Genomic DNA, 144,179 nt, shown 5'->3' with positions numbered 1-144,179 from the left:
CAGTGGCAATGTCGACAGATATAGCGAAAAAGGGCTGCAAGTCATGGTTTTTGGAATGCTCATGAAGAATTTTGAAAATTTTTGTAGATGGATGAAGAAGAAGGCTTAGTGTGTGGAAAATTTGGTTTTCTTTGATGTGGCAAGTTTTTTGGAAACAATGATGTCATTCCTTATGATCTTTTTATAAAGTAGTATGTAATTTCCTCAAGTAGTGATGAGTGGCCTAAACAGTTAGTAATTAGGCCTTATACTTTGTAATTATGTCTTTTGGTTATCAATAAAATATATAAATATAAACTGACAAAAAAAAATCACACAATTATCTACTGCCTTTATCAAATTGTAAAGAGACCAAAACATTTTGCTTCCTTATTATATAAAGGTTTCTAGTTGTTAATATAGGTCACATATGGTGCCAATGGTGGCATGTTGTGATGTTTAAGTTGTTGAGTTGTTATTCTTGCCATCAAGGTTCAAATCTAATGGGGATGAGGTCCCCTGTTTGTGGCCTCACTGGTTCATAGCTCCAAGTCAAAGTGTTTACCCCTCTTTGAAAAAAAATAGGTCACATATGCAATTCTAAAGTTTATTTTGCATGGATGTCTAAGAACACGAATGAAAGATTTATTTACTCTATGTGCTTGTATGAAAATATTTGATGATTGTTGAAGTTTTCAAAAATATTGTGATCCCAGAAACATCTTGAAATCAAATTCAATGGTTTTGAATTTGTCTCCATATGTAAATTCAAAATTTCATGGAATTATAGTCAAAGAATCTATAGTTTCCTCTTTTGTACTATGTTGCAATTGTGTGATTGGATTTTTGTTTCTCTCAAGAAGGGAATTAATTTTTTTAAACGTTTACATAGTTTTTAATAATGTTGATATGAATAAAAGGTATAGTTTTTAAATCATTGTCATTGCTTGGCTGATACAAAGTGTTTATAAAGTGATAAATATATGTTCCTAATTATCATATTGCACTTCTTTTCATAATCATGTTTCATCAATAACTTTCAACTACCAAATATTAGTATTGGTCTTATTCTTGTATTCTACAGTTTCAACATATTGTTAAAAATACAAAAAATAAGATTTTCCTATATTAAATTCATTTTTTAATTATTAGATTTGGGGTTAGAATCATCTTGTTATTGATGTCTTTAAAAATTTTAAATAAGGGATATAGCCAACAATAAGAAGAAATCACACTTAAACTTGATTTCATGCATTGTGAACATATCTATTATAATACCCCACAAGGAAAGGGAATTGATATCATAAGTGTATTAGTTATAGGTATATCCACCTAGATTTCATAGAGCTTGAAGTAATTGTGATAAGCTCCTTTCCCATAATCACATTTTGTAAAGTTGGTCATTAATCTAAATCTAGCTTGAATATTAAGGATTGGTTATCTCTTAGAGCATTTTGGTCCATGAGTTGGAACACAACAACGATAGTAATACTATGTTTATAAGAGATAAATTTATTCTTTAAAAAAGTGGTAAAATCTATACAATCAACAAAGAACAATACAAAGAAACCATTATTACTAGGAAATAAAAGTTCATTAACCAAACCAAGCCAAGAGTTGAAGTTCTCCTATGAACTACAAATGTCTTCTCATACCCTCCAAAAAACTAGAATACTTTGAAGACAAGTGACTCTAATCCCTAACATTCCATATTTTCATCTACTTTGAAGCCCATTTTTCAAACATTTGCTACCTTATTGAATTCGTGAGGCACATGGAAGAAGGTAACATAGTCAAAGAAGTTACTAAGTTTGGAAATTTAATTAACCAAAAAAGATAATTATGCATTCTTTCCCTCTATATCTTTCTTGTTCAACATGTTAACTACAACATTTAAGGAAGAGCCATAAATCATCTTTTACTAGCTTAGGGAACAACAAATATTAAAGGCACAAAGCTTAGTCACAACCTTCATAAAATTGTTAGTGTGGTGCCCTTTATACAAAACAAAAGAAAAAATGAACAATTCCCAAAGAATCTCTACCAACTCCTTGGATCCCAACATGCCCTATATAACCTCTAGAGGAATTGTCAACATTTACCTTTAGAACCTCTGAAGTAGGTATTCTCAATCTTCCACCTCTTTGTGCCTTGCTCCTACCATGTTGAAACCCTTTAGATGAGGCTTTTTAAGTTATAATCCTCAAAACCCATCCACTCAATAATAACCAAATCCCCTTGATCCACATTTCCAGACAAATCACACTTGCCAATAAAGGTCTCATGTAATCTACCAATAACCCACATCCACAATTGATAACTTGTAAATTTCTTGTCTTGAAAAATGCTTTTGTTTATTCTCAACCAACTATGCAAAAGAATAAAAGAACCAATATTCCACACAAGTTAAAGAAAAAAAGTCTAGTTGGGGGTACCCAAGTTGACCCTAGAACTCCAACAAATAATAAACATGAAATCAAGGCTTACTCCAAATCCTCCACCATTAATCACATGAAAAAAAGAGAAGAGGAGCATTCATCACTACTCTTACACATTGCATGCGTAAAGGGCCCATGAATTCCTCACTTGCATAGGTTATCCCAAGTGAGACATCTATTTAGAGTATCCAATCGGTTGAAGAAATTGCACTTAGGTGTAGTGAAATCATTCCAAATCTACTTCCACCAAAATGCATCGACTCTCCTAAAACGTTGCTTATCCAACTTCTGATGTCCTAAGGTAATAGTAAATTTACTTTTAGATTGCACCGCCCCCCAAAGAGCATATCACCCTCTCTAAGGGAACTACAAACCCTACCTTTGAGGATCCTTGCAAAGCCTTAGAAATCCTCATTAGAACCTCAAGGATGTCATTCATGAGGCTCTTTCCACTCACAAAGCTCAACTTTTCTTAGATGTTGAGAGACTTTATAATTTTCCATCGTAATTCAGTGAACCTCTAAAAAACAATACACAAAGGACAAAGGTGCAAGTACACTAACAATAGAGGCACTAATCCATGCCAACAATGAAGCCAAAATGATGTATTTAAGACTTTATTACACATTCAAAATAACCCTTGCTTAATTAATTTTTCACTTCTTTTGAGGGTTTTATGAATCATGATTCCTTACTCTTCAGACTATATTGAGGTATATCAAAACTCTCAACACCACATTAATACTTTGTAGTGATAACTCTATCTCAATCTTAGTCCCAGTTATAGCAACATCTCTAATAAATTTTAGCCACCAAGGCATGACTAAGGAGCCTTGTCTACTTGAGACCATGACCCCCATCCTGTTTTGTACTAAAGATACAATCCTACCTAATTGGATTCCATTTCTTAGATTGTAAATTATTAGATTACAAGAACTCACATGACATGGAGTCAAACTCTCGAATGAAGCTAGAAGGAGCAACCTGCACAAAACACCTATAAAGAGGAAAAGCTTGAACTACACACTTTGCGATAATCACCCTCTCAATAGAAGAAATTGTTGGACTAAATACCAATGTTCCCCTTTGGGATTCACAATGTGGCTTAATTGCCTCTTGTGTTCTATATGTACGTGGTTGTGTTGGGCATTAATAAGTCAATCTTTTGGTTCAATGACAAAACAATGACTTTCAAGTAGTATGAGAGATTGGTCACAAGTTAAAATCCTCTCAGATAATGCAAAAGGTGGGGGGGCGTGGGAGGGGGATTGTTGGAATAACCACCAAAATTCCCCTTTGAGATTCATGACATAGATTAACCACCTCCTATGTTCTATATGTCATGTGGTTGTATTGGGCATTAACACATCGATCTTTTAGTACAACTAACATGACTACTAACAAAAATCCACTTACAAGTCTAATGAGAAAATTCTATGCGAAACCTATCTAAAATATCATGCCAAAACCTATAAGGTAAAGATCTAATAACAATGGGAATACCAAGATACACAAAGAGAAGAACACCAATCTGTAATCTCAAAATCCTAGCGATCTTATTCTGGATAATCAAAGGAGTATTACACAAGAAAACAAATGACTTATCCTCATTAGTACTTTGCCCAAAAGGTTCCATATAAATGTCCAAAGATATTCTGAACTTTTTTCCCTCTCTAACTCTAGCTAGATCCAACAAAGCAATATCATCCACAAATTGTGAGCAAGCACGGGAAGGAACACTACTATCTCCCTAAATCAACCCTTGCCTCACACGAGCCTTGATGAACTCCCCCAAACCTTCAAACATTAAAAAAAATATATATATGGTGAGCGAGGATTCCCCTAATGAAGCCATTGTGAATCTCTAAAAAGATTTGAAGGCTCATTGTTAACAAGGACACCAAAAGAAGAGACGATAACACAACTCATAATACATTCAATCCACTCACTCCCAAACCCAAAAGCTATCGAGATCTTCAACTGACACTACACCTTAGCCATGATTTTTTTTTTTTTGATAGGTAAATGACCAAAGCCTTGTTTAATTATTTTTTAGATTAAGGTAAAAATAGGTTTTGAAGGGACTTGAAACCTTTAACAGAAAAGCAAAAGATAAACTAGTAAGCACAACCAGGTTTTACAAGGACCTGAAACCTACAATATAATAAATACAAAATTAGGTTTTACAAAGACCTGAAACCAAAAAATAAGACCATAAAATGAAACCAAGTTTTACAAGGACCTAGAACCTAGTGTTTGAACAAAAAGGAACAAAAACAAAACTTAGACCAAAAACTAGTTACCGAAGCCACCACCAGAATAGAGACCAGTTACCATAAACACCACTAGCTGTTATTACAACTCTTTGATCATTTTCACCACCTCCTTGCCTACCTCCACAATGCTTTGGATGGTATTAGCAGTAGATCCCCCAGTTACCTCAGCCACCTTCTTTCTTGAGCTCTGTCTTGTTCTTTTGCTTAGTCTGCCAAGAGACATGATTTCCTCATTATTTATCTTCCCTAAGCTAGAAGCAGCTGCACAAATGCTTGAAGTGGCCTGCTCCATCTTATTTCCACTCTCTTTAATCAAAAGGCGGAGTTTATGTTCATATTCCTTTAGCTTATCTGGGATATTACCAACCTGAACTTCCACCTGAATGATCTTTGCTCGGTCAGCTTCCTAGTCCTGCTGCATCTTCCTCACTTTTCTTTTCAAATTCATTAACTCATTGTACATCCAAGAGTCGCCTTGGAGAGAGGAGTCAACTTTAAGCTTAGCAGTGTGAACGAAAGAGAGCATAGTGTCCTTACCAGTAGATTCATCCTTCTCCTTCCCTGTTTCTTCCTTACGAGTAGACTCATCCTTCTCTTTCCTCGTTTCTTCCTCTACATTCATAGCACCCTTACCAATGAGGTCCTCCTTTTCCTTCACCATTTCTTCATTTTCCTCCCTCACTCTCTAGGTTTTCTCACTCTAGTTTTTATCATCTTCTCCAAAATTATCCAACCATGTATTTTTATCATTACTTTCCTTAGCCTCATCCTTACCAATCTCACCCTTGCTGCTAGGGTAACCCTCCATATTTGAGCTGAAATCTCCCACATCTATATTCTCCTCATCCTCCATATTCTTATCATCATTATTATATGAATTCTCAAACACAATAATCTCCTCGACATTTATCTGAGGTGTTTCTTGCTTCAGACTCCTCCTTCTCAAACTAACCCCTTCCTCACCCTTACTCTTCCTAAAGTAGGTTTCACTAACAGAGCCCTTCTTTTTCTCAGAGGGAGGGGAAGAAACAATAGCCTTGTTCTTACAGTAATTCTTCATTAATAGGATTAGCCCTTCATGTAAAATTGCATGAGACTCTTTTTTCCTATGGGCTTGAAGACTTTGAAGCAAAGAAAATCTCAAATAAAAAGGAAATGAGATCATATCCTTATATCGAAAATGATTCAGGAACACAAAATAAAATTTATGAAGACGCTTTGCCCTACCATCTAAAATGAAATACTCATGGATGCAAGTGAGAACATCCTGCCAAATAACTTTAATTTGACCCAGCTCATAAAAGTCACCATTCTTCTCCAAATTCTTTTCCTCCTTGTTGGTGTAAATAATTATTCACTATTTACACTTACTTAAGTTTACATAGGTTAATGCATATTTTTTATTATTTATTTAGCCACCTAGGAGTATGTGCACTCTTGTGAGTTGTCATATTGACAACATAGGAGTTCGCACCTCTTTTATGCACATGGTGTCTGCAACACAGAAGTTAGCACACTAATTAAGCACATGGTGCCTACAACCTTGTCATTCTTATCCACTCATCTAGCATGATGGATAAGGCATGCGCTTAGTTGTCATTATGCTTATCTTATCTCCTGGTTTTTTCTAGAGACATTCTAGGTGCTTCCTGAGAGGCCTTTATATACAAGCACTCCTACTGTATGTATATATCATATACTAGACAGAGCAATGTATTAGGACATACCCTGATTAATTGATCATATCCATTTTTGGTTTGCAGTTGTGCTTGTGTTGGAGTTATTTGTTCCTGGGTGAATTTTTCCCTAAGGAAAATTCTTACATGGTATTAGAGCTTGGAGATTTTCTCATCACATAGCCATTCGAGACCATTGTTGCTTCAGCACCTCAACCTGAATCTGGAACACTGCAGAATTTGGGAGCATCTAGAGCCAGATTTGACCTCATCATTGTGTCCAGAACACTAATTTGGTAAAGATCGACTATAAACTTGGCTACCCTAGGCCAAAGTCGACCATGAGGCAATTTTTTTTGCAAATTGACACCCGAAGGCCCCAATTTGCAGTTTGGGTATGGTCATTTGCAGATCTATTTGTTAATTAATTCGGGTCTGCATTTTTTATTTCTCAGCAATTATTTTTGTTAGTATTTTCAAAAAAAAAATATTGCCCTTTAGGTAGCCAACAGAGAAATTTTTTTCGCAAGTACCGAGCTGTCAAATCCTGACCCTGCGCAGAGGTCTATTTTTGTGGGCATTTAAATCCGCGACCTTCACACAACTATCGACCAAGTTGCAGTGACGACCTTTGCAAATTCCAGCATACGGCTCACCACATAATTTGGCAACTAAAAGTTTCGGCTAGCCACAACATCCGGGCCCAACCACTGAGCGGGCACATTCAACGATGGGCTACTCTTTTACATGTTTTTTGCGAGATTTTATATTTAAACTACTGCGAGGTTCATCCCACAAGCAATGTGGGATTAAACCCAACAACTCTCACCGTTCTTTCAACTCTGTGGCAACGTTTTTAACAAATTTGACACCATTTATAATTTTTGGCATGCATTTTAAATTCTTTGGCAACCCACGACAATAGTAATCCCAGCGACAGTAAAAGCACACACCTCCGGCACCTATGTTGGCATATTCTGGCTTCAGCTAAGTTAAATCGACTCTCGCATAGAGTTCTTTGACAGACAATACAACACCTCCCCGCGTTGGTTAAACATCATCATGTGGCACCATAGTGTATGCTACCATGTACCTAGTCTGCAAAAAGGCCACGTGGAGGACCTGTCCACCTCTTGACACACATTCAATCAGCTGGACAAGCTGCCACATCAAGGACACGTCTGTACTCACGTGGACAAACATTGCCATGTAGACCCTATTTTTTGCCATGTCTCCTTTTGACAACGCATGCCCGGTCACCTACCACGCAAGACTTTTTTGTATGTTCGTACAATAGTGACATCATCTGTTTGTATGCTTAGTTAGCCTAACACGTTAGTAGGGGGCCCTTTTTTTGCTGACGTCAGTGAGTCACTAGGTTAAAATTGATAGTCATTTGACCATCAAAACCTAGCCATTTATAACTGTTGTGACAACTATTTGACCATCAAATTTAATCACGCAGTTTTCGTACCAAACCCCTTTCCAGATTGCTTTTCAATTTGGTAGCCTGACTTTGCGAGACCATAACTTGGTCATTCAGACTCCGATTCAGGTGCAATTTTTTTTGAAGTTGGGTAGAATTTCCTAAAATTTCTACTAGTGTGTTATTTTCTAGTTTTGGTGCAAGGATTTTTTAGAAATTACATCTTTTGGTGATTGTACCTACATAATCTTGTATTTTGCAACTTCAAATGCTCTGTACGGGCACATCTGGTCACTTTTTCATGTTCTATTTTTTTTTAAAGTGTGTTATTTTCCATCTACTTTCTAGATCTATAGTTAGATTCTAGGGTTGTGTGGAAAAAATTCTCACTTTCAGAATTAGGGCTTTTTCTGCATTATAGAGCTTTGATTACTTTTTAGAATTGTTGTACATCTGAGCTACAGTGCTTAGTGACAAATTTGGGCCTCAAAATGTAATTGTAAAAGAAAAATAAAAATTTCTACTTTGTTCATTTTGACAAGTGGCTCATTGTACACACACTGCTTATAAAGTGCCAAAGCATCTTTTTTTTGGGGGGGTTCTTTGATTCTTTGGGGGTTTATTGATTGATCTCATGGAGGAGTTTTGTTTCACATGTCGACATGGAGTTAGATCCAGGTTGACAAAAAGAAATTATCACAAGTGGAGTGATACACTCCTTGATCATCTAAGAAGAGAGCATAAGGAAGTATTTCCTTATTTATGTTCCAACGAATTGATCTCTAACACTGAAAAAAAACCACCTATTACCAGACTGTTGGTTATCATTTGTACCAATCTCTCTTCTTCTGATTAGTATAAGGTGGTTTCCAAGTTATGGTATCCATATGGTCTTTGGATTTATCTTTGGGAGACATATGGAGATCCAAACATTCCTCCATTCACAAAAGATCTCATACCTCTAGTTGCAGCTGACTCCTCTTGAGATGAAATCACACCTCCAGCTCCTGTTGCTCCTACTGATCTTGTTCTAGCCACAGATGCTTTGGATTTAGTGCAGCAAGACTCTTTCTGTCTTCCTACTCTACCTTCATGCGACGGCCTCCTTTCTGCCCTTGTAGGCCTATCCTTGGAGTCTCACATTGAAGATGTGGGAGACACTATTGATGATATTCATCTTCTCTTTGAGGCAAATACTTCATTCTTTACCACAATGACAGATTCATGTACTTCAACACAACAGGTTATACTTTGTCTTCCAGGTAATGACTTCTTGTCCGACATTTTAGCTCTATTCTTGGAGTCACACAGCTAATTTGGAGGACTTCTTTGATGATCTATCACTTCTCTTTACTGAGGATGATCCTTCTACAGTTATTGTGAGGGCCCACTCTAACCCTCATGTCCATTCTCTACATGATCAGTCTTTACGGGCTGATGTGATTGTGGATACTTATGTACAGCATCTGCAGGAGGTCTCTTTGTCATTTGAGAAGACTGTTGGTTTTTTTGAAATAGGTTCTACATCACTCCTTGTTCAATCTACACTTCTTCTTAGCAGTTTTGGAGGAAGCCACCATCAGTATCAACATAGGGACACTTGAATAGGTTTCAAAGACACTGTTCATCTTAGAGATTCCTTCTCCATATAGGGGACACATCTCCTTTGTACCCTTGCGTTTGTTTCTTCCAAAGGGGAGGAACATCATTCAGAGGTCATGGATCAACTTCTACGTCAGAGCATTTCTCACTGACTGACACACTATGTTTTTTTTTTGGGGGGGGGACCACCTCATCTCCTTCTTCTCCTTTTTGAGGGGGACTCTTTCCTCTTAGGGGGTTTTGTCCTTCTCCATTTTTCTTTTGTATATACTCAATGTATGTCATAATGCGAGGGTCTTAATTACTCCATCCATGCATCCCTTTTCATCTCTCTTTTTGGGGGAGGGTTTTTCCCATGAATTCTTCCCTCTTTCCTCACTTTATGAGAGATTTGCATCTTCATTATGTACATGGGTACCTAACATGGCCTAGTAGCCAGGACCCATTTTGCATTTCATCCTAGTTTTCGTAAGCTTAAGGGCATTCCCCTAAGTTGCACTTAAGGGGGGGTGTTGGTGTAAATAATTATCCACTATTTACACTTACTTAAGTTTACTTAGGTTAATGCATATTTTTTATTATTTATTTAGCCACCTAGGAGTATGTGCACTCTTGTGCATTGTCATGTTGACTACATAGGAGTCCACACCTCTTTTATGCACATGGTGTCTACAACATAGGAGTTAGCACACTAATTAAGCACATGGTGTCTACAACCTTGTCATTCTTATCCACTCATCTAGAATGATGGATAAGGCATATGCTTAGTTGTCATGATGCTTATCTTATCTCTTGGTTCTTTCTAGAGACATTCTAGGTGCTTCCTGAGAGGTCTTTATATACAAGCACTCCTAGTGTGTGCATATATCATATACTGAACAGAGCAATGTATTAGGACATACTTTGATTAATTGATCATATCCATTTTTGGTCTACAGTTGTGCTTGTGTTTGAGTTCTTAGTTCCTGGGTGAATTTTTCCCTAAGGCAATTCTTACACTCCTCATCAATCTTCAAAAAAAAGTTTAACGCAACATTAGAAATATTGGTTTCCTTACTAAATTTTATGCCCTCCTTAAGTAGTCCCGTAACCTCAGCTATGAAATTTTTAGACAAATGAATCGTTACCCCATGCATGGAAAACCTAACCTTGATCCAATTTTTGAAGAATGCCTCTGTGACATGTGGTTTGTAGCCATGAAGGCACTCTAGGTAAGTGGTGACATTACCCTTCTGTAGAATTTGCCAAATAGAGGCTTTGGCCTTCCATGCTTTACAGTTCTTTGGTTCCTATTTTCTCGGTTCCCTACCCATTTCTGTAACGCCCCGCCAAGGGATCCAAAAGAATTAAATTTGGAAATTAAAGTTCAAAGATAAATTTAGAACAAGAATATATCTATTTAATTTAATAATAATATATTTGGAGTTCATTTTTAAATAAATGCTAAATATTATTGTTATTTAAATTAATTAAATATGTTATCAATTAAGTTCTAAAATAAATTAAAAGTTGAAAGATATAAAATTATTAAGAATTCTAGATCGCATGATCTAAGCATGAGTTTAAATATGAGAATTAAATTAAAAGATTAAATAATAGAAATTAATAATGTTATTTTAATTTCATGAAGTACACATGAGATTAAAGTAATAAATTAATTTAAAATAGAAGTCAAGTAGAATATTAAATAAAGTTATTTAATAAATCAACTTATTGTGCATAAAAGATGAATGCAAATTAAAAGAAAAGATAAGAAAGGTTAATTTGGAGTTAACTCAGTTGTGCAAAGAGTCTTCTCGGGTGAACGCATAATTAGTGCCCCGATTTGAGGAGAAAATTGCTTATCACAACTTTTGGGGTTCATTCTAAAAATTTTTTAAAAAAAAATGTTTAGCAAACTTAGTGAAACTTTAGGTTAATTCTTTTGGATCCCTTGGCGGGGAAAAAAAAAAAAAAAACACACGTATTTGGACGGGAATTTTTGGGAGACTACTTTTGGAAGCAAATTTCAGAAGGCTGAGACCAAGAAAGTTTTCCAGAGGAAGGTTATTGAGGGAAGCGAATTCTCTTACAGTTCCTAGAGATTGCATAATAGCATCAAGATCAGGTAGGGTCTTGTGTTTTTTATTATCGATTTATTACGCAATTATCCTTTCCTGTCTTCTTCGTGTCTGGGGTTTGTAAATCTGAATTCTCTGTGATGAATGTTTAAACATTATGATATTGGAATTTATCAGATGCTCGTCAATAAACTTCTGTATACATGAGATTTAAATGGGAAAGGGCTGAATCTAATACCGAAATTCTAAATTAGAAGTTCGGATGGTTGACTATATTTCTATACCAATTTAATGAAGGAGGCAATGTCTTTTATTATATTTATATGTATAGGAATTAAATTAGCATATTTATAAATTTATATATATTTTTTTATATTCAAACAAAATTAAATTTCAATGAAAAAAAAAAAAGGAAATTGATTAAAAAATAAATTCGTTGTTTTTAAAAAATATATATATATATAAAAATTAAAAATGTAATTTTTGTGGGGGGGAGGGATTTACCCCGTGCCCACCCCCACTGTCGGCAAAGCCGACAGTACCTGCGTTGCAAGTACTGCGATAGCAGGTACAGTGTACCTGCTACCGCAGGCCCTGCGTGCGCAGGACTGTGGCAGGCCGTCAGCTTGGATTAGCCGACGGTTTAAACTATGCATTTTTTTTTTAATAAATATTTTTAATTTATTTATTTTTAATTGTATTATTTACAAAACAATTTTTATTATTAATTAAATTTTTTAATTAATAACATTGTAATATATTTTAATTAATAATAGTTTTATCTTTATTAATATTTAATAAATAAATATTAATGCATTTAACACAGTTTGTAAATATTAATTTATTAATAATTTTGGGTAAATATTAATAAATTAACAATTAATAAATAGATTAAAATAAGTAATTAGAACAAGTAATTATTGATTAATTTAATTAAAATTAGTTTAATTAAAGTTAATTAATAATGAATATTATTTGATTAAATGGTAGAATTGAATTATTGACTTAATGGAAGTTATTATAGAAATGGGTTAATCATAAGGGGTAGTTGTGAAAACTTAGTTACTTGAATTCGACGTTAAACTGAAATATAAACCTTACCTTAACTCAATAATATACTTTCAAATCCAATCTTTGAGACTTTGATGTTTTCTTTGTGCTTTGAGTGTTATGGGGTTGGTTTAGCGTTGACCAGTTTAGGTTGTTACCAGAGGCTCGGGGTTGTGAATGTGATGTCATGATGATTTGGTCTCGATCTTTCTTAACCCAACCATGGTAATGTGATGAAGTGCTCTATGGCATGATTGTATTTACTGTTTGTTATTGCTTTCCAGTTTCCTTGTGTGAAGCTAAGGTGTATGTATTTGAGATACCTAACTTAACCATTTTCGAGTCTCGATCAGTTATATTTGTTAACCATTTTTTAGTCTCGATCAGTTATACTTGGATTGCTTTTCGGTCGCTTGAGAGGACTGAAGTGTTTGTTATGTTCTTGATGATGTCATGTGTTGACTTGACCATTTTGGAGTCTTCGATCAGTATTGTAATTTACTATTAGGATACTTTCTGGTTGCTCATTGGAGAACCATTGGATTTTGTGACTTATCATTGATGCCTTCAATTGCTGATAGAGAATTGTCGTGATCATATGATTACTATTTGATATTATCTGTTGCTCATGAAGAACTGATGTAATTTTGTGGCTTATCTTTTATGATGTCTTTTCAGTTGCTTTATAGGACTGAGGTGGTTTTATTATGATTCTTTGATTTATGATTTCATGAGCCTAGGGTAGGTTATCTATGTGTAGAGTCGGGAAGTGGCTTGTAATGGGGGTCGGAGACCTAAGAGGTTGCCTTGAGAAACCCATTGTAAGTCATTTTTAATAAGTGAAAACATTTACACTAAATGAGAGAAAATGAACCTAACAAGATAATTGTATGTTCTCTCCCATGCCTTGAGTGCTAGTACAAGCTAGGATGGGGTAGAGAGGACGCTTGGTTATGACCTTGCATTCCGTAGTATGCCTCGTCAGTACGAGAGGATACTAGTGGCCATAGGATCAGTAGGGACCCGAGATTCCTAAGGGATTGCTCGGGTAACTTCTACATGACTTTTGCGATGACACTTTCCTGCTTGCATATTAGGTTTCCTACGTGTCTTGTGGTACCTCTGGGTTTAGATGTCGATCTTTTTAGGAACCCTTGAGTTAGCATACTTATAGTATTTCCTGGACTTAGAGAGTATTTATGATTATAGGTTTTGTTATCCGATTTGGGACTTGAGACTATCTCCTCAACGCGGTGGGAGTGGACCATTTAGGTTCCACGCGATCGAGTGGTAGTGCTTTTTACTCTTACCGTTGAGATCCGTTCTGTGGTCACCGTGGCTGGAGTTTTCGTGATTGGCATTTACCTTCACTATGTTCTTGGATTATTATGATAGATGGTTAGATTTTATGATAGATGTTTTATCATTATGGATGTATGGATGTATCATGTATGGTGAATAGTTTTATATATATCTTTACTGTACTTTGTATCATGGATTCGTGGAGGTTGATGCATTTCTATTTTTACATATGTATATTCTTTTAAGCCTTTCATACCCTGTGACTTGTACAGTGGATGATTGAGCATTCCGAATTAATTTGCCAAGAGGCATTCGAAACAAATGTATAATATGGACATGGGACTTCTGATTATTCTTTCATATGTATGTGATAGTTGTTAGACTTAGAATTTAATTAAATTTAAACGTGACTCAACGTCTTGGGATCTTTAAGAAATGTAATTTGCAATGTATGTTTGTCGATGATTACATGTTATTGCTTCCACTACTATGTGTTTGATGTGTATGTTATACTTTCTTTTCTTTTTTTCTTTTTCTTTTTTTAAATGTTTAGCAAACTTAGTGAAACTTTAGGTTAATTCTTTTGGATCCCTTGGCGGGGCGTTACATCTGCCCTAAGAGGCTGCCTTGAGAAACCCATTGTAAGTCATTTTTAATAAGTGAAAACATTTACACTAAATGAGAGAAAATGAACCTAACAAGATAATTGTATGTTCTCTCCCATGCCTTGAGTGCTAGTACAGGCTAGGATGGGGTAGAGAGGACGCTTGGTTACGACCTTGCATTCTGTAGTATGCCTCGTCAGTACGAGAGGATACTAGTGGCCGCAGGATCAGTAGGGACCCGAGATTCCTAAGGGATTGCTCGGGTAACTTCTACATGACTTTTGCGATGACACTTTTCCGCTTGCATATTAGGTTTCCTACGTGTCTTGTGGTACCTCTAGGTTTAGATGTCGATCTTTTTAGGAACCCTTGAGTTAGCATACTTATAGGATTTCTTGGACTTAGAGAGTATTTATGATTATAGGTTTTGTTATCCGATTTGGGACTTGAGACTATCTCCTCAGCGCGGTGGGAGTGGACCATTTAGGTTCCACACGGTCGGGTGGTAGTGCTTTTTACTGTTACCATTGAGATCCGTTCCATGGTCACCGTGGTTGGAGTTTTCGTGATTGGCATTTACCTTCACTATGTTCTTGGATTATTATGATGGATGGTTAGATTTTATGATAGATGTTTTATCATTATGGATGTATGGATGTATCATGTATGGTGAATAGTTTTATATATATCTTTACTGTACTTTGTATCATGGATTCGTGGAGGTTGATGCATTTCTATTTTTACATATGTATATTCTTTTAAGCCTTTCATACCCTGTGACTTGTACAGTAGATGATTGAGCATTCCGAATTAATTTGCCAAGAGGCATTCGGAACAAATGTATAATATGGACATGGGATTTCTGATTATTCTTTCATATGTATGTGATAGTTGTTAGACTTAGAATTTAATTAAATTTAAACGTGACTCAATGTCTTGGGATCTTTAAGAAATGTAACTTGCAATGTATGTTTGTCGATGATTACATGTTATTGCTTTCACTACTATGTGTTTGATGTATATGTTATACTTTCTTATTTTTTTATATTTAAAAAAAAAAATGTTTAGCAAACTTAGTGAAACTTTAGGTTAATTCTTTTGGATCCCTTGGTGGGGCGTTACAATTTCTAAAAACTTCGTTTCTCTGTGAAATGCCAAAGTCAAGCAAATAGGTAGACATAGAGAATTAAGAAAAGCCAAGGTATTCATTAAAACAACTAAGGTTCTCATTAAAACACATATGTGCCGAGCTAGGATAATAATCACATTTATGTACTTTCTCGAGAAAATAACACTGGCTTTCGTAACCCCACTTTCATTTATCATTAAATTGCTAATCTTAGCAAATATTTCCCTCCATCGTGTGAGTTCTGTCATAATTAATAAGAGCTTTCAAATCCATGCTCCTGCTTAGGTCATCATGCCATGTCATCTTACATTCCCGTTGGATAGCCTGGTTAGCAATCTAGTCAGCCACAACATTTCCTTCACGAAATGAATGAGATATAAATACTTTCTCAAATTTATCCATTAAAGATTTAATTTCCATTATACTAGCTTCGATAGACCAACTGATCGAGCTTTTACCATTAAGCATATTTACAATGTTCAAGGAATCTCCTTCCATCCAGAGGTACTGGAAACTAGTTTCCACTACCAAGCTCATCGTATATAGAGCTACAGTAGCATCAGCTTTATGGCTATTAGAAATACCAATAGGTATAGCAATAACATCTTTAATATTACCTGTGTGATCCCTCAAAACCCCTCCACAACCTGCTTTGCTAGGGTTTCCTTTAGCAGAACCATCAAAATTCCCTTTAATCCATCCCATAGGAGGAGCCTTCCATTCAATCTTCATTCTTGGATCTTCTTTCTTCATATTAGAACCTTTAGAAAAAATTGGATTTTCAATTTGGAAATCTTCATTACACTTACTCTAGGAATTGAAGTTTTCTTTTATTGACCTGACAATGTTTTGGCCAAGCACCCACTCTGGCATTTCTTTATTTCTAAAGATTCTATTATTTCTTTCTTTCCAGACACCCCACTAGAGATAGGGAAGAGTAATTTACCATAGGAAATCAACATCATTATTCTTAGACGGGAAAATCCAACTCTTAAAACAATGTTTTATATTATTTTGGTGGACCCAAGTGATATTCTAGAATTTGAGAATAGAACTCCATACTTGTTGACTATAAGTACAGTTTAAGAATAAGTGATCTCTATCTTCATAACCTTCTTTACATAGATTGCACCCCTTAACCACATTAATGCCTCTCTTTTGCAAATTGTCTCGTGTAAGAATTTTATTTTGAAGCAAGATCCAAAAAAAGATATTTATTTTTGGTATAAGACCTTTTATCCAAGCTCTAGTCCATAAAGAGCAGTTACCTTTCTCCTCGAATTTGAATACAAAGGAAACTTTGAAATGGTCACTTACATCAGCACTCCATATCATCTTATCCTCCTTAAGGGGATACAAAGAAAAGTCATTCAACATAATTTGGATATTATGAAAAGACTGGTTTACATCAACAAGGCTAACCCAACTATTATTATACCAGTACTGTCCCACAAGAGTCCCATACAATTGCTTACATTTTTCAATATGAGTCCTATCCTCTAATTCCTCAATCAAAGGATGATCCAATATCCAAACATCTTCCTAGTATTTGACCTTCTACCCATTTCCAACTTTCCATGAACATCCTTTACTTAAGATGTTCTTAGTTCCTTGCACAGCCCCCCAAATAGCGGAGGGAAAAGAACATCAGGAGATGATAGAAAATTAGATAAAGGAGGATTAAAAAGATACTTATGTTTCTATACAATACTCCATTCCTTATCACCATGATACACTCTCCATCCCTATTTGGCTAAAAGAGCTCTATTCATACTTTGCACTGACCTGATTCCAAACCACCTTCCCTCGTAAGCTTACAAATTTGATCCCAAGCTATAAGAGCCATTCTCTTCCTTTCCTTAGTGCTAAACTAGAGAAAATTCCTTTGGATTTTATCAATAGTATCTGTAAATTTTGTTGGAATTATAAAGAGACTCAAAGCATGAGTGGGGATGCTTTGGAGACAACCTTTAAGGAGGGTAATTTTGCCAGCTTGACTCAAAAGGTTATCCTTCCATCCGACAAGCTTCTTATTAACATTCTTAATGAGATCTTCCCAAAAAGAATCTAGAGCTTTAGGTCCCAAAGGGAGACCCAAGTAAATACAAGAAAAAGATCCTATTGAGCACCTTAAAATTTTAGCAATTTTGTTTTGTCTTAAAACTAGGGTATTAATAAAAAACAAAGAGCTCTTATTCTAGTTTATCAATTGACCTAAAGTAGAAGAGTACAGGCTAATGGATTTTTTGAGATTTTTGGCTTCGCTGACTTCAACTTTCCCCATGAAAATGGTGTCATCAACGAATTGACCATGAGAACAAGTAAGAGGCTAAGAAGAAGGCTGTAGTCCTTTAATATCCCCTTGCAAAACTAATTTCCCAATATACCTTCCCAAACAATTAGCCATAATAGTGAATAGAATAGGGGATAAAGGGTTTCCCTGTCTCAAACCCCTAGAAGGGCTAAAGAATTCAGAGGAATACCCATTCACCAGAACAACAATTGAAGTAGTAAAAATCAACTAAAAAATTGCCCTCACTATCCTTTGACTAAAGCCAAAGGCCAATAAAATCTTAACAAGAAAAGCCCATTCCACTCTATCATAGGCTTTCGCAATATCATTTTTTATTATAAAACCCTGATTATTGGAACAAGATAAAGAATGGATATTCTCATGAGTAGCAATAACAGAGTTAAGAATTTGCCCACCTGGGACAAAACCATTTTTTTGAATAGCAATAAGAGACGAAAACACCAAAAGCAACCTGGAAGTGAGGACTTTTGAGATAATCTTATAGAAAGAATTACACAGACTAATAGGCTTGAATTGGTCTAGAGAGTCAGCCCTAATCTTTTTAGGAATAAGGCATAGGAAGGTGGAATTGATCTCCTTTAGCATTCTTTTAGCCCCAAAGAATTCTTTAATAACATCACATACATCTTTTCCAACCAGTTTCCATGCCTTCTGGAAAAAGAAAATAGGAAAACCATGGGGTCCTGGAGACTTATCCCCTCGTAAGGAACAGACTGCCTTTAAAATTTCCTTTTCCTTGGAAATGACACCTAACAATTTATTTTGATCCTCAATAATTAGAGAAGGAATCACTTTTAGGACTTCAGCTTGATGAGTGGAATCAATGTTAGAGTCAGATGTCATCAGAGTAGAAAAAAAGGAGACCATCTCTTCTAAAATGTCCTTTTTCCTCAGTAATATTCAAATTACCCTTCTTAAGATATGAGATATGAGTTTTAGCTCTATGCTTCAAAGTATAAAGATGAAAAAACTTGGTATTCTTATCTCCTTCATTCAGCCAAACTGATCTGGATGTTTGCCTCCAATAAATTTCCTCTTTAGTAACAATGTCATCATACTCCACCAATTTTTCATTTTCTTCTTTAACAAGGTCAAGATTGTATCCTTCCTTTTGTATCTTGCCCTGAATATTTTGCAGCTCTTCCTTAATACTTGATTTACTCTAAAAAATATTACCAAAACATCTTTTATTCCAAATTTTAATCTCCTTTTGACATTTCTTAATTTTGAAGCCACTCTAAAAAGAGCAGTTCCATCAACATCTATATTCCACCATTCAACCAATTTACTCTTAAACTATAGGTGTTGCATCCACATTTTTTCAAACCTAAAAGGAAAGTTTTTTTTGATATTAACCTTTTTAATAGTAAAAATCAAAGGGAAATGATCTGACCTAATTTTCTGTAATGCCTCTAACTTGCATACAAAATCTTTAGTCCAATAAGGAGAAATAAGAGCTCTATCCAATTGAGCTTGGATACAATCATCACCTGACCTCTTATTACTCTAGGTAAACTCTATTCCATGAAGATCCAGATCCATTAAACTCACCTTATTAATTTAATCCATTAGATCCAGTCTCCCATCCAGCTGACTCACATTACCCCCCTTTTTTCATGGTCATAAAGAGGAACATTAAAATCCCCCATGAAGATCCATTTGCCAAAGTAGTCTTTACTCTTTATATAAGATAGAGTTTCCCATACCTTTTTCCTAGAGTTCTTAATATTTGGTGCATACATATTAACAATATACCATTCATTATTCTAGTCAATGCTAATAATTTTAACAATTTTAACCACCACGAAATGTTTACTAGCATTCAAAATAGTTCCTGAGTAATAGGATTTATTCCATAACATCAGAGTTCCCCTTGAAGCTCCTTCTGAACTACTTGTTTTTAAACATTAATTATTAAAAGACTTAATTTTTTTAGCTCTCTCCTTCTCCATCTTCATTTCTTGCAACAAGAGAAAATTTGACTTATGCTCCCTAACAAAATTCCTAACAACATCAAGTTTATGACTACTGTTCAATCCCCTAATATTCCAAGTAATAATTTTCATGTTTGTTTTTTGGGGGTAAAATCTAGAATAGTTGCCTGTCTTCCATCAACAATATTCTGCAAATTTTCTATTTCTCTAGTTTTCCTAAAAGATTTCCTTCTAGGTTTCTTTGGATTTCCAACATTTGGTTTCACCTTAGATTGTTGCTCCAATTTACTACTGTGAGTCTCTACTCCTTTAGGAGCTGTATTACTTTTCTTTTCCATCTTTTTCCTTTGACTCTATTTCTATTTCAAATCCTTCCCTTCCAAATTCTTCTCCTCAATTTCAAAATCATTTCGAAAGGGAACAATTTCATTACACAAAGGTGTCTCAAGAGGCTTAGGTGTAACATTCTAGATTTCAATAGACTAGATATTCTAGGATTCCTCCAACACCATCGATCTACTTCTATCCATCAGAATTTCACTCTCCTCTATTTCCTCCATCTCAACTAGATCTTCCTAGTTTGTATCATTCTTCTGATAAATGACTAATTGCTTCATCATGTCAACCATATTCTCTTTATTTTGCTTAGGTGAGGCAAAATCTAACATCAGCACAATCTCCTGATTTTCATTGCTCAAGTTTTCCTTCAAGGCAACATTTGGCATCATACTAGTTCCTAATTTTTCAGATTCAGATTATGCTTCAAACCCTTTGCAAGAGTAGCTTTAGGTTTCCAAACTTTCTTCTAGGTTTTTTCTTCTTTCTTTTTATCCTCCTTATCAGTCTTAAGATAGTTCTTGCTTTTGTTAGGACAATTTTTCACCCTATGACCCTATTTTTTACATGCAAAACATGTGTTTGGAAGATCTTCATATATAATTTCTTGTATTATTTTTCCAAGTTTTGAAATTAGTTCCACCTTTTCAGGGAGGTGATTCAAATTTGCCACTTTCACATATAATCTTGCACTCTGAAGTTTAGATTTCAAAGTCATAGCATGATCCATTGCAATTAGTTCCCCAAAGGAACCAGCTATTCCCTTAAAGATATCCTCATGCCAAAATTCCAAAGGGAGGCCACGAAGTCTAACCCAGATTGGAGTAGTTAAGAAGAAGGCATTAAATAAATCCATGTTTGGCTCCCATTTTTTAATAGTGAGAGTACTTTTGCCAAACGACCATGGTCCTCCAGAAAGGACCATATTCATATCTTCCTGACTGTTAAAAACAAATGAAAGGAATCCATTCAACATAGGAGCTATATCAACTTGACCACGAATAACCCATTTCCATTTTATCATATTTTTCAACATTTCTATATCTGGTCTAGCCCCTATAAATTTTCCAACAAGAGTAAATTCCATAGAAGAGACAGAGAAATCAATGATTGGGTCTAGAATAAATATTTGAAACTCACCTTTCTCCCAGCAAGATTTTGATGTAACCAAAGGGAAAGATGATTTTCCACTAGGTTTCCTACCAAACAGGGAAGACCATGCCCTTTGATCACCTAACCCTTTCTATGAACTTTTTGCTTTCCTCTCTTTAGTCTCCTCCACATTCTCCAAAGGAACCTTCTCATTCTCGAGTTCCTGACTAGGCATGTGATTTGCAAGTAAAGAATCCAAAGAGAGTTCCCAGACCCAACATCTAGTGGTACCAACATCCGTAAATCTTGCAAAGTTTGCTAGATTTTCCTCATTTGATCTTCTATCCCACCAAGATCAATACCTTCCACAAGATTCTCCCCTGCCAATTTCCTGCCTAACAGAGAACCAACCAATTCAAAAGCACTTAGAGTGCCAACCATCCTCCTGATATCCTTGTTTAATTATATTATTTATTGAAATTAATTATTATTGTGTGTTAAAATCAAGTAGATTCAAACCCAAGACCTCTCACATATGAGGTTCACAAGTTAACATTATGTTATAGGCTCTTGCCTTTCACAATTTGCTTTTTATTTATACATGTTTCATTACTTATTTATATTTTTCCATATTATCTTACTCTTATTGTACTTACCGTAGGTTAGTACTATTGCATTCACTTTGCATGATTAATGGATTAGTTTTATACATATCAACCAATTATATTCAAATATTTTTCCCTCATTTTCATATTTATAAAGTCTACATATTTTTTATCAATTAAATATATTTTTAAATATATTTTTTCTTAATGATAATTAGTTCAATTCATTTAGTCTTATAGGAACCCTTCATTTTTAACGACATGATTTTTGGAAATTATTTATAAACACAGATATGTACAATTATAATTAAATATTATTACTTGACTCCAAAAATAATTGTGTAATTTATTTGTTTATTTTCCCTTCAATCTATTCTTACTTATTAATATTTTCTTTTAATTTACTTCCTTTAAATTGATTTTTTAAAATCTATCTCACAAAACTACACAACATATATATTACTTTTTAATTTTTTTTAAAATATATGATATAAGTTTTCAACTAATATATAAATAAGTATACACTTTCTAACTCTTAACTAATTCTACTTTATCTCTTTTTAATAGTTAATCTCTATCCTACTTTATCTCTATATGAATATATTTTTTAAATTAAATAATCGATTGATCAAAAAAGATAATTACAATGTCAAAAGGGGAGGTGAACCTCAACCACCAAGTTCAGCAAGAAACCATAAGTAGGCAACTAGCACAATATGTAACAGTTATCAAGATTACAAAAAGGAAATCAGAGGAATTATTCCAAGATTTCATCATGGTCTTCAATCTAGGAGGTCCAACCAAACTCTCCTTCCATCCAAGTAACTTTCTTTCACTCAAGCATATGAGCAAAGAACTCCAATTTGTCAGAAAAGGGGCCTCTGTTATCCCTCATTTCTTTAAGTAGTCGTTTAAGAGTCTCTTCAAAAGCAGTGTAATTATCAACAATACTGGCCCAGTCCAACCCATTCTTCATCTCGTAGATGAACATTGTGGCATGCCCATCATGCTAAAGTCTTTTCAATTTGTTTTTCTCAAGTCTCATAATACAACAAACCTGCGAAACAATCTTAAAACATATGAGTTTCAAATGAAAAAAAGTAAGGGATCTACCAATATCTTAAATTGTGTAATTTATTTGTTTATTTTCCCTTCAATCTATTCTTACTTATTAATATTTTCTTTTAATTTACTTCCTTTAAATTGATTTTTTTAAATCTATCTCACAAAACTACACAACATATATATTACTTTTTAATTTTTTAAAAAATATATGATATAAGTTTTCAACTAATATATAAATAAGTATACACTTTCTAACTCTTAACTAATTCTACTTTATCTCTTTTTAATAGTTAATCTCTATCCTACTTTATCTCTATATGAATATATTTTTTAAATTAAATAATCGATTGATCAAAAAAGATAATTACAATGTCAAAAGGGGAGGTGAACCTCAACCACCAAGTTCAGCAAGAAACCATAAGTAGGCAACTAGCACAATATGTAACAGTTATCAAGATTACAAAAAGGAAATCAGAGAAATTATTCCAAGATTTCATCATGGTCTTCAATCTAGGAGGTCCAACCAAACTCTCCTTCCATCCAAGTAACTTTCTTTCACTCAAGCATATGAGCAAAGAACTCCAATTTGTCAGAAAAGGGGCCTCTGTTATCCCTCATTTCTTTAAGTAGTTGTTTAAGAGTCTCTTCAAAAGCAGCCTAATTATCAACAATACTGGCCCAGTCCAACCCATTCTTCATCTCGTAGATGAACATTGTGGCATGCCCATCATGCTAAAGTCTTTTCAATTTGTTTTTCTCAAGTCTCATAATACAACAAACCTGCGAAACAATCTTAAAACATATGAGTTTCAAATGAAAAAAAGTAAGGGATCTACCAATATCTTAGAATTTGTCCTCATTTCTACATTTCCAAATAAACCATAGGATGTGAAAAGAGAGAATATTCCAAAAGAAATTAGCATCCTTCTTAAGACCATATATGTTTCCAAGAGTAATATCCATAATAAAGACATGATTAGTAATAGAGATTCCAAAAAACTTCCAAATAATCCTAGCAAAATGACAAGTAAAGAAGATATGCTTTATGTTATCAGGAGTTCTGCAAATACTACAAGAGTCAGCAACACCAATTTGATTCATAACAGGGAGTCTATCAAGAAGAAGTTGCCATTTAAAATTCAAAATTTTGGGAGGAATAGGGGATTTCCAAAATTTTTCTAGGATTTTCTGCCATTCAAGAGGGTCTAAATTCATATACCAAAGGGAGTTCAGATGGGAAAGAACTGAGTGATCTTTATTAAGCACTTTATAAATATCTTTGGCTTTGATTTTATGCAAGAGGGATCCATCATCACAACGAAAGGATAAAAATCTATGGGAATCAACATCACACCTACGAGGGAGATAAGAGGACGACAAGCATTAGCGATCATACTATAGGTACTTTCGTGAGAGTTAGGGAGATTGAACTTATGATTAATATCCTGCCAATTGGAGAGATTGTCATTCTCCAGAATATCAATAAAGCTCTTGATACCTTGGCTATTCCAATATTTGGCAGAGCACCCTTGAGTCGAGGCAAGAGGTTTGCCATTATGTTGCAGATACCACCAGATGGAGCGTTCACCATGAATATAATTATTATTGTCAAAATTAGAGTTATAGATAAAGCCCCTCACAAGCTCCCAAGCCTTCCAAATGGACTTAAAGACCAAGGAGCCTTGGACAGAGACATGAAACATCCCCGCAACAAGATTAGCAAAAGGAAGATTTTTCCAATATTTGGCCTGCTTGGGAGACCCAGACTAAATATTATTCCTTAGAAGAATTTTCCAGGGCTCCTGACCATCAACAGCTCGAAAGATCCATTTAGCAGAAAGGTAGACCCCTTGAATCCTAAGGTCTTTAAGACCTAAACCACCAAACTTCTTGTAAGGAAACTTGGCAACAAAGAATATAACTGTTTCCACATAACCCAAAATCTGAAATAAACACGGAATTAAAATCCACATGCAAGAGAATAGACAACATACCCATAAAATGTGACACAAGATATACCCTGAGAAACCCTCATTGAGGGAAAAACCCAGCCTCCAAAAGCATCCATCATCATGTATTATTCAGCAAAAATACCATTGCCATACAACCATGGAAGCCTTCATGGCCATAGCCACAACCGAGCAAACTATGTGAACAAACATGAATCCACACATCCCATGCCATGCTTTCAACCTTCACAAATGCTCCTTTGGCTAACCTGTCAAGCCTTGTCCCGCTCGACTCTTGCCTTTTTTCTTCTTCTTGTCACTCTTACTCTCTCTACAACAATTACCCTTGTGGCTGCTTATATAATAGCCAGTCCCACAAAACCACTAAGTGGTATTACATAAACCATGTGCTAAAACCATGTGCTACCTAACCCACTGACCCCACATTTAATATTGGGCATTTAATTCTTTTTCCCCAATATTAAATTATTACATGAAATATTATCACAATGTTACAAAACAACTCATCAAGAATATTCCATGGGAATCTTTACATGTTGCACGTCCATCTAGGTACAACATTACATAATAAAAATAAAATAATAAAATAACAATATTATGCAATGTGTGCAACACCCATTATCTCAACAATCTCCCACTTGTTGTATACATTGCATAGGGTCAATCTGTAGCCACACAAATGAACAAGGGAACAATCCCTCCCAGCACATCCACCATCATGGATCAAAATACACCAAGTGCTCCATCCTGGTACCCGCAACAAAATCAAAGTATCCAGCATCTCGAACATGAATGATCTCACCTCCTATTATGCCACTCCCACTAGACATATATAGAAGCCATCCAAAGAGAAAGCCACCCAACCTGTCGCATTAGAAGATCATAAAATCCTGTACCAACTGAAAATTCCAAGCACAAAAACTTGATCCAAAGGTAATCACATGTATCCGTAGTTGTCAAAATATCCATAGCTGAAATAGCACCCACAACAAAGTGCCAAACCCATCCAACTATCCATACCTCAAAGGTATAACAAGTGAATTCTCATATCACTGACATATCCAATCTATAACCTGCAATCACAAGCCTCAAGAGCAATACCTGCCACATATATACCAAGAAGCTCCCACTGCAAAAGATAATGTCAAATCTATAACCAATCCACTCAACACATCTCAAAGAAGTGAATCCATGTAGTATCAAGGACATCCACAATACATAAACTAATATCCTGCAAGAACAACTCTCATAACAAGTCTCCAATGCTCTCCCAAGTTCACCACAACCAACAAAGGAAAGATATAAAGAAATAACCATGTCATCTCTCACATGACATACATGAGCACAAACCAGTGATCACAATCTCCAACCAATCTCAAATCCAATGTAAGCAAAACTAAACATCTAGGAAGATAACCAAGACCAGAGAAACCATGCAAATCATAACCTGTATCATGTCCTTCTACACACACCTCTAGATGTAAACTATGCAAGTATGATCTCCTCCGTAAAACCCCAACAAGAAGCCTCAACAACACCCAAACCATATCTTATAACTAATCATGGATGTAAGCCTCTCACAAGAAGATCAAACTCAATAAAACCATTCCTAAACCAAGGAAAATGCCCAATAAAACCATCTCCCAAACTCAACCAGCATAACAACATATGCACATGGAGATAACCAATGCTAAACCATCTCTCAAATGAACCCTCCAGAACTAACTCATGTGCCGTAGTTCAAGATCCATATCCATGAAAGATAAGCATAAATATAATGCAACTGAGAGAAACAATGGGCTATACCTCTCAAGTAGCAAACCGTCGAGTAGACCAAGAGTGGGGAATGAGAATGCTCATCAAGATACCCAAGTCTCCAACCAAGACTCATCTAAGAACAATCTCCTCTCAAGTCCATATCAGGTGACTGCCCCTCGGACTTCCTGCTGAAACTATCAACCGTCTCAATAAATACTTTTCTAATCCAAGAGAAATCAGCGTCACCACAGTCTCTAAGTATCCATGAGCACCTGTAACCAATCAATCAATGCCAACTCCAAATGCAACATAGCAATATCATGAAGTATCAAGCTTATGATCAGTGTACTCAATACCAAGAAACTAAACCAAGATCAATGTCAAAGTTCCAACCATGGCCTCGGGAACATAAACATGACAACATGATCTAACCATCTCAACCAAAGAGATAACATGCTCCATATGAACACACCATAACATGTCACAACTCTAAACGCGTATCAAGAGTATACCATGACATAATAATGAAACCATCCTCATACCAAGTATAACATGCCAAATAAAAGCATAAACCACACCTTTGCCAAGAACCCTGTGAGTCCTCAAGATGCAACCATCTCCACACACCATGAAGATAACCAAGAACTCCACGAGTCCTCAAGATCTAACCATCTTCAAACACCATGAAGATAACAAGTGCACCATGCAAATGTCAAAGACGCTTCTGCAGCAACAGGATCTAAGACAAACCTCCAACATTTGCAAACACTCAATAAATATATCAATGCCAACAACTCCCACACAACTGTGGTACCAAGTCACCTATGGCATCATAAAATCCATCTCCTATATGAAGATCCAAATCAAACCAGGAACTAATCCTGCACTATCACCCCATCACTGTCACAAGCTCCCACTAAACCGTGTATCCAAGCTATCCATGACATAATGATGAAAAACCATCTTCTAACCATGAGAATCAACCAAGGCATCAAACCATCAAAGAACTCAAAGTGCACATCATGAGCTCCTCAAAAGAAACCAAATAACCATGATCCTTAACCAAGAAGATATTCCACCATAACCAAATTAGAAATCCAAGCTAATGAACATCAAGGATGTACTTGTATAACCAATCATGTCATGCCAAAATCCATGACACCATGATCACATCCATGAACCGAGCATCTGTCTCTCAATATGTCCAACCTGTCAGCATAGTCAACCACAATCCTCCACCATGACTGTACCTGGTAACAACATCTCATCCCTTCTACATGAAGATAAATAGTAGATCATGTGACTTAGGGCATAGACAACCCAAATCAAAGCCACCAATCTGAATATGCATCAATAATGAAAGATCAATAGGCAAAGACAACCCATAACCAAGCTATAAATGCAACCTGTAAGTATAGACCACTTACAACACTGCACAACTTGTAGACCCAACAAGTCATCATGCATATCCAAATCCAAACATTGATAACCATATCATCATGAGACCAAACTGAAATATGAACTGAGTATATAATGACATCAAATCTTAAATCTCCAATGCCATAAACTCACAATGTTACCATAGTCAAAATATATCTATAAACTATTCAGATCAATATATCAACAAATAAATCATGCCGAAACTTGCACCAAATCTAAACCAATGTGTAGAGCTCTCCAAGAGCTTTCCGTTGACTACTCGAAGTCCAAAATCCGACTCTGTATGCCCAAGTTATGGCCCAATTTGTGCTCAAAATAAACAACATCTGACTTTAGGGCTCTTAAAACTTGACAAAATTTCAAAATAATAGAACCAAACCTACACCATGTTGTAGTGCTCTGAATTAGCTTTCCAACGCCTATAAGAACTCTGAAATTCGATATTCTGAGAGAAAGTTATGGTCGTTTTACTAAGACAATTTTTTTACCATTTTCAGTACAATTTTTCATTTTTTATTTTTTCAGTGACGAAAATTTCGACGGGATTAAATTTGACGGCCATCATGGGCTGAAACCAAAAAAATCTTTCATTTCCTCTGAACATGGCCAAACTAGGCATATTATATATCAAAATTTATGGAAATGTCGACCCGGATCCAATGGTGAGGTCTGTTTTTACCCAGGAGGTCATTTCTACATGCTACCCCCCAAAACCCTCATTTAAATGAAACATCCAAAAATCTTTTTGTCCAACAATTTCACATGCCCAAATATTTTAACATCCCATCATAACAGCAAATCCAAAGTCCTCAGATCTGCAATAAATCATTCATATATCTTGCCCTTTTCTTTTATCCTCTCATGCATTCCCATGGATTCAATCTAGGGTTACAATAATAAAACCATAACTCTGATACCACTTGTAAGGAAACTTGGAAACAAAGAATATAACCGTTTCCACATAACCCAAAATCTGAAATAAACACGAAATTAAAATCCACATGCAAGAGAATAGACAACATACCCATAAAATGTGACACAAGATATACCTTGAGAAACCCTCATTGAGGGAAAAACCTAGCCTCCAAAAGCATCCATCATCATGTATTATTCAGAAAAAATACCATTGCCATACAACCATGGAAGCCTTCATGGCCATAGCCACAACCGAGCAAACTATGTGAACAAACATGAATCCACACATCCCATGCCATGCTTTCAACCTTCACAAATGCTCCTTTGGCTAACCTGTCAAGCCTTGCCCCGCTCGACTCTTGCCTTTTTTTTTTTTTTTCTTCTTGTCACTCTTACTCTCTCTACAACAACTACCCTTGTGGCTGCTTATATAATAGCCAGTCCCACAAAACCACTAAGTGGTATTACATAAACCATGTGCTACCTAACCCACTGACCCCACATTTAATATTGGGCATTTAATTCTTTTTTCCCAATATTAAATAATTACATGAAATATTATCACAATGTTACAAAACAACTCATCAAGAATATTCCATGGGAATCTTTACATGTTGCACGTCCATCTAGGTACAACATTACATAATAAAAATAAAATAATAAAATAACAATATTATGCAATATGTGCAACACCCATTATCTCAACACTTCTTATCAATGTGACACCAACTCCACCTAATAGCATGTTTCTTTCTATTACCTTTGCCATCAGACCATAGGAATCTCTTGACAGCCTTTTGGATATCAAAAAGTTGATAATTACTGAACATCCAAACAGAGGAGTAGTAGATACTATATGAAGACAAGATTTTTTGGCAAACCTACACTCTACTAGCAAGGGATAGCACCCTATTATCCCACTTGTAAAGTTTCTTGATAATTATATCCTTAATCCAAATCCACATCTCTAAGGGAAGGGGAGATGGAAAAAGGAACCCCCAAATATCTAACAATCTTATTAGGCATGCCCCATGAGTAACCAAATTGGAGAAACTAGTCTGAAGGCTCCTCTTTCCAGCCAAGCATGATGGATTTGGATTTAGATATACGAGCACCTGAGATGGTTTCAAACAGCCCAAGTTTCTGATTAAGATGTTGAATATTAAGACAAGATAATTCAAGGAAGAGCAAGGTACCATCAGCAAACCAAATATTAAGAAGTTCAGGGTTGTCAAGGAGGGAAATCCCAATAAATTAGAGACAATGACAAAAAGAGCAGGAGCAAGAGGACATCCCTATCTAATAGAATGAGACAAGGGTATAGGATTGGACAAAGAACCATTAATTTCTATTCTAGCAGAGGAATCCTTAAGAAGGACTTGAATGTATCTAGCAAATTCATCAGGGAAGCCAAAGGCCTGAAGAGTGGAAAGGATGAAATCCCACTCAACCCAGTCATAAGCTTTCTCAATATCTAAAAGAAACATACCAGAGTTCTGATTCGAGGACTTAGCCCACTCCAGTAATTCCTAGCTAGTAACAAGGTTTTCTAAAATATATCGTCCCTTGATGAAACCAGTCTGGGTGGGACAAATGAAGCTGGGCAAAACGTTAACAAGCTGAGAAGCCAAAGCTTTGGCCAAAATCTTGTAGGAAATGTTAAGCAGGGTAATCAATCACTAGTTCTTAATAAGAGACTTATCTCCATCTTTAGGGATGAGCTTTATAATCCCCATATTGATAGAATAACCAAGAGTGCTACAATCATACACTTTGGAGTATAAATTGAATAAATCCTTGGCAATCCAGTCAATATTGGATTTATAGAATTCAGTGGGAAGGCCATCGGGCCCAGGTGCTTTATCTGCCTTAAGAGCAGATATAGCATTAGTGATTTCCTAAATAGAGATCCTAGCCTTAAGGAAAGAAGCATCTTCCTCATAATTTTTCTTAGGAATAAGCTTATTACATTTATTTCTAAGCTCTTTGGCTTTATCGCTGTCTTCAGACTTGAATAAAGATTTGTAAAAATTCTCAAAGGCAACAGCAATGTCATTGATATCAATGAGCTCCTGATTATTAATAACAATTCTATCAATTTTTTCTTTAATCTGCTTTTGCTTAAGGAAATTAAAAAAGAATTTGGAACCCTTATCTCCATACTTTAGCAATTGTTGATGACCCCTAACAGAGGCACCAATAGTTTTAATATGCTGATGTTTTCTTAGAGAATCTCTAGTAGTAGAAACACGTTCAATATGCGAAATAGAAGTGGGATTGGCTTGAACATCTATCTTAGCAAATTGAAGGCGGTCGTTCAGATCATTTTCCTCTCTTCTATAGTCTTTAGCCTTCCCTTGACCTAAGGTTTGGAAGATTTTCCTCCATGAGGAAACATTCATGTTCCATCTATCAACTCGAGAAGAGAATTGATTAAAAAGATTAAAGGACCTGACCATTTTAACAGCAATTGTGGAGTCCTGATCCTTAAGCAGCGAAGTCATTATGATGAATGCTAGGAGCAAGAGCATTTATATTGTTGATAAGAGCAACTATGGGAAGATGGTCAGAGAGAGTGGACGAAGAAGCAAAAACAAGGGATTGCTATTGGTTAGTAAAGAAGGAGAAAAAGTCTAAATTAACATAGAACCAATCAAGCCTAGAGTAAATTCTATTAAGGCCTTGCTAAAAGTTACACCATATGAACCAGAGGTTGGGAGTATCCCCCTGTGCCTTTCCATAGGATCAAACATGTTAAGTTTATGTTTAAAACGATCCCAATAAAGTTTCTCTTGGTATTTCCAAGCAAAGGGAAGACCACCGATTTTATCATCTTGACTTTCAACCATGTTAAAATCACCAACTAGAATCCAAGGGATATTGGAGAGATTATAAAGCCAATTCCACAGAGCGATCCTATCTTTCACCTCATTGGGAGCGTAAATGGAGCAAACTCCAAAGGTGGAACCATTAAAGTCTATTATGGCCCAAGCCACATGATTACAGGGGGAGCTGCCAGAGGATTGAATATATCTCCTCCAATAAGGATTGATAAGTAGAGTAGCACCACCCTTCCCTTTAGGATGGGTGGTGTGAATCTTAATGGCATCTCTCCAGATGAAATCCAGAGAAGAACTAAGAAGAAAATTGATAGCCTTGAGCTCTTGAAGCATGAGGAAATCTATGTTCTTATGTCCCATTAAAAATTTCTTAATAATGAATTTCCCATCAGGAGACTCAAGGCCTCTTATATTCCAAGATATGCACTTCATGCTGAAGGATGCATGAAAGAGCCAATAAGAGGAGTCGAAATCTCCCCATTCTTCTTTTTATTTTTAGAACCCAAGGGCCTGCCCTTTTTCTTATAGGCATTAGTTCCCATAAGGGGATCATCTTTATCCTCACCATTATAGGATTGAGAGTTATTAGTTTGAGATCCAATCATGTCAAAATCACCAATAACATGAGATCAAACAGGGGTTTGGGTCATCATGTTATCAGAATTTCCATAATCTCTAATAACATGAGGTCCAACCGTATTATGAGACATCATGTTATCAAAGTTGATGTTAGCAAGTATAACTTCAATGAAGAAATTATCATCTAGTTCATTAAGGGTAGAGATGGGGGGTTTGGTGGTGTTAACATCAGAAGGGGGAACTACATTCAGGTTAAGGCAATCTTTACGACTAACCATGCCTGTAGGGACCTCACTCATGGTGACATCACCAAACCTACCATTTCCTGAGCTCTGAACATCCAATTTATCCTTAAAAGGAATCAATCTATCCATAGAGGACCCACCTTCAATCAACAGAGTAGGAGATGCAAGCGCTATGAAAGGGTTAGAGTTAGGACTAGCATGAACTTGTTCTAAGGCCAATTGTTGAGCACTTTTCTTCCTAGGTTTCTTATTCTTCACTGTTTGGAAGCCCTCATTATCCTACATAATTCTTTTTTGATTAGAGATAGCAGGGTGTTGATTCGTTTTAGGTTGTTTAGCCATAAGAATACCAATGTTAGACTCATTAGAACCCTTGCCAGACTGAAATCCATAAGTTAGAGGGGAAGGGATAATAGCCAACTCCCTGTTGTTAGGGTTACCACTGGTTGTATCCTCCTGGAGAGGTTATGAACTTTTCTTAATTATAATAGGACAATTTTTCCTGATATGACCTTCCTTTTTACAAAGAAAACAAGCATTAAGAGCCCCGAGCATTTCAACCGGGCAAGAAATAATGTCACCATTAATTTTTAGAATAAGTTTTTGGGGAATGTCAACCCTTGGCTTGATGGAGACTAAGACCCTAGCATCAAGGTTAGATACAAGTCAAGAGGTTTCATCTATTATGATAATGCTACCAAAAGGGGCAAGCATCTGGGAGAGAAATTTCTAGAGGAAGGGAGGAACTTCCTTTAAAATAATCCATCTAGGGGAAGATAGAGCAAGCACCTCTTCACAAATTGCATCATGAGATAGGCAAGAGCCCTAAAAGAAGTTTTACCAACATTCCAATATTGCCATTTTAGGGCTTCGACCTGCGACTCATGATTATTGAAGAAAATAATAAATAGCCCTTTCTGAATTTGCCTACAGAAAGAAATTTTAAACCCGAGCTTTAAGTTCCATAAATTGTGAAACCAATCATCTAAAAACTTTCTAGGAGGGCATTTCTCAATATCAATGCATGCAAAAAAAATAGCAATGTCATAGTGCTGAGACTTCTCCAAAGCTATTTCATTAAGCATGGCATCATTGGGCGAGAGAACACATTTGGTCAAGGTATTGGGAGAGCCCTTACCTTCCTTGAGTGGTCGCTTGCCTCCAACCACCTGCATAAATTTCGCATCAACAGAGACCCCATTGTTAATGGGTGCCACCGTCTTCGCAAATGTTTTCCTCTGAGGTTAGGTTGAAGGAGTAGGGTTTCCAAAACCAAAAGGCGGGTTAACATATGAGGGCACCTTCGAGCCAGATGAAGGAGCATGCAAATTGACAGAGGTAGGCATATTGATAAGTAGGAGATAATTTCCACAGCAAGTCAAATTGTGATATTGTTATCAGGATTTTAACTGTGTGATTTTGAGTCAAACTCATTGACCCATGTTTCATGAGTAGTGATTCAACATAAATCCATCTCTCATGAGAATAAATGAAACACTTAGCACTCATTGGATCTAGGTGATGCTCACAGGGGTGAAGCAACGGGACTTCCCGAGAGGTCACCCATCCCAGTACTACTCCAGCCTGAGCGCGCTTAACTACGGAGTTTCCTCCATAGTTAAACCCAAAGCTTGCAACCCATTGTTTAACTATGGAGGAAACTATGGGTTGCAAGCTTTGGGTTTAACTATGGAGGAAACTCCGTAGTTAAGCGCGCTCAGGCTGGAGTAGTACTGGGATGGGTGACCTCTCGGGAAGTCCCATTGCTTCACCCCTGTGAGCATCACCTAGATCCAATGAGTGCTAAGTGTTTCATTTATTCTCATGAGAGATGGATTTATGTTGAATCACTACTCATGAAACATTGTTCAATGAGTTTGACTAAAAATCACACAGTTAAAATCCTGATAGCAATATCACAAGAGGTAGGTATAGGCAACTTATTAGGGTCATCGGAGTCTGTCTCCATTATACAATAAATGCAGAAAGTAAGCATAATAAAGGAAAACATAGGGGAAGAACAATCAAACCGGGTGGAGGAGCGAATCTCCTCCACCAAAAAACTTCCATGTCATCGGTTGACACGTCTAGCTCTACTATTTACATCAAAAATTTCATTCTGTTCGCATCTATCTCACATTTTCTACAAATCTATATGAATATTAAATATATTGATAATTATAATGATTTAGTTAGTTTTCTTAAATAAATTTTAATTTTTTTAAATAGTTAATATTCATTCTACTATAGTACACTCCTCACACTTGCTTCATAAAGTTATTATTATTATTTTAATTTCATAATTTATTTATAGATTATGTAAGATTTAATCTAATTCAATCCCAAAATATGTAGGAAAAACCTAACATTTTAAATAATAATAATAATAATAATATAATATAATATTTTATTTTGTTTGATGAAATTTTGAATACAATCTCCCCCACCAACCAAGCAAGACCACAACCCAACGCCCCTCCACCTGGAGAAAACATTTTTTATTATTTATTCATTTAAGTCGACAAGTATGAGCAAATGATTCTTCGATGGGGATTTTTGCCTGCCTAAGACGTATTTGAAAAGCAAAATTTATTGCTTACCTCAGGTGAAGGCGTAAATTTAGTTTAAGCAAAAATGTTTATTAGTCCTCAGGTGAAGGCGTGATTATAGTGAAGCATTTTTCCTCATATTTGCGACAGTTTTCGCACAGATTTGGTCGTGATTTAACCCAGAGACTCCAAATTTGGTGCTCATTCAGCTACACCTGACAAATTCGGTGGAGATTAATTCATTTTATGATAAAATCGGCCGCGATTTATCTTCTCTCGGACAGTTTTGGTGGGCATATTGAAGAATTTGGTGAAGGTAGGCCGATAATAGATTTATTCAGATTCTATTTGTTTATATGTTTCCAGTTTGTGTACTGCTATGCAAAAGTGCGAGGTGTCTCAGAATTTGATCAGCATAAGGCCGTTGTTGGGAAATTTGGTCGAGATTAATTGTGATAACATCCGATTTTGTCAGTCCATGAGATTGAGTTGTAAAGCTTTTGGAAAAATTGTGGGTCGAGAATTTGAATAAATGTTGTGGATCACACTCAGATTAATAATATCTGAGGGTGATCTGGAGAAAACCTTGGGTCGTGGTTTACAACTTAGTATAGGAGATCCGGGAAGACGGTGATGGTTGGAGATTTGCAGGAGTTATAGATGGGGAAAGTGAGCGTTGGTCCCGAGGTTGAAAGGGGACGGAGGGACGAAGAATAGTTGTAATTTTAAGATGGCGAGGCTCATAGGTTTAGGGAGGGCAGAATCGGATGAATTGCCCCGCGAGATAACCAGAATACCGAGTGGCACAGGAGACAGTGGGTGGCTCATTCGTTTTTTTGACTCAGAATTCTTTTGCGAGTGGATAGCGATAAGCTATTTGTACAAACATGATCATCAGGGCGTCAGAGACTATCTTTGCAATAGAATGTACTCGTTACCCCACTCTGGAGTTGAGAGCTACCTGTTTCAGATATGTTACATGCTCGTGCACAAGCCCAGCCCTTCGTTGGACAAGTTTGTAATTGACATGTGCTCCAAATCTCTTAGAATTGCGCTTAAGGTGCATTGGTTTCTGATGGCAGAGGCGGAGGATTCTGAGGATAGTGAGGGTATTAGCAGAGTGCAGGAGAAATGCCAGATTGCGGCCACCTTGATGGGAGATTGGCTGCCATTGATCAGGCCTCAATCTAGTCCTGCTAGCCCCGGGAGTAAGAACCGAGTGCTCAATAGATTGTTTTCCTCCAAACAACGCCTTCTGTCTCTGACTTCATCACCTCCATTGCAGAAGAATCAAGCTATTGCATCGCCGCCTCCTTCAAATGTGAGTACTAGTGCTACCGCTCAAGAAGAGAATAAAATAGGTGCTGCGGATGAACCGGAGATATCACTGAAAGTTTTGAAGAAACTCATGCCCGGCTCAAAGATGAGAGATGCTTTGTTCAGGAGATTCACAGATAAGGAAGACGACGAAACAGATAGAGCGAAGGAAGCCACAAAAGAATCTGAACAGGAAAGTTTTTTTCGGAGGCTACTAAGAGACAGTAAAGAAGAGGAGGAAAGGTCAGTACGCAATGAGGAGTTAGCAAGTTCTGATGGATTTTTTAAGCGTCTTTTTCGGGACAGGACTGATGCAGAAGAGAAGAGCGGGGCCAAATCAGGGGAAGAAGATGAGAAAGATAGTTTTTTTCGCAGGTTATTCAGGGAGAAAAATGAAGATCGGGAAAAGAGGGATGGGCAGGATAAGGCTGACGATGATGATAAGGGTAATGCAAGCTGTGATGAAGAAGAGGGGCCTAATTTCTTGTCATTTCGAAGGTTATTTAGAGTCCATCCAGAAGATGACAAATCCTTGTCAACAGCTCTCGAAAATTGTTCCTTGAATACTCCTGAAAGTAGTCCTGGCACTGAGAGCTTTTTTAGAAGATTGTTTCGGGACCAGGATAGATCTGCTGAAGATTCCGAATTGTTTAGCCTAAAACGACACAAAGAGGTTCGTGTATACTTTCTAGCAATTCCCTCAGTTATGCTCCTTGTGAGCATGCTTATCTGATGGGTTTAATCTTAATATATATTATTTTTGAACCGTTTCTCTCTCTATCATCAATTTCTCAGTGATGTTTTTTAAGAATGCTTATTTGATGGCTCTAAGCAATGATATAATGGCAATCTGGATTCTAGCTATGCCATTTGTATTTCTTCTCCCTTTTAAACCAGTATAGGATAAACCCATCCTAATTGCTGAATTTGCTAATATATTATATTCCATTATAATTAGTATCTATGTATTTTCAAAGTATTAGTCATGTGTTCTAGGTAGATCATTTGGGAGTAATGAATAGGAAGAATCATACAAATTCCTGTACATTCATTAGATACCATTTCAGCCAAGTTATGGCTGACATCATCAACTTTTAATTCAATGTGTATGTGTTTTCTGTCCTCTGTTGCTGATCATAACCCGTTTATAATAAGTTGGAAGGAAGCTTGAAATCAATTACAAAGTATTCTTAGAATCACCCCTTCTGGCATTGATGTCAAAACACATTATCAAAATAATCGGAAATCTGCTATAAAACATCTGCAATTCAAGAACAACATATGAGATTCAAACATAGCATCAAATCTGAAAACTTAACACAAGACATCAAATCATAGCATTAAAATCTCAAACAAAACTCTGAAACAAATCTGAACACTGAAACTCCTAAACTTTTGTAGAGGTACTGAAGTATAACTTGACGTGTCAGTCAAATTCGTGATAATAGGCACCTTGTGAATATGAATACCTACAAACACAATTAAACAAAATGGATGTTATTAATAATAATTGTATTATATATTGAAGTTTATTTGTGAGGATCTGACTTTGTGCTGCTTTAGATTTGAGTCTATATAAGGATCAAAGGGTACTAGATGCAAAGTTTTAGTTTCACAAGCAACCTTTTACAAATAATTAACATAAATATATTGATATTACTTCTTATTGGCGTCATGTATTCCTCTATATTTTGCAATAAGTTACTAATAGGAACTGTTTTAATTCGTTAAAATATTAATACATCTTATTTAACTGTTATTTACCTTGCTGATATTAACATTAATAGTCTTATCTAATTGTTATGATATTCAAAGGCTTAATCACTGACTTGAAGGCATGGAGTGAAACCTGAGCCTATGACATACATAGTTGTAAATGGAAAGACAGGATAACCTTGAATATGACAGGAGGAAATCGCTTAAGATTCTATGTAAGATAAGGATGTTGACAAAGAAATTTAGCACGTGATACAATCTTGATTGGCTCCTTTACGACATTTTCAACATAACAGAGCTCTATGCTGTTTACATCTTGCTTGGCCGGATCTCTCTACATTCATTGCTATTAGAAAATTTCCTACTATTTGCCTTACACTTTTACATTCTGGGCTGCATAGTGTTCCTTTCTTGTCACTGACACTTGTTTATTCATTGTCCACATGTGCTTTCATGGATTTCAGTCACTTTTATTTGGCCTGTTTGGATACACCACAATCCTGGTTGGTCCATACTTTAATAGGAAGCTACATTTGTCTTTGTGGAAAGTATAGGATCCCTGCACTTGAACAAAACATTAATTCACTAATATGGTACCCGAAACATTCATCCCTCATTACAGAATCTCATTCCCACTTACAACATTACTTCATAACTACCTTGTCACTACAGAATGAAGACAACACTCATGGATGCAAGTCAAGGATGAGTATCTTCTGCGGCATTATTCAAAATTGCAAGAAGCACATATGTTGTAACATAAAAGCACAGAATTTAATCAGAAACTTTAGTTAGTACTCCAAACTAAAATGCAAAACACACTGGCTCTCTGCTGGTGATTTCTTCCAATATCCATACATTGCAACAGACTGGCTTTCTGACAACAGTTCCTTCAAAAAAACGATCTGTTAACCTGGTAGCACAAACATTCATACCCGGTGGCATAATGTCATTCCCAATTACAACATTTCTTTATTATAATGCCATCATTACAGAATTACGACAAACTCATGGATGTAAGTTAAGAATTAGTACCTCCTGCAACATTTTCAAACTCTGTCATTATTAAAAATTGCAAGAAGCACATACGATGAAGCACACTGGCTCCCTGCATACAGTTTCTTCTAATATTTATACATTGCAACTCACTGGCTTTCTGCTAACAGTTCCTTCCAAAAAATCTATTCATTAACATGATAGCAGAAACGTTCATCCCTGGTGGAATAGTCTCATTCCCATTTACAACATTATTTCATCACAACACCATCACTACAGAATTAAAACAACACTTACAGATGCAAGTCAAGGATGAGTGCTTGTTCTGAGATTTTCAAACTCTATCATTATTCAAAAATGCAAGAACCATGAATAATGTAAAATAAAGACACAGAATTGAATCAGAAATTTTATTTGTTCTCCAAATTGTTTTGCATGGCGTATTGGCTCTCTGCTGACAATTCCTTCCAATATCCATACATTGCAACACATTGTCTTTCATTTCCTTTGAATACCTATGCAATGTGACAAACTGGGTCTCTGCCTATAGTCTCTTCCTATACCAGCGCATTGCAACACCTCAGGTGTATAACTGCTTCCTACATGATAATGACCACAAGCATGGGTTTTCATGCATAAGATTACCAACAACTCTCAATTTATTGATAGGTTTTTAGAGAATATAATTGAATTTTTCATGTAAAGGCTTTGTAAAAGAGAATCACAAGTTGGGTATTGATCATGAAAGTCTCTGTATTTAGATAGTTGTAAGACATTAGTGCATCAGAGATGTTGAAATCTCATTGGTGTTTTCAGTAGATTCAACATGTGAAAGCTGAACCTTTGATTTGGAATGTTTAGGGCCAAATTTTTTGTCATAAGAAGTCATGCCTTAGTGCTTTGTAATTTAAAAGATTACTCTTGGGAAACTTTATATATCTGAAATTCTGGACATAGAATGACAATGCATGGTTGTAGAAAGATGGCAGTACTGTAATCAGTTGACATGCATGTCTCTAAAATTTATTCTCTGGGCAAAAGATGTATGGTCTGATTGACTTGTGGCCATGTAATAATACAAGTTTATAATAAGGGTTTTACTGTTACATTTTCACCTACATAGTATCATCTGTGCCAATATAACTGTTAATGTTTTTTATTCTAACATTATGTGTCTCCTTCTACACCACTCTTCAGGGAAATTTATGTTTCTTTAGTTGACATTTTAGAAACTAACAAATGTCGCTTCTGATTCTACATTCTTTTTAGTTGGTTATGTGAGTTAAATAACTTGCATAGACTATACTGCTTTTGGTTACTTAAGGTATCTAGATTCTCATATAATTTACAATCTTGTTTTTCCTGTTTCACTTATAACATCAATTTTCGCATTCTGATGCAGAAGCGGCCAGGGTCCCCAAAGCGAAGTGATAGGTCGTCTGCTAAACCACCTTTACCAAACAACATTACCTCTCAAATACGCAAAGGAACTTATCATGCATCTTTGGATTTTGTTCAATCATTATGTGATACCTCTTATGCTTTAGTAGATATCCCAATGGAAGATCGCAGGAATTCCTTGCATGAGGTGTGTAGATTTGTTCTTGTCCCTAGATAAATTTTGTGTTGGTTGTAAGAGTATGCTGCACCATGATGCTATGTAATCCCTTTGGTTTATTTGTTATTATGTTACTTTCTAGAAAAGATGTTTTAGTTTACAGGGAAAACTGATGGGCTAAACTTTTGCAACATATCTTTGCAGTCATTGACAGAGATCAATGCCCACCTTACAGCTTCTCAAAGTAGCGGAGGTATTGTCTACATTCTATATGTGAGCTTTAGTTTCCTATGATAATTTATAATTCCTTTTCAATGCCATTCTGTCTTTTGACCTGTATGGATAGATCGGCTTTATCTTTTCTATTCATATGTTGTATAGCTGGATGCTAGTTGAACTATTACTTGTATATTCTTATGCTATTGTTTTAGAAAAGACTCCCAAGTTTACATTTCTCTTAATAGATTGGATAAGGAAATCATTTCACCAGTTATGGTAACTGGACATGTTTAGGATAATGTCCCATTTACATTTCTCTTGATCAATATAGAATGTTACAAATTCCAAATACCTAAAATTTAACATACAAGGCCAAGAGGAATCTGGCATTCAAGTTGATCATTCTAAGATAGAGAGGCTTCATTGCTTCAACATCCCCTCTAATCAAACCTTTTAATATCTCATGCAGATCTTATTTTGGTTGCTAACTTCATTCTCGTGAAGGTTTTCAGGATTGTGTTTGTAGCTTGGTTCACAGTTTTCACAAATCTGAAAATAGGCGTCATTTTTCTGAATACATTCAGTGATCTAGTGTTGATTAATCTAAATATGCATTGTTTTATGGTCAGTAGGGTTGCATGCATTTTGGACGACACAGTTGTTATCTCTAAGAGAATAGTTTTCTGCTCTTATGGAAAACCAAACTCTTTTAGCAACTTGCAAATCTTTGTCACTCCATTTGCGGCAATCTCCGCTTCTGTGAATTCAGCCTTAGTTGTAGATATTGCTACCAAGTCTTTCCTTTAACAAGATCATGAGAGAGAACTGGAACCAAGGTGAACCATATATTGAGAGGCAGACGTCCTCTCACACACATGGCCTGCCCAATCTGCATCATTATATCTCACCGGGCACTTGTCTCCTCTTCTAATGCCCCTACAACCAAAAAACGGTAGATGGTAGTGCCCGCTACCCAGAATATACTGAAATTGAAAATACCTTAAACTTTAAAGACAAGTTTAAATGTACAGGAAATATATGGTTGAGTATGAGTCAAGTATTATATATTGCATACAAGTTTTTTTGGACCGTTGAGCGTGACCCTGAGACAGAGGACATTATATCAACTACTTTTCAGACTGATATGGTGCTGAAGCAGGTTTGCACTTCTGCATGTTGATTTTATTAACATAGCCAAGTGCATGCATAGGCTGAGAAATAAAGATTCCCCATCTTAGGTTGAGAAACAAAGATCCCCTCATCCAACTGTAAAACTGGAATCCCAAGAAATTGATGCAGTAAGTCGATCTATCGTCTCAGAAACCTCCGACAATTCACTTTTCATACTTTGAATTATAAAATTAATGTCATGGTATGACCTATAAGATTCTCTTCAAAATTAAGGACCAAAATCTACATATGATGACCTATTTTCTTCACATAGGTATCTTGATTTTTCTCAACTCTCAATTTTTTTTGAAGTCACTTGTTCACAAATGCTGTAAATTTGTAATTTTTAGATTTTTCATCCAACATATAATTTGTAGTCACCTTAAATTTCTGTCAATTCTCTTCGCAATAAATTTATCAGGGCAGAACTCAACTTTGTTGCCTTGATCCATTATTTGATAATTAGTTAGCCGAATCATGCTTACAACCTTGTCATCAATCTGGTTTTGCAAGGTTCTAACAAAACCACCATTGTCAACTAATAATTTAACCGGATTTCTTACTAAATTCACATTTGGAATTTCTTGTATCAATCTCTTTATTATCTTGAAACAGGTGTTCTCAACATGCCCAGGCTTGCCCAGTGGTTATACTTCTTATGATACATTTTTCTCTCCTGATCACACTTGCCAATATCGTCATATGACCTCTTGTTTTCTTCACTGAATCCTTGATTTTTGATTTGATGTACATCTCTGTCATGGTCATGGTTTCACCAGAAATTCTGCTTTTCTTTTCCATTATATAAGTGCTGCTTTGAATGGAGAATAACCACCATGGCAAACTTCTCCCAGTCAGCAATCAATAGAGACCACATGGTGCTATGTCCTTAACCCATTGATTGTAATGGGATATGGTTAGCGCTTGTGGCTAGTATAACCCTTAATCGAGTCATTTACGAGTCAATACATATGATTGTGATATGTTAAGTGAGCCTCATTGCAATTAGGACACCAGAATATTCCAATGGTTCCTATATATAGGAGGTAGTGTGTAGTAGTTCATCAGATTGTGAATTGCTTTCCTGTTGAAGATTTATGTAGGCTTGCTCCTTGAATTGGCTAACTATTTTCAATTGTTGTAGTGTCCCCTCATTGAAATAGGATTTATTAATAAATAAGAATAATTGTAAATTAAAGTATAGAAGAGTAAAAATAAAATTTAGTTAAGTTTAATGAATGGTCAAAAGACATGAAACCAAAAGTTGCGTCTCCCTCAAACATGAGATATACAAGGGAGAGAAGAGAACTTTAATTTGAAGGGGCGAAGACAGGAAGGAAAAAATAATGGAGCAAAGGAATAAGGAATCGTTAATGGAAGAAGAAAGGGATGGTAAGTAGATAAGGAATTAATTCTTTCAAAGGGGCAGCAATGATGAAGTCTTGTGATCTTTTTGAAGGGTGTTAATTGTGAAAGGTTGTGGCCATTATGAAGAGGTGTGACCCTCCTTCATGTGGGTTGATATAAAGGGGAGAAGGTTCCATTTTAGGGGAAAAATATATTATTCTCAAACTCAACACTGAAAGTGTGGACACAATTCTTATGGAAGGCGTTGATCCTTCCCCCAACAAAGTATAAACGATAAATCATTCCAAGTACTGTAATGGAGATTATAAATAAAAGCAGGTCAGAGGCAGACTTAGAGCAGAGTAGAACATCAAGTATGAAGTGGTATCTTTCCTTTAAACACCAATGAAGGCAATCCAAATAGCAGGGGTGCTCATAAAGAGCAGAGCAGATCAAAGATATGAATCAATTGAGGAAATCGTTACAATTAACATCAATTTCATAAGAGATCAATGATCTTCAGCAATAGCATTCATCCAAGAGAGCATTGCTCAGCATTCAAAGTGGGAAACAACATCAAATCATTTCGGTCCAAATTATAACAGCAGACTGAAAATATATAGCCTGCAAGTATATTGGGAATATTTAGGGCAATCCCAAAAGTAGGACATTACAATTAGGATCGGAGCAGTGGTTCTGACACCCTGTGAGAACAACACTATTCAGTGTGCCTGAAGATAGTGATCAAGAACTAGTGGCAAGAAATGACAAGAGTCATGATACAAATCATTACTCAAAGATCACATTTGACACTCAGCCTTTTGACATCATGCACGAGTATCAAATAAGTAGGGTTCTGCGAAAATTGAAAGGGACTTCATAAGCAGATCCTTGAAGCATATTGGATTATGAGCAGCAAGATGGGGTTAGGCCCACATTCTGGCTCGATTAATGGACTATTAGCAGCAAGATGGAGTTCAACCCACTTTCTGGCTTAAAATGCCAGGTGGGAAAAACCCATATATGGCAATGCACAGTCATTGTGAATAAAGCTTTGTTATAGAAATGTTAGTTAACCCAATCTTCACATAGGAATGTTGGTGATAATCAAACGACATTATTATCTGTGGCAAAGAATCAATGTATTTCCTTACAGCTATCTTTTCTTTTCATATATATTTTGGAGGAGCTTTGTCACCAGTTGTTTAAGTTCTTGTCTTTTCACAAGTTGAAGTGACATTTCAAAGATAAAATAATGTGCACATGGCTATGCAGCTGCTATCGTAACTTTTTTCACTCCTAGTTGCTATAGATGTTCTGATAAAGCTTAATAACTAAACAAATTACTGAAGCTTATGCCACAAAGGTCATCTATCATTATTTGTTAGGTCTTCTATTGCTTGATTTTGTTTCTTGTATCCATTTTAAGATTTTGCCTACTGGAGCTGCCCACGGTTACAATTAGTATAAGAAATGTTTCAATTCCATCGCAGTACTACATTCAACAGTTACTGTTTCTAAAATTTTGAGGCAGACATTATGTGATCTTAAGTTTTCACTAATCTGTTTTGACATGTTGGAAAAGTTTTATCTGCACAGGTAACTAAGATTAGTGATCACATCACAGTATGTAACAACTGTAATCAATTAATTTCAGCTCTCACATCAATGATATGTTTAAAATGGCAGGTGTCTGCTTTCCAATGGGAAAAGGTTTATATCGTGTGGTTCATATTCCAGAAGATGAAGCTGTTCTCTTAAATTCCAGAGAAAAGGCACCTTACTTGATTTGTGTTGAGGTTCTAAAGGGGGAAAACCAAAAGTATGTACAGCAAAATAATAATGTCATAGTTCTATCTGAGAACCTGTGATCATTTGTACTTAAATTATAATATGCTGGTATTATAATACATTGATATGGGTTTTAAGTAGCAAAGCTATAGCCAAACAGTTATATTATTTAAGTAAATTAGTTTGTGGGTGCTGAATAATTTGAATCGAGAATTCTGTTTTGGTGGTTTGCAGCTTGACATCAGAAAACAAGGACACTTCATCTAATAAGCTTTCCCGTGGTGGAATTCCACTAGCAAATGGAGATGTGCACTTGCAACGTCCTCCACCATGGGCTTTTCCACTGTGGAATCAACAAGATGTGCATCGCAACAGTACTGATCAGATGTTGAGGTCAGCCTCCCAAGCAATTGATCAAGCAATGACAAATTTATGGGAGACAAAAGTGAAATTCGTACACGTGAGCCTTTCTGTTAATCAACAAAGTCAGGATGGTCAAAGTTATCTAGAGAATGGAAAACCTGGAAGCACACCTGAAAATGCTACATCTAATGAACTTAATAAGGACCGTGAAAGAAATGTGTCCATCAGTTCATTGGTTATGAGCAATATGGCAAAAGATGGTTACAAGTTGGGTGATACAGGAATTTCTGATGAACATGTGGAAGAATGGATTACGGTTACTTTGACTGCAGTTCCCGGTCTGAACATGGAAGATGTAGAAGATCAAGAAATGGCTGGAAGAAAGGACCATCGCCGTGTACCAAGTACAATTGCAATGGCTGAAGTAAAGGTGGGCGTGTAAGTGGAAAGAAAAAAGAATTCAAATCTACTGTTTGTTGTTCATTGTTAAATGTAAATTTGTGTTTCAGGCAATAATTATTCCAATTGCAGCGTGGCGTGCAATTTGATCTCCCACCTCTGTTTGTCATCCAGTTTATTGTGATGGTGCTGCTTTTATATTGCCATTTACATTGACAACGTATAATTATCTACAGTTAACTAAAAGGTTATACAGTTATTGCATACAAGTCGATATTTTTTGCTTCTTATGATTGGAAGCTACTTTTTCTCATGACAACCATTCAATTTTTAGATAATAATCTGTCAGGGTGTTGTCATCAATTGTAAGTTCCATAGTCAGACTACTGGAATGCTCAATCTTTCCTTTTCCAGTCAACATGAATGAGGAATTTTCGTGAGATGGTGTAGCTTTTATATTGACCTTTACATTGAGGACCTCTAAAGCATACAACTAGTAGATTGTATAATTATATGTGCCTACCAAGTCAACTGTCTTAGTTTTTTTTGATTGCAGTCCCTCAAGTTACTTTTTCTCATGATAACCGTTGTAATTAAAGATAATTCTCCCCACTCCAACAACATAAAATTTTTCTTGCAGGGTGTTGTCATCAATCTTGAATTGTATAGTCAGGTTGCTGCAATGCTCTGAAGTCTCTCCCTGTGCAACAATGCAAGGGAATAGCTTTATGATGTCTTGATGTAGGCTGAGGTGACCTCTTTTTCTATTAATAGTAAAAATAAATAATTTACATATTTATATTTTGTACATTTAATATTAGTGATTAATAATGCGTCTTCTTGTGTCAACTTGTCGAAGGAATCAAATTTTCAATTGCATAAAAGATCCCAAAGGCTTCTTTATTGTTCATAGGTTCCTGCTGCAAATGTTTTGATTGGATATACAATAGGTTTTGCCAGATCATCATTTTTCTATGTAACCCAGGGACACATCCCCACCCAAAAAGGCCAAGTATTGGACACGGGGACGTCCCCCCCTTGCGCCCCCCTTTTCCAGAAATCCCCAAGAATCTCCTGGAAACTTGGGGATTTACTAATTTTATTTTGGGATGTCTGTATGTCCTGGGGAAGTCCCTGGGACTGATGGGGGTCCCCAATTTTATAGACTAACATCAACACTTATAAAATATTTTTCTTTTTTAATTTTAAAGTGGGCCCCTCCTTAAGTTTACCCTAAAATGCTTATTATTGTTTGGTAGTTAATTCCTGCTATTTGGGGCCCTCTGATTAGCATTTGACAACATTACGTTAAGAATCATGGAATTAATAATGCTGTTACAGTCACAATACACACTCAGAGTTATATAGCAGACAGTTTGCTAGGTGCTGGGAAAGTCTGAAAAGTGCATTATAGACCTAGAACATCCATCCTTCTGTCATTTTCTGGCAATACATCAGTGCTTGGTTATTCTTGGGTTGATTTGGGTCCTTTGTGGAAGATATGGTGAATATTAAAAGTTGCATCAATGATACTGTCTTACTTTAACAAACCTATATCATGACTGTATAGAGGACCTTTTTGTATTAATACCAGTCCACTTACAGTGAATTGGAAGTGCAGTTTCACTATTAAATGATATAGTGTGTTTCAATTTGGAAGGTGGGTTATTGTTCTTGTTGCTATTTTAATATTTCATGCACATTGACAATAATTCCAAATTATGAATGCATTATAGCATATTGAGCATTGAGTTTGATTATTGAAATGTTGTATGTGAAGGTTCTATGAGGTTTAAATGTCATGGTTTATACATGTCGTCATATGAATGTAATGTATGCATGCAAATTTCACTATATATTTTATATTTTTCGGATTTTCCCTATATTTATATTGCCGTCCCTGTTTGCCGTTCCCCCTGTTCCCAAAATTGGCAATTTTTTTTGCCGTCTCTGTCCTAGAAACTCGGGGGAACATAGTTTTTTTTAATAGATAGGTGGAAAACTTTAGACTTAGAAATAACTTGGGAGGCCTAAGGTTTAGGACTCCACAAATTCTCAACATATTAAAAAAAGTATATAAATTTGTAAAATAAACTCATTTAATATGTGAGAATGATAAATAATGAATTTGGAGAATAAATAAGACAATTTTATTTGGCTTGGTAAAAATGCACAATTTTAAACCTGGCCTGGACTTGATCTTTTGAATTGGAGCAGTGAGCTAGTGAGGTCACCAGAGGGTACCTCATCCCCTGCGTGAACCCAACCACCACCTAGACCACGAACATGGTAGCCCAGCATGGGAACACAGCCTATGACACACTGGCCGATGATTTGACACAGGCATCAATGTCGTAGTGATTAACAATCTGCAAGCACAATGGACCAGCAAAGGCAGAGGCCTTTTCTCAAAATAGCCCAACGTTGGTTGGAACCTTGGTAGCAATGTCAACAATGCCACAAAAAAATCATCACACTATGGGATTTACCCCAATAAAAAAGTATATTTTGATGATAGTAGAATTACATGGAATCAAGAGGGACTCCACAAACCATAATTCAAAATCTATGCTCCAAGGCAATATTGGGGATGGGTAGTAACCATTCCCCTTTTTATCAAAATTTAGGAAAAGTACTTGGGTCATCACAAAATTTCTAAGGGGTGTTGGGTATGGCGGGGGTTGGCTAGGGGAAGTTGACCATCTCAAGGATGGATGGCCATTCCCTATGGCCTAGACATCTTTTAGTCTCCTTTTCATTTAAAAAGCACAAATAATGATTTTTAATAAGGATGGGTGGGTCTACAAGGACCTAAACGATCATGAATAAATAAAAAATTTAGAAGATTAATAAAATAACAATTAAGGTACCTAAATGACCATTAATAAAAGATTCTACAGAGCTAGCTCAAAATAGAAAAAGATACTAAATTATTAAAAGAATGCAAAATATTCTAATAAAGTTTACCATCTATTATTTATTTTTCAATCTCCTTGCATTTTTTTGATATTTCTGAAAGTTTCAAACTTTTATTGTGCATATTTATTTATGTTTGAACTTGCATCTGTTGTTTGAACTCATAGGTAAAAGAAAAAACGAGTAATAGTGGTAGTAGTGAAAGTGAAAAGATTGAAATTGAGATGCAACAAAGAACTAGAGGTCATAGAATTATGGTCGCCATTGGGGATTCTATTTGGAGGGCGATTATAGTAGGGTCTGCAAGTGGCCCCACTGAACATTATTTTGCACTCCTTAATTACTATGCAAAAAGGCCCATTTGACCACAAAAGTCCCTCTTACAAATTGAAACACACATAGGCAAAGACAGCATAAATATTCAAGGGGAGTACACTATGGCTATGTCATTTCTACAAAAAAGATGAAGAAGGGGCAACCATACAAGAGTTTATTCATATCTTTTGTGCACGATGTGTCAACCTGTTTGCCATTGTTTTTTGTTTTGACTGTTTGCAAGTTTGAATGCCAAGGTGATGATTTGCTGGTTTCTTGGTGTTCTCAGATATCATTCAAATTCTCATTGCAATTAACATTCAACTGTCATACCTGGCCAAAAAACCCAGTATTATCTGCCGGAGCAAGCGGAGGAAATATAATAAAAGAGCATGGGATCTGCAATTTGTTGAAGGGATAGTTATTTTAAAACAAGCATTGTTTCCCAGGAGCCATGAGTTGGGAAGAGGCAACAATTAGTTTGAAGTTACACTTCTTTATTAATAGGGATATTCATTAGCAAAGGTTGTGACTGTATGCCTCCACTCTAGGGATGTATAAGACAAATCGTCACTTGGAGAGGGGCATGGATCAGATCAGTGAGTTTTAAGCATGGTAACATGGAGATGCGTCCTCCTTTTTGCCCCATGTCTCGGAGACGGGTATGCACTGGGGACTTGGGGACTCCCTCCCCCCGTCCTTAGTAGCGCCACCAGATTCCGCCACCTCTGCCAAGGATGGAGGGACGTCTTGGTGTTGACTATTTGCTGATTCAACTATTTATGTTCAATGTTCGATGTACCAATTCAATGTAAGCTTCAAGTATTTACTCTTTTACATCTTTATATCTTATATTGCACTACATCTTTTCATAACTAGCATTTTAAGTACCATATGTATAGTATATATAACCACCTCCCCCGGTCCCCCGATGTCCCCAAATTAAGGCCCCTCTGTCCCCCTGTCTCAGAAACTTGTTCCCTTGTTCTTCCTTTCCCCCATCCTCTAGGGTGGTTTAACTATGGTTTTAAGGTATAAATTGCATTCAGAAATAAGGAAGCCATTTATATATTAAAATAGTTGGTATGCAATCTGGTTAAGTCTATTACTGACTTCGAAACCTTTATGAATCTTGTTTTATTTATTTAATTAATTTGCCAATCTATTAAGGATTTTGAATTACTTATTATTCATCTATTTTAATATAGCAATTCTATTAGAAACTGCAAGGAAGCCTAATAGGAAGAAGCAGGAGTACCTGCATTTCCCCCACCTCTTAGATTGGTTGTAGCTTGATTCTTTGATGTGAAAACCTGTACTTATTTCAACTAAGTCTGATCTGCTTATCTCCACTTGTACTTATTCGATTTGCAATAACCTTAAGGTTGTGTTGTCAAATTATTTCTCAGTTGATCTTAACTATTCTGATAATGGGTTAAAGTGAGTATTTTGCACTGCTGATTATATATCTCCTATTAAAAATCAGATATTTGAGTATTGGTGGCCGACTGTATATGTGCTGCAGACAAATCATATGTAATATTGGCTTATTTGGAATAATGGTCTGTGCTGACTGAGTTTACTGTGTACCTGCTACATTGTGATTGGCTCTTTTAAACATGTCTTTTTGTCTGCTGTCCAATCTTGTAGTTTCCTTGTTAATGCAAAGTTTTTATTGGCTGAATTTTATCAGAGATGCTGATTGAATCAGATTGCTGTGCTCCTGATTGGTTACTGTTTTTGTCTTTTTCTTGGTTCGATGCCCTTTTGGGGAAATGTCTGACCTTCTCTTCATTATATTCATATGGAGGGGAATATGGGTGATAGCCTTTCAAAAAGGTCGTGGCTGCTCCCAGCCAACCATATGATTCACTTTTATTTTTATGATGTATTAAAAGATATTTTTAACTTATATATTTTATATATACTTCCAGATTTATAGTAGTATTTGATATATGTATTTTCCTTTTTTTTTCTTGGTAATAGATTTAATTGTATTCATAGAAAAACAATGGTACATTTTCTAAAGAAGTAGAAAGTCAGAAACCTAAAAATACCCACCAACATCAAAATGCAGATCAACTACTCTGCAAACTTTTCCACCCCTACCAGCAGCTAGCCCTTCATGGCTGTAACAGTGTCATTTTCCAATTTTACAAATTTTTTCAGAAACACAAAGTAGTGACAATCTCTTCTGCTGCCTATCCCAGACATTGTTACATCGTTTACAAAAACAAACCAGACCTTTAATAAACATTTAGTTCAACTTGTAATCTTCCTCCTTAGCTTGCTGGTGCTTCCTTGTGCGGTGTGCCTGTACCTTCTGCCATGGCGTTCTTGCAGCCACTCGTTCAGTTCCGCCTCACAAAATTTGGGTCCTACATTAGCATTATTTTCACCCCTCCCTTCTCTATACATTTGGAGCCACTCATTCATCTTCACATCATCCTCCACTGTCCACCCAGCCATCTGCTTCATTTCTGCAATGTCTTTGTCTAGCAGGTGAATCATCAGAACTAGTTTAATTGATAAAAAGAACCTTTACAAACACCCTTGATTCTTTGTCTCCTGCAATTTTCATCAAATCTCCACAAAAATGTGATGTGCTTGGTTCCTTCAAGCTTCTCAAGTCGAGTTTGTTTACCAGTCAATTTTATCTCCAAACCTGGAATTGACTTCTCAAGAATATCATACATGCGTCCAAGGAATTCTTTAATGTCCTTTTCATCTTCTAGCTGTTGCTCCCACACCATAATCATTGAGAACACACCTGTGTTAGTTTGCGGTGATTCTCCACTTGATTGAACATCTCTCCCAAAATGATAATCACATTATCTATTAATTTCTTATCTTCAAAGATGAACATCTTGTCAATCCCCTTCTTTGTTATCTGGTCATTTAAAGGGTTATGTTGCTCGGGGGAGGTGAAAGTGAAAGCTGTCTCCTTCCTTTCACACTCAAGCCAGAGCACACTTTCCAATAACTCAAAAGTCTGCAAGTTAAATTACTAATTGCCATGTTTTAAAGGTGAAACTTTTGGCCTACCCCTGTGAAATGCAATGTGCTTCAAGGGCTGCATGTCACTTCATCCTTACTCCACAATCATTTCACCATCCCTGTATGTTGCTGCAAAAACAAAAAACCACTTTTAATGCACTTTTTTGTTTCTCGAGGGTGAGGGGAAGATAATGGTTTTTAAATTCAGCCTTCCTTAGCCATCACTAAGTTTGAAAAATTCTCAATTCTGGTCCCGTCCATTTTAAATGCTAAAGCCCCATCTGAAAGCTTGTCTGCCTCGTTATTCCCTTGTTTTGGAACGCCTATTATTTAATAGGCTTCTAGGGGTGCTGGTTCCTCATTGATTCGATCTATGTATCATGGAAATGCCAAGCATGCATGTCTTCTTTGATTATTGCATTTATTATTATTTGTGAATCTCCCTCTACATGAAGTTTTCAAACTCCAAAATTTTTTGCTGCCTTGACATTTAGTAACACTGCTTCAGCTTTAGCTACCTTATTTGTTCCATTTGTTGGTTCCCAAAACTGCAGATTGGAATCCCTCGAGTCTTGCCAACTCGATGCTGGGATATGCAACCGGTTATGGCCAACTTGACGGGATTGATCGATGCGACCCAAATCCCCCTGCACTTTTGGCTCTACAAAACTAAGGCGGGTGTACCTAATCTTGAACAAAGCACTTAAGCCCAGGATGCTTATAGCAGATTGATTAGAATGTGAATGCGATGAAAGTCTTCATAACGGCAAGAATTATAGAAAAACTTTAAACTTGAAAATTATGAATTAATAAATTAATATGATAATGATTTAAATAAAGAATGAACTCAACAAATGAATATATTAATTCCTCAATGGAAAGAAATGAAATAGTTGCCAGCATATGGATTATGAATCAAGAGTAATATAAAGACCGGCGCTTAATTAAATGGGCAATCAGAGTCAATATTATAAGTTGACATGTATAACTTTATAAAGTTCAATGTATTTAAACTATAAACAATTTTTACAATTCAGATGTGACAGATCGATTATATAAACACAATTTTAAACTAGTCTAGGATGCACTTTAACTCTTGTAATATGGAGACAAACTAGACATAAATACGAAAATAATTAAATATTTCACAATTTTTATGTTTTTCAAGTTTAAAATGCAATAATGACCTAGTCCACTTGTCCGAACATTAAAACATTTATAGAATTTAAAAAATAAGTATGAAAGACAACTTAATAATATTTTAAACCCTAATGAAATAAATAAAATAGATATTCTTGCAGATTATGCCGGAAATAGAAATTGCACATAGAGACACTCCTTACAGAGGATCCATCTATTGCAAATTTATCTGGACCACATAAAATTTACCCAATAATTCAAATCCACGAGCTTTGTTCAATTACTCATTTCCTTACCAATGAAAGAATATAATATATCAAAGTGTGCATAGAATATGTAAAATTTTAAATATGAATATGAATTTGTTTGTATCATATCCATTCTATCACTTTACATTTTCATCTCATATTTATAACGAGCAAAGAGACACAAGTCTCTTCTTAAAACAACATGCTTCTTTGTAAATACAACTAGGGAAATAGGAAAAACTAATTACACTAGTTAGTTTTAACTCATTGTATGAAAATATAATGGCCTTGCTCCTCACAATAACAATTTTCCGGGTTATCATATTAACACTGCATCAATTTCTTTGGGCAGAAGGCATGATTGTGACATCTCCTAGACCATTGCTGTGAATGAAAATTAAATTCATCCGCAACATCTATTGCACATATTGTCTGCCTCATATTTTGTTGCTCCTACAGATGCATTCGTAACAAGCATCGGGCATTCATGAATGTTGTTTAACGCTGAGTAACCAAAAAGTGTGGAAATTAGCGGCATATGTTACTGAATCATCCTCACATCACAAACAAGGACACTTGTGATAACTTTCCATCATCTCCACCTTCCCGCATATATCTCCAGACCTGCAACAAATACGACAAGACATTAGATATTGAAAATTAAAAAGTTCCTTAACTACTGATGAAAATCTCCTTGCTCCAGCGGCTCTGTCTCTTCCACAATCATCTCCACCGTACATATTTCCTTAGCAAGTTCTTCAAGTACCAGAGTTCTGTAGTTACGTAATCCGATTATATCTCATTTACTGCTCACTGCTAACATGTATTATGTATTATTTTGAATGCATTCCTCTGTTCTGAAAACATTCTTTTTGCATCTGGGACACTGGTTTGGAAACTCTCCATCATCTCTGGGTGTAATATGCATTTTGCCTCAAAATTCCTTTCCTGGAAATGAGGACTGCGGCTATATTGTGAGCTCAAGACCTTGAGATGGCTGCAAGTGATAAACAACTTCCAATGAGTGAACAACTTCTGACAGTTATTGTCATGATAATTCAAATAATGCTTTGATAATCAAACATAAGACATCAACTTGGAAATCTTGACCCATTGTTGGGAATAATGCTGGAACAATGAGCATACATTACAATCTTTAGAATGATTATGAAATAAGAGTAGATTCCAAATGACAGTGGCCACTTAAACAATACTGTGATTGTCTCAGATTTAGGACACTTTAGCAGGTCGCCTTGCTGACTAGAGAAGCACTATAAATTCATTTACAACCTTTCATCATACCACAACTTCAAAGTGATTAAAAATAGAATACAAATTCTGATTGTACCCTGTCACAGTAATCTCATTCAATCCTAGTCTTCATTGGGATCCTGCTGTAATGCATGTGAGAGCCTCCACATGTAGGGCCTTGCTTGAAAGATATCGAGTAATCTCATTCAATCCCAGTCTTCGTTGGGATCCTGTTGTAATGCATGTGAGAGCCTCCACTTGTAGGGACTTGTTTGAAAGATGTTCTTTCTTGGACTTAGTTCTCAAGAAGACCTTCACTGACCTCTCATTAAAAATATACCAGTCAAGTACAGCTAGGTATATATTTTCAGATTCTTCATATGGGAATACTTCATCAACTTTTCAACATTATTTCACAAATGGAAACCTAAATTTTTAGGCTCCATCATCACTACCAGTCTTTTTCACCCACATGCTATAAAATTACCATCCAGTCTCGAATGATAAGTCCTGCTCCCAATGGTCCTGGGGTGCCTTTAGAAGCACCATTAAACTTACATTTTTATTGGAAAACATCACCAACCACCCCAGATGATGGATTAACCCATCTGAGCCCATTCATGGGCATATGCAGTTTCATTAATATTATTATTATATATTGTTAATTATTATCATATTAATAAAATAAATAAATAAATAAATAAATAAATAAATAAATAAATATATATATTTTGATCGGTAATAGATTTTAGCCAATATTTATTAATTTTTAAATTTTACATTGATGTTTATCCCTGTTCAAAGTGCAAGCATTGGGTGGAAAAAACGGGTAATAAAACCCCTAGTCTAGCCTGGGGTACAAATGTCCTGTCTATTTTATGATACAATTGACTCTGCTGGATTAACCCATCTGAGCCCATTCACAGGCATATGCAGTTTCATTATTATTATTATTATATTGTTAATTATTATCATATTAATAAATGATATAATATAAATCTATTTTGATCGGTAAAAGACTTAAGCCAATATTTATTAATTTTTAAATTTTACATTGATGTTTATCCCTGTTCAAAGTGCAAGCACTGGGGGGGGGGAAAACAGGGGGGAAAACAAGAAGAAAACCCCCAGTCTAGCTTGGGGCGCATACGTCCTGTCTATTTTATGATACAATTGACTCTGTTTTTTAGCAAAGGGCTTTGAGAAGGCATGCCTTCGTTTACATGAAAGACAAAACTTAGTACATCATTATTGTGTCTTCGATCTATCTCCTTTTTACATTACTGAAATTCAACTTGCATTATCATTATTTAACTTCTTTTTGTAGCTTGATTGCTTTTTAGATTTCCCGCTTTATTATGTCCTCACGATTCCAAATTTCAAAATTCAAGTTACTAGATGTTTTTTCCTACATAATTTCTTTTGGCTAAAGATCCTTTTTAGTAGTCGTGAATCATAAAAATCACATTGAATCAAAAATATTTCTGTAAATAGCTTTTTTTCTTAATAAATAGAGAGTATTTTTTTTTTCTTTAACTACGTTTGAAATTTGAATTAATTTTATGATGTAAAAATTGAATTATTAGGAAAGTTACATTAGCAATGTCTCGTACTAAGAGGCACTAAGAATCCTACACAACCTAAATCTAGAAGAAGAAATACACATCTATGCAATATGATAATATAGAAATAAATTACACTCAAATTAATAATGAGTGGCTATTTAAAGAAAAGGCCTAAAAGTAAATTGGAAAAAGACACTATAACCCAAGACATCGAAAAACCTACTTATCGCGTAAAACCTATGAAAGAATTGTTCATCCTAGAGTGATAAGTAAATTAATCGAATATTAATTCACCATATTGTCAAATCCCGATGTGAAAATATTTGATCCTAAAGCTTTTATCTTATATTATTTTGTCGAGGACTTTTACAATTATTGGATTATTGGCTTAGTTTGATTTTTTTTTATTAGAGAATCTACACCATCTACTCCTTTGTTTGCTAATGTATTTGCTTCCTTATTTCCTTCTCAATATATGTGTTTGATGCTCCTTTCTTCAAATTTTTCGACTCTCTTTAACCCATATTCAAGTTTAGAGTTTAATATCCAATTTGGTGTACTTTTCCTTAGTGTGTTTAAAATGATTTGTGAATCTCATTCGATAACTAGCTTGCTTATAGCCAATTCCAAACTAAGGATTAATCCTTCTATTAGAGCCTCTAATTCTGCTAGATTATTTGATAGCACCCTTAGAGACTTAGATCGTTTTATTATACACAAGCCTTTATTAGAGTGGATATTACAACCTAGTCTTGTAGGACCTGGGCTACCTCTTGAGGCTCCATCAAACTTTTTGCCTATCCTTTTAAGGGAGGTTCTCATTTGCATACAACCCTAGCTTGTTTATTAGCTTTTGAATAGGTCATAGGTGGGTTGATGAACTTAAACCAATTTTGCACATTTTTGCATCCCGCTCAGAATAAGAGCCTTCTTCTTTGTTAGAATTTCTCAAGTTATTGTTTTCTACTTCTATAATGCTTGCTTCTACTTTACGGAGAAACTAAGTTATATCCATACTTTCATTTGTAAATATTCTTTTGTTTCTTTCCTTCCAAATTTCCTATAAAAAGTATGGATGGAGATATTCTCCATAAGTTATTGTAGACCCTGGAATGCCCATATTTGGGCCAACTATTTAGAAAATTTCTGAAATTGTCCGGGAATGCAGTTGACCAGTTAAGTTTTTGGTGTAACCATTGTCAACACTTACTAGCAAAGGGACATTGGAACAACAAATGTTCAGCCGTCTCAAATTCGTTTTCACATAAAGAGCATCTTGAGGGTCCCTCTAAGCTCATCTTGGTAAACTTGTCCATCGTTAGAATTCTCTCTTGAAGAGCTTCCCAAAGAAAAATTCCAGCCTTGGGTAGACATGCTGTATCCCAGCAAAGATTTAAAGGGATATCTATCCTTTCCGATTGTTGGGAGTTAATAATCATTTCATATCCTCTTTTAACACTATAATTTTCACTTTTTGAAGCTCCCCAAATTAATTTATCCCTCCTATCTTTAGGATTAGCTTATCTATTTTTCAGAAATTCTTCAAAAATTTGTTTATCGTGGTTTGACAAATTAGTTTCTTCAATGAATTTCCACTTCCAGTCTCTATATTGGACAGCATTGCTTACTTGTTTAGAATTGCTTACATGGTGACCCCACAAGTCAATTAAAGTACTTTTGAGTTTTAATAGTAGCTGGGAGGTTATAGCTATCAGGTGGAGGAAGTCCATCCCATGAATCTTTGCAAAATAGAGCCTCCTGATCTTGACCAATATCCCAAGTTATTAATATTGCATATTGTTGATAAAATGTTATTATTATTATATATTTTTGGTTTATATATGTATTCAATGATAATGTAGATTGAATCTTTATATGTATTCATTAAAATGCTATTATTTCTTCACACTACAAGTGTATTTATTTTATATTTATTGCTTATTATTTAATCTATATTTCAAAAAGGGACATCATAACTAGGGTTTTAAATAGGGGACAATGACAGTATGAGTCCCCTCAATTAAATGGATGCCCATTGAGTTGGTTACTTGTGGGCACCCACTGAGTTGGTTGCATGTGGGTCAAGAGGGCTTAATCGTGGAGGATTGTCTCTTGACATGCCATTGTGCTTTCCCTTTAGTTTCTAATATGGTTGAAGCTGTAGTATGCATGATTACAACTGAAATCTTTATTATCATATTGCAGAATCCGGTATATCGTGGAAGGGGAAATTACATCAACCACAATAGAAAAATGAGTACAATGACTATTCAGTTCATCAACTCTAATAGAATAACATTAAAAAAGGACTGATTACAAATTATTGCAGACCTGAAAATAGCAATTTATCTGGAGATTGCAATCAGCTATGCCCTTGAAATAAGTCTGATTTTTATGCTTCAAAGGGTAACTTACTGTGTTTTTTGAGCCTTCCACATCAGCAAGACAATACCAGCCTATTTGCAGACTTACGAGGACTGATTCAATGACACTTTCATGCTTTCCAAATCTGGAAACCTCTGTTAAACCTTGTTGCAGAAAACACAGGCACACCAGGCGACTAGTGTTATTTATATAAATTAAAATTGACACTTCTAAGCCACTCAAACTGGAAAGGATCTGAAATACTCCTTTGGCACCTTCAATAGAGTGTTTTGCAGCCAAAAACATTTACCCCAAACAATCATCTTATCCTCAACCAAAGCTAGGTGCCACTCAAAGCCACTCAAACTGGAACAGATCTGAAATACTCCTTCGGCATCTTCAATAGAGTGTTTTGCAGCCACAAACACCCAGGATTTTACCCCAAACAATCACCCTATCGCAAAGAAAAGCTAGGTGCCACTCCCTAGGGTGATTTGATGCAGAAAAATCATAACCAAAAGCCACAAACTACATACAAAAATTTATTGAGTACATGCCAGGGATATTTAATAAACAACTAAGCTAGAATGGATCATTCACCACTGAAACTGGCTTTATTGATGAGGAATTTCATCCCTGAGAATCTTCATATGGATTCTTTAAGTTCATTCTAATATTGTTTCTTTATCTTCTTCATCTCAACATAAACAAAGTGAGAGCCAAAACCCTATTTTATGAACAACTGCAATAATGAAATATAATATACTTTGCCCCTATTTATTTTCCTTTTCTTCGCTCAAGCTTGACATCCCCTTTTGCAACTTTAATATAATTTACATTTTTTTATTTTTTCACTTTATTTTCCTTCATGCTTGACGTCCATTTTGATGGCAACTTAAAAAACCATTAAAATATCATTTCACTGGACTTTAGCCTTGGCTTCTACTTTTTTGGGCTTAAAGCAGCTTAAGTTGGCCCCTTTTCTTGGGCATAGCCTTTGGAGTCACATATTGAAAATTTTATTTCACATAAATATTAAAGTCACTATTTAAAAACACTTAAGTGAAATAATCAATATTAGAATATTAGCCTTAGGAAATTTGCCAAGGCTTGAAACTGAAAACATTTCACTTTGAAGCTAGGCAGAATTTGAAGCTGATACCATGGGTTAAAAATAGCACATAACATAAATAGCATTTGCTAAAATTAGTAATATTGCAAAAACTCTTTAAAATCACAGGCTTGCGCTCTCTACCAAACTTTGAGTCCTGTAACCAACTTCAAAGAGTAAAACATAGGCCATAAATTTAGTGGAGAAAGCTGTGGTAACTAGGGGGTAATGATAAATGGAATTCCAGCGTAGAGGATGTAACCTAGTGCATCATTTCCTACTGAAACCATAGATGTTGGAATTAAAATGTGAGAGGGTTTTTTCTTTATAAGGGAAAGAAAAAGGACTACTTGTGTTGTAGGGTTGTTTAATACATAGTCGCGATAGATGGCCAAATGAATGTTCAAAGATGTGATATTTGTTGGCCCTTCATTTGCCCCACTCGAATACATAAGCTGTGCAAGAACCTCCTTGATGGACAATATTGTCGGCTGAGTGTGTTTGATGCAAGAAACCATACAAACTTGGATAAGAGATGGCTGCCCCATCATCACGGATGGCTGGGATGATTCAAACATTGGCCACTCATGAGTATCATTGTCACATGCTCAATTGGCTTTTACTTTTTAAAGCTATTATTTTTTCAAGGAAGAGAAGCATGCAAACTACCAATTTTAGATTCTGAAGGATGCAAATGGGTTTCAGGATCTAATGTAATTACAAGTGAAAGATTCAGCTTATAATTAGAAGTTAGTTGGCTTGACAAAGGAGGATGCTTATAAGCACACTTTTTGGACCATGTTATGTGGATGCATTAAACAACACATTGAAGAACATTGTAGATTGCCATAGTAGTGGTAGTAGAAGCTAGATATGTACAAATGTTTGTTTGCAACTATCACACTTGTGTCGTAAGAATCTTTTCAAGGAAGGAACTCCTCTTTAACTACAAGGCACAAAAATCACTACAATTAAGGTGGTTAATTCGAAATGGAGTTGTTGCTTAGAGGCAAATATACATGAAGTAAGATGTATGAAACAAAAGATGTTTGTTGATGATTGGTAGTTTAAAATTAGGTTAAAAATTGCTAGTTTTATTACACTTTTAAAAAAAGTTAAGTTTTATGTTTCTAACCTGTAGATTATTGTTTTCTTTGTGATAGCATTTATTCACTCTATTTGTTTGAGTCATAAATTCTGCCTTTTATGAAATTTTAAATTTTAACTTGTTGGAATTGCAGATGTGTGCTCCTAGCCTTCCTTCAGTAAACCTACTATCCAAGTCACAAGATATGTTGATATAGACTTTCTCCTATCAGTGGAGATATTTATGAGACCTTTCATATCATTCTTGGGCAAACTAAGTAAGCCATTTACATTAGGGATCCTACTTTGGGATTTTGTGAAGATTGTATTAGGCCTTTTCTTGTGCAATTGTGGAACACGATGAAGTCTCCACGTTATATGGAAGCTTATGCTCTAAATCACGTATGATATGTAGTTAGGCTTGGAAATGTGCTTCCAATACACAATTAAGAAGTAAAAGAAGGGCTTAGGAAGGCCCTTTGAAAATGTATACTGTTGAGATGTCTTCTTTACTTTACATACAGTTGTGTGTTTGTCAATCTTGGCGGTACAACCTTTAGCAGACAAGAGGTGAGGAAAGATAGACTAGATCAAATTGATTCTATTAGACAATGGACGTGGCATGACAAGGATGCACTACAAGTCAAGATACTTCAACACACCTCCTTTCACAATTGTTTGTTCCTCTACTACAGAGAGGAGTTGGTGTACATATGACTTCATCTAGTTAGTCAAGACAAACAACCTTACCTCTAGATGATCAAAGGACTTTGTGGTTCCATTTAGTGTCATATGGTTACAACACTGACAAACCCATGAGTATTCTTAGACTTTGGTTTCACATTGTATTGTTGGTTTCGAAGATGCTATATAGGTTGATGAGGAGGCCTAGCAGTGATTGGTTGATTCTTAGACTTAGGCTCCACGTTGTATTGTTGGTTTTTAAGATGCTACCTAGGTTGATAATGAGGCCTAGCAGTGATTGGCTTGTTTTACATTGCATGAAATGGCCCCTCCAATGCTCATAGTGGCAATGATTTGGACTTAGACTCTGATGTTGATGCAGACCGATTTGAGCTAGATGCTAATTAGGGACAGCTATATATTTTCTCTGTGTTGTCATTTTATAGTTGAAACAAATTGTGCATTTTGTTGTGGTTATTATGTTATATATATATGCACATTGACATGTAAAGCTTCAAAGTTTCATAAATAGGTTTGTCAGTTTCAATTCAAGTTCAATGTTATGTATTAATGTGATGCAGACCAATTTGATCTAGATACTAATTAGGGACAGCTATATATTTTCTCTGTGTTGTCATTTTGTAGTTGAAACTTGCAGCCTTTGGGCATTTTGTTGTGGTTATTATGTTACATATATATGCACATTGACAAGTAAAGCTTTTAAATTTTATTAATAGGTTTGTCAGCTTTCAATTCAAGTTTAATGTTATGTATTAATGTTCTATAATTACACGATGAAGATTTTATCAATCTTATTAGATGAATATTTGAACTTGCCTTTGAGTTAAAATAATTCCTTCAGTTTTTTGTTAGTCATCCTGTAAAATTGCTTCCCAAGAGACCTATACTGTAAATTTGTCTTCCCATCACTTGTTGTTCTTGTTAACTTGGGGGTAAGTTTAAATTTACTTTGATTAGTTGGGATTTAGTTGAAAAAAATAATAAACAATTAAAAAAAAAGAGCACAGTTTTTGGTAAAGTCTCAGGTAGTGGACTTGAGCAGCAGCACACTTGATGGGTTCCTTTTTGTGATACAAGATGGGGTTGGGGGATGAAGTTGCTGCAACTCCATCACTTGCTGCAGATATGTCTCCTCGTAACTTGCCATTCTTGACCAAAAACTTGGGGGAGCATGAGTTTAGATATACTTTGATTAATTGGGATTTAGTTGGAAAAAAAATGATAAACAACTAAAAAAAGTGAGAGCAAGATTTTTGGGAAAGTCCCATGTAGTGGATTTGAGGAGAAGCACACTTGATGGGTTCCTTTTTGTGATACAAGGTTTGGTTGAGGGATGGAGTTGCTGCAGCTAAGCCCAAATTAAGGCCTTTGAGGCTGCAGGGACATTTGTGGCACAGACCACTTTTCATAATTTATCACCATTAACCAACTGCTCATAAATCGATGCACTGTTTCCAAAGAGTTGAATGCACAATAGGGTAAATGAGAAGGTGTCAAAAAATGACTTTTTTTTTCCTGTCCGTTTCTTGGTTTTTTGAATTTCTTGCTGGCAGATGAATTTTCTGTATGGGTTTGCAGGAAGTTGTGAGCTTCCTGATGATTACTTGGTTGAAACTTGTCACTGAAGTTTACAGAGAGTGACCATTGGGCCTTTTGGACTTGTTTGCACTCATGAGTTGGCAAGAATCTCCCCGAGTTTTTGAATTGTGCTTGAATACTTCCTCCTTACTAGTGTGAGCAGTTTTTCAAAGCTTAATGGTTTCTTTTTCCTGAATCTGCATGGGTCATAGGGGTAGGTTTCACATATTTCCTAAGTGATCTGGTTGGATTGGCGAGTTTAAATTGGGGATCTATTTGTAAATATAAATAGAGCCTTTTCCTTGCTTTACTTTTAAGGTGCTTTTCTGATTTTTCCTTAAATGATGGTACATCTGTAAGAGGTGGTTAAGTATCATATCATAGTTGACATCCCATTTCTGATATGAATATTCTTGTGGAGTGTATGTGAAGCTTGCATATAATTTATCGCTATTCTTTTTTTGTAGATGTTATTTTCTCTATATATATGCCTTGCATGATTGGTATGCCTGCCTGTTATCTATTTTCGTAAGTGTTAGATATGGCTGTTCAAACGTTGTGTTATGCACATCAGCTCAAATTCTTCACTCTAATTGTTGATTTATAGGGAGGTTGGATGGGATTCATCCTCCTTTTATATGACTATCGATTTTTATAGTTTTCTTTTCTTTTTAATTTCTCTCTCATGTGGTACTTCTTTATGGTGCTTGATTACTCACAATCTTTCAGTTTGGGATTTGTGTGTATTTGCATATTCTCTGTTTTTCAGGTCAGATTTAATTTTATTGTATTGCCATGCTTTCATTTGACTGCATTTGTTCTAGCCTGGTGAAAAGTATTATCAGTCCATTACCATCTTTGGATCCTACATTATTTCATTTGTGATAATTCTGGGTTATGTTTGACTTGGTTTGTGTAGTCATTTTATGCGAAATTGCGATATAATTTCATCATAAAACAATACTTGGAGATATTGTTGGACAATATATGAGCAAGGCTAGATATGGAGATTGAGTTTGTTATTCCAGAGCTTCTAGACAACATGGATCTGTTACTATTTTATTTTATTTGTGATGATTCTGGGTTATGTTTTGACTTGGTTTGGATAGGCATTTCTTGTGAAATTACGATATAATTTCATCATAAAACAATATCTCTGAGATATTGTTTGACAATTAATGAGCAAGGCTTATATATGGAGATTGAATTTGTTAGTCCAGATCTTCTAGACAACATGGATCTGAAGGTTTTGTTGAGAGGTTTTAGACCCTTCCCCTTATTGGCCCCATTCTTATGATTAGCTTTCTTTTCTCCATGCAACCAGATAAGATAAGACTTTTCTTATCATTGTAGGTACTTAAGAGAGACCCATTATATTCTCTAATATTTCAGGGAGAAACCAACACTTTGTTTTGAGTCAATAAGATTTTAAAGTTGATTGGATTAACGAATTTCTGCTCAGTAGCTATAATCTGTTATTCCACAGTTATCTATCTTAATTATTTTGGCAGATGAGGATGCCCAGGTGCTTCAAAGGCATGAAATAACATGGTGGTGAAATGCATGAGAAAGAGTTGTTATTTCTTTTTGTCTATTCCCCCTTCTGACACATATAAGGGTTATCCTTAATTTGGCTACTGGTGTGCCATCGCTTCTCAGTTTTGTTTTCTAGTTAGTCTACACTCATCTAGCTTAATATTGAAATTTTCAATAGGTGATTGCTAGTTTTGGTTCTGACCATCAATATTTTTGTAACTTTATTGTTGAAATTCAATAAATTTAATGGTTGCAAGGATGCCATCAATATTCAATTTGCTTTCTAATTAGCTATTCCTACAGATTTTTATATATTTTAGAATCAATATTAGTTGCCGTAGGGGCTGAGAGAATTAATAGTTTTGTATCTATGACGATTTGTTATATTTGTCGGCGTTATTAATGTCCAATGTTTTCTGAGTTGATATTTTAGGAGAGACTTGAACATCGTATTAAATTTCAATGGTTGAATTTTTCAAATGCGATTGTCTATCTCAATGAAATATCATCACTAGAGGTATGAGAATTTGACAATTTCACCGCTTGAAAGATTTATCCGAATCATCATGCCATATTAAAGTTTCTAAATTATTGGGCTCCATGTGCTTTCCCAATTGCTTCAGCTGAGAAAAGTATTTATAATTTTTAATGGTTTTATATGATACCTGAAGAGCAAATGCTGTTGAATCCTTATGTTTGCAGAAAGCCATTGAAGTAGCAAAGGAAAAAATTGCAATTGATTGGGAATTGCTGCTGGATGAGATTTTTGTCAACTAGTGTTTTTTCGTTATGGTTCTTTGGGTGATATGATTTTGTTTGAGGAATTTGTTTTCAAAGGCATATTTTGATTATGCATCTAGGTTGGTTGTTGCGCTGAGTATGCGGTTGAGAAAAATAATGACATATGCAGATTGAATCTTGAGCTACAACTTTTCAATGTCCATGAATGAATAGAAATGTGATCATTAAATTCTTTGGTATTAAACTTGCCTTGTATTTCTTCTCTTCCTTATTTTATCTGCTTTTGTCTCAAGTCTTTTGTCTAATCAAATAGACTGGCGGTTTAGCTTTGTCACTTTATTTCAATCCACATTTTAAATTTTTTTGTATATTTTGAATATTGTGAAGACGTTTCTGTCTGAATCTGTATTTTGTTGGACTTTCTTATTTAAGAATAATTGTATCATATTTTTAATTCATCTAAATCTATCTTTTTAATGTTTTCATTTATATTCCAATATATTGTCTGAATATCGTGTAGATTTTTCAATCTAAATTTAGTTGGAACAGAGAGTTTTTAAAGGTGTAGGCAGAAGTAACTGTATTAAACTTTTGTCTTTCACAGATAATAGTAGACTACTCTACCCTCATCTGTGATTAAAGAGTTTTTTCAGTTGCAATTAAGAGAAGTAGAACCTCCATAATATTTGAGGTTCTAATGCAAATTTCAATAAGCAACTTAAAAAATTTGATGTTTTAAACTTTGAACCTGCTTTAAGAAATAGGGAATATAAAGGAGTTTGTATCTCATCCTGTAATCCACGGCAATTTTTAAAACTTTTTATCTATTGTAAACTGCACGACCCTTTTCCCAATCAAATATCAATATGAAATAAATGACAAAATTCTGTATTCCATGATTGTTGTTTCAAAATCTCAATAATATATGCTCTCTATATCTCTGTGTTATTTAAGTGCCCTTCAAATTTAGGAAACAGGTTTTCTCTCTGTTTCTCTTTCTTTTTGTGTCACGATTTTGGAAAATCTGGGTATTTTCAATTCAAATCCCAAGTTCTTTTAAAAAATCTTTTGGTTTGCTGATTTTTCCTCGAGATTTTTTCTACTATGAAATTTGTAGCCTATTGGAAAGTCAATATTACTGCATGGAATGAAGATTTAAATCCATTTCTTGTATTTTCAATTTTTTACACAAACACATCCTCAATTAGTATGTTAGTACTGTTTATTCTAGAATCATATATTAATCTTAGTATTACAGTATTTGTTTGGTTTCAATTAGTACTTCACTTAAATGACCAGCAAATTGATTATTTTCAGCAATGAGAAAATGCTTAGGCTTAGTGAAGATCTTCTTCAGAGTTGTAAGTCTAACTTTTCTACAATTATTGATTTTCATAGGCAGATGTCCCTGTATCCATGCATCTACTCAATGGAAGTCTACTATAATATAGAAGATAATAATGATGCACCTGGAATCATATCATTTATGGATGAGCTTTTTTAAGCCTTCCTGTAATATTGATTTGGCTTCCTTGATGTCAAGTTTTTCCTATCATTAGATATTTCTTGAAAGATGTTGAAACATTGTGTAAGATGCATGGCAAGTTCTTACTGTTCTCTTATGGTAACTGGCAATCTACAGAAATTCTATTTTGTATAGTTCTGTCTTCAATGATTGTGGTTCTTTTAAGAAGAAATGCTGGCTAAGGGCTGATCATTAATTGTCATCTTACGAAACACAATTTGTGTATTCTACAATTTTTTTTTCCCTATATGCCAGATACAAGTTTGGCTGAACAGCAGAGCTTGAAGTCGTAGTATAGTCAATGATTAAAAAATCTATCATTTGTCCTGATCGTTTAGCATTGTTTTTTCAGGCTGCTGCCGCCAAAGGGGAGGCTCCACCAGGACTACCTGTTAAAAGAGGCACACAGGATTCACTGAATACACGTGTTGAGGTGATTGCAAAATACTTATAATTTTCTATGTTTTTTGGATTTCCAGTTTCTCTTGATCCTTGCTTTTGTTTTAAGATTTTTTGGCGATGAAATGGTTATTATTGTGTAGCATACATATATATGTTTATAAAGCTGTGCATTATGATATTTATCTTATTCATTTACTTGATAGGCTGTGAGTATTAGTCGACCCAAGGCAACAGATGCATTAGCAGGGGAGCTATGGGAGGTGAAGAAGGAAAGGATTAGGAAGGCTTCTATCTATGGCAAATCAGTTGATTGGGATCTTCGTTCGGTAAGTGGAAAGTCTACTCTTGCATACCTGAATGAAAGTTACACAAATGTTCAGAAACATGATATCGGCTTATTCCATGCCCTATCCCAGTTGATCCCTTCTTGTCAAAATTGAAGTAGAAAACATGAAATATAGTCCTTAATTGGTTTGCCAATTCACTTATATGCTGACAATCTAATTTTTCATTATATGACATCTGATTTTGGTGTGCTTCTATACTGGAGACGGGCAATATCATATTTGATCAGTTTTTTTTAATGTGGCATATAACTGTTAAAGATGGCATAACGCTACTTAGAGTTTCTCACGTCATCATTCATTGGTGGAGATATTGCTGCTGATTGTCATCTATTTTTGAACTACCATACCCAAGGAATTAAATTGTATGCTAATGAGTTGTAATGACCCAATGCGTGTCTACTTTTGTTGCAAATTTCAAATATATGACATGGAAATTGAAAGGTTATATCAAATCCTATAGAAGACAAAATATCCATGGGTCATGAATATAGCTTGAATTAATGATGTGCCTTGAGATATTTATGAAAACATAAGCACTTTGACAACTAGAATTTGTAATAGTTTTTCCCTATCAGAACAAAATAAATGCTTGTGTATGATAAGGATAATGTGAAGTGATTAACTCTAGGTTGCTTTCAAAGTTTTAGAATGCTGGTATAGGTTTTCTTACTAAGGAAGTGAACTTTTCACAACATGGAATTGCTTTCTTATCCTAGTGGGTGATGGAACTGTAAATTTTGGCAAAGTTTAGAGTCCCAAAATACCATGCCAAGAGAGAATCTGCAGATCTTACCCACTACTTATATTCAAACAATATGCTAAAAAAAACACCAACATCATGAATGTCAAAAGAATAGATAAAATGTGTTTGAAGATGGTCTTGCTATTATTTGTCTATAGATAAAGGATATATGCAAGACCATATTGTATAGATGAAAGGTTTAAATTTAATGGAGGACAGGAAAAACATCAAGAATGAACAAATACATATCATGAACATCATGTAGCATCAATATATCTGTACGGTAAATATCACATAGCGGTGTAAATATACAGCAGCGGTAGTTGAAATATCAGAACTCAGCAGATGCTTTCGATTATATGCTATTATTTGTCTATAGATAAGGGATATATGCAAGACCATATTGTATAGATGAAAGGTTTAAATTTAATGGAAGACAGGAAAAACATCAAGAATGAACAAATACATATCATGAACATCATGTAGCATCAATATATCTGTACGGTAAATATCACATAGCGGTGTAAATATACAGCAGCGGTAGTTGAAATATCAGAACTCAGCAGATGCTTTCGATTATTTGTGGAATCAGATCAAGACTAGGTTCATAAAGACAGAGCTGGTAATCTTGGAAACCAGAGGATGCCTGAGAAAGTCATATGTGCCTGGCTGAAGATGTAATATGTTTATTTCAATATTCTGGAAATCATTTACAGTATTGAAGAATCTGTCTTGATACATATTCTTTAGTTATTCTGAAGGAGACGCTGGTCAGAATTTTTTTCACCATAATGACATCATCGGGCAATATTTTTCCTCTTTATTTGACCTTTAATATGCAAAACTGGAACAATTAATCAGTAGCATACGCAACAGATGCTGCAAAAACTCCTCCTGATATTGTGCTTACTGAACCATAATTTAGTAGCCGCTGCATTTCCCAAACAATGAAAATTACATGACGTATGCTGTACCAAAATTACCATTCATATTGTGCTTGGATTCATGCTCATCACCCTTATCAGGAAGTTTGATTTTTCTCCTTTCATCATTGCCGTCATTGTAACCATATCAAAGAATCTTGTCAAGCCATCTCTATTGCCCAATAGCTGGAAGATGAAGAATACATTTTGTGTCCGAATGATAGATGATAGCGGGGGTGAGTTAAATAGCAGCAAGTATATGTGGATGGCATGATAAATACATGGGCTCCAAGATGGTTTATCACGTATTAAATTTGTGAAAGCAGCAACAGAAATATTCAACTCTCTATCAAAGAAAAGTGTGAATGAGTATCACTGAGAAATTCCTATCACATCTGTTGATCATTATGAAGGTTTCAGTCGTGGACGCTGAAATATTCTTTCAACAGGCAGAAAACGTGGATAAAGATATTGTGGAGAAGACACTGATGGAAGGCATGAGCTATGGAAAATTACCTGCAAGGTATATAGAGACAAATATCCACGTCAGAATTTCATTGAAATGGCAATAAGAAGCAATAAGCTCGTATTTGTAAATCCACGGGAGAATCAAACATTGACTCACCATATCCCAATTTCTCTTCGATACTTTAAAACATCACTGCCAAAATCCATGGTCAGAGAACCTATCCGTGCCAAAGAAATATCATAGGAGCAAAGTCCTATTCAGAGCGTAATACATACTCAAGCAAATAAAAAATGAAATTCTTCGAAGCTAAGTCCATCTCCAATGGACGGGTAAGGGAAAACAATGAAAAATATAATTGTGTGCCATGACACATACACGACACATTCTCAACCATTGAAGATAGTCGTGTCTCCAATATCAATGAGTAAAGCAAACACCATGAAGACCAGAGAAGTTTCAAATGCATATGGAGGTATTAAAAATCTTCATTTGTTATTTCCTCTGCTGGTGCCGCACGAGTTGATGAATTTATGGAACGATGTTAACTTGCAATTCAATGATGGTGATATTCTACAAATGACGATGTCAGTGTTTAGAGATTTTTGAATGACACATGTTGACAAAGTCCTCAGGATTTGGACGCAGTGAAGGAATAAACACCAATTTGTGGAAGCCACGCAAGTAGACGGCATGAATAACATCGTGCACAAAGGCAAATCAAACCATGCGATTATGATATATCAAAATAATAAAGTTATAGAAAATTATTTAAGAATAAAAGCGTGCGTTTGAAGAGGCGAGACTATTTGTCTAAAAGGTCATATTTTTGAACTAATAAAGATATAAATAGGGAGGACATATTCAGAGAAAGGAAAAGAAATATATTCAAGCCTTGTAAAGGAGATGTATTTAAAATATTAAAGTATGACTTTAATATAATTTCAAATATTATTTTTTAATAATAAATAAAAGTTCCTTTTGTTTGTTTTCAAGGCAAAGAGCTTGTAATTAAAAATGTGGATTTGTCTTTTATGATCAATAAATAGATTATTGAATTATTTTGACAGAGTTTTATTTTTGCATTGGATATTTTTCGCATTTTGTGATCAACAAACAGGGAATAGTGTGAAACGTATAAAGTTCCCACCTAAGAAGTTAAATTCCTTTTGGCTAGCATAGAATTGCATATAAAAGGTATTTGTTGCAGGGCTTTGGGATAATTGATGATATTTAAAATAAATATTGTCTCATAGAGTTGTACATAATAATCTTCATAATAGTTGACTCTGATGCCCGAATAAACTAAGGCATTGGTCTTTTAAAATCATTGGAATATAATTATTGGAGTTATTAATTGAAGTTAGAAATCTACATACTCCCTTCCTGCAAGCATCTAATCCATTATTGACCAATATTATACATAAACATTCAATCATTTCAAGCATTCATTTAACTTCATTTTGATTGAGTTTGAGGATTTTGCCAACTGGAGAACTCGTAAAGTTTAAATTCGCTCTATAAAAGCTTTGAACAAGGTGATTAAGTTCAAAGTGAAGGTCTACCTGCCTAGGTGTAGCGGAGCGTGAAGTGCAAGGGAATCAAGGTCATTCTTGTTCATTAGCCAGAACTGATTGTGGAATCTTGTTGCAGAATTGGCAAGCTCTTGGATTTCCAATTTGTGGTTTTGGGAACCAACAGTGGGTTCACTAGATTTGGGTTGACAGTTGAATGTGGCCTTTGTATTTGGCGCTATAGTGCATTGTAGAGTGCACACATAATGAAATAATTCCATTGGTTGAAGCACAATCTGTGTATGACATGGTTCACTTGATATTAATAAGTATTCAAGAGATGACAATCTTTTGCAATTCTCTAAGTACTTATCATTTTATTTGGTTCTTGAGTTGCATAGGAACTAGAATAAAACTAAGCTGGAAATAAAAAACCCATAATAGAATAAAATCTACTTATTCTAAAACCAAGAAAATCTCAGATAAAACATGAAAGTATGATTTGCATGTGTTGTAATGGAGCATGGATGCTCAACCTTTGTGTAAAAATTGAGTCTTAGATTGAAAATCTAAATACGTGGGAATAGATTGCAACCTTGTGTTCATCACAATCTAAACATGGAGGGTGCCCATCGATTTCTACGAGATCCTTGGGGAAGGAAGCAAGACAAGTTATTTTATCTTCTAATAGCAACAACAATTCTAACTATCAACAGCCAAGGAGACACAATTTCATTCCCATGATCTTATTCTAGGAGCGTAATCCCCATGGCCCATTGTTCTAAACATTTCTTATCATTTGCATTAGATATGTACTGGAGTTAAATTATATGAATGAATGAGCGAAATATTTTATTAACATTCATGAGATGAATTAGTCTATGGGACTATCAGTAAAAAGAATGCACCCAAACACAATCACAAAAGACAAGAGCTGCCCAAAAGCCTTATGGAGTTTCTAAATATTTTTTGATGTCTTATCTGCTATTGTGGATCTTCACCAAACGGTTTGCTGTTTTGGCAGCACTGCCTTGTTAAGGACGTTGAATTTGTTTCCCTCTCTCAGTTCTAATCCTTTTATTTGGTATGGATGCCACTGTGCAGCTTGTAGGCTGCACATCCCATGATGTAGTTCCATTTTATCTCCGCCGATCCCTCATTGAAGGATAAGTATGTTCTCATTTCCTACTCCTCTTGAGGTAAAGCCCACATTGTCAGTTTTGCATCTAAGATGAAGCAAATAGATAATTGATGTGACAAATGAGAAAAAATAAATTCTCTACATTTTAGTCTCATAGTTTTAGACTTGCACCATTATGTAGTGATAATAAAATCTTACAATCATCTTGTATTTTTTTCCCTTACATGTCTTTCATCCAAGCAGATTGTGGAAATTTAGCCCGAAGTACTTATTCCTTTACAATTTTTAGTGTGTGGCCTTTGAAAAGGAAGTAAAATTTGTTTCTTTTTTTTTTTGTAAAGTTGGCAGTTCGGGTTTGAAGAACCGGTTTTGCTAGTATGGAAAAATCTTGAAATGCGGTTTGGTTTTGTTAGTACAAAAACATGTAAAAGTTATATATATCTATACTTGTGCAGTCTATAAGCATGAAGTAAGATTAGAATTTCACTTAATATCATATAAACAACAAAACACTATAAATTTGTAATAATAGCATCACGATCACATCATCATATACTTCAAGATCAACATCAAAATATTTAAATGTCAAATGATAAATCATAACATCAAGTTCAAGTATCATTGTTTCAAGTTTCAACTAATGGATTAATAATTTATTCTTCTTCTTCTTCACTGACATTAGTTGATTCACAAATAGTACTAAGGCCAATGGGATCAGCTGCACCAATAACACTAAATTCTTCCAATTCAGCAACTACAAGCTGAGAAGTGGAAACATCCAAGTCCAAATGCTTTGCACTTAAATCCCACATCTTCATCTCCCCTTCTTTGTATTCTTTATGTTTGTGCGAGATGGGACACAAGTTGGAGTTGATTGCAACCTATTGCGCTTTATCAAGTGGATGAAAGAATGTGTTCGAATTTCCATCTGATGCAGGTGAACTAGCAACATATGAAATTAGACAATGTAAACGATTTAAATAAAATTATTAATTTTATAAAGTAAAAATTACTAGCAACACATGAAGACAAAGTAAACTAATATTTTATAATAAAATTTAATTGCGATATAATATTAATTGCAAGGGGCTCAACAATTGGAATCATTTGCAATGGAGGTACCACCAACTATGAGCATCCCTCCTAAATTGACGATGAAGGGCATCATTACTTAGACCTCTTGCATTCACAAACTCTATGAACTCATCTGGAATCAAATTTGGCATATCATCATCAGGAAACAATCTTTCAAATTTTTCCTTGTACCCATTAGACACTTCTTAATCTCTATATGGCGCAAGCCTTCTTGATGGATCAATATATTGTGTGGAATAATATTTTGGTGTCAATGCATAGGTAAGCAAATGTAGAGGAGTGGTCATTTCTTGTTACACCTTTCTACAACAATTGCTTGTAATTGTTTGATGAAGATCTCCTTGAGATCTTACTCTTTTTCATTTTACGATTTGCGTCATCTTCTCAAGCATTGAGTCTTATGTCATCATACACCTCCCCAATGCAAGGCCTATCCATGTATGTGTAGCAAAGCATGCTCATAATGTGCTCAGTGAACTTAAGGAAATGGTCCACATGTTCCCACCATGAGTCATCCAATATCCTCTGTTTAATTTTTGTTTTCCTCTCAGTGTTGCTTTGCCTACATATAGACTAATTATTGCTGAGCACCATATTGCAAAGTGCCACTTTACATTTCAAGATGATTAAGTTTGATAAATGGGTTGCAACAACCTCCTACAAAAATTAGAGCAAAAAAACACAAAAAAACAACTATTAGAGACAAACTTTAAAAATAATACACATTACACATTCAAATTATGAAAGTCAGAAAATGTCTTCAAGTTACTACTTCAAATTCAAGTTCAAGTTCAAGTTCACTTACATTACTACTTCAAGTTCAAGTTCACTTACATTACTACTTCAAGTTCAAGTTCACTTACATTACTACTTCAAGTTCAAGTTCACTCACATTTAATTGCTCCAAGTGTGAGAATAATCTGAAAATTCCTTGAGTCATGTGGGGGTTTTTGATGAACACTTGGATGTCTTCAACCTTTGCATACAACTCTTTGATCCACCCAACTTTGTTCACGGTCTTTTGTAGCATACGATTGAGTGAGTGGACTGCACAAGGTGTCCAAAAGATATGCTGGTATCGCTCTTCAACCAACAGACCATCAATTCTACAATTCTTTGCATCGTCCTTTATGACTTGGACAATGTTTCTAGGTCCCACTTGTTCAATGATAGAGATGAGAATACCCACAATATATGGCCCATATTTTACTTGCCCTTCACAATCCATGTGTAATGTCCCCTTTTGGGACATTAGAAATATTGAAGGCACATTATATATAACCTTAGAATTGACTTGGAGAGTTTGAACTCAAAATATAAAGGGGTCAATTTAATATTACAAAGTGGACAAAAGGACAAGGAGAGATAAGACGAAATGCCAGGAGGGAAGTCGAAGAGTCACAACTGTGGGGTTAAAAGGAGAAGAGACTTTCATTTGGGCATGTTTGATTTATTATTTTTAGATTTCAGTTCTCTCTTGCGAGAGTATTTGGAAAGCTTCAGCGTTCAGCTAGTGTGAGGATGTAGCCCCCTGTGCCGGCAAACAGTGGACGTAAACCCATTGTCTGGGGAGACATCAATTGAGGTGTTACATATGTGCTTACAGGTTCTTATTCGAAGTATTCCAATCTGACTGTTAAACTGTATTTAAGATTGGATATGTTAGTGCGAGTTATTGTATTGCTGTTGTATAATGCAATAACATCTTTTTAGGAGTTATAACAATTTGCTGGTTTAATATTATTGGTTTGTAACGCATGGTTATATGCTCGAATCTTGAATGTTATTTTGGAAAGTACTGGTTATTATCTTGTGGAGAATCTTCTGTTTTTATTGTCGTATCATTTTACATTTTCCTATGTTTGAGTTTGAATATTATAATCAAGAAGAAGTTGATTAAACATCTGTTGGATTTTCTACCGGTTTCGATTGTGCTCACAATACATCTGCATGTGTTTAGTTTTGAATATAGTTTAAAGGGGAAAATTGAGTAAATATCCAATTAGGGATATTTCAGTAGTATCAAAGCTATTGAACTTGCCATCCTAGTGGGTATATTCAGAGTTTTGAATCAGAGCTTAGTTGCAAATATCCAGATAGAGTAATGGATAATTGATATATATCAGGGTGTAGTTTATTTTGGAGCCCATTCTTAGTAAAGAGAAACCTTTTAAAAATATGAGATTATAAATCTTTGTGGTCAAGGGAAATGAAATGAAAATGTTAGATAAGTCCTTGCCATGAGACTATGGTTGAAAAGTTTACAGATTGCAGAACCCAGTTAGAAGAACAAAGGTAAAAGGAGTCCCTACGTACTCTACTATTCACTTTATGCGAAAGAAAGGCATGAGTAAGCTCCCATTTTCTAATATACACTACAGAACTAAGTTCAATTCTAGAGACTTGGATGATTAATGGGAAGCTGGAGTTAGACTGAAGGACAGAGTGCTGGATCGCATAGGACAGAGTGCCTCATTGTCTTCTTATGATCCTTGTCATATTCTTTTGCATATTTGATAAAGGCATTGAGGGAGGCAAGGGTGCCCAAATGTTTCTTCTCGATGACAATCTTCCCCAACTCATCCAATCTCGATTTGAACCCTGTCTCGTTGACGTTCTTCTCTCAGCTCCTAGCCTCAATTATGCTCTCCTTTGATGGTGTTGCATTCTGTTTCTTTGCTGGAGGTCCCTGATGTTCTTTACTCTTCTCAACTTCCAAACGTCTTACTCTTAATTGTTCTTTGCTACTGGCTCCTTCACCTTTTTGTCCGATTGACTTCGTTGGACCTTCCTTTGGTTTTATCTTTTCATAAGTAAGGTGTACCCTCTGACTTTGTAATTTCCTTAACTTCCCATTACCACGACTCGGTGTGCAAATCGACTGTCCGTGTAACTGCCTCTAAGGAAGGATCCTGATGATCATCCCAATTCACTGGATTCAACTCCGTTCCATCCACTGCATCATAGTCTCCTCTTAGCACATTTTCATCATCTTCCAGTTGATTGGGAATATCAAGGCCTCTCCATTTGATATCTTTCATCATGTTCACCGACAATCTTGAGAAAGCTAGCTTTCTCACATGAAAGTCATCCTGGGCATTGGCCCAGAAATCTTCTATAGTAGGAACATGTTTAAATGCATTTTTGTGAGATGCCCTGATAAGACCATTACGTTTGAATCCTTGCCTTGCTCTATACCATCCTAGATGATACCATTCTAATTCTTTCTTCGCAGCTACAAAGGTGACAGGATTGAGGCAACTATCATGGCCAATTCTAAATGAGAATGTTATCCTTGTCTCACCCTTAAGTTTCATCATTTTGTCATAATGCTCAAGTTGCCTAGCCAATTACATCAAAACTACCTTGTCGGGTGGGTACCTTGGAAGTCTCTTGGGACAAACTGTGCTTCCTGCTACTCTAATATAAGTGAATTGCGGGAATTGGATGAACCAACTCCCATACTTCTTGACTTTTGCTTCTGCTTCCGATGAGAGCCTCTTAGCAAGTGGCCCTTGTAATATCCTTACTGTCTTCATGGCAAAGGCGTCATAGAACATCTTATAGTCTTTGGTCTTGTGCAAATGAAGCTGTGGATAGCACTCGTGCACCAAACATTGCCCCGACCCATTACCAATTACTCCTAAGGCCTTAAGTCCAGGATTTTCATACAATCTCGCAATTAGATAGAACAGATAGGACCCCATATAGAATTGCTTTTGATTTTGCCCAGTCCTAATTTGCAATTCTAGATTTTCGCTTATGATCCTAGCCCAATCAAATCTTCTTTTTCCTTTTTCAATTTCATCAATAAAGAAATACATTTAATTCTCGAACCCTTGAGCTAAGCCCATGATTTAGCTGAGAAGCACGATGAGATTGCCATACTCTGATTGAAATCTGTCATGGCGAACCTTGATGACTTGGTGACTCCCTTCTTGCCTTTGTGTAGCCAATCCTACTTTAGGTGAATGAAATAAGCCTCCTGGTTATCTTGGAATAACTTAGCCGCCTGATCCATCATTACTACTGTCATGCCTTTGTATTGGGGGATATTAAATGCTTTTTCGAACCCTTGTTCGCCGATGTTGGCTAACACTCTCTTCCTCTCATAAAAAATGATGGAGCTACTAACCAAATCAAACCGGGATGCACACTCCATTACCAATTCTAGACGAGGCAAGGTAGGAGGGAAGGCTATTGCGTGTACAATTCCGCTTTTGTAGATCTTCTTTGCCATGGGGGATTGTTCTTCCTTCAATCTATCCTTTAACTGTACCATGTTTACTGTGCCGATATTGGTATTACTTATTCACCTCACTTTCAAAAAGAAGGTGGTCTTAGGCATCATGTCCTCTTTGTCCTTTTTGGTATTCGTACCCTTTGGATTTTTGCTTACATTAACATCTACCATCCTAAACACTTATTTTCTCCCCTTCATTCTAATTGATATGGACTACACTTATCGATCTCCAACCTTCTTTCTATCAATGGATTCTAACTTTTTTCTGCCTTGCCAAGTCCTATCACTACATTTATCTTTCCAATCTTCAACCTAGAGGTGGGACTACCACTTATTTCTACCTCTTTGTTACCTTAGGATGGACTACACTTATATCTCCCAACTTCAATCCTAGGGTGGTCTAGTTTATTTCTGCCTCTTCAAGTGTCCTATCATGGATTCTACACTTATCTCTCCAAACTTCAACCTATTAATGGGATGATGAAGTGGTGGATGATGAATGCAAGAAGAAAACAAGGGAAACGAACTAAGCAAGAACAAGGAGTGGAATCCACCTTTAGACCAACCTTCACCTCTAAAATGAATTAAATTTTACCTCAATTTTGTCTTTACCAATAGTCGGGCCATCTTCAGGTTCGGATCAGACCTAGGAAATGTAAGCCTCCTTGCAAATAATAATGCCCTAGCAAAAATCAGAATTTTGATCCTTTTGAAACTGCCCACATCTATCATAAAATCAGATCTTGATCATGTATCTCCTTCACCAAGCAAAATTGCCCAACTCTAGTGCAAAATTCGCAGCCTTTAGCAAGAAAATCAGACTTTGAAAAATCATCCAAGCGAGAGAAAATACTTCAGATCTGCCTCAAATCGCCTAGGGCAGAAATCGCAGCCCTTTATGGAAGAAGGAAAAGATGCCAAACACATGAAAATCTGCTCCAAAAGAAATCGTCCAAGGCTGGAAAATGCCTCTCTTTGGAAAAATCGCCAAGTGCATGAAAGCTGCTCCTCCAAGAAAAATCGCCAGATATAGAAGAAGAGAAGATGTAATGAGGAGATAAGAGAGGGGGGAGCCCTCTTGTACCACAATCTCCTTGCTCCCTCAAGCTGGCCGACTAGCCTTGTAGGAGAGAAAAATTAAATTAGTGCTTCATTAATGGTCCAAATTTAAATGCCATGCTAAAACTTATTTTGCCCATAATGAAATTTACCCGTTTAATTGCTAGTTGTGATTAAAAATTGCAAAATAAAATTAGGAAAGCCTTGGAGATGTTAAAATTCTCATTTAATAATGTTTTGGTAGTTAAAATATCATTAAAATCGGATTTAGCAAGCTAAGATCGATTTTCAAATATTAATTTACCAATCTCTTTTGATATTTTTAAAATCTTCAAGGCAATTTTTTAACCAATTTAATGCAAAATTTTGCAATTAAGTCCACTTTCCATTTCGCAATACAATTTTAATTTTTAACCCAAATAAATCATTTTTTAGCACTCAAAATCGATTTTTCCAATTTAATTTCACTACCACAAAATTTCCTTTTTCACCAAAAAATTGAAGATTTTCAGAAACAATTAAATCTAAAAAAATTTCGTTATGAAAATGCTCAAGATTATACAATTACATCTAATCTTCAAAATCCGTCTAAGACCCAAAAATTTGTAAATTTATCCTATCGAGTATTGTTCTAACCATTGGAAAAATGTTGTCTTTGTAATTTTTTTGGACTAAAGATAAAATTATATGCTTCGGAAAATCAAGTTAACATCGGGTGAAAAGAGAAATCACATCAAATCCGTCCTGGCCCGAAGGCGCCCAAGATGTAAAATTTTCAAATCAAAAACTTTAGGACAACTCCGAAAAAATTGCCAAGGCAACCAAAAAAGGGGGGTCCCCAAAATTTTTGGGGCGATGGTGTGAAAACCTCAGAACATTTAGCATCAACCCAAACAAATGTTCTTGAACATTTCCAGAAATAAGTAACTTAGAACAATGAATCTTAGGACGACCTATCCGAAAATCTACTTATGGACCAGCACTCAATAAGGGAAAGAACTCTCAAGTTGAACCTAAGCACCCTGACCATAAGTTATGCATGTGTGTGCAAATGATTTATTCCCCGCTTGACTAGAACTTGATAATCTCTCTGATCCATTAAACTTAGCTATTATAATATCCTTACTTCAAAAGCAACCTGGATAGAGCTTCGTTGCCAGTTAGGCGTCTATAGCCTCGACGGAGTTATCACTATAGCACCACAATCATGGTTCTACCTTTCATTTAGTGATTATTTTTATAGCATTGGTAGAGATGATTGCACACCCATGAACCAAATTTCATTTATATTTTCACTTTGAGTTTGCCTTTCCTTTGCATAAATTCTCTTATTCCTTTTCTCATGATTTTTACTAAGTCCAACTTTACTTCAACACACCAAGAACTCATAGCAATTAAGTGTGAGTAGAATGTTGTAACCATGCCAAAGGTAACTTAAGAACCTCTATCGAGTTTGACCCAAATTTAGTACAAGTCTTACCATGTACTAACGACTAGGCACACCCTTTAATCTCTGAACTTTGTCAAATGCATGCAAGAAATGAACAAGATGGACTCCATTTTTTCACCAAAAATGTAAAATCTACACACTTCGCCCAAGAGTGATAACATGGAACCCCCTTTGCACTTGCAAAGCCCCAAAACCAAAACTGCTCTCCAACTGAGGGAAGCTAAAAGATCCCAAGTCAAATGACTTGATGCAAATCAAATCGAGCTCCCTCACAACACCTAAACTAAACAACTAAAAGAAAACTACTCTAACCAACTGAAAGGGAAACTACTCTAACCAACTGAAAGGGAAGCTAAACTACCCAACTTAAAGGAAACTAAACTACTCTCCTGAACCAAATGGTCCAAGACAAACCTACTCTAACTATGTACAAGACTCTAAAGGGACAACACTAACTGATCTAATATATACACTAGATCTCACATGGTTTCTCAGGATGTTTAAAAGTAACAAGGTTTGGGTGATAGTTCTCAATCTTGCAAACTCATCCATACTTTGAAAAAAAATTGGTCACCTCAAACTCAACCTCAAGAAAATTATCATGCAAGATCAACAATTGAGGAAATTCATTAGGACCATGAACAAACCACAAACAAGTTTTCTCTTCAAAATTTCCATAATCAAAATAACAACTTTTACAACTTTGAACATTAAGAGCTAGGAAAGAAACAACCTGGCATGACTCAAATTCAAATGGAACCTGCAAATTCTCCATGGCCTTAGGAGGTTGAAGTTGGTGGTGGACCATCCCAATAGCATCAACACCAAACCCGTGAGTGATCAAGGTAGGGTCAGTCATGAAGTCAAGGCCTTGAAACATCTTTCTAGGGGGCTTGTCCTTGTGAATCATGAACCAAGCATCCTTGTGAATCTCCTCAAGTGTATCCTCAAAAATCAAGGATTCCTTGATATTCCCCCCATCAAACACCTCTCCAAATTGCTCAAACACAATATCCAACTATAGCATCAACCCAAACTGTTCTTTGTTTTCCCTTTCTATGGGAGCAACTTGATCACCACTTAACAATCCTTGCATATCCTCACCAATAGGAGCTTTATCATTTAGTATGTAATTTCCATTTGAACTCTCTTTAGGAACATCTTGCAATTCTTTATATAGACTCTCACCAAAAATAGCACCTTCAAGACTGATAGGAGAACCATCATACAACTTCAAGTGGCAAAATTTCTGGAGGTTGAAGTTGATGGTGAATCATGCCACTTGCAACAACTCGATCACCTTGAAAGGCTTTGGGAAAATGGCTCCTTTTGTACTTCTTCCATATGATTTTCAAGCATCCCCCCAAAGAATTTAGTGGAGATAGCACCTTGCATTGGTTTATCAAAATTTTCCTCATATTTGAATTCTCTTGTGATATCTTGTAACTCCTTGTTCAACTCACTTACTTGATTATCTTCCTCTTTAAGGATATTTGAAACTTCTTGCAACCCATCCTTAAGAGTCACCCCTTGAATTATGCATGGAGGCTCACCAAAGATTTCTTTTCGTCCATCTTTCGATGTTCCATTTGTTGTTCTTCGTGTGCCCTCACATGTTGACCTTTGCATACCATCCTTTCTCTCTCTTGGATAAATTCAATTGTTTCCTTGATATTCTTGTCAACCTCTCCACCTTGTGATATAACATGCGAAGGTTTATCCACTTGGTTATCTTGAACATTAAAATCCACCATATCATCTTGATATATCTTACCCTCTTCATTCTTTGGTGTCCAACTTAAAAGCTGAAAGAAATCCTTACCACCCCTCATTGATATTTCCTCATACCAACCCTATTGAAACTTGACCAAGTCAGTGGTGTCTTGGCAAGATGGGCAAGTAGATTCTGAATGTGAGAGACTGTGTATACTGTACCAAAAACTTCTTCCATATATATATTTAGGTTCCCTATTGATATCCTCTTTGAAAACAAGAAAATCTTCCTCTAAATTGACAAGGACCGTAGGGCTCATGTATTTGTGAAAAAGAAAATTTTCCTCTTAATGCCAAATCCACGCTCAAGAGAAACACCAAACAATCCAGCTCCTCATGATTTGTAGTGCCATGTATCCTACACTTCCTTGATGCTGCAAGTTGAGACAAATCCCATGGAGGTAACCTTTTGTTCAAATCAAACCAAATGGGAAGAACGTCCAAATGATAGTTTTAAACGGAGTCTTGATTCGCTAATCCTAAACATTTCTGCAGATTATATGACAATCGTTTTGGGCATGATAGTATTGCCACAAGTTTGGTTGGTTCGACATTCACGAGTAGGGTATTTTAAGCAACATCGATTAGTCAAACCGTTTGCATCGAGTAATAGCAGTGGGCAGATACCATTACAATTCATTATAAAAAATAAATTTGGAGCCATTGCCAGTTGTGGCGCCACTTCCTAGAATGACACATTCGTTGTTTTATCTGTCAACGAGGCATCAAATAAACTGGAAGTATCAAATTAAAAAAGGTTGTTGGGTTTGTAGAGTATTTCGTTCATGTAAGGAAGTATACTTTGGCTATCAGATACCAATATTTGCTTAGTTTGGATCTAGTTGCAAACTTGGAGTTTTGTCTCGTTCTGTCCCAATTAAATTCTGTGGAATAATAGGCCATGATAATATGTGTAGAGGGTCCACAAGATGATTGTGTACCTTTTAATTTGGATGAGGACATACATTAGGATAGTTCATTTTTTGCATCCTCGAAAAGCATATCCATGAGCTCTAACTTGACTAGTTACATAGATTGTAATACATCTGGCAGAAAAACTGTTTCTGGTAAGAATTCTTCAAAAAAGTAAAGAAGTATACCCTGATAATGCACCCATTGGTGCTAATCTAGGAGCATCTACTAGTAGTTATAATTTTCGAAGGTATTTTGAAAGTGAGTACAACCAAAGTCAACACTCGAAGTCTCTCAAGAAGCCTCCAAGAGCAAGAGTCAACAGTTGAATTTGCAACAGGAGGATAATGTTGTGGGCTTTCCTCTTGAGCCCCAAGGGCAATGGATCTTTTAGCTAAAGCTTGTGGTAATGCTCAAACCCGCATCCTGCAAAATGGAATCTGCTCTTCTGACTCAATGTCAAATCCAAGAGAAAGTGTTTTCTTACAAACAAAGAATCAAATTGGGGAAGATGCTTAGATGAATTCTATGTGGGCACCAAGTAGGACTGCAAAGTCATTAACCAAACATGAACCAAAATTGCAGAGTGCACATGGATCAATTGGCAAGAGAAAACTTGTCAAATATTTCAATGTCATTGGCAGCCTCATTTGCTCACAAAGATGGCAGAAGTTTGCAGCAATGTGATGATGGTGATAAAGCAGGGAAGGTAGGAAAAGAAAAGCATCAACTATCACAACTTCCGGAGCATTCAATGATAAAGGAATCAGTTCCTTTTCAGCCACCGGTATTAAATTATTCAAATAAATTTTTCTTGCAAGATGTCTCTATGAGTAATTACAAGAGGGTTGAATATTCTGGACCGTGGGTGCCCCAATCAGCAGATATAAGACCATAAATATTCAAGATTTACAAGGATTATCAAAAACTTCCTACCCGAATTCAGAATGATTTATCATTCAATGATTATTTGGATTTTCATCAAGAGCAGCAAAATAACACTGAGATGGCAAAGAGGAAGTATTTGGAATTGGTTCAGGATATTCTTGCAAGGGTCCAGGGCAAAAATGTGTACTAGGAATTTCCAAAAACTTATGATCAGCGAATAGAGGTTCTTGAAAAAGAAGAGCAGTCAACTACCATTATTTTACAGCATTCCAGCAACCATGTAGAAGATGTTACATAGGGTGTAATTTTTATGTTGGTGAATTGAATGTTAATGTTGACAAACAGGCTGATGAGGACGGTTGCACACAAGGTAATAGCAGATTGGAATTTTTCTATGATGAACCATATATTTCCTACGCCCATGACAAGAATTTAGAGGAACAATCCAAGAGGACACTACAAGACGATGAGCTGTATCAACATGATAATGAAATGCATGCATTTAGAAACCAGCTGAAGGTTAATGAACAAATGGTTGTGGCATCTTTGGTACGTTATGATAGTACTTACAAGATGGTTGAGGATCTCTACAGGAGGGTTCAAAAGGGAGTGGAAGAAGAATGACTTGTTTTTGATTTGCAATTGATCAAAATAGCTCTTGAAACTATGAAATCATAATATTTGTATTTGCTTTCCAACAGGGATAACATTCTTAAGGTTGCTGAAACTCATGCTGATCAACTGAATAAAGAAAGGAATGAGATTAAGGAGCTCAATAGAGAGCTTAAGGAAACCTAGGAGGCATTAAATGATGCTCGGATTTCCCTTCAAGAAGCAGAAATTCTGATTAGGATCATGAATCACTCTCAGAAACAGGAGGATAAAGAGAGGTAGGAATTTTTCCTAGAAGTATTCGATGAACTTGATAGCATTCAACAGACGTATGCTTTGGATAGTTGCCCCAATGATCAAGTTCCAAAACTTCAGAACACATTCAGCTTATAGACAACCCTCTGTTTGAGGTAGATGCTGTTTGGATTTCCGATAATCCACTTTTTGAGATAAACGAGGACTCTCCTTTTGACTATCATGAAGAAGATGATTCTGATTTTAGGATATGGAATCCTGGTACGATTCCTAGCAATGAATATGGGGCACAAGATGGAAGTGGTGATTTTACTACTGTTGTTCGTCATTGGATTAGTCCTAGTAGGATTCCTGATTTCACACCATACAGGAATTGGTTGGATTACATACATTAGCCTTTGGATAGATCTTGGTGTAGTATTGATGGGAGTTATGTTTCAATCTTAAGGAACGGGTTTTCAACTTCATTCTTATTCATAGTACCTATGTACCCAGAGGTTCTCCAGGTTGATGACGACAGTATGGTATTGGATGCACCCAAAGTGTTACTTTATGTTTTTGAGCGGCTTGTTTGTTACGTCATCTATTTAGGTCGGGTTGTCACCATCTACTAGGTTATGCATAGTTCATTGATACATTTCTACCTTATCATATCGGCTGGTTATGACAACAGGGTTTGGGATCCAGGTGTTGACAATATTCAACTATGGCTTGTTGAGGAGTTGGTTATAATTCCGCTCAGTTTGAGATTGGATGCGAGGATAAGAAGAGTTGTACAGTCTACAGGTGCAATGATATTTCATAGTTTTATATGGGACCCAGGGATTGGGTTGATGGATGGGTCACAGAGTGACACCTTGCTGCGCAGTATGTCTCGATTTGCTTTCAAATTGGGCTACAGGTCTATTTGTAGATACGTTTGGGATCTTGGTACTGATTGCTCGAGGACAAGAAATTTTAAGGAGGGGAGATTTGTAATGTCCCCTTTTAAGACATTATAAATATATAAGGCATATTATTATAACCTTAGAATTGACTTAGAGAGTTTGAATTCAAAATATAAAGGGGTCAATTTAATATTACAAAGTGCAAAAGGACAAGGAGAGATAAGATGAAATGCCATGAGGGAAGTCGAAGAGTCACAGCTGTGGGGTTAAAAGGAGAAGAGACTCTTTCATTTGGGCATGTTTGATTTATTATTTTTAGATTTTAGTTCTCTCTTGCGAGAGTATTTGGAAAGCTTTAGCTTTCAGCTAGTATGAGGACGTTGTGCCGGTAGACAGTGGATGCAAACCCATTGTCCGGGGAGACATTAATTCAGGTGTTTCATATGCACTTACAGTTTTTTATTCTAAGTATTCCAATCTGACTGTTAAACTGTATTTAAGATTGGATTTGTTAGTGCGGGTTATTGTATTGCTGTTGTATAATGCAATCACATCTTTTTAGGAGTTATAAGAGTTTGCTGGTTTAATATTACTGGTTTGTTAAGCAATTTTATATGCTCGAATCTTGAATGTTATTTTGGAAAGAACTGGTTATTATCTTGTGGAGAATCTTCTGGTTTTATTGTTGTATCATTTTACATTTGCCTACGTTTGAGTTTTAATATTATAATCAAGAAGTTGGTTAAACATTTGTTGGATTTTCTACTGTTTTCGATTGTGCTCGCAATACATCTGCAAGTGTTTAGTTCTGAATATAGTTTAAAGGGGAAAATCAAGTAAATATCCAGTTAGGGATATTTCACCATGGGTCTCAAAAACATTGCCAGTTTAGGGTACTCCGCTATGAAATTGGTCAAGGGATTTTTGTCATCTTTCCAACCATTTGAAACAATTGATACCCCTATCTAAATCCATGAATCCTTAATAAGCTTCAATGCATCCTCAACCCCCTTCACCTCATTATCCAACAAGGTGGTCCATACTTTCTCTTAAGTAGGGCTCTTATACCCTCATGGAGTTCCACAGACACTTCTCAACATCTTCCTTCAGCATAGATAACCCATTTGCATATAAACATCTTGTTACATCAATGTCTGGAATGTCTCGGCTCCCATTTTCCAATGCAGCTTGTGATGGTCCCTTTCTTTTGCATGTAACTAGTGCTTGAGTTTAAGTTTCAGGATTATCTGTGGTAGTATAAAAGGGGTGGCCTTCTCTCACAATATTCGTATAGCGGGGTTGCATTCTCTTTGATTTTTTAGTGCTAGTGGTTGTATTTTGTTTACGTGCTTCTCTCTCTTCTGCTGCTTCATGCTCCACAATATATTTTGATATTGTTTCATTTGGTACAGGTGCATTTTTTTCCCAACGCATTTTGTGACTCCTTGGGAATCCACACAAAGGGCCTACCACCTCCTGAAAGGGGTCTTACAATATCAATATACTTCCATAAAGGAAAATCAGAATTTGGATCTATTCTTTATTTAGTATTGCCTATGGAATAATAGGTAGATGCCATTGCAGTTCCTATGTGAAGAAATTATTATACATATTTAGATCTTATGGACAATGAAAGAAGAATGAACAAAATTAATAAATTTATGAAAAAAAAAACTTACCTCTTCCACTCATTGGAAGCTTGCAAAGGTGTAAGAATGAAATACAAATATTTGATGAAGATTAATAAATGAATCTTCCAACTCCTTACACAACCAAACTCTTGCTCGACCAGCTATTTCTCCACCTCAAGAGAAAATAACCTATTTGCACATCAAATAAAAGTTAAGAGCCAACAAAAGTCCTTTAGTATCCAATTTTTAAGGGTTGTGGATGTGAAAAATCAATTAGATATGCAAAAAAAGGCTGGGTGTTGAATTTGACCACGTCCCCACTTTGGTTCAACTGGGTTCATTCCAAGTTTGCTCGAGTCCGAACCCTGCACGGACCTACAGGCGGATCAGATTAGAACCACGAACTAGTTCAAACTTGGGCTGGCCAGGGGGGCTAGGGGGTGAATCCGATATCTTAATTTTTTGCTGTAATGAAAAGATCATAACTTAGTTTTGGTCATTAACTTGCGTACGACCTGGAAGAAGAGCTCTACTGCCCTTAGGTGTTCATTCAATCCATGGGTTGTTTATTAAGGATTAAGAATACATTGGAATCCTTCTTATTTGTAAGTAAAAATTACAGTGTATAATATTATTATAGATAAATCAATCTTTGAGATAATGAGGAGTACAAATAAATGAAAACAACCCTAGAGATAATAAGGACTAGGAGACTTCATTTGGATCCCTCTTTTTCGTAAATAAAAAGAACATATTGTTTAATTATAAAGTGCAAAGATTATAGAGAAAACAATCACTGAGATAATGAGGAGTGCAGATAAATGGAAACAACCCTACAGTTAATTAGGACTATCTGTACAGATAAGAAGGTCTACAAAGGACAGATTCCTTTTTGCTTTGATTGTGGAATCAGTGTGGATTGCTTGTCAGCAGTTATGTTCTCATAACTCTCTTTGGATCAAATTTTGGCACCCTTCTTCCTCTAGTTTTTTATGGCTAATGATAGGAGGAGCAAAGGATCATCTTCTTCTGCGATCAAATCCTCTTCAACCATTGTTAACAGATAATGTCTTCTTTTCAGCATATAATATCCTCTTTTCAGGATTGTCACCTCTTTGGGTTTCTTGTCCACCAGCAAGGCACCTAAACATTATATTGGTGCCATATCTAAGAAAAGACAGAGAAGATGTTGCTGGAAAGGAGATCTTTAACAGAAGGATCTTTAGCAGCAAAGGGAATCATATTCAACAAAGGATGTGGTCCCATACCCAATCTAACAGCTCTATCATGATACAAATGGGGAATCATAGCAGTGAGAAAAACTTACTAGAATCCAGGCAGCACAGAAGAACTCAAGACCAGAAGAAAACAATAGCTAATTATGAGAGGGGTCAAAGAAGACCCAGGTGGCTGCTGGGCTTGCCGATTAAACCCCAAGACAACATTTTATTCTGAAGAGCAAAGATATCAGAATTCTATGTCCATGTTTAACTATACTTGAACCTCTTAATATTATTGCCATTTTTTTTTTGTCACCAAGGTACTATTAGATGACTTTTAACTTTGTGAGTGCTTATGAGTCACAGCTTTATCCTGCACATCAAAATTGAACCTTACATGTGCGCACACACGCACACACACAGAGTCACAGGATTCATTAAAGATCATCCATGAAATTTGCATTTTGGCGAATGTTGTCCAAATTTTATGGTATTTTATATTATATTGTTTTATTTTAAAATAATATTGCGTTACTTAAATTATTTAGTAATGTTAAACTTTTTCAACAATATTGCCGATATTGTACTTATTTTTAAAATTTAATAAATTTATGTAAGGCAAATTTTACGATTGTTGAATTCAAATTCGAACCTCTATCTATCTATCTATATGCATGAGTAAGGACTCCACGACAATAGCTAATCAGACCACTCTAGTTGAGGTTTACTCAGTGGAATAACACTTCAGAATCTTACAGAATTACCTAATGAGTGTTTCTTCTGAAGAGCACCTCAAGGTCCCACCCTATCCTCTTCCCCGAAAGAGGAAACAGTTAAAACTAATTAAATATGCCTTTTCATGGCTGCCATTCACTAGCAGACCCAATAGAATGAAAAGTAGTTAAAAATTTAAATATAAGAATGAGATGAAACAAAAAGAAAATCAAGAATTCTTATTATGCAGATCTTAAAGTTGTTTTTTCAAGTTTATATAGCCCAAGTTTTTAAAATCCACAAAACTTGAAAAACATTTGTTGTTCTTTAATTTAGACAGTTTGGGCATACACTCGAAAGATTTTCTAGCAAGCTTTTGCCAATTCTATGATATGGATATAAATACATTACAATTGTCATGTCATTTCTAAGAGTCTTAAATTGCACAAACAGGGTTTAATGTCTTTATTTTTGTTGGTGATGGCTGATCTAAAAGCTGAGGAGTGTTTCGCATCATTACTCATCTTTGTTACTAATTTATATTTGTGATTTCTGATTGCTGCCTTTGGCATTATTGTAATGACATTGAGGTTTTTTTGTGCGTTTATACCTTCAAGCTTCTGCAGTTCTAGCTACCTAGAGTTTGGCATACTGATGATGTATTAAAATTAATTTGTAGGTTATTGTCAAAAGTGGGGATGACTGCAGGCAGGAGCATCTTGCTGTGCAACTTATTTCACATTTCTATGGTAAGTAAAATGATTGGATTTTCTTATTATTGATCCATAAACTCAAATAGTTATACCACATCAATCACCAACTAATAGATTAATCTTGGTTTAAGGGTGGGCAAAATGACCGAGCATTAATGAAATAAAATTTCAATTAAGAGAGAACAACAGCGCATGAAAGTAGGAGACAAAATATACCTTGGGGAAACCCACTGTGGGTGAAAACTCCTGTTGAAATGTGAGTAAAACTCACTTTGGGTGAAAATCCAGTTAAAATGTGTGTGAACTCGGAGTGATGGACTACAATATTGCAAATACAAGAGTTCTAAGCCATGTGGACTTGTAAACAAAGCAACTATACCATTGCTTGTAGCTCTTTTGACCCCAAATAGTCTCTCAGATGATTCCCTAAACCTCTGCCAACACCACTGTTGTGAAAACTTAGAGAACTTTCAAGCTAAACTCCATTTACAGTACTCTAGGATGCATCACAAGCTACCAAGACGATCACAATGCATCAAAAATATTACAATGATACAGGGACCTAAAGAGGCAAGCTAACATATGAACAGAAGAAAATGATAAACTGGATTGCCATAGGATACCACAGATGTGCGTAGTGGATTTAACATCTCTGACAGAAAAACAATTTTAGTTTTGCCCTGGTGATTTCCTTTTTGATGCCTGCTGCAACTGGCTATTATGCAAGTGTGCAAAATTCTTATATTCTCTGTCCTGGCACAACCTGCATTTTGACGCTTCATACCATCCAATCCATGTTCTAGCATGCAAGAGATAGTCTGTTTTTTCAAAACATTCCGTTGAGTGCAAAGTACATATCGTTTTATTGATCAACTATGCGTTCATTTTAAATTTAGTTGAGGTTATTCCTTTCAAATAGTTAGCAGGATGTAGTGGACTTATATTGTTGAGGAGATCTTGTATGTTACTTATGCCATATTGCTTTACCCTATACTGTGTAGGAGGTTTGGTGTACAACCGAGTTGTCTAATGGCAGATAACTTGTACTCTTGCAAGAGAGCTCACAAGTTCAATTCCTGCAGGGGGTAAGGTATGTACAACTTGTTTCTAGTACTGTTAGGTGGCCCTTGCATGGAGTATGCGGCAGGGCAATTAATCAATGATTTCCAAAGATGTATGCTGACAAAACTAGGGCCATCCGCTTTCAGAAACATCCCGGGGATGGGTTGGAAACATCCCTTGTCATCCCCCAAAACCAATTTTTACGGAAGCATCCTGAAGACATTAAAATTTTTTCTGTAAATGTCTGGGTGCAATTAGCTGTTTCCAGGATGGCCAGGGGATGCCTAGACATCCCTCAGTTGTCATGGAGACTGCTCCCCGTTCCATAATGGCCAAGCCAAAAATCAGTTCATGCAAAAAAATACACAAATAATGAACATAATGTGTTGATTTCTATAGAGCTAGATGTTGCCAACTGATTACTTCTCCATTTTGTATCTTCCAAGACAAGTCAACCTTCTGAGTAGATTCAAACTTGAAAACATAGTTGAAAGAGGTTTTCATTGGAGTCACTAGCAGTAGCACTTATCAGCTGATGAAGTAGTTTGGTTTACAAAAAACTTAAAAAATGTAGACCAAGATAAGCATTTTAATCTTATACTTGCATATTTAGATTTTAGTTATACAGATCCAGTAAGCAAGAGAAAACATGATTAACATAATGATTCTGATAGAGCTAGAAGGTAACTAAGGTAATATGATTAGCATAATGATTCATGTAATCATTTAAATGTTTCAAGGTTCTGTGATGTATATAATGATTGTCTCACTAATGCTATCATATGGATCTTTGAATTTTTCTCTCTGTTTTTCAAAAGCTGTCCCCTTGCTGTCCCCCAAAAGTGGTGCCCTTCCATCTCCCAAAATGCGTTCCCCATCCCCTGGCTTAGGCTTTCCAGAAATTGAGGTAACAGACCACTTGATATTGTGGACTAAAAAGGAATCTACTTCCATTTCCATTTCCTTATATGCTAAATCAAATCTTGCTGATTCATTGGTAAACTAGTGCTGTAAAAAACAAAAAAATAGAAGAGTTACTGAAGTTTGTAATTGTATGCCATTATCATAGTATGATACCATAATCCGTGTCAGTTTCTATCCCTATGATTACTGAGTGCTTTCTAAAATACCGACTGGAGGCAAATGATTATGATGCTTCAGCCATGACTTTTTCTTCAGCTTGGCATCCACAACTTTTCCGAATTATTTTCTAAGATATATTTTGAGAACTGTGTACCACTTGTATCCTTTGTCTTCTTTGTTGTTGCAACAATCTACAAGGCTATCAGTTTTCTTGGTTCACCTCCTGACTGAGTTGCCTTCATCGATCACTTTAAATTGGGCTCAATGTCATTAATTCATTCACATTCTACTGTAGAATATTTTGTCGCTCAGCTTTACAGTTGAGTTCAACGTCCAGATCTTGCAAGATATTGTAGTACCTTGTCAGAAATAAAAAATTGGCGGGAACTTTCACTTCACTCAACTTGAACCTGACTGGATTTTGCAAAGGCAAAAATGTAAATTATTGTGCATGTACAGAAATGGATTGATATACCACAATTACGAAAAATAATCTAGAGAGAACAATAGAGTTTTTCAACAAAGTGCTGTAATGGTCAATGCAATAGTTGTGCATAGGGAAGACCTGTCAAATCAATGCCCTTATACTGAATCAGACTTTCTAGTTAATGACTGTTTAACCAAGCAATTATTGGTTAAAGACACAGCCAGCAAACCCTCTGTTCATATCCTTAACATAATTACTGCATCATTTGAGTCAGTACTACAATGATGAAGAAGACAACAAAATCGGTATCACCTATCTTATCCATATGTTGCTTACAGTTCTTAAGGAGAGCATGCCTACTGACAAATTATATACCTGGATATAGAGTTTAATATGTGGATGCATCTGTATATTCCAGGAATTTTTTATTATCCTCTTGTTTTTCAAGATATCCATAGTTTTAGCTTGTGTTATGGTTGAATTGACTAGAATTACCGTGGCAGATATTTTTCAGGAAGCGGGCCTGCCACTTTGGTTGCGTCCATATGAAGTTCTTGTTACTTCTTCATACACAGCTCTTATTGAAACCATTCCAGACACGGTAACTGTAAATGTTATGATACTTGACTTGTATCTAGTTCGGTGTGCTGTGTCCATCTTTCTTTGTAATGACTTGAGCATTTCTTGAGCAGGCATCAGTTCACGCTATTAAGAGCAGACACCCCAACATTACAAGTTTAAGGGAGTTTTTTGCAGAGAAATACCAGGAAAACTCTCCAAGTTTTAAGTTTGCTCAGGTAACAATACCTTTTTTCTTGGATAAAGATTGGATCAAGCTTCTCACACTTTGGTTTTCTTTGGACAAAGATGACAAAATGCAGAATCACTCCATTAGATTTTTGAACTAATAAGAATAAATTATAATTGTTTCAAATGTTAAGTTGTGAATTGTGAAGGATAGCTTAGAATGACTGGAAGCATTGTATGATCTGTTAAAAATGATTCAGCTTGAGGTGATAGGCTATCCTAGCTCACCCACATACTTTAGTTCTTAATGCACCATGTACATCAATTTTCAGTGTTGCTTTACTTGTATGCATTGTAGTTTTGACTATTCATCTGGAACATGTTTAGAAACACTCGGATATTATTTTTCTTATGTCATTATTGTTTTGTGGATTCAGTTTATTAAATACAGAGATGTTTCTGTCTGCCACTTCAGTCCTGTCAATCTCTTTGGATTATGTAACTGTTTTTTTTGTTGTCTGTAAGTACCTAGATTAGAGTGTCAATGTGCATACTAATCAATCATATTTCATAGCTGTGTGGCTGAATTCTAACAGATCACTTAGCGTTACCTCCTACTGCACCTTTAGAATGTCATGAAATTTTCACGTTTAATTTGTACAACCCTGCAACCATGCACTGCATAATAATCAATCATAGTACACAAGTGTGTTTATCTGAAGTCCAACGGACCCCTTTAGTATAACCTCATACCTTGACAATTTTATTAATTTTCTGATATTTAATTTACACAGCCCTGCAACTCTGCAGTCAAGTATAGCTGTAGCTCTGCTTTTCCTGAAGCTATGCTGCTAAAGATGGTTGATGTACTTGTAGATGGTTTTATTTGAAATGTTTGAAATGAATTACAATTAGTAGATTAAGAAGGCAACCCAATGTACAATTCTATGGATTTTGTGTGCTTTGTGATTTTGTGTTCTTAAGATTATAGCTTCATTCAGATTAAAGCTTTCAGACTATTACTATGAAATATATGTATGTATGTATGTATGAAATAATATAAATACACACACACACATATATATATATATATATATTAATAGTTATATATATAGTTATATATTTATATATTGATATTCACAAATATACATATACATATAGATTATATTAAATATATTAAATATTGATAAAATGCTGATGGAATCGAATCCTTATTGAAAGCATCAATATTTAACTTAGACTGATTAAAGTCTAACTGATAGTTGTTAATTGGTGGTTATGTAAATGACCAAAGTCAAGACCATGGAGGACTATGACTCTCCGTGGCATATGCCATGGGAGAGTCATGTCCGTCCGTGGACATTGACTCTCCATATTATATTTATACTTGATATCAATGACTGCTGGATAATCATATCAATATCAAGGGCATAATGATTACCAGCAGTCACTCGATACAAGTTATCACCAATACATCTAACGTATGCATTGAACATTACAGTATAACTGTAATATATAATAGGTATAACAGTTGTCCAAGTCTGATATATATTAGAGCATTGATTTTCTCTATAAAGATCCGATTTTCTTAACATGTTCTTAGAGTGTAGTTAGAAGAAAATCATTGGAAACAAATTGAAATAAGATTTTCTCTTATCATATCAGTCAGAGTAAATTAAGACTAAGATGGTGAATGGGATCAAAGTAGAAGATAGTTTGGAAGGGGCTGGAAACTTTTGTTAATGAAAAATATGGATTATGGCCTTACGTGAAGAACTTGAGCTAGAATCCTTCATTGAAAAAGATCTAAAGATGCGTGAAGAAGAACCTGAAAGGACAACTTGGAACAAACGTAACAGAAAAGCCAAGAAGATTATAATCGATGCCGTTAGAGATTGTATTCTTCCTTCATTAGCAAGATTGAAAACAACTTATGAAGTATTTAAAACTATAAAAGATACATTTGAAATAAACAATGCAAGTAGAATACTTACATTAAAGCAACGACTCATGACTATAAAAATAAACAAACGAGAGACAATAACGACTTATTTCTTAAGAATTTCCGAAATAAAGGATCAACTTGCCACCATTGGAAACAATGTAGATGACTTAGAACTTACACTAATTTCTCTAAGAGGACTACCTATATCATGGGAATCATTCATCCAATGTGTAAGTCGCCCTTCACTTCCTAAATTTGATCAACTAAAGAATAGATGTACTCAAGAGGAGTCGCGACTAATATCAATAGCAATCTGCACAAATAAGGAATGAGAGATCCAAGCACTACATACAAACTCTAGCAATAAAGGAAGGAAGAAGAAGTTCAAACCAAAGAGAGGAAATAATTCTCATAATCACAAGGAAAGAGATCTATCCAAAGTACGGTGCTAACGATGTGATAAGTTTGGTCACATTTGAAGATTTTGTCCATAAAGGAAGGAAAAATCTATATACCCTAGCTGAATCTCATGAAGTGGAAAATGCTCTATTCTATTTAGCCTTGTCAAGTGAATTAAACACAAGTAATAATACTTGGATAATAGATAGTGGAGCTTCAAAACATATAATTGGATTCAGAAATCAGTTTGAAACATTCAAAGAGTATTGCATAGAAGAAGTCACAATTGGAGATAATTCTACTTATCTAGTAAAAGGAATTGAGACCTGCTCCTCACAAATAAAAACATGAGAAACTCTTCAATTAAAAGATGTGCTGTTTGTACCAGGGATAAAAAGAGACCTAATTTCCATTTTGGGTCTAGTTGACCAAGGATACCGTGTCACCTTCAATGAGGGTAAAGTGTTACTATGGCCTAAAAACTCCAACTTAAAGGACGCCATTAGTATAGGATCAAGAGATGGAAGCCTGTACAAATTAAGTATTTAAGCAAAACAACAAGCACTAAATCATGAAATCCATAACTCAAATGAACTTTGACATAGAAGATTAGGGCACCTTGGCTTTAGTGCTCTTCCTACCATAGGGAAAATCACTACAGGCATAATCTGATCACATTAGTATTTATAAGGGGTGTGCTCTAGGAAAAAATAAGAAAGTATGTTTTCCTTTAAGTAAACAAAAGTAAAAAATTGTACTAGAACTTGTTCACACTGATTTGTGTGGACCCATGTCAACACCCTCACTAGGGGGATTGTTGTACTATGTGACTTTCATTGATGATTACCCTAGAAAATCCTGGATATACTTTCTAAAACACAAAGAATCTAATGAAGTCTTACAAAAATTCAAAGAATTTAAAGCCCTAGTGGAAAATCGCACTGGAAAGAAAATACAAACATTAAGATCAGATAATGGAGGTGAATACACATCTAACATCTTCAAAGAATTCTATATTTTTGTTGGGATTAAGAGGGAGACTACAGTACCTTATAATCCTCAACAAAATGGGGTTGCAGAAAGAAAAAATAGAACTATTATAGAAGTAGCAAAAGCCATGATTCATAACCAAAATCTCCCTATGTCCTTTTGAGCCAAGGGAGCAAGTACAACAGTATACATTCAAAACAGAAGCCCTCATGTAACATTAGAAAATATAACTCCCGAAGAAGCCTTCACAGGGAACAAACTAGATCTTGGTCATCTGAGAATTTTCTGTTGCCCAGTCTACATTCACATTCCCAAAGAGAAAAGTTCTAAATTAGAACCTTCCAGAAAGAAAGGGATATTCAATGGCTATAGTGAAACAACTAAGGGATACACAGTATATATTCCAGGACAAAAGTTTGTTGAAATCAGTAGGGATGTTAAGTTTGACGAAGATATCGCTTTCATAACATCCTTAAACAAAGAAGACAAGGAAATTGAGAATCAGAGGGCGTTCATCATAGAAGATGATTATAATACTGAGAATCAGAGGGAGAACACTATAGAAGATAATTCAATTGGAAATTTGAGGGAGATTTTTTCTGAAGACAGACACACATTTGCATCAAACACTGAGAATGATGAAGCTTTAAATTACAAGAAAAGAGCTCTATGGGAAAGAAAAATGTTTGAAGTGAACAATGTGGAACTAGATGAGGTTTCTAGAGAAAATAAGAAAACAAGAAATAAAAAATTCTATGTTGCCTTAATGACAGAACTCACAAGAACAAAACCAACTAATGTTGAGGAGGCTTTAAAATGTCAAGCATGGAAATATGCAATGGTAGAGGAATATCAATCTATTCTAAAAAATGATGTCTGGGATATTGTTCCTAGACCTAAAGAGAAATCAGTTATATCTTCAAAATGGCTGTTTAAGATCAAGTATGCACTTGATTGAAGCATTGAAAAACACAAAGCTAGAGTTGTTCCAAGAGGTTTTTTTCAAAAGGCCGGAATTGATTATGAAGAAACATTTGCTCCAGCTGCACGTTACACTTCAGTAAGAACGATAATTGCCATTGCTGCATCCAAAGGATGGAAAATACATCAAATGGATGTAAAGATAGCCTTCTTGAATGACATCATTGAAGAGGAAGTATATATAGAACAACCTGAAGAGTTCACCACACATGATATGAAGCATTATGTATGCAAATTAAAGAAACCTCTCAATGGTCATAAGCAAGCTCCCAGTCCTTGGTATGAGGGGATAGACAAGTATCTCTCCAAGTTAGGAACTTAGGATACTCAAAAAATGAAGCTGATTCTAACATATATTTCAAAATATCTAATGACGACATGTTAATTCTTGTTCTTTATGTTGATGACTTATTGATAATAGGTGCAGACCATCTTATAACCAAATGCAAACAAGACCTCATAGCTGAATTTGACATGAAGGATCTTGGACTTATACATCATTTTCTGGGTCTAGAAGTATGGTAGAAAGAGAACTATATTATTCTAAATCAAGGAAAATACACTACTGATATATTGACCATATTCGGGATGATGGATTGTAAGCGTCTTTCGACTCCAATGGAAGCTAACCTTCATAAGCTCAAAAATGAAGCAGCAGATTCAGAACCTGTAGACCCTACTCACTATCATCAAATTGTTGGATCCCTTATGTACATGGTAAATACAGGACCAAATATCTGCTATACTATGAATGTGTTAAGCCACTTCATGTGTGAACCCAAGAAGATTCATCTAATGGCTGCCAAGCATATTTTAAGATATCTACGAGGAACAATTGGACTTGGATTGAAGTATACGAATATAGAGTTACAACTTCAAGGGTATTCTCATTCAGACTGGGCAGGCAATTCTATTGAACGTAAGAGTACCATAGGATGCTGTTTTAGTCTTGGATCAGCTATGATATCCTGGTTCAGTAGAAAGCAGTCAGCAATTGCTCAGAGCTCCATTGAAGTTGAATATATGGCTGCCTCTATGGGAGCACGTGAAGCAATATGGCTAAGGAAACTTTTATATGGACCATATGGAAAACCACTATAATCCACTGTGACAATCAAAGCTGTATTAAACTATTAGTTAACCCAGTTTTACATAACAAGTCCAAGCACATAGAGATTCCTTACCATTATATAAGGGACGTGGTGGACAGAGATGTTATCAAGTTGATTTACATTAACAGTTTTCCAAGTCTGATATATATATAAGAGCATTGATTTTCTCTATAAAGATCTGATTTCCTCAACAGAAAATATTTAATATGTATCCTAAAGAAATTTCCATGTTGTGCTATTGTCCTTGAACTCAGGGTACTATTTTAGGGGCGACCCAGTATTTTTTACCAAACCCTTGTCAGGATATAATTAGAAAAAAACCTTCACAAATGTTTAAAATTGAACACCAAATTAAATATATGCAAAATTCAAGTAACAAAGTTAACATGCCCTAGCCTTAACCTGAAAGTAAAACTATGCATTCTTCCTATGCTTTTCCTTTACTTCTCTCCTAAGCATAAAATTGAGTTAAACAAGGAAAGGCTTACGCAATATATATTTATTTTTCAAAACCGCTTTTTGATAATCTTGGGAAACAAGCATGGCAAATGAGGTGGGTGGTGATTACTTGGTTAATTGTTTGGAGTGTAATGCTTCTGCGATTTGAAGTTCCTTGACAATGATTGGGCTGTAACTTTTAAGTACTGATTGATTTGCACATTTTCTATTAAAGTCCTTGACCATGGATGAATAAATTTTCAGGCATTTGTAATCAAGGCTTAATGTGTTCCACTGCCTCGTACATTTTCAGGACCTTCTGCTCTTCAATTTATATAATGATCTGTAGAATTCAAGCAAGTTTCATAGACTCAAAATGATGATAGTTTGGAATTACTAATCTTACAATATGCCCTCTACTTAAGCAAATTTCTTCCATGGGAAAGATGATGCTGTTGTTTGTTTCTTTTTTATTCATATACATAGTCAGGCTTCATTTAGAAATTTTATGTCCTTTAATCCTGCCACTGAATCAAACAGGTGAAATATGCCTGCCTTTATGACATCAGTTTTACTTACATGTTTGTGCAGAGAAACTTTGTTGAGAGCATGGCTGGATATTCCATTCTTTGCTACTTGCTTCAGGTATTTCTGACTTAAAATAGCTTATTGATAAAACAAATTTGAATGGCACTCTTTGGATGTTATATTTTTTGTATAGACTGGAATAATGGGTGAATGAATAAAATTGACCATGAAAAACTGTATAAATTGCAATTTGAGACATAAATTTTGAAGTTGTGTAGAGTGATGGAGGTCTAGCTGGGTTCTTTCAAGAAAGAAGCTGTTCTGTATGCAAGGACATTGTATATTTGACATAGCCAATCTACAGAAAACTTAAAGTACAACTGATCACGTGGCTTTGATCATTTTCATTTTTGTCAATTTTTAATGGCACAATGATTCAAACTTCCCAGCCATGAACAAATAATAGAAGTCCTTGAAAAGATTAAGCTATTGTTTAGTGTAGCAAACTTATTTACAAATTTGATAAAGCATTTTGAACAAAAAACAACAGGCTACTTGATTGTAATGATCTCACCTAAACTGATCAGAAATTCCAGACTTGTGTCGATGACATTTTGTCAAACGGTTGGTGTGTTAATACTGTCTGAACTATGCAAGTCACTAGGAGCTCCGAATTTCTGATGTAAATTCTAGTATGATAAAATGCAAAGGTTGTAGATCTCCAACACAACAACAAAGTTGGGAAAAAATATATATTGATGAATTAAACTTGAATACGACAGTTCAACAGTTCAACTGAAAGTACGACAAGGCACTGATTGGCATTCTATTCAATATTTGCACACAAGACCACAATCTTCAGAAGTAAATGAAAGAAGGGGGAACCTGGAGTCAGTTGCTGAAGATAATTTGCAATCTGGATTCACGTTGACTATCTGCTGTAAACTGTGACTATCCTTTAGCTAACCGCTGTGTAAAACCATCCACGTGATTTGGTAAGCAGGGTCCACCTTAGGTTGCTAGTCCAATGGTTGTCAAAGTCCAACTCTCTCCTTGCTGTGGGATGATACGTCTCTGCTGCCGTATACTCCTGGTGCAACTAAAGCTTCTTATTTCGATTTGGTGACTACTCTCTGTCAGCCTCCATCTGCCGATTTCCTCACTCCTCACCGTGCCTTTCAACAGTGATAACCAGGAGTTGTTAAGAAGGAATGGACTGTATGATGGACGGTTCAGTCTGTACCAAAGACCACGTACCCGGATGCTGCTGGTGAATGAAACAAGGGTGGCGGTGTTTTGCCTTACCCGTGAATCCGACTATCCCTGCAATCCTGTGTGTATTCTGCTTGGGCAGGAACTATAACTAGTTCGATACTGTACTGAAACCGACCTTAATCTGCAAAGACTGTCTGCTGCAGTCCAATACCATCTGGGTATATCAAACTGAGGAGCTGGCTCGATATTTCCATGCACTCAGAATGAGGCCCATACTAAAATCCCTACGCAACTTCCCATTACTTAACAAGAAAGTTCTATTTATACTGTGTACCGTATCAACCTGTAGGTATCAAATACTGAACTGTGTATGTTCGATGATCTTCAAAAGAATCTTGGTTATACAATAATCTTCAAATCTGATGTAGACTTCATAAGAAGACGGGGGCTACATCCAGCTTCTGACTTCTCAAGGGTTTTCGTCCTCGGGTTTGCTCAGTCACATTTAAGCAACCAGAGTTTCTAGATATTGAGTTCATAAAATATCGTGTGTTCAAATCCCAAGGTGGCATCTCTTATTTATAACCTCGAAGTGAGGGAAAAATGTTGGAATAAGAGACGTGGGTAGTCACTTAAGTCACTTTATAAAGTAAATGACTTTTAAAACATAAAGTAACTTTATCAAAGAACCTTTAATTTATTAAATGATGAACTTGAGATAAATTTCCCATGTGATTGGTAAGCATCTGACTGTTGATGTCATTATCTATCCGGATGTGGAGATAGATCAATCCGGCGCCATAGAACTAGTGCGGGGAAGGGGACATGACATTGGTGGTATTAATCTAGGAGCTATCATGCTATCACATTCCTGGAACATAGAACACAAGCTAGTTTGAGACCCTCGTAAATTCTAGTTATTAGTATAAAAATAGCAGAGAAAAGGAATTAGAAGAAAGGAAATGTGGATGAGATGCACACTAAAGTGCTTTAATTTGTCAAGCTTCATTAGAGAAGCCAATTTTAACTGGTCCTTAAAATAGCAACAACAATCCTCATTTTCACTTTATATAGACAAGATTAAGCTAAAAAGTGGAAGAGTAGCCCCTACAAAATTAGTGTCTCAGTTTTGAGGACCATGTTAGTGTAGTTTTTTATTTTTCCTATTTTGCTAGGTTTTTCGTACAATTCTAATAATCTCGCTTAGGTTAATAAAGCATGTCTTATTAGGTGAATGGTTGTGAGGTGTCACCTTCCTACATGTGAGCATCCATTAGCTATCTTGGGAAGATACTTTGCTATCTTTAGTCCGATAGATGGTTGCTCCTCATTGCTTGGTGTTGCCACCTCCTCCCTCTTCCTAGCCTATATAAGCATGCTACCTGGCTTGTATTTGCATCTCTTGTTTTTGCATCCTCTTAATGCTATTTTGCTTCCAGCATTTGCATTACTCTCTTGGAGACTAACTCTATGATGCTATTTTGATTTTGTATCATTTGCATTCATAGTTTAGATATTTACTCTTTGCACTAGTTTTCTGGGTTATTAATCTTTTCAGATTCTCTAACATGGTATCAGAGCTTTTCTATGTGCAAGAGTAGATTTTAGTTTCCTTATTTGAAAGATTCGGGGGGGGGGGGGGGCAAATAAACTTTATTGTAGTTTTTTTGAAAAACGAAGTATGCTCTTCTATTGCATCTTTGGATGATCCTGAGAATCAGAAAAGTTTTGACAAAAACAGTTTTTCTCTGGGGTTTCAATCTCAAATCTGACAACCAACTTGCATATTTGGAGTTTTCAATCAGTTTTGCAGGTTCCAGCATGCCATTGATGGACTTAAGAAGCTGATCCAGCATTTGCATGTCATATTTTGGTTGCTGGGGTCGTTTTTTGATTTTTGGAGCCATTTTTTACTGTTAAAGGCGTCTGATTTACACTACAGCAACATCTTCTGTACATCAGCATGAAAAACGCTTTTTGGGTTTTGTTCGCAGCCCCGAAAAACCATCTGGGTATCTTTTAGATTTTGCATGCAAGCTATATATTTTTCAAAATCGAGCATGCAAAGCTACAGCCATACCCCTCTTTGTTGGCAGTCGCAAATTTGAATGCAGTTTTCAAATGTCTCGTTCTTGCTCATACGGACTCCGATTTTGATGATTCTTGTTATGAACTTGCAGTGTAATCCGGGTGCGCGCACTCGGGTCAAAACCCCGGTGCACCCGGTGCGCGTGCGTCACGCACCTGAGTACCCCCGCCGGGAGTTTTTCTGCTGCCGCACCCCCGCTGCACCGGTCAAGCACTCGGGGGGGACGCAGTGCTTGGGTGCTTCCAGGGTGCGCGGGTGCTTCCTGGGTGCTCGCGAGGTGCTTCTTGGGTGCTTCTCGAGTGCTTGCAGGGTGCTTCCTGGGTGCTCGCGGGGTGCTTCCTGGGTGCTTCCTGAGTGCTTGCAGGGTGCTTCATGGGTACTCACTTTGATATGGCTATGATACATTATTATTATTTCATTGTTTCATGCTATTCGGCTCATTGTCATCATGAGCATCTTTATGATATATGATATTCATAGAATCATATTTGAAGAATGAATTTTGAATCTTGCATCTTGAACTAAGTTGATTTGTTAAATGGTCATTAGTAATGGTTATGAAGTTTCAAGTTTCAAGTTTGAACTTATGGTTTGTGAATCACATTTCAATTTTCTCTTTTCATTGTATTCAACTATATTTGGTATGTTAATGTTATATAATATATTGAAGTATCATTTCATAATTAGCATTTTCAGTCATATATATTATATATATACTATGCAACCCCCTCCCTCCACTCCCCCTCCTCCCCTACCCCCCCACCCCCCCTCCGCTCCCCCACCGCCGCACCCCCACCGTCCCCAAATTGAGGCTTTTTTTTTCCTGCACCCGAAACTTGTCCCGACGTCCCCCCGCACCGCCGCACCCCCGCGCTGGGATAACACTGTGAACTTGGCTATTTTTTTGTGCTCTATCCACTAGTGGAGTTGTTTTTTGATTTTCATGCATGAATTCTTCAGAAATTGCAGATTCTCAGCCGTGACTGTGCACAGTTCTCGTTTTGGAAACTTCGAAGGATCATAACTTTCTCATACGACCTCGTATCGAGGCGATTCTTTTTTTGAAAGTGCATGATTTTTCGAGTAGATCGCAGTGGTGCTATTTGTTTCCTTGATTATTGTGCCCAAGTTTCACTTTTAGCATATGCTCTTCATGAGGGTTTGTAATGCATTGAAATCAAGATCACTAAGTATCTCTTTCTAGTGGTAGTTGTAAATGCACTAAAATAAAGTGCCAAATCATATTTCTTTGGGAGGGGGTTCTTTGATTGAGTAAAAAAGGGGGGGGGGGGGGGGCATTGTTGTGGCTGGGTTCTCTTCTTTTTAGCATTTCTTTGCATTTTTTCATCATGGATTAAACAAATATGCCCATCCTAACTCCATACAATTACTTCGAGTGGAAATCACGCATGATAATTCACTTAAGGAAAGCTGGATTAAATAGGATAACTATGGGACTTGAAACTGAACCTGCTAAAGATGAAGATAAGCCTAAGTGGTTTAACAAATGTGATGAGGCATTTGGAACATTGTGTTTGTCTGTTTCTCCTGACTTGCTATTTCACATTGAGTCTTTGGATACACCAAATGAAGTATGGACAAAGCTAGAAACACTATTTGGCACACAAGATTCAATGAGGGGTCATATGTTGGAAAATGAATTAATTAGTTTGAGTCCAGGCAATTTCAACACAATCCAAGATTTCTTCACCAAATTGAAATCACTAAGGCTGCAGTTAAAACAATGTGGAATTGAAAAGAAAGATGAACAACTGATTCTTAGTATTCTCTCTAAGCTAAGTTCAGAATATTTTGTGTTTGTCTCTACCTTCTATGCTACTAAGGGTGCACTTGGTACTCAATTCACCATGCCATCTTTAGATGATTTTGCTGTCAATCTCACTTGAGAACAAGACAAGCTAATCCAGATGGGCATTCTTAAGTCCTCTAAGTCACATGCCTTGACTGCCAACCAAGGCACAAAAGAACAACAAGGACAAAGTAGTAACAACAATAGTAAGGACAAGAAACAAAAGAATAGCGAGGAGAAGAAGGATCAGATGCCGATTTCTTCAAAAGCAACTATTGATACACCATCTTCCAAGGGCGATAAGCCTAAGAAAGAAAAGGTCAAATGTGCTTATTGTAAAAGACCTGGTCATGATGAACATAAATGTTTGCAAAAACAACTTGATCACTTGACATACATTCTTGAGAAGAATAATATCAGTGTTCCTGAGTCTATCAAACAAAGTTCTAATGAAGGGTCTAACAAGGAAAAAGAAAACAGCAAGGGGAAAGGAAAGGGCAAGGCCCTTTTTGCAGTTGCTTCCTCACCATCCACTTGGGTTCTTGATTCGGGTGCTTCACACCAAATGGCTTCATCTAAGGAAGAACTTGCATCCTTGGAGCCGTGTACTATGCCTTCTATTTTGATGGGTGATAATACTCTTGTTGAGGTGTGTGGGAGAGGGTCTGTTGATGTGGGGGATGGTACATTCCATGATGTTCCTTATGTACCCTCATTATCAACTAATCTCCAATCGGTACACCAGATCACTCACACAGGTTTAGGCAAGCGGGTTGAGTTCACTCCTAGTTCAGTGGAGATATGTGAGTTGCACAATGATTCTACAGTTGTAGTTGGGAGAGCATATCATCAGTCACGACTCTGTATGTTTTCTCACTTTGTTCCTAATCCTCCTTTGACTGTTTCACTCACTCACTTTAATGATGTGAGCAGATTATGGCATGAGCGGTTTGGCCATCTTAACTTCCACTACTTGCATCAACTTAACCAGTAGAGCATGGTCATAGGGTTGCCTTCTACTTTGACATTGGAGTCACTTGGAATACATGATAGATCTTCTGATGGGTTAGATTCACTTGAGCAGTCTTCTACCTCCACTTTTGATGCAGAGAGTGATTCAGAGGACTCACCTCCTTCCTCTCCTAGTCATCATTTACAGGTTGATGATTCCCCTCTAGATTCTCCATCTTCTGGTCCACTTTGGGCTAGACAGACCTTGCAGTTTGCAGGTGATTGGGTTGGGGATCCATCAGACACCAAGCAGACTCGTTCACAATTCAAGGATGCTCTACATATCTTCATTGCTACTGCCTCAAATCCACAATCCTTTCATGAGGCTTCTGGTATTTCTGAGTGAGATATAGCTATGTAGGAAGAGTATAGTTCCTTGATGAGGAACCACACTTGGGATGTTGTCCGTTTTCCTAAGGGAAGAAAACTTGTTCGATGTAAGTGGATCTACCGGACAAAATTTGCAAGCTTTGCTGGGGGTGTGGGATGCTTCATCTTTTGGGGGGCCTCTTCCTCTCACTTGGAGTCCTAATTTTCTTTGGGGAGTCTCTTTTCTCTCTCTTTTGGGAGAATTTTATGTACATGGGTACCTCATCAGGCTTGACTTGCCGGGACCCATTTCTACATCCACCTAAGCTTCGCTTATGGGGGGGTGTTAGTGTAGTTTTTTATTTTTCCTATTTTGCTAGGTTTTTCCTACACTTTTAATAATCTCGCTTAGGTTAATAAAGCATGTTTTATTAGGTGAATGGTTGTGAGGTGTCGCCTTCTACATGTGAGCATCCATTAGCTATCTTGGGAAGATACTTTGCTATCTTTAGTCCGATAGATGGTTGCTCCTCATTGGTTGGTGTTGCCAACTCCTCCCTCTTCCTAGCCTATATAAGCATGCTACCTGGCTTGTATTTGCATCTCTTGTTTTTGCATCCTCTTAATGCTATTTTGCTTCCAACATTTGCATTACTCTCTTGGAGACGAACTCTATGATGCTATTTTGATTTTGTATCATTTGCATTCATAGTTTAGATATGTACTCTTTGCACTAGTTTTCTGGGTTATTAATCTTTTCAAATTCTAACAGACCATTTATTCTAATGGTTGTCTCATACAAGATAGGTACAATGTGTTAATATTGTGCATTTCAATTCCTTCTTTTTGTATGGTTATTGATTGCATATATATACATATAACCTAATTATAGTGTTAGTGTAATATAATCTTTCAACATTGTACATTTCATTTCCTTCTTTTTGTATGGTTATTGACAGTGTTACCTCGGCGCGGAGGGGTAGGGGGGACATCGAGACGAGTTTTGGGTGCTGGAAAAAAATAGCCTCAATTTGGGGACGGTGGGGGGACGACGGGGGTGCGGCGGTGGCGGAGCGAAGGGGGGATGGGGGGGGGGGGGGGCGGGGGAGGAGGGGGAGTGGGGGGAGGGGGTTGCATAGTATATATAATATATATGACTGAAAATGCTAATTATGAAATGATACTTCAATATATTATATAACATTAACATACTAAATATAGTTGAATACAATAAATAGAGAAAATTGAAATGCGATTCACAAACCATAAGTTCAAACTTGAAACTTGAAATTTCATAATCATTACTAATGACCATTTAACAAATTAACTTAGTTCAAGATGCAAGATTCAAAATTCATTGTTCAAATATGATTCTATGAATATCATATATCATAAAGATGCTCATGATGACAATGAGCCGAATAACATGAAACAGTGAAATAATAATAATGTATAATAGCCATATCAAAGTGAGTACAATAAACAAAATGACAAAATGTCAATAATGAGAATGGAATCATCTCAAGTGCTCTCTAATCATCCCCTATACCGAAGTCCTCATCATTGGAACTACTAAACTCCTCGTGAGTATGCCAAAACTTTTTTTTTTGGACTTTTTTCAGCCTCATCTCGGAGCACCCCGTGAGCACCCAGGAAGCATCCCACGAGCACCCAACGCGCACCCGCACACCCGAGCACCCGGGAAGCACCCAAGCACCGCGTCCCCTCCGGGTGCGGCGATGAAAAACTCTTGGCGGGGGTACTCGGGTGCGTGACGCACCCGCACTGGGTGCTTACGCGCACCGGGTGTGCCGGGGTTTTGACCCGGGTGCGTGCACCCGGGTTACATTGGTTATTGATTGCATATATTGTTAGTGTTATATAATTTGTCTTAAGCTTATTAACCTCATCCTTTTTTTTCCTTACTTGAGCAGTATATGATTCAACAACCTTTAAACTATAATCCCTATCTGAAAACAAACACAAATAATCTGTTTTCAAAGATTTTAAGGCTACTTAACATTTTGTAAATCAACAACAATGGAACCGCTTTCCATTCTCTTTTGCCTCTCTTCTATTTGTGCTTGAGTACCATCATAACACACCAAGGCTGCAACAATCATCTCTTCATCAACTTTCAGCTGGTTTTTCAAAGAATGATTGTCCCTTCGGCATGTATCTTCTATTTGGTCACCCATAACATACTCATCCTGAAATTCTGTTTTTGATTGTTTCACTAAATCACTATCATGTATAAGTTAGCTGTTATAAAAAATGCACGATTCATCACTCTTCACAAGGATGTTATCAATGTCATTGTATGCTTCAAGTTCCCTGTTTGATTGAGTTGTGTGCAGTGACAAGGTGGCTGTCATGTTTTCATTTTCAGGCAAATTCTCATCATCTGAAGTCTCCAACACACTCTTTCCTCTAGTTAGACCATCCTCTTCAAGATGTTTGTTTATAACCACCTCCAAGTCACCGATGTAGAGAGTTTCATAATTCATACTTGCGTTATTTTGTAGGGGTGAAGTTATGTGATTTTTATCTTCTTCATTGCTGGCCCGAATTTCTTTGTTTTCCTTAACTTCATTATGATCCTCACAAATGTGATTAGAGGTCCAAGTTTGTTGTCATGTGAAAAAAACCTGTTCTCTTCTCATTTCGTTTTTGCTCACTTTTGGAGATCCTGCAACTTGTTTACCTTTGATGTTGACTCCCGTTCAATCATAATCTCCTTGAACATGTCAAACTATTGTTCAATTGATTCCTCCACAAGCTCGTAAGCCATAGGTGAGATTACGTTCTCCCCTGTCCACAGTCAACAAATCAAATTTTGAGTGCTTCCATATATCATCGTTCTCATCATGAATTAATGACATGATGGTTTTTATGCAAGCTCTCACATTGTTGGAATGATGTTTCCTAATTTCTCTTGAGACAATTTGAAACAATTGCCAAATCAACTCCTCAGAACCAAGGTCCAACATAAGAATGAAAAATTGGGTGTTTTCCATTAGTTCTAGAACCTTTACCTTCTTTCCACAAGTAGGGTGCTTGTCATTATGTAACCCTCATTGGCTGTCCACAATCAACTGCAATACCCTCCTTAATATGTTATTGCTGTAGGGTGTGATTGGTGCTGTGATTCTGATAATTTCACTGAGACAAGAGGTGGCTGCTAATTTTACTCCTACATTCGGATGTCCATGAAACTGTGTTATACAAGGGCAATCATTGAAGGTTTTAAGGCCCAATTAAAAAGCCTCCAATTTGTCTGGTTTACCCCTAACAAACATTTTTCCAGCTCTTCCAACTTAGGAACAAGAGTATCCTTACCTTGCATAGGCTCCAATTGCCATCTCATAATGTACAGCTTGTTCCCTATTGCCCTTTCCTTCTACAAATCCCTTAGCTGTTCACTACTAAAAGTGCCATTAAATTCCTTGGAAAAGACCTTGGTTTTTAGATTTTCCATCACTTCCTTCTCCCTTAAAATCAATTTGAAGTGGAGTAGTTTTAAAATAATTCCAACCTGTGTAAGAATTCCCTGTCTAAATTTCATGGCGGCTGAAGCTTATCTAAGGAGTATTTACTGTAAAATATCACTTTAGTAATCCCATTGTTGGAGTATGTAAATTTGGTTCACAGAATTAAATCTGAAATCTTATCAATCAACATATTCTTGAAGGAAACTAAATAGGAGGTGCCGGAAGTCTGCTCTGTCTCCAAACAATGGTTTACTGTGATTGCAGATGTTACTTTTATACTTCCAAGCAAACATTCACCAAAAAATGTTGTATGCGTTCAAGCACTAAAATATAAAAATGCATGCATTATTTGAGTAAACAAAGACATAAAAAATGTGGGAAGCCACGCAGATAAAACCTGGAAAGAGTGCCTCCAGTTCAACAACTCTCTCAATCTTCTTATGAGCCAAGCATGGGATGATTTCCAATCACGTTACTCCTGCCTCTGTAATTTCAATTGTGCCGAATTATAGCTGGAAAATGGTCTTCAGTATTGGTGCGACAATTTAAGCTTGCCTCCTATCAAAGATAGTTCCATTGTTTGTGTGAATAGATGGAAAGCTCCTGTCAATACTTCGGCAGGTAATCCCCTTATACCGAGTCTGGGTTTTTCTAAAACATCACCCTGGAACACATGGAATTTTCTAATGTCTTTCTTGACTATGGTAAACTGATGCAAGAATCGGATCAACTTTCCTTTCTTGTCTCTTGTTATGCCTGTAGGTGGACTAGTGTTGACTGATGGACTAGCTCACTGTTAATGCTCCAGCATTTAATTTTAACAAACACACAATGACTCCCATCACTCATAACATTCGGCACTGGAGTATTTTGTGACAAATATAGTCGGAAAATTTGGGGCTGTGTTAACTAGATTTCCTGAGTGTTTTACAATCTCAATAAATTTTTTCCACAAATATCTATTTAAAAAATAAATCTCTCCAAATAAATATTGACTTCCCAGTCTGTCTGAACATCCAAGAACTGTTACTCTAGAAAATTCCTGCTTGGATAAAAACACCCCTGTTTGAATAGCCACTTCATATACTGCCAGGAATTAAGATACAACACTCCCACAAGTAAGATCTTGAAAATGATTGTCCTTTTCACAAATGTTTCTGCCCAGATGCGCTAGCTTTGGTTACTTTGTACAGATGATCAATCTCAATTAAAATTTAAAGCCAAACATTAATCGTTTCTCATTCTACAGGAATGCGTATGAAGATCACGACATTAGTATTATTGAAGAGTTTGCGACCAGATGTAATCAAAAATAGCTTAATATCCTCTATTTTCTGCTTGCAACATTGGTTACGACAAAACTTGGACAAATGATTCCAAATATAATAGCCCAGATATAGAAAGGAACTCACGCACATGGAGAGATATGGTTTGAAGTTTCTTGGTAACGACAAACTCATCGTTGGCTATCAAACATCCATTCAACAACGTTTTTTGTTTTGTTTTTGCAGAGTGTGTTTCATGACAATAACATCTTGGACATCCAATTTTTTTTGTGTGTTGAATGACTTCTACAGTGATTATTTACGCAATTAACTGTTAACAAGAACTGGATGCTGCTGAGACTTTTAAGAAAATGCTGTAGGATCCTTGTTATGTCTGTTTTTGCTGTTTAGTCTTTTTTTGTTTGCTGTTTGTTGGCTGCTGCTTTGTTGTGTTTTATCTGTTGGCAACATTTTGTAAGTAGCTTTTGGGTCCCTTCAGATCCTTTTTTATCCTCTAATAAAAATTTAAAACATAATGAGATGGTGTTGATTCCAATTCTTTAAACAATCCCTTGAGAAATTCGAGATATATTTCAAGGTCAATAATTCCACCATCAAAATTCTCCAAGAGAAAACAATAATCAAGCATAAACCCAGCATTTCGGGGACGGGGACGTCCCTGACTTCATTGGGGACATGCATCCATCCCCAATTTTTTAACACACAAAATTAAAAAAATAAACAAAAATGTCACAACTGCTGTTCCCGTTTGCTGTTCCCCCCATCCCCAAAATCGGCAAAAAATTTTGCAGTCCCGGAAACCCGTCCCGCTTTCCCCTGCTGTCCCCATCCCGGAAACTCGGGGGAACATAGGCATAAACCAAACATAATGAGAATGAGTGTCTCAAAAGTTTTTTAATAGCACATCCATTTGACTCTTTGTTTTCCCTTTACGTGCCTCTTGATATTCCTTTTCTCTTAATTTTTCCTCTTTAAAATAAAATAACTTCATTAATTTTTCACCTTATTAAATAATAAAATTAAGTGGGCATTAAATTCAATATAATTTGATAACTTAACATTTAACTATTTAATTGACTTTTAGTGTCCCAAAAAGGGTACATTACAAGGATTGAACACTCCAATTTGGTGTACTAATATTGTTACATAAAGCTTGATGAGTTGAAAACCAAACAGGGTGATTAATTCATCTTCCAATTAGTTGAAAGGGTGATTGAAGTGATATTCATCATGTTGAAAACTGGAAACTGTGCTTCAAATAGAGTGTTGTGCAATTAGTAAGGGGATTGGAATGAGAACCCAGTTTTGCATAAGGAAGAAACATGAAGAAACAAGGAAAGTAGCTGAATGCCCAGTAGAACAGAGAAATATCACGGATTAGTTGAAAATTGAAACTATATTGTCATGGGACAATAGATAAAACTTGGATGGTTTGTTAGGGAGATTTTATGTCCAAGTTGTGCATGGGTCTTGGCATATTTCCTTCATACCATCGTTAACAGATAATGTCTTCTTTTCAGCATATAATATCCTCTTTTCAGGATTGTCACCTCTTTGGGCTTCTTGTCCACCAAGGCAATAGAGAACAGAGAAACAGGAAGAAACATGAAGAAACAAGGAAAGTAGCTGAATACACAGTAGAACAGAGAAATATCACAGATTGGTTGAAAATTGAAACTATATTGTCATGAGACAATAGATAAAATTTGGATGGTTTGTTAGGGAGATTTTATGTCAAAGTTGTGCACGGGTCTTGGCATTACTTCCTTCATATGGGGTTAATCAGGGTTATATTAGTTAGATAATGATTCATAGTAGTTAACAGATACTTGGGAAGCTGTAGCTGACTTGCAGAGAATATGTCTTTGACAAATAGATCTGCCCTCACATTGCTAAAGGTTCAATGAATGTGGGATACATGATAGACATGATGTACACATATTTTTATGATTCAATACTCAATAAAGATCCATGATCTGTTATGGTTTTTAATCTATGTTTTGTTTTGCAATGAATGGACGTTGAACGGAAATGGCTATGTTCTAATACTGTTATAAATTTTTAATGCCTAAAGGAATGATCTGATCCATAGATGTGTAGTTCTCAATCTTATAGTAATGGAACACCGAGTAAATCTGATTTTGATAATGAACAATCGTGGAATAAAACTTTTAGGTTGGCTTTGGTAGCATGATTTTGTTATAAAAGCGCTAACAATCAATAACTGAAAAGTTTTCTGCATTTAATGATTTGTTAGTACTGGTGTTCCAATGGCCCCAGGACCATAGGTGTCTCCTGTGGCAAAAAAAAAAAGTCAATATTTTCTAAAACTGAAGTGCTTTTGATTTGCTTTCCACAAATCCAATCCTAAAGGCTAATGCTATGGGCCCCACCCAAACCCTAAGTTCACAGAAAGAATTTATAAATAGGCATCTAAGCATCATTTCAAGTCACTTTTAAGTTTTAAAAATAGGAGGACTTGATGTTGCAAGAGAAAGTGATAAACTTGTAAAAAAATGGCATTTGCCAAGAAGGTTTGTGTGGTTTTCAAGGCCTCAGTTTGTATTTGATGACAGGAGCTCTGTCAAGCCCCTTCCATAAGAGATCTAAATACATTTAAAAAAATGGTGTAGGGAAAATATCAATTCATCAGACAAATAATTTCTTTTATCATATTTTTTTACCACGGGAAGCCTAGACGTTGCCTTTTGAAGCCCTAGTTGACTGATATTAATGTTCAAACTCAGACCTTTCCACTGTTCTTGTTTTTGTTTTCAAAGCTCAATGTTATGACATTTCTCGGAATATATATATTTATATATTGAAAGTGATATATCAATTACTTATCATTTCCAAGTATTTCCAAGCACCCTGGATATATTGAAGTCTTCTGAATTCCTTTCATGGGCACTTGGAGACTTGGAGCCTTTGAGACTGGTATTGGTATTAATCATTATTGCTATCGTTGTTAATACATGCATAATTAATTATATGAATACGATTTTTTTAATGCTTTTATCAACCAGCCATCCCATTATGGAGTAAGCATCACCAATTCCTCCATCAAGTGTGCCAATCCTTGGGTGGTGCCAAGAGGCCAAATGATTGAGTGTTCACTACATGCTTTTAGGCTCGATTGGAAAGGACAGACCGTCAGCACCTTATATGATTCTCTGAGGGATTCCATACTGTGGATTGGTTGATAGGGAAAGCCTTTGATTGAAAACCCTCATGCCCTCAAGTAATGAGAGGATGAATAAGGAAACATAGATAGGGGGTGCAGATACAAGCATCCCTCTAAGTGGACCACCCGATGCCGGATTTTCAATCTGCCTACCACTCGGGGCCAAGGTGAGTGTGCGCTCTTGGGCTTATTGAGTTGATTGCTTTGGTCCATTCCTGTCACGCTTCTACATTCAAACTCTATTGTGTTTGGATATTGAAAATGACCTATCTATTGAATTATGATAATTATATGTATTTGTACTTATATGTGTGATTACTAGCTCTAATGGAAATTATATATATATATATATATATATATATATATATATATATATATATAGATATATATATATAGTTGCATGACTTGAATCAGGTTTTATCTTGTTGAAAGGCATCTATCTATCACACATTTCTTATTTGAGTGGAATTTGTGATTTTAGAGCAAGATTTAGGGCAGTCCTGAAAGGGGACATTACAAGTTCCTCTCCCTTACCCCGCCCTATATTACAAGAAGGAACATGTGAAGGGTAATACCCTTCAATGCTATTGGAGTCTCAATCCCTGAACCCCTACCTACCGTTATTAATGTTTAATGCCAAAGTTTCATTTGTAATTCTTGTACTTATTCCTTTACATCTTTTTAAAAACTAAATTGTTAGTACTACATGTATTTTTGTTGCCCCAAAGCCACCTTGGTACACTGCCTCCACCATTCCGTCACTGTTTCCATACTTAGGTTCATAGGCAGAGTTTCGTTCATTTCCAAAATTAAGAATGAACATTTTACTATACATTGTACATTGTGTCTTTGACGTCATCATTAGATTTTGTGCCTTTGTAGCACAGGTCTACTGGATAATGCTTTTTCTTGATTTGATTCACAGTTCTTGTTAGTGTAGTTTTTTATTTTTCCTATTTTGCTACGTTTTTCCTACACTTTTAATAATCTCGCTTAGGTTAATAAAGTATGTCTTATTAGGTGAATGGTTGTGAGGTGTCACCTTCCTATATGTGAGCATCCATTAGCTATCTTGGGAAGATACTTTGCTATCTTTAGTCTGATAGATGGTTTCTCCTCATTGGTTGGTGTTGCCACCTCCTCTCTCTTACTAGCCTATATAAGCATGCTACTTGGCTTGTATTTGAATCTCTTGTTTTTGCATCCTCTTAATGCTATTTTGCTTCCAGCATTTGCATTACTCTCTTGGAGACTAACTCTATGATGCTATTTTGATTTTGTATCATCTGCATTCATAGTTTAGATATTTATTTTTTGTACTAGTTTTCTGGGTTATTAATCTTATCAGATTCTAATAGTTCTTTTGTCACTGGTGGTGTGTAAGCTGGGTTCAAGTTTTGGAATATTAATCAGTTATTCAAATAAGTTTTAGTTTGCAATTATCATTTAAATCCGAATGACAGTAACAATGTATCTCTGACTATCTTCTCCAACATTCTCTCTTTTATCCTAGAAATAATGTAACTTGCATGGGTTTGATTGTGTATGTGTTATATCTAGTCAGCAATATAGTGATTTTGAACATTGTAGGTGAAAGATCGACATAATGGAAATTTGTTAATGGATGAAGAAGGGCATATCATACACATTGATTTTGGTTTTATGCTGTCTAATTCTCCTGGAGGCGTTAATTTTGAAAGTGCCCCATTTAAATTGACACGGGAACTTTTAGAGGTAAGATGATCAATAAACTTATTAATTTTTATATATTGAAGCTTCTTAGGAAAATTGATGACATCTTGACAGTGTTTATCAACATTTTTTGTGTTTAGGTAATGGATTCTGATGCAGATGGTGGTCCAAGTGAGTTCTTTGACTATTTTAAGGTAACCATTGTTTTGCTATTTTTTTGGCAGATTATACCCTTTTTGTGCAAGTGCTTAGCATGCTTAATGTTTTTGTCTATGGTTTTCTTAGGTCCTATGCATTCAAGGATTTTTGACATGTAGAAAACATGCTGAGCGAATTATACTTCTGGTTGAAATGTTGCAGGTAAACTCACATATTTTTAGAGGCATATATTTTTGGGTCAAATTACTCACTACCTAGAATTATTGCATATGCATGGGGAGTTTGAGACATAAACACTAGATAAATCATTTAGTATATCGGTGTCCTTAGGAATGCAAAGAAATTTCAAATATGTTTATTCATAAATTAGCATTTCTCCTAAAAATGTTAGTAGGCAGTTTCTGAATGTGATGTAGAGATTGGATCTATGGATGTCTTCTTTCTTCATTTGGATCAGCAACATGAATTTCCTCATTGAAACAATGATCAACAGAAGATAATATTGGAAATAATTGGAAATACGTGCACATTTGTGACTTTACTTTCTTTACAGTTGTAAGCTTTTCCAGTTTTTGTTCTTTGCTTGAAAGGTAAGTAAATTCTCAGAAGGTTGGGTTGCTAAAGAAGGTTGGTTAGAGAGAGGCTGTCACAAGAGAATGATAGCTTGGTTTTGCCAAGTAGAGAATTTGAGCAAGATTGTAATTACTAATTTCAGAGCTAGACATAATCTAGCAAACCAGTACGTGCTGTATTATCATTGTTTTGGCTCAAGATACAGTCTAAGACTCTAATGTGATCTATATCTAGAAGAATTTGTTAATCACCCAGTTCAATATACTGCAGGATGGTGATTTTTGTTTATCATGTACTCCTAATTGAAATAATTTCTGTATCAACTGTGTTGTGTGCATTTGGGAATTTGGGAATGCTTGTTATTTTAAACTAGACTTTGAGTAGCTATATTGGTTAAATTGACCCAGATCAATTTTTACAGAATTAGGTCTTTATAATTGTGGCTTGCTCTTGTAGCTGTTATTTTGTCTAATTGATACTGGCCCAAGGTTTTTTCCACAATTCTTTCTTATGAAGTACAAATGTGTTATTTATAATCAGCAATTGGATTAAATGCCTTTTTGGTTGTAAAATGATGTAGTTTTTCTTGGTTCTTTATTTTCCTCAATTTGGTAAATTTCTGTTGTGGGATAACCTTCAGCTTGGATGCCACAAGAAAGGGTTATGTCAAATTATTTCAGGAGTTGCAATTGGTCTTAACCAGCTAGTCAGATCTGGCATCTTATCTGATTTCATTATGTCACCTTTTGAATATTTGAACCTGGCCTTAGATTTGGAACCCTCAAATATTTTACCTTTTTAGTTCATCCCATTTAACACTAAGTTACTGGGTTCCCCTGTTTGATGCGGGGCTCTGGTCCCGGTTCGGATATCCTCCGGGATTGACTTGGGTTCCTGTGGTAGGAACTCGGCTGCCCAGGCTGCACATGGGCTGAACCCGGACAAACCCATGTCTGTACATGGAAAAAATGGGCTCCACATGTCTTAAAAAACTATTTCACACCCTATAAAATCATTTTGCAAATACATTTTGAGACTTTTGTAAATTATGAATATGATACATGAGGTAATTTATTTATAATTTAGTTGCAATTATGGATTTATGAGTATCACACTTCTGACTTATTATTATACGCTTGAATAAATATGATGTATGCATACATTTATTATATATAAATATGTATTACATAAATTTATAATTTACACACACACATACATGCATGCATACATACATAGAACCCAAATTTGAACCCAAACCCAAGAAAAACTTTTTTGCCGAACCCGCATACACGAACCTGTACCCCAACCTGTAACAGAAACAGAATTGGCAACTTATATTTGATAAGAATATCACTTGACTTTGCCTATTACAGGAAATTCTTGCAGTTCAGTTGCCAGTTAATTGCATTGAATATTGTTTCTGACCCCATAATAATGTATTGTATCATTTTGGCATCAGTGACCAAATGACATCTGGTTTGTTGCCATACCTCCTGTCAAGTAGTGGAATGAGACACTGAAACAGAGGGATTATATTTCATCTCCATGTAAAGGAACTGAGGTTTAGTAATGCTTCTTCGATATATATGAGATTTTATTTTTGTATTAGATATAATAAATTCAAAATTACAATGTCAGAAAGACATTAACTGATCATAATAAACTAACTATGATACTATCTATGATCAAAGTGATCAGTTCCTACATATCTAAGAAAAAAAACATCATGTATCTTTGGCTGTATAACATGATGCTGAGTAAGCCATTGCAACATAAACCACTGTTGTACAAAAAAATGATAGTCATATACAAAAAGTATGAGCCAGGTTCGTCACACTTTCTTGTTAGCATGAATGCTGATGGTATTCCTATGGGGGAGTATCCTAGCAATGTTGGAGACATGTTTCAAAGTTTGTGTGTTGCATTCATGACAGAGTTTGTCATTGATGTCAACATATTGGTTATTCTGTGAAGACTGGTAGAGCAATAGACATAGTTTGGATTTGCGCGGTTCAAGGATTGAAGATCAGCTTATGCGCATATGTGATAATGTTCTAGAGTATGTCTAGATGCCACAGTTAAGAGCGCATGCGGAAATATGAAGCCTGGATAGAGTTATGATGGATTTGGTGAAGGCAACTTTCAGACAATGTTTCTGGAAAGCGGGTACTAGTGTTTTGATTATATCTTCTAATGGAGATGGAATCTGGTTGAGCAAACTTAGACAGATGTTGAAGACGTGTTGAAGATGCTGTGGCTAATCATGCACATTCTGATGATTAGCTAGTGATGAGTTATGAAGACTATGAGCTGACAGATTGCTTGTAATTGTGAAAAAGATGTAATATTGTAATGCAATATCTTAAGTTGGTCCTATATTATTATTGTAAACTGGGAAAGCCTCAAGGCCGACTCAATAATTTATTTTAGGACTTGGTATAAAGGAAAGTTGTTTTCCTTGGTTGTAATCATCAACGAGATCATTAAATGTGAAATATAGTCATATCTATTTGATGTATTGTGCGAGCTTACATGCAAATATATTTTGGATCAGAGAAGTGATTGGTGTAGTTGAGGCATTGTGTTTTTACAAGGAACTGTATTTGGCAAAGAATTTGTTGGACAGTTGTTGATGTACACTTGTATTATTCAGTGAGGATAGTACTGAAGCTGTTTGGACAGTGGGTCCTTTTGTCTTCCTTTCAACTCCTAACAGGGTTGGCACATCTCCTAACAGGGACTCATATGTACTGATTGTATTTCATTGATTCCTAACAGGGTCCATCCTTTCACAAGGAACATTTATATTAGTACATCATCTTGTGGGTACCATCCCCACCAGGGTTTTCCCTTTGATCAAGGGTTTCCCTAGTTAACAGATCTTCTGTTATTGTGTATGGCTATCTTTCTATGGTTGTTGCATCTACTGTTTACATGTTTCAAAATTAATAAGGATATTGAGAGTTGTTTTAATTGCATAACTGATTCACTCACCCCCCCACTCAGTTATCTTGGTGGACTTTACTTTCTAACAATTCCCACTTCTGTTTATCCCATCCATGCTATCCTTACATCCACCTGATACCTTTTTCATCACATATCTGCTGTGCATAGGGGTGCATCACTCTCTCAGAAACAGGTACCTACTGAGGAGTGGAGGGGATGGCAGCAAGGGAATAGCTACCACCAGAGCCTCCGCTGCTCTATCTTGCCTCTATTGTTTCAGCTTAGCCATAAAGTTGTCAAGAGTAGTCTCAAACTGAGTTGTTTTATTTGTACTTCTGAAGCATGTGTGCTCATGTGCCATCTCCCATTGTCCCAATCTAACCATGCCGTCCTTCAGCAAGTCCTCAAACTTTTCTTATTCACTCTAATGGTGACAAAAACCTGCAAGTCAATATTATATAAAATGAGTCTCCTTTGAGACTCAGTAAGAGCTGTAACCCTTCTGTTAAACACGTTGTCGTTCCTATATTCCCAAATGATCCAGAGTATTTCAACAGAAAGACATGATGAGAAAAAATTACAACTTTTCCTAAGGCTCATGACACATCCGGAAACCAACCCAAAAGGACTGATGTTATCGTTAATTATAACTCCAAAAAGATTTGATATTTCTCTGGCAAAAATGAGAAAGACATGATGAGAAAAAATTACAACTTTTCCTAAGGCTCATGACACATCCGGAAACCAACCCAAAAGGACTGATGTTATCGTTAATTATAACTCCAAAAAGATTTGATATTTCTCTGGCAAAAATGCAGTCAATGAAAAGCTGATTCCGGTTTCAGGGACTCTACATAGGGTGCAAGGATTGAATTCTTCGTTTCGCTGTTTAAGAGGAAGCCTATGGTGGAAAAGTCTTCATAAAAAGCATTTTTTCTTGTTTTCCACTGGTGTGAACCACAATTATTCAAACAATTTCTTCCAAGAAGAAGAGTCCAGATTGCCTCCCCAACAAGAGCTTACATGATCAATGATGTCCTCATCCTCAGTCAAGAGGGAGAATAAGTACTCGGCCTTAACTTTGGGAAGGGCTGAGCGATCAGGCAATGTATATTTTAGAAAATCATCCTCATTAAAGGTACACTATTTAGGGAGTTAAGGGATTGAGTATGTTCTCCACTGACTTTGGGGAATATCTGCCTGTTGACATTGCAATATCCAATCAACTGACCATTACTAATAATATCTATCCTCAATCTTATTGATCCCTTTTGTTGCCCAGCTTTTTGCAGAGCAACCCTGCAGCAGAGCAAGGGCTTTCCTCTTATGCTCAAGGCTCCACCAAACAGATCTAAATCTGCAAATTCTGTTACTTTCTGAAACCACCATTATGTGAGGTAAACTGTCTCACCTGATCCCACCCTTTGCCTAGTGCCTTAAAAAGATTAGAACCATGAAGTTATAAACCATAGTAGGAAGAGACCCAGCAACAAGGTCTGTCAAGTGCATTCCTTTCCAAAAAATTCCTTCTCAAGGGTAGACCCTTGAGATAGTATGTCTTATTAGCACCTTCCAAGGTTCCTGCCCCTGAAGTGCCTTAGCAACTAGACGCAAGAGAGATACATTGATATCTGAGGTCCTCGAGTCCTAGCCCCCTAAATTGCTTACTCATTGAACACCATTTCCATCTGACAACATGTTCCCTTTTATCCCCTTTTCCATCCGACCAAAGATATTCTCTAATCTGTTTCTGCAAATGATTGAATTGGTATCGGGTGAACAACCAAGCAGAGGTATAATAAATATTGTATGCAGATAATATCTCTGACAAACTTGGTATCTCCCTGCTAAACAAATATGGTATTATTCAATTTTTTTGTCAATTTTGCATCCTATCCACTCCCACATATTCCTCAAATCTGGAGAGACACCAATTGGAATGCCTAAATATCTGACATGGTGGTTAGGGCCACCCCAGACAATTATATATTTTATTGAATCAGTTTGGGGGAGAGTCCCTACACCCAAATATGATAGATTTGGGAAGTGAACTTTTGCTTCAGAAAGCCTTGCAAAAGGGATCAAGCTTAAAAATCAAAGTTTTCAATGTTACCTTCACTAAATTCTACCATAATGGCTGTATCATCTGCGAATTGAACATTAGAAAGGTCTTTTCGATTGGGGAGAGTAATGCCTTTGACCTTTGGAGAGAGAGACAGAGTTGTCTCTTAATAAATAATACAGGGCATCTGCAGCTGACACAAATAGTGTTGGGGCAAGAGGTCATCGCTCCTTATAGAACGGGACAAGATAGTGCTCTTTGATTGGCACCTATTCACATCTACCCTAGCGTTGGCACCAGTCATTAGTACCTTGACCATCTGTTGAAATTGTACGGGAAACCCAAGAAGTCCATCATTAACCATATAAATCCCCATTGAATCCTGTCATAGGCCTTTTCATAATCAATCAGGAGCATACTCACATCCTGCCCCAGATCTTTGGCCCAATTCATTGATTCTCAACATCTGAGAAAGTTTCAAGAATATATCTCCCCTTAACAAATCCAGTCTGCGTAGGACTAGGGTTGATGATCTCAGGAAGAATGTCCTCAAGCCCTTTGAAAGAATCTTGGCCAAGATCTTGTAGGAGACATTTAGGAGAGTGATCGGTCTCTCCAGTTTTTAATATTTTCATCACCTTTAGGAATAAGCTCAATAAAACCTGCATTTATCTCCCTCCCTTGAGATAGCTTCACTGTACACCTGGCATACTTCGTCCCTAATGCGGCTAATGTTAGTCTTACAGAACTCTGGGAAGCCCATCTAGCCCAAGGGGCCTTATCCTTACTAAGGGCTCTAATGGCAATATTGCTTTCATCAGCTGCATTATCTCTGCTCAACATGTCAGCATCCTCCTTGCTGATCTTTTTATGGATAATATTCCTTTTTTTCCCACTGGCTCTCTCCATGTCTAAACCACACTCCTCTGAAGAGAACAAATGACCATAAAAATGAGAAAATACTTGCAAATTCTCATCTTGGTTATTGAGATTGACACCGCCTTCCCAAGTGATGTCTATCCTTTCTTTAGACTTCTTACTTTTTTAAAAGCTGAAAGATTTTTTTGTACCTGTCTCCATGGTTCACCCAATTGGCCCTCTCTGATATTTCCCCCTTGGATCTTAATGTTCGGTAGTCTTCTCAATGAATCCCTAGCTAATGAAATGGCTTCTAATGTATTCTGATTATAAGGATCTTTCTGTATAGTATTTTATGCTTGCACCAGTTTATTGTGGAAATTGATTATGATCACCATAGGTTATAGGTAGCCCTATTAGACTTTGTTATTGTGTCTCATTGTTGGATGGTTGTAAGTAATGTGTCCTAGGAAAGTAGAACTCCTCTATGGTCATGTTGTTTCATTGCTAATATATTGCGATCTTGCTTTGTGTTCAAAGAGTTGTGTATTCACTAGCATTTTTGGTCTGGTTAAACTCTCCATTATGGCCAAGGAGCTGAAGTTATATAATCCCGTATATTGAGACAAAAAATTAAATCTATATTTGACCTTTAATCCCAAAAAGTTAATGGTAACATCAAGCTTCATGTTTATGTTTTAATAATTATGTTTAGGCTCACATTAACAGGAATGTTTATCATTTCGGTTACAGGACTCTGGTTTCCCATGTTTTAAAGGTGGACCAAAGACAATACAGAATTTACGAAAGCGCTTTCATTTAAGTTTGACAGAAGAGGTCAGCACATGTTTTTTGGTGGTTCATTGCCATATGTAAACTTTGACGAGCAGTATCTCTCCACTTTCTGTTCATTTATTGTTGGTATTTGGTTTAGACGTCTTATTTTATGAATTTATCATACATCTTATATTTCTTTGTTTTTCTTGGAAGCAGCAATGTGTATCATTAGTTCTTTCTCTTATCAGCAGCAGCTTAGATGCTTGGCGAACAAGGCAGTATGATTATTATCAGCGGGTGTTGAATGGTATCTTATGAGAGGTCAAGAACATTTCGTTCTTTGTAGTTTTGTTGTTTCATTTTCCTTATTTTTTAAGGAGGTATTGGTTTACCCTCACAGTAGGGGTGATTGTATTATATTCTTTTAGTCAAAGAAGCTTGATGGAGCCTTGCCTCACAACGTTGTATACAAAGTAAACATCAGAACAGAAATTGAATAGAAGGAAATACATTCACGATTCTTCTTATAGCTCACAAGGAAGGCAAAATGGTAGACAGAGGTTCTGGAAGAACAATTTCGAGCTGTTCATGTGTAGACTTTGTATCATCCTTATTGCCTTAATTGTTTTACTTGAATGCAGGACGAGGTGTCTGCATCGGTTATGTAAGGGATTACATTTTTTGGGTTGTTGAGGAGGCAGTTTTTAACAAGTTTGGCCTTTCCATGTTTATTTTTCCCATTAACAGTATATTGTTTTGTTCAAGTTCAAAATCAAAATGGATCATGCATTTTATTTTGATGCGCTGACTGCCCTGATCACAAATACATAAAGTTTCATTGGGCATTTACTGTACCGTATAGTTCTTGCAATCACAAAAAATGCAATACGAGGGTTTCTCAAAATTTCCATGCTGCTTGCAGTTACGGTGGCCCCTGGCATGGATATCACATCATTTTGAGTTTGCAAATGAATAGAATTAGTGATTATGCTAATGATCAGCAAAATTTAAGTGAATTATATCTGGATGAGGAAAAATTCAAGAGTACCAACCAAATCACTTGGAAGAGATTAATGGCAGTTCCTTTCTCCAAAATTAGGTATCAAGTGGATGTTGTAGGGAAAGACAAATTTTCTGGTGTTTTGCCACTATAAACTTCTGTCCTTTACATGTTTTGTTTTTTTAGATTTAGAATACAATGCTCCAATGCTTTCGTGACATGCATCATTGAATTTTGGAAAATGTTCCTCCCCTTTTTGGGTGTTCCACACAAGTATTTATATGATTAGAATGGCACAGGGACCAACTTTAGGCAGTGCCCAAGATCAATTTTTTTGATCTTCTGTTACATATGTAGGACTGGTTGGTAACATCTATTCTTTTAAATCACAACGTTAACTGTAATTTTCCTATCGGCTTTTAAATCTTCTTTTGAATTCACATCATACAAGTCTAGATGGATCAAATTGTAACTTATGGTATCACTCCAGTTATGTGGTTGTATTCTCTCTCTAACTATGTTCTCTCCATAGATTGGAAGAATTTGAAGCCACTACAACAAATTGGAACATTCTCATGATATATGCATTTGATATGAATAATGTGAGTTCCTTGACTACTAAATGCTAAAATCTTGTTGATCACATCAAAGTCATTGAGATGGACATGTAATGTAAGTTGAGGGTTTGAGCACAGCTTTACAGTGGGCATCGTCTTTTAAGAAATGGGCCAAAACCTTGATTTCTAGCTATGAATGTGTTATTGCAATTAAACAAATTACTCTAGATGAAAATTTGTATTGTATGTAGAGAGGCCATGGAGGGGTACGCTGCACAAATGCAATTTTTCTGGTGATTTGAAATGACTATTGAAACTTAAAATTTATAACGTATACATAGATTGTCAAATCATTGTAAGGAAATGTAGAACAAGTTGTAAAATCTTCAAAATTGATGAAAGTAGAATATATTATGGAGAGATTATTGCCGACTAAAACATAAAATATATGCATATATCGGAATTTTATTTTGGAATAGATGCATAATTTGTGGCTAATTGTAGAGTGACATTTGCAAATCTAAACTGTAGAACATATATATGATTTGACTAAAAAGAACGGCAGAAAGTGATGAAAATTAACATAGTGGTATCTGACATTGTACGTGAGGCTGTAGTGATATCTGACACTGTACATGGGGAAGCCGCACAATGATTATTTAGCATTCACAACTTCTCTTGACCTCCACAAGAATGTGAATTATTATTTAACGAGAGACTACCTTGTTTGTGACAATATAAACACGTTATTTTTAGGCAAGAGTTTATCCCTTTTGTGAAACGGATGTGTAAAAATGGTAGGATTCTATTTGGATAGATTGGTTAGTGAGGTGGGCTATAAATATATACACACACAAACATACAAATGTGTTTATACATATCACACATATCACACATACACAAATGCATGTGTGTACACACACAAATGTCTTTGTGTGTGCGTCTATATACACACACCACACATAATATTTGTTTTTCCATAAACACGAGTGACCCATTTCTTGTTGTTCAACAACAAGGACAGAAGAGAATGTGCATCAAACTTTTAACAATTAAAATCTTTATTTTAGAAGGGTAATTTTTTTTAAAAATATTAAAATATAAGATAGTCCCCTTGACATTGTTATATAACCTTGTTTGTATCTCTATGTGTGTATATTTGTTTCTATGTATGTATATATGCATCTCTATATATGGATACATATATAAAAAATACACACGTTTATTTTTTTAATATATAGATAGATACTGTAATCATTTAAAAATGGTCATTTAGACTATTAGCCTCTTTCTCAACATTTTGACTAATTTAATTAATCATTTACCTAGACCAAATTGCTAATAATTAATTAATTTGATTATAACCTATAGTTTGACTATGCTATTCTAAGTTCATTATTTGATTAAAAGAACGTGTCTTTTTTTTAATTAAATAAAAGATCCCATTCTTCTAGCCCACTTAAAGTGCACACATAAAGCCCTTTTCCTATTTTGCAATTAAAAGAAAAGGCTTGTGAGACTTTTGTCTTATATGATAAGTTAACTTATTTTCTATTGGTTGATTTGTATGTGCACATGGATCCCTCCCATTTTTGAATTAACTCGTTGATCATCCACAATCTCAATCTTGATCTCTATCGTCTGTACAACTTTAAAAGGGAGAGAGCTTTTCTCCTCAAAAGATCCACACTCTTGAGTATTGTTATGCTGCAGGCTTTCTATTCGAATGCTTGAGAGCTTTTGTGGAGAATACCATTTCTTGTCTACATTTCTTTCATACATAGCATTTTGTCATATGGCATCCTAGTTTAGTTGCATATAGTGTAGTTCTTTTGCAAGTAGTTTAGATCACATAGTCTAATTAGTATGGATGTAACACTTTCATTTGCTTAGCTTAGTTGCATTGTGCATTTCATCTTAGTTTACTCTCATCCTTGCATTGCATATTCAAGAGTTTTTTGACACTAGCATTCTTACTCTTGCTCAAAGAATTTTTCATTTCATGGTTTACTAGCAAGGGCTACATTCCTAAGGCTCAGCTGAGAGCCATTTTATGTTCATTTGTATGCTTTTTGCACTCCATGACTAAGGAGTCGTAAGTTGCCATTTCAAGCTTTCCAATCTATGGAAAACCTTAGATAGAAGGGTTTAGGGAAGTGCACTTTTCTTAGTGTACAAACTAAAACATCACATGAAAATCAAAATGCTGAAACATCCATTTGAGACAAATACACAAAATTGTCAATTGAATTCAATATCTCATACATATATATATATATATATATATATATATATATATATATATATATATATATATATATATATATATATATATATATATATATATATCAATGTGTCACAGTACATATACAAAAATGAGATCCAAAATCTGGATATTCGTCTCAAGAATATATGATGTATGATCAAAATGTCAAAACTATTAGTATCAGCCTATGACTGACTCCCACCCTCTACAATAGGAGGAGGTGGTGGCCTTGGTGGAGGAACCTATCTCCTATTTGGTAGCTGTACCGCACCCTCTGATCTACTAGCTCGCTTAGAGTAGTTGGGAAGTCCTTGCCCCGGTGGCACCACACCCCTGTAGGCGACATAATAGTATGCGACACGTGCACCATGATGTGTTGCCTCTCGCCTTGTCGCATCTCGCTCCCTCCGGAGCTCATCCACCCATGCTCACTCATCTATCAACTGCTGGTCGCAAACTGCAGTCACCACCCGAGCTGTTTGAAGCTTCGCCTCCAAAGCACGGATCCTCGCATCTCGCTTATCACCCCCAGTTGGTTGCTCTACCCCCTCCACCACCTTCGTGTCCCCCTCATGCGGGTAGCACATTAGGCTCTATAAATCATGGGAGCGGGTGCCTCTGTCTCTCGTATAAGTATGTAGGATCTGCCCCTGCATCTGCCATATTTGGGCGATAATCCCAGGGAGTCGGCACTAGATCTGCTATATCCCGTACTACTGTTTGATAATCTATCATCGACAACCACCACTAGGCCTCATCAGAACACATCCGAGCGCAAGTGGTAGTCTCCATCGATATCACCTGTTGCTTTGCAAATTGTCGCCATACTCGGCTGATCACAAATCACTCCACTATCTCTGCACACCTATCCACCAATGGCTTGCTATATCTCATATAGTCTAACTCCCACGCATCAGACCATTTGCAGCAATCTCTGTAAGGCCGCCATGTGAATGCTCTTAGCTCATCAAAGATACGTCGATAATAAGTCACATCCCCACTATGCATCTGTGGGGCAAATCCTCTATAACACAAAATATATAGCTGGCTCTGCTCTCGTGGCTGCACCTGTGGTTGGATCACAACAATGTGCTCCCAAGCCCAGATCTGCGCCACCATTGCGCTGCATGCCCATGAGTGGCCCTCGTGATAAACTATCTCATGCAACTCATGGAACATCTCTGCTAGTATCGTTGGCCCCCATGCCATCCTGCGTGGCTGTGCAATCAAATCAAACACCAATCGACCCCATCCTAGTGGGAAGCCCTTTTGACCCCTGTTTGTCACCAACATCTGAGCTACCAACGAACATAGTAAGCTGGGAAGAGGGTAATCTGCTCCATACTCGGCAATCAATTGCTCCCAACCCAAATGACAGTCTAAAATGGTGACATCATGAAACAATTGTTGCATCATGGCTCACCCCTCTGTCGGGGTCTGATCATAGTACACCTGACATAACCAAGGTTAACATCAGTATCCCTTGCATCAATATTTGCAAAACATGATAAGAACAATTAAAAAACAACATACCGACTCGCTGTGGCATGGCACTTGAAGAATGCGATACACATCCTCCAATGTAATCGAGGCCTCTCCAGTCAGTAGATGAAAGGTGTTATGCTCGTTGTGCCATCGCTCAACCAGTGCAGTTAACAATCCATGGTTTGCCCGTATATGGGGCATTTGTATGACCCATCACAAACCCATATCAGATATGGTAGCATGCTCATCATCGGTCAAATACTGTAAAACACACAACCCCACCACTTTGGGGGCTCTAGTAAGTAGCGCTAAAAATACCTCCTGTCAACACACAACATGTACACGTTAGTAACGCATAGCAAATGTGATCATAATGCAAAAAAACCACAAATAAATGCTAAAAAACATCTGTGCGATACTTTTTCATACTGCAGGCGACACAATATGCTAGAAAGTTATCTCGCGATACTTTTTCTAAATCCATGTGACACAATTCTGTCGTGTGACATTTCGCACTAGTTCATGCGACATATGGCTATGTCCCATATGATAGACTATATAACATTCGTGTGATACATTTTGGGCAAAAATCTATTGTGTGATATTTACCAAAATACCTGTGTGATACTTTTTAAGTATCGCGCAATATTTTACAGAAAACCCTACAAATGTGCAAAAAACACCAAAAAGAGCTCGAAAAAATGACAAAAAGAGGTCACTTATCGACACCTCGTACTGCTTTGGCCGGTTGTGCAACCGATTGCGCTCAAAACGGTGTTGGTGCAGCAGAATGTTTGCCAAAGCCATGGTAGCCTCTCAACCACTCACAAGCTCTCAACAAATCATAAAAGACAATGATTTTGAAAATGACACATGGGCCCTTTTATAGCCTCCAACCTCATTTTTGACCTAATTTTCAAACCCCTCAAAATTGTGCAAAAATTGCACCCTTGACTAATTTCAACGTCGTGGATCCATTTTTAGGATTGAAATCGATATCCAAGTTCATCTCGATGGTCAAAATTGCATTAAAAAAATTTCACCTTCTTTTGAGTAGTTAATTGACCTTCTGAGGTCTAATCTCTGAATCATTACTGGGGCATCTTCATTTCTTCATCATTTCTATGCTTCATATCTACTCGAATTCACTTTTCATGTCTAAAATCACCTTTCTACTCAATTTGACCTAATTTTCATGCTTTATCCTTTGTGGTCAACTCTAGTCAAACTAGGGCATTCTATCACTTCTTAATAGTCAATCTTTGGTTCTCATCACGTATCTGTCATCTTGGACATTGCTATACCTCGATTTGCTCATATCTAGTCTACTTTTGCATTCCTCTTACCTCATTTCGATTTTGATCCTGAAGGGGCAGAAATACTCTATCATCACTTGCTACAGCTATCTATTTCTTAGGAGCATTTGTCTAATCTTTTCGCTTACTCTCAATCTATCTGCTTTGCCAGGTGTTAGCATTCTTCTTGAATTCTGACATCATCTTTTATTCCTAGTATTCAGTACTACCGCTATCAAGCTCTACATTCAGGATTTGCTATCTATTTCTGCATTTTGTTCTTCGGAATCAGATATCTATATTTATTGCTGCCTACTTGGCTTTTGTTTTCTTTGACGTAATGTATTCCTAGATCAATCACACATTAGTCAAAGAGGGGCAAATGTAATAACCTAAAAATGGTCATCTAGACTATTAGCCTCCTCAACATTTTGGCTAATTTAATTAATCATTTTCCTAGACCAAATTGCTTATAATCAATTAATTTGATTATAATTTATAGTTTGACTATGCTATCCTAAGTTCATTATTTGATTAAAAGAAAATGTCCCCTTTTAATTAAATAAAAGACCCCATTCTTCTAGCCCACTTAAAGTGCACACATAAAGTCCTTTTCCTATTTTGCAATCAAAAGAAAAGGCTTCTGAGACTTTTGTCTTATATGACAAGTCAACTTATTTTCTATTGGTTGACTTGTGTGTGCACATGGATCCCTCCCATTTTCGAATTCAACTGTTGATCATCCACCATCTCAATCTTGATCTCTACCATCTGTATGACTTTAAAAGAGAGAGAGCTTTCCCCCTCAAAGGATCCACACTCTTGAGTATTGTTATGCTGCAAGTTTTCTATTCGAATGCTTGAGAGCTTTTGTGGAGAATACCATTTCTTGTCTACATTTCTTTCATCCATAACATTTTGTCATATGGCATCCTAGTTTAGTTGCATATAGTGTAATTCTTTTGCAAGTAGTTTAGATTACATAGTCTAATTAGTATGGATATACACTTTCATTTGCTTAGCTTAATTGCATTGTACATTTCATCTTAGTTTAATCTCATCCTTGCATTGCATATTCAAGAGTTCTTTGACACTAGCATTCTTACTCTTGCTCAAAGAATCTCCCATTTCATGTTTTACTAGCAAGGTCTACATTCCTAAGGCTCAGCTGAGAGCCATTTTATGCTCATTTGTATGCTTTATGCACTCAATGACTAGGGAGCCCTAAGCCGCCATTTCAAGCTTTCCAATCTATGGAAAACCTTAGATAGAAGGGTTTAGGGAAGTGCACTTTTCTTAGTGTACAGATACATACAAATACGTATAAATACACACAAGGCCATGAAACAATGCCATGGATAGCTATTTCAATGAAAAAAAAGAATAACCATTATAAAATTTAAAAATTTAAGATTTTAGTTGTTGAAAGTTAGATTAATGCATATTCTCTTCTATCGTTATTATCAAAAAATAAGAGAAGGCTACTTGCAAATTTGTGAATACGATCCTTTGATTGTTGAGGAAAAAAAGAGATGGGTGTAGAAGGTGATGACTGTAGTCCTTTAAATTGTGCTTTATCAAAACAACCATGTATAGGTGAAGGATTTTTGTAGAGCTCCCATTTATAGGTGCAAGGATTCTTTGGGAGCTCCATTTTTCAACAAATGTTGCACATTAAGCATTCCTTGAGGAAACCATTAATGTAATTCTTTTTGAAACTTAAAATAACATGTATTATTTTTTACTAAGGGAAAACAAGTTTTGAAGGGCCCTTGAACCCAATATGAAGCAATTTTTAACAAAGGGACCTGAAACCCAACATCGAAAGATAAGCAAGAAGCTTCTCACAAAGAAATGGGGCACAAACAAAACATGATAAAGCTAAGAAAAAAAGAGCTAAGAAACACACTTTCTCATAAAAAATTGAAATAACAGACAAGAAAAGATGTTAACAAATATTCTACAATGTGCCAACAAAAAAAAACCAAAAAAACTTAAGATTTCCCCTTTGACCCCTTCTTATGGGATTCAAGGGTCATGTCAAAAGTAAAAGATTTCTTAGAGTGTTTTCCATTAACCATGATCCATCCTTCTTCAACCTTGGCAACGTCAACTTGCCAAGAACTTGGGTCCACTAAACAAACAAAACTAGCCATGGTAGGGCTAATGGGCTCTACAAAGGAAGGTCAACAAAACTAATAGAACTATGAGAGGGCCATAAATAACAGCAGCGCAAGCACTAGAAGAAATAATGCCTACCTCACTAATAGGGACAACAAACACCGTAGGTACAACAACAACATGTGAATCATTTGTAGTAGTAAAACTAACAACCTTCAAAGAGGAAGGGTACTTTAACTTAAGCATGTCTAAACCCAACAACAACAACAACAACAACAACAACAACAACAACAACAAACAAGCAAACATAACCACCCTAGCCACTCCATCGCTAATTATCGATGACCTAGTGCCTATAGAAGCCACACTTGAATCTCCTATAGATCACCCCTAACTCGTTGACAACATAAATGGAATGATCAGAACCCTATTAGCAACAAAGACAGTGTGCAGTCAAAACATTATAAATATCTTAAAATAACATGCATTGTTATTGATTAAGTTAAAACAAGTTTTGAAGGGACCCTAGAACTCTTTACAAAGTAATAATCAAGGGATTTGCTACCCAAGACAAGATTTTCAACAAAGCACACATAGGCGAGACAAAACAAAGACATACAAAGGTAGATCCCACACAAACTCTACCAACCAAAAGGGATGCATAGAAAAAAATGCAAACCTAACAATAAAAGGATCCTCACATCTTAACAACTAATTTTCCTTTATGAGAGTGAAGGGCCATGTCGAATCTTGGTACTAGGGGATTTTGATTTTTTCCATTTAACCATGATCCATTCCTCTTCCAACTTAGCAACAACTTTGTGCCATGATAAAGAATCCAACAAGGTGTAGATCCACCTTGACATGCATTGTTGTCTCTAATAGAGATTCTTGAATGATGCTACTAGTCACCACCTTGGAATGTTTTGCAAAAAGGCATACTAGTGAAAATAATAAATCCTTTTTTATTAATGCCCAACAATCTAATATCAACTTTCATCTACAAGGAGAATAAGAGTTTCTTACGTAGTTATAGGATAGAGTATGGCAGCATGATTGAGGATGATCTCATTACAAGTGAAAGAGGGAACTTCAATCAAGTAACATACAACCCTCTACATCTTATCGTATTATTCAAGATTTACCAATCACATCATTGCCTTAAAGAAACAACAAATAATACAATCTTATTAGCAACCATATCAAGATGTGGCTAGGAAAGGATGTTCTTAGCTTGGTAATAACACCAATACAATACATTTTCTTCCTCCATAAAATCGACTAGTCATAGATGCACTCATTATCAGAGGTAGAGGGAACATGTGTAAATTCATCTCTCTTGACCATGATGGAGGTTCTTTCCTTGAGATGAATAGATTGATGGTGACCATGAGAGAAGTGGTAGAAGAAATTGATATTGAAGGTGTACTAGACTATGGACATTTAGTTTATAGAGTATGAGTCAGGTTTTGAAAAAGGAAGTAATGTATTCTATGCTAGATGATCCTTTTCATGTTGTAACTACTCAAAGACAAAAAAATGAAATAAATAAAATACAAAAAAATCTTCCAAATTCCATTCTTCTCCTCTCTGGATACTACCTTTAAAACTCAAGACTCCCAATCCTATGAGAAAACTTCTAATCTTTTTGATGTAGTTCTCTAAAAGTTTTAGGATTCAATTTTTACTTCTAAATATTAAAATTAAATCCTACTGAGCTTGAACGTTTGGTAAATTATGTGAAATGAGAAAATGTCGAAGCTAATTTTGTTGCTCATAATCAAAATGCATGTTCTGAAACGTCTTTCTCCAACATGTCATCAAGGATCAAGGATCTCACTAGAACTACCTCTAATGAAAAGTGCAACCCCTTCTATGCCTCTACAAATCATCAATTGTAGATTGAGTAACTATATAGAAGACTTCAAAGCCTCTAGTAATGTGATACCTATCAAAGTGGTCCAAGCCCTTTGCTTGTCTCTAACAAAGACATTTGATAAGTGTTATTCCATGGAGTCCATATGCGATCCTTTGGTTGGTTCAAGTTGACCATCCCTGTGTTGGATGCCCCCTATAATAGTATGTTGATGAGTGATTTTATGGATGTTTAGTGGACACCTTTTATTGTGATATGTTAATTTTGAGTATACTCCCTTCTCGGCAATAAAAAGCTACACCTATAACTATAGTCTATGCCAAGTTCATAGTTTTAAAGTTTGATGGATAGGTCACAAATCGTAAATGATGAATCAAACTTTAGGAATTATATGGTATTTCCAGATTTATAAGTGAGGAAGATTTCCTTTGCCCAAATATTTCCTTAGGGTTTTGTATGTTTAAGTTTGATGGTAGTTGCTTAAACTCAAGATCATGAGTTGGAGTAGTGTTGACTTCTTGAAGATAATTTTTTGTCCTCATATAAATAAATTAAAAAAGAAAAATAATACAATTGAAAATCAATATTTTTTATTGGGATTAACAACTATTAAAGAAAATGGCATAGAAAAATTGAGGGTTGTAGATATGTTAAGTTGATAGTTAAACAAGTTAGAAAAGTTTTTATTGGTAAAAATGAGTGGTCAAGGTTTTATAGGAATAAAGTTAGGGTTGAAAATGGAGTAGTTCGATATCATACTACAAGAAGTAGTATTTTTTAGCTACTTTGCATCTTTGTTTCTCTCACACCTTGATTTTGAAAGAGATTCTTTCATGATAGAAATCATATAAATATCTAGTGTATGAAACAATTTGGGTGTTTGAAAATGAAAAAAACAAATAAAATTAATATTTGATTATCTTCTTGTTTGATTAATTTTTATGTATTTAGTGTTAATTTATTCCTCTTATTTGTCACTCACTCAGAGTCTTCTTATCAATCGATTCACCCTTCTACAATTATGCAATTGGTTTTCTTCATTGTGCAACCAATCAACTCCCTAATAAGACCCATCAATTATTCTCGCTTGTTTCTGATTATTAGATCAAGCCAGCAAGATGGCTAACCCCTACAAACCACAACAAGAGAACAAAGGTGCTGGTAGATACAAGATACAACAAGGTCATAAAAGGACCATTGACAACATACTAGCCAAAATGCAAGTGAAAGTAGAGCTTCCCATTGTGGATGTAGTTTCATCCACCTTCACGTAATGACCAATAGAATTTCTAATGGCCTTAAAGCGAGAAAAATTGCAAACAAAGATGAAGCAGAAGAAAGGAAAAGACACATTGAGTGGTTTATTAAGAAGGTTGAAGGAGATTGTCTAGGGTTTGGCAAAAAGAAAGTGAAACGCCCTTGTTCTCATATACAGATCTTCAAATTTAACTTACCCCATCTCCGCCATCAATACTAGAGAAAATGTACAATCAACGTCTTATTCATCATTCATTCTAATAAGATTTTATATGATCACATTGAAAATGATTTGAGAGCAACAATAAAATTTAAAGAAGCTACAAAGACAAATAGAGGTAACCAAGGTGAATGCATGCGATTATTGTTGTTATTATTATTAGTTTATTTGATTAATCTCACATACTTTATTTTTGAGATTTTATTAAGATTTTGTGTAATTTTTTGGTTTTTGTTGTTAACCTATTATTAATTCACATATTTCAAATTTCTCTCTAATATCTTGATATTTGTGGTGGGATCCATGTCCATATTTAGTGACAATTCTTTTAAAGTTTTTGTGTTTTTGAATGGTTTTAGGCCTATTTGATACATCTATTAAAGGGATTAGATGCATCTACAACTTAATTTGTCACATCTATTTTTTCTCATGTTAATTATAATTTCTCTAGTTTGACATATTCATTTTGATTTTTCTCTTACAGATGACAATCCCTAATTAATGTTTCTTGCTTTCTTGGTGCTTTTATTTATTTTTTAAATTTAAATGTTGTGTGATCCATTTGAACCTTCATTCGCCATAGTTTTAGTTTATTTTCTAATATTTCAAAGTCTCTTGACATATTTCTACATATTTGCAATATAGCATTCTTTTGGTACATCTAGCTTTGACCCACTATAGTAATGGTGTTATTCATCACATCCATGTATTTATTCAACACAATCACCTCTACTTTCGATACATTTCTAGTTTTTAAAAAAATGCAATTGCAACCTTAAACAAAATTTTTTTTTCATCAAGCAATACATCTACCATGAATATGAAAAAGGTGAAAATTTGGAATTGTTACCATTTTATGCATTTCATTTTAAACAGGGTAGGTATTTTTTGGATTCTATCTATTATCTATCTACTTGATGACCATTGTTAAAAAAACATTGGCCTTATTAATTTTATCAAGTTTTTTCAACCATTTTGTTGTTCTTTGGAATGTGAAGTTATTGTGGAGAACCAATTGTAGTGGTCGAGTCATTAAATGGGGTTGAATCATCATAGATATTCATGTAGTGTACCATCAAGATGCTCATCATAAGGAGATCACAACAAAGGTACAATTTTTGGGACTTACTATAAATAGAAGGCTTTTATGTGTTGATTTACTATAAATTGGAATTGTTTTGGTGACTTACCAAAAATCCTAATTTTCATAAGTTTTTTACACAGTTGTACAAGTCATTAGATTTGGTAAGCGGTCTATAATTAGGATTTTGCAAATCGATCATCATATGCAACCTAAAGTGATTTTTGAATATACTTTTTTGAAAATTATTCTAGTTATGAAAATTCTTGAGAAGTAATATTGAAAGATATTTTCCTATGGTTTTTTATTGGTATAATTTTATTAGGTTTCTCCATGTAAAGCTCTATGTTATGTGTATTTTTTCTTCTTTGCAAAATTTTCACTTGTAATTTTTTTAATAATTGATATTGGAGAACTGTTATTTATGTAGAGCTTATTTATTTTGGGATGTGAACAATGGAAGGGGGTCATGTTATCAAGATTTGAGGTGCAAAAGTTTGATGGTTCAAATTTTTCTCTTTGAAAGTTGAAGATTCAAGCTTTCTTTGTTAAGGATGGTGTAATAGAGCTCTTAAGGAAGTAGCATCAAAACCTTCAAAATGAGCACATCATATTGGACTATTATGGATAGAAATGCTGGAAAAATAATCAAGTTATCTCTAGAAGATTTAGTTTTGTTCAATTTTGTAGAGGATAAATCTACTCATGGTTTATGGAATAAGCATGCAAAGTTGTCTGAGATTAAGTATTGGAAAATACAATTCTATTATGTAGGAAACTGTATAATTTGTGGATGTGTGGAAATTCATCTTTCATAAACCACTTGGATGATTTTAACATACTGAGAAGTGCACACTCAAAAGGTGTCACACATTAAACCCTCCCAACCAAGTGATTCTATGAGTCGAAATGCTTGGATGCTAGCTTAGAGCTCCCTATCCACGAAGTGCATGAAAGTATGTTTCAAGTATATGAAGGCTCTCAACTGAGCCTTAGAGATAATTTTATTGCTAGTAAACCTTGCAATGAGAGGTTCTTTGACAAGAGAAAGAATGCAACTATCTACAATGAGTTCCTCAAATATGCAATGCAAATGTGGAGTAAGCTAGTATGAAATGCAAAATGCAGCTATAGTAACCAAGATGAGAGTATTATAAACCTGCCTAGTTATGCTATGAGACAAAGATTATAGAAAAAGAGAAACTACACTATCATGCAATATGATTTTAAGCTAAAATGGTATCGATGCTGGAAAGTAGAAAAGAAGTAGAAGTTCTCCACAAAAGCTCTCAAGGATTTGAATGGTAAACTTGCAGTATAATAGTACTCAAGAGTGTGGATCCTTTGACAAGGAGAGAGCTCTTTCTTTTAAAGATGTACAGATGGTGGAGATCAAGATCAAATGATGGATGATCAAGGGTGGAGTTTGAAAATGGTATTGATCCATGTGCACACACAAGTCAACCAATAAACAAAGAGTTGACTTTGCATGTGAGACAAAAAGAGTTTTCCTTTAATTTGCAAAATAGAAATAATGCTTTATGTGTGCATATTAAGTGGGTTAGAAGAATGGGGTCTTTTATTTTATTAGAAGGGGATGTTCTTTTAATAAAATAATGAACTTAGGATAGTACAGTCAAACTATAAGTTATAATCAAATTAATTGATTTTTAGAATTTTGGTCTAGGTAAATGATTAATTATTTAAGCCAAAATGTTGAGAAGGGGCTAATAGTCTAGATAACCATTTTTAGGTGATTACATTTTCCCCTCTTTGACTAATGTGTGATCGATATGGGAACACTTTATGTCAAAGAAAATAGAAGCCAAGTAGGCAACAATAGATAGAGAGATCTAATTCTGAAGAATGAAATGTAGAAAGAGATAACAAATCTTGAATGTATAGCATGATAGCGTCAATACTGAACACTTAGGAAAGAGATGATATCAGAACTCAAGAATAATGATAACACCAAGCAAAGTAGATAGGTTTGAGAGAAAATGAAAAGATCAAACATATGCTCCTAAGAAATAGATAGTTGTAGCAAGCGATGATAGAGTATTTCTGCCCCCTTAGGGAAATGAGGTAGAAGCAATGTATAAATGAGATAGATATGAGAAAATTGAGATATAGAAAATTCCATGATGATAGATAGATGATTAAGACCAAAGAGTGACTGTAAGGAAATGATAGAATGCCTCAGTTTGACCATAGTTGACCATGAAGGATAAAGCATGGAAATTAGGTCAAAGTGAGTAGAAAGATGATTTAGACATGGAAATTTGAATTGGAGTAGATATGAAGTGTAGAAATGATGAAGACACGAAGAGATGAAGATGCCCCAGCGAAGATTCGAAGATTAGACCTCAAGAGGTCAACTAACTGCATAGAAGAAGGTAGAATTTTAAAATGCAATTTCACTATCAAGATGAACTCATACTTTGATTTTGATCTTGAAAATGGATCCAGGACATCAGAATTAGCGAGGGGTGCAATTTTCATGGAATTTTGAGGAGTTTGAAAAATGGGTCAAAATTAGGTCAAAAGGCTATATAAGGGGTCCAAGTGTCATTTTTAAATCATTTTGTCTTTTGTGAATTTGGAGAGCTTAGAGTGAGTTTAAGAGAGAGAAAATGGTGTTAGCAAACATTCTGACCCACCAACACCGTTTCGAGTGCAGCCAGTTGCATAATCAACCTCCCGATTATGAGGCACTGGTAAGTCATCAAGATTTTTTTCTCTTTTAGGTGCATTTATTATGTTTTCTCACACGTTTTAGGGTTGTATGAAAAAATGTAGGGGGATATTTTTAAAAGTATAACATGGGTACTTACAAAAATATGTTGTGATATTTTGCACAAAAAAATGTATCGCACAGTTTGGTAAATTCTATCGTATGGGGCATATAACCAAATGTTGTGCAGGCCAATTTGAAATATCACCCAAGAACAAAGTGTCACTCAGGTACTATAAAAACTATCGCACGATACTTAGATAACAAAAATTATCACCTGTATATAGGGAAATTATCCCACAACCTAATTTTTGTATTTTATGTGTTGAATTTTGAAGGTTTGATCACTGTTTTGTGATGTTATTGATGTTTCTTTATCATTTTTTTGTAGATGGTGGTCCCTGCATTGCTAATCAGGGCCCCCAAAGTGGTGGGGTTATGTGCTATGAGATGCCTGACTAAGGACGAGAAAGTTGTCATAGCGAGTATGGGGCTAAAGTAGGTCACTTGGATGCCCCATATATGGGTGAACCATGGGTTGTTGAATGTGCTAGTTGAGTGGTGGCATAGCAAGCACAACATCTTTCATTTGCATATTGGAGAGGTGACTATCACTTTAGAGGATGTGTATGCATCCTTCAAGTGCCTTGCTATGGTGATCTAGTGAGTTCTAATGTTTTGATCTCTCATTTGCATTTGTAAGTTTCTGATATCAGTGTGAGGCATACTAAGGTGAGGTTGTTTACATGTCACAGGTGTATTATGATTAGACCTTGATAGAGGGTAGAGTAGTAGTGCAGGATATGTTCCAGGATGTCACCATCTTGGATCAACATTTGAGTTGGAAGCAACTCATTGATGAGTACAATGATTTGTATCCTTTGTAGTGTTTGATATGTTCTGTAGTTTCTCAAGCTCTAGTTAATGATAGGGGCCAGAAGGGCTTCCTGCTGGGATGGGGCAAGTTAGTAGCGAACTTGATTGGGTGGTCACGAAGGATGGCTTTGGGATCGACATTCTTGCTGACAGGTATCATGAGCTGCATGAGAGTATACCATGAGCGACACTCTTTGGCATACAAGGTAGTGTTAGCACATATATGGGTTTGGGAGCACATTGTTGTGATCTGATTGCGGGTGCAATTGCGAGAGCGTAGCCAACCCTGCATATTCAAATATGTAGGTTTTGTACCACAAACACATAGTGGAGATCTGACATATCATCAGTGGATTTTAGATAAGATCACATCCTTTGTATGGAAGCCATATTGATAGTGCCATAGGTGGTCAGACTCTTGGGAGTTAGAGTATATGTGTTACAATTGACCCCTAGTCAGTAGGCATGCAAATACTATTGAGCGGTTTGTTATCAGCTGAGTATGGTGCCAGTTTGCAGAGTGGTAGGTGGTCTTAGTGGAGACAACTACTTATGCATAGTACCATGGGGAGGAGGAAAATGGATGGTTGTCTATGTTAGATTATTAGACAACCCTCTAGGAGACAACAACATTGGTGCAAGAACCTTGGGATTATAGGCCAGAGGTAGCAGATGCGAGTGCCGATCTAGCATACCTAATGAGAGGCAGATACACCCTTTTCTAAGGTTTACATGGCCAAATGCTCCACTTACAACAATAGGATAGGGGGGATGGAAGAGATGGTGGTGGAGGCAGAGGTAGAGGTAGATAGACGGAGGTTGGGAGTAGTTCTAGAGCTAAGAGGAGGGGGACATGGGCCCAGGCTACGAGGGAGGACTAGGAGCAACCACTAAGATGTCAGAGAGTGGATCGAGTGGAGGTACAGGTAGAGCATCCAGCTAGAGGATATGATGAGAGAGATGATAGGTTGCAAGCCATGGAGGCAAAGTTATAGGTAGCACAGGTCACCATTGTAGTACGAGATCAACAACTCATAGATGAGCGGGCACAAAGAGAGGAGCTCCACAGGGAGTGAGATGCTTCTAGGTAAGAGTCAATGCATCATGGGGCACAAGATGCATACTATTATACAACATATAGAGGTGTGGTGCCGGTAGGGCAAGGACTTTCTGACTACTTCGAGTGAGCTGACAGATCAGAGGGTGTGGTGCAACCACCAGATAGAAGATAGGCTCCTCCACTAGGGCCACCACTAGCTGTAGAGGGAGCGAGCTGCAGAGGGAGTGAGTTAGTCTTAGGTCTAGGATTGATGTGTCATGATAGTTTTTGATTGTACCTCATGTATTTTGAGACAAATATCCAGATTTTGGATCTCACATTGTGTATGTACTTGTGACACATTTTGATATATATGAGATACTAGATTTGAGTGATATATGTTTCTACATTTTAAATTTCCATGTGATATTTCAATTTCTTGTTCATGTATGTGATGTTATATGCTCATGCTGATCTCTCTCATGTATGATATTTAGCTCTCATGTGTATGGTATAGATTTATGTTTTGAAAAATGTAACACTTAGATAGCTTAGATGTGATGTTTAGATTAACCCCCTTGTGATGACAAGATAGTAAAGAGGCGAAGTGAAAGATCAAGAAGATGAGAAGCAATGATCAAGAAGAATGCAAAGAAGGTATGGAAGTAGTTAGCCAATATATATGAAAAATATGAAGAGAGAGCTCTCCCCATATGAAAGAATGCAAGAGTAAGATAGAAAATGAGCTTAAGGTGCAAACTAATATGAAAAGTGGTTTACCATCAATAAAAACATAACTTTTAGACTCTAATTTCATCATTGCACATTTATTAGGGACATCATGAGATCATACAACCATCACTAGTGTAACTATGAGGATATGAATATGATCGATATTAGATAGGAATGTGAAAATCCAATGTAAGAATCAAAAACATGTAAGTCAAGATGGCTACGCAATTAGATTCCCTAAGTTTAATATAGCAAGATTACACCTATATCAAGGCATAAGTGCTAGGATAACTCCCAAGTGCGGTCTTGCGAAAATAGTCAAGGATGATATGTTGTGAGTCAAAGTGTCAAGAAGGACAAGCATGAATGCTCTAAACACTATAGATGAAAAAAGTATACCCACTAGTAGAAAGCATGTAAACATGCCCCATGCCTCTAGTCTTCTAGTCTATGACATCCTCGAAAGATTATTAGGAAGGGAACACATAGCAAAGAAATTGTCATAGACAATACACAAAGTAGATAAAGTTCATCATAGCTCAGTCGATTAAATGTTTAAGTGCATGTGTGTAAGTTACTTGGCCATTTCTTCAAGACTTAATTATAATAGTGAGAAATATCGCAACATCAGAGATTTTAGGTAGACTTTTTGAAAAGTGTTGAGAAACACTTGATGTCAAAGGGGGTAGTTTTGAGAAACACTATTTTGTGAGTTTCCAAAAAAACCCTAATGCACAAGTATACCTTAATAGGCTAAGAAGCTCTGCCCCTGAGACAAGGACAAGGAACAATTCCAAGTTAGGAAATGTGTTGCAGAATGGGTGATCAAGACAGATAGACATAGGTGCAAGGGTATCAAGTAGCTCCTATTTCAAGGTTTTCACCACTTGGTAGATTTTTTTAAGGAGTTTTTTCAATTTTTTTTTTGTATTTTTTGTATTTTTGATTTTTTTTGTGATACAAAAAGTGCCTATTGCTAGGTTTTTACTAAGATGATCATTTTTTTAGGACATTTTCTCATTTTTAGGCTTTTTTTTCAGGATCAATAAATATGTTTAGAAAGCTGAGGGGTGAGCCTTTAAGCATAGAACTTCTTCAGATGTAGGACATTGATAGGCTTTGCAATTATTCCCCTTCCAGAGTAGGAGGCTAATAAGCACCAGACCCAAATGCTACTATGATGTAAGGGCCCAACTAGTTAGGTTCAAACTTCCCTTTTTGCTCTCTGTGCTACTAATTTTTAAGGTTTTCTCTAAGTACAAGTTCACCCACTTTACACTCATGGAGATGAACTTTCTTGTTATACTGAGTAGACATGCACTTCTGATAATCCCTAATATGATCAAAAGAAGCCTTACAGTGTTCATCAAGAGTTTCTAGTTCTTGTACTTGGATAGCCCTATGGTCTTCATCAATTATCAACCCATGTAAGGAGACTCACAATGAGGGGATCTCAACTTCTAAAGGGAGAACAACCTTAGAGCCATAGACTAAATAAAAGGGAGTGGCTCCTATAGGAGTACATATGGTAGTTCTATAGGCCCATAGAGCCAGATTGATTTGTAAGTGCCTTAGCTTGGCCGTTCCCTTGAGGATAGTAGATGGAGGACCAATGTTGTTTGATTCTAAATTTCTTGCACAACTGTTTGAGGTCCTTGTTCTAGAATTGTCCTCCATTATCAGTAAAGATGGAGGAAGGAATGTCATAGTGAAAAATGATTTGGTTTAGTATAAACAGGGAAACATGTTTTCTTGTAGTAGCATATAGTGGTACAATCTCAAATCATTTGGTGAAATACTTAGTCACTATGATAATGAACTTGTGCTCACTAGATGAACTTGGATGAATTTTTCCTACCAAGTTAAAGGCCCATTGCTGAAATGGCCAATATGTCATAGAGGGAATAAGCTCACATCCAAGAGCATGAATTAAGTTTCCATGAAGTTGACATTTCTTACAAGACTTAGCATAACAAACAATGTCAGCTTGCATGGTTGGCTAGTAATAACCCACCCTATGAAATTTTTGAGCAAGTGCAAGGCCATTGGAATGTGCCCCACAAATGTCATTGTGGACTTTGGCTAGTGCCTTTTCAGACTCTTATAGCTCTAAAAATCTATGCAACATTCCATCTAGATTCTTCCTATAAAAGTCACCAGAGGCCAAAGTATAATTTGAAGTATTGTGAAGGAGTTGGCATTTTGGGTTGTGTGTGAAGTTTTCAGGAATAACCTGATCATATAGGTAGGAGAAGATAGTAGCATAGCAGGAGGAATTGTAACCTACACTGGTGCAGATACATGATTATCCAAGGAATCATAAGCAGGATGACCTTCTTC

The 144,179-nt window shown here is 36.0% G+C and overlaps 1 protein-coding gene across 1 annotated transcript; it reads left to right on the top strand.

Moving 5' to 3' along the window:
- Positions 1 to 35,231: 35,231 nt before the first annotated feature.
- LOC149548145 (phosphatidylinositol 4-kinase beta 1-like) lies at positions 35,232 to 124,098 on the top strand. Its single transcript, XM_089792167.1, has 16 exons — positions 35,232 to 37,175; positions 40,617 to 40,802; positions 40,977 to 41,025; positions 45,198 to 45,330; positions 45,534 to 46,092; positions 67,492 to 67,572; positions 67,745 to 67,867; positions 90,093 to 90,162; positions 93,202 to 93,299; positions 93,391 to 93,495; positions 99,902 to 99,955; positions 115,824 to 115,967; positions 116,066 to 116,119; positions 116,211 to 116,285; positions 123,277 to 123,360; positions 123,517 to 124,098. The coding sequence occupies exons 1-16, from the start codon at positions 35,916 to 35,918 to the stop codon at positions 123,616 to 123,618; spliced, it is 3,177 nt and encodes a 1,058-aa protein (XP_089648293.1). The 5' UTR covers positions 35,232 to 35,915; the 3' UTR covers positions 123,619 to 124,098.
- Positions 124,099 to 144,179: the final 20,081 nt, after the last annotated feature.

The sequence above is a fragment of the Cupressus sempervirens genome, chromosome 7 (assembly GCF_028749045.1).
Source record: "Cupressus sempervirens isolate cs-2001-9-10 chromosome 7, ASM2874904v1, whole genome shotgun sequence".
Classification (NCBI taxonomy): Eukaryota; Viridiplantae; Streptophyta; class Pinopsida; order Cupressales; family Cupressaceae; genus Cupressus; species Cupressus sempervirens.
The sequence above is the reverse complement of the archived record's forward strand: the minus strand, read 5'-3'. Positions and strand labels throughout refer to the sequence as shown.

Coding starts and splice junctions, on each gene's coding strand:
- LOC149548145 (XM_089792167.1), top strand. CDS start 35,916: ATGGCGAGGCTCATAGGTTTAGGGAGGGCAGAATCGGATGAATTGCCC. Junction 67,573..67,744: donor CACTGAATACACGTGTTGAG/GTGATTGCAAAA, acceptor TTTACTTGATAG/GCTGTGAGTATTAGTCGACC. Junction 115,968..116,065: donor TGACACGGGAACTTTTAGAG/GTAAGATGATCA, acceptor TTTTGTGTTTAG/GTAATGGATTCTGATGCAGA.